Raw genomic sequence first — 144,179 nt, forward strand, 5'->3', positions numbered from 1 at the left:
TAGTGTTGTCGGCCTGAGAGCTTCCAACCGCGTATTCAAAGGGTCGATTAGCCCTTGGCAGAACCTCGCCACCTGTTGTTCCAAGGTCATCTTAGGAGCATATCTCTGAAGAGTGACAAACTTTGCATAATACTCTTCGACAGATGAGGTCAGCTGCCGAAGTGAAAAGAACTCATTCATCTTCAAGGTTTTTTAGGCAGGTGGTAAATAACGTCCCATTATTGCAGCTTTGATGTCTTCCCACGATTGGGAAGATCCCTTAATATCCAGGTCCCTACAATGTTGCTTCCACCATATCTTGGCATCGCCAGACAAGCGGAACATCGCAAGCATGGTCTTATTCATGGGTTGGGTTCCCGCGTCTTCAAAGTAATCATCCATGGCTTCCATCCACACTTCCACATCTCTCTCCACATTTGCCCCCTCGCCCTTAAAGAGTCGAGGCTGGGCTTGTTTAAGGAGGAGCTTCTTCTCTTGCGCTGCCGAGTAGAGAGCAGTAGGCGGTGCCTATCCAATGGTATAAAACTCATTACTATAGCACTCTTCTCAAAGGATCCTAGGCTTTTCCATACTCAAGAAGAAATTTAGTTTTTGGGCTTAACCAGCCTAATTAATCTGTACATCTATCGCAAAGGATTTAACCATTCCACCATTAGTTTAAATTCCATGGAATACATCCAAAATTGTCCGATAAATAATGGTAAAAACTTTACTCAAGAGCTTTGATCCATACTTATAAATTTATGTGCATCAACAGGCTACCTGCCCGCAGCACTAGTCGCACCAACGACTTCTCAAAAAATATCATGTGAAACCCACTGAATCCCAACAAGCTCAACGAGTAAAACTCTTTAACATCACTCAGGAGACAATCCACTAGACAAATTCAATGTCATTATTCTGGGAAACATCATGCTCAAGCTTTGAGTACGAGCTATCCTATTATACCTTATTTTTTTATATTTTTTTTAAAAAACATTCAAACAACATCATTTTCCAGTTCATAAACCTATAGCTCTGATACCAGGTGTGAGGTCCCCACCCCACCGTATCAAACGGCGGATCTGATGGTGAACCTAGTGGCCACTAGATCTATAGCGGAAGCAAACAAAGTGGTTCAGGGTTCAACTAGCGGACGATCTCTCATCACAAAGTGAGTCGAGTTCGAGCCTACTAGCAATGAGATCTAGCTCCACCTCACAGGGGAAGCGTACTTAACATATCTAGCGATCCTAAGACCCACCTTCTAGAGAAGAAAAACCTTGAGTGCCTTTTTCCCCATGTTTCAGAGGCACGTACTCTCGAGATTTCACCGCTCTAGGGGCAATGAGTATTACTAACATCGAAGTAAGCACTATGGGGACAGAGAGTTCCCGACCAATCGGGACCACCCATCTCGTAGGCATTGGGAACCTGAGCCAAGCCCCCACTTTACACCCCCACACTCACACTTCCTTGTGTGACCTAATTACTACCACAAAGGTTGTTCAACATAAACATTCCTTGTTTTAATTCCGAAGCACATTGTTCGTTAAGACAGCCCTTCAACCAGTATTGCAAACAACACCAAGACAGTGTTCTAGTAAAAATTCTACTCAAACTTATTCATTAAAATTCCAATGTTCTGGAGGTACAACATCCCCCCTCCAGCGAGAGTTTACTCCTCCCGTTGTCGCTTAGCTGCCCATACAACTAGATATATCCACCGCATAGAAAGCACGACATGGACATTCCCACCGCTTAGCCAGCAGACGTGGGTTCCCACCGCTTAACCAGCAGACGTGGGTATCCACCGCTTAACTAGCAGTCGTGGATTCAAGAGCCCTTAACCAGGAACTCTGCCCCCTGTGATCAGGAGGGGGTTCATGACTAATTCAACATTGGAAATAGAATGAATATGCCGAGCTAAATTTTCCCTAGTAGACATTATTTCTTATTGCAAACAGTATATATGTCAATCATTTCTTTCCTACTTTAGACTTTAATATACAAATGAATTCGATTGCCGGGGTTTCCGTCGGATTGCTCCAACATGTTTGGGGATATGTTCATTCCTAGCTAAACGTATGCAATGTTAGATTAAACAACTTGAATAAAACTGTGATCTACCTCTTCCATTTCTTCGTCATTGACTCGTGAGATGACCGGTGCTTGTTCGACCATGGGAGCTTTTCCTTTTCCATTTGTATTGCTCGTTCCTGCCTCGTGGTCATGGGCACCACCGAAGCGAGTTCTCTTAACCGGGGCCATTTTACTCACTACTTTAAATGATAAACTTGAAGAAAAGAGCGTGATTAGGGGCTGAGAATCCTCTGATTTTTCTGATCCAATGAATCCTCAAGATGAGAATTTCGGCAGCACCTCCCTCCTTGCTTCTCCTTCAAAAACTGTGTGTGTACTGGCAGCAACTCCCCAAGGTGTGTGTAGGTGTGCGTGTATGTGTGTGTGTGTGTGTGTGTGTGTGTGTGTGTGTGTGTGTGTACATGCCTCTAAATAGGCCTCCTCAAGCTGAAAATCGATTTGTGCTGCTATAAGCATCTGAGTGAGTACTCAGTCCTTGCATGGCAAGTCTAGTTGCCTACCCACCAAGTGTCCAGTTGGTTTAGTTAACTGGTTCTCACACTTAGTTGCAAGCTTGGAAACTTCCCAAAGACTCCCACAAGGCAAGAGGGCGCCCCCTAGCTGCTAAAGCTCGTATGGAGTGGCCTGGAAGCTGTTCCCACACAGCCACGGGCCCCCGGTGCCTCCCCGGACAATTTTACAAAAAATTGGTTTTAGGCTAAAACGGGCCATACGAGTCGGATTTTGATGCCGTAAAATGCTATACTGAGCTCTAACTAAGGCATACTGGACCGAGTACCTGCCATATTTAGCAGCCCCCCGGGGTTCAAAATGCATTTTTTTCAAATTCGGGGTACGGGTGCAGATTTTCGAAACGGTCAAAACTAAACGAGTCGGGTGACCAAAAACTTACTATATTTGGAAAATTTTCACAAAAATTATTTTAATCCACATTTCGAGGCTTTATAACATTCTAAACATCATGGCACTGACAGAATTCAGAAAACTGCTAAAAATAGTAACTTTTTTCCATTATGATCATTTCATGGTACAAGGGTGCTCTTTTTGGTTGGGGTTAGAGACCTTACAACCTCCCCAACGTGAAAAATTTGAGATGTCCTCATCTCAAGAATTCATCTGGATAAACTCTATGCTAACTACTTAGGTACGTATATCCTTTGTCTAAAGTAAAGACATTCTTTGATATTAGAATAGTCTTTAGCTTTATGCGTCTTATTCTGCTGAACTTTGATGAGATTCTGGTGCTTGATTTATTGCTCACTAGGATTAGCAGTTGCATCATACATTGCTGCTCTCTCATCAGCTTCATCACCCACAGTTGGTTGTCTCACTGCGGCATTAGCTAAAGCTCCGCTTCCTTGTCCTATGTATCCTCTTCCTCGGCCTCCTCTTCCGTTTGGTTGACCTCGCCCATTGACGTTCAGAGGTACATTATTAGCACCAGATGTTTGGGAAATCCTTTTTGGACATCGGCTTTTGTAATGTCCATACTCCTGGCACTCAAAGCATCTTATATTGGGGAACTCGGTAGCTGCAGTAGTAGCTACTACCGGACGATGGTCGTATGCAGGGTTGATTGGTCTGTTACTCCAGTTGTCTGTCCTGGCCCTCTTTGACAAATAGTATTGACTATCTTGGGTAGTCCTCTGAATCTCTCTAGCTAACGGTTTGGCCCTTAGCAAGGCATCCTGTAGTGTTGTCGGCCTGAGAGCTTCCAACCGCGTATTCAAAGGGTCGATTAGCCCTTGGCAGAACCTCGCCACCTGTTGTTCCAAGGTCATCTTAGGAGCATATCTCTGAAGAGTGACAAACTTTGCATAATACTCTTCGACAGATGAGGTCAGCTGCCGAAGTGAAAAGAACTCATTCATCTTCAAGGTTTTTTAGGCAGGTGGTAAATAACGTCCCATTATTGCAGCTTTGATGTCTTCCCACGATTGGGAAGATCCCTTAATATCCAGGTCCCTACAATGTTGCTTCCACCATATCTTGGCATCGCCAGACAAGCGGAACATCGCAAGCATGGTCTTATTCATGGGTTGGGTTCCCGCGTCTTCAAAGTAATCATCCATGGCTTCCATCCACACTTCCACATCTCTCTCCACATTTGCCCCCTCGCCCTTAAAGAGTCGAGGCTGGGCTTGTTTAAGGAGGAGCTTCTTCTCTTGCGCTGCCGAGTAGAGAGCAGTAGGCGGTGCCTATCCAATGGTATAAAACTCATTACTATAGCACTCTTCTCAAAGGATCCTAGGCTTTTCCATACTCAAAAAGAAATTTAGTTTTTGGGCTTAACCAGCCTAATTAATCTGTACATCTATCGCAAAGGATTTAACCATTCCACCATTAGTTTAAATTCCATGGAATACATCCAAAATTGTCCGATAAATAATGGTAAAAACTTTACTCAAGAGCTTTGATCCATACTTATAAATTTATGTGCATCAACAGGCTACCTGCCCGCAGCACTAGTCGCACCAACGACTTCTCAAAAAATATCATGTGAAACCCACTGAATCCCAACAAGCTCAACGAGTAAAACTCTTTAACATCACTCAGGAGACAATCCACTAGACAAATTCAATGTCATTATTCTGGGAAACATCATGCTCAAGCTTTGAGTACGAGCTATCCTATTATACCTTATTTTTTTATATTTTTTTTAAAAAAAATTCAAACAACATCATTTTCCAGTTCATAAACCTATAGCTCTGATACCAGGTGTGAGGTCCCCACCCCACCGTATCAAACGGCGGATCTGATGGTGAACCTAGTGGCCACTAGATCTATAGCGGAAGCAAACAAAGTGGTTCAGGGTTCAACTAGCGGACGATCTCTCATCACAAAGTGAGTCGAGTTCGAGCCTACTAGCAATGAGATCTAGCTCCACCTCACAGGGGAAGCGTACTTAACATATCTAGCGATCCTAAGACCCACCTTCTAGAGAAGAAAAACCTTGAGTGCCTTTTTCCCCATGTTTCAGAGGCACGTACTCTCGAGATTTCACCGCTCTAGGGGCAATGAGTATTACTAACATCGAAGTAAGCACTATGGGGACAGAGAGTTCCCGACCAATCGGGACCACCCATCTCGTAGGCATTGGGAACCTGAGCCAAGCCCCCACTTTACACCCCCACACTCACACTTCCTTGTGTGACCTAATTACTACCACAAAGGTTGTTCAACATAAACATTCCTTGTTTTAATTCCGAAGCACATTGTTCGTTAAGACAGCCCTTCAACCAGTATTGCAAACAACACCAAGACAGTGTTCTAGTAAAAATTCTACTCAAACTTATTCATTAAAATTCCAATGTTCTGGAGGTACAACATCCCCCCTCCAGCGAGAGTTTACTCCTCCCGTTGTCGCTTAGCTGCCCATACAACTAGATATATCCACCGCATAGAAAGCACGACATGGACATTCCCACCGCTTAGCCAGCAGACGTGGGTTCCCACCGCTTAACCAGCAGACGTGGGTATCCACCGCTTAACTAGCAGTCGTGGATTCAAGAGCCCTTAACCAGGAACTCTGCCCCCTGTGATCAGGAGGGGGTTCATGACTAATTCAACATTGGAAATAGAATGAACATGCCGAGCTAAATTTTCCCTAGTAGACATTCTTTCTTATTGCAAACAGTATATCTGTCAATCATTTCTTTCCTACTTTAGACTTTAATATACAAATGAATTCGATTGCCGGGGTTTCCGTCGGATTGCTCCAACATGTTTGGGGATATGTTCATTCCTAGCTAAACGTATGCAATGTTAGATTAAACAACTTGAATAAAACTGTGATCTACCTCTTCCATTTCTTCGTCATTGGCTCGTGAGATGACCGGTGCTTGTTCGACCATGGGAGCTTTTCCTTTTCCATTTGTATTGCTCGTTCCTACCTCGTGGTCATGGGCACCACCGAAGCGAGTTCTCTTAACCGGGGCCATTTTACTCACTACTTTAAATGATAAACTTGAAGAAAAGAGCGTGATTAGGGGCTGAGAATCCTCTGATTTTTCTGATCCAATGAATCCTCAAGATGAGAATTTCGGCAGCACCTCCCTCCTTGCTTCTCCTTCAAAAACTGTGTGTGTACTGGCAGCACCTCCCCAAGGTGTGTGTGTGTGTGTGTGTGTGTGTGTGTGTGTGTGTGTGTGTGTGTGTGTGTGTGTGTGTGTGTGTGTATTGGGTGTGTGTGTGAGCATGTGTGTGTGTGTGTGTGTGTACATGCCTTTAAATAGGCCTGCTCAAGCTGAAAATCAATTTGTGCTGCTATAAGCATCTGAGTGAGTACTCAGTCCTTGCATGGCAAGTCTAGTTGCCTACCCACCAAGTGTCCAGTTGGTTTAGTTAACTGGTTCTCACACTTAGTTGCAAGCTTGGAAACTTCCCAAAGACTCCCACAAGGCAAGAGGGCGCCCCCTAGCTGCTAAAGCTAGTCTGGAGTGGCCTGGAACCTGTTCCCACACAGCCACGGGCCCCCGGTGCCTCCCCGGACAATTTTATGAAAAATTGGTTTTAGGCTAAAACGGGCCATACGAGTCGGATTTTGATGCCGTAAAATGCTATACTGAGCTCTAACTAAGGCATACTGGACCGAGTACCTGCCATATTTAGTAGCCCCTCGGGGTTCGAAAATGCATTTTTTTCAAATTCGGGGTACAGGTGCAGATTTTCGAGACGGTCAAAACTAGACGGGTCGGGTGACCAAAAACTTACTATATTTGGTAAATTTTCACAAAAATTATTTTAATTCACATTTCGAAGCTTTATAACCTTCTAAACACCATGGCACTGACAGAATTCGGAAAACTGCAAAAAATAGTAACTTTTTTCCATTATGATCATTTCCTGGTACAAGGGTGCTCTTTTTGGTTGGGGTCAGAGACCTTACAAAGGGGGGATCAGATCCACATAGATCCGGTCCTCAACTATCGTTGAATTCTGTAACTCTCTCTCTTGAAAAGGTATTATTCATGCCAAGTTAATTAAATATATCGTTATGTTGCTATGCTAATTAAGTTCACCGTCTATGTTCTGAAAGTAGTGTCATGAAAATGCTCAGTCTAAGTCTCTTAATTCCGCTATTCTAAAAGTTCTTAGGCCATTTCCATTACATACCTTGATTGTCAAATCGTTCATCTTTAAAACTCCTGTCCCGTTCTATTGAACTCATCTCCCTAGGATAGTAAATTGACTATCTCTCAAGACCATTTTGGCATATTTGTAATGTTAAAAAGATATTCGCCAAGGATGTCATCGTCTGCCCCTTCTGGAGCTTCTCCGTATGGAAATCTGGGAAGATAATCTACTCGAACATGTGTTTGTCCTTTTTTAACCACTACTTTAAAATCAACCTCTAGCAATATGATAAACATTGCACAATTCTCCCAGTATTGCATGGTTTATTTACAAGGTATAGGAGGGCTTGATGATTTGTGAAGAACACAAATTCATTTGCAAGTAGATACTGCCAAAATTTCTTAACAATATATATCATCCCTAGCCCTTCTCTCTCAGTGGTGGTAGTGTAGTTCTTTTCAGCATTGTTAAGCTGTCTGCTTGCATAGCAAATTGGGAAATCCATATTTCCTGCTCCTGGTTGAGCTAAGATGCATCCAACTGCAAATTTTGAAGCATCGATATGAACATGAAAGATCTTTTCCCAATCTGGTGCTTTTAGTACAGGAGCGGTTATAAGTGCTTTTTTCAACTTTTGGAATGATTCATCACACTCCCCCATCCATTCAAAAACTACTATAAGTTTATACAGGGGTTGAGCAATGACTGCATACATGTATATAAACCTCCTGTAATAACCACAGTGTCGCATAAAGTATTGTACCTGTTTTGCATTATTTGGTCTAGCATTTCTACAATCACCTTGATCTTATCCAGATCAGTCGTAATACCATTCTTTTAGACAATATGTCCCAAGATTCTACCTTTGCTTACTATGAAGACATACTTGTTTAGATTAAGGCAAATCCTATAAGTTTTGTATTTCTCGAATAATTTTTTGAGATGCTCGATGTATTCAGCTCTAATAAGAGAGTGGACGCACAAATCATCCATGTATATTTCTAGAAATATCTATAAGTATTCTTTGAACGCATACATCATCAACCTTTAGAATGTGGTTAAGACATTAGTTAGGCGAAAAGGCATCACTCTATACACATATATTCTCCATTCCATGGCAAACACAATCTTGTGTTGATCTTCTACCACAATTGTGAGTTGGTTATACCCTGAAAATCAATGTAGGACGAGTAGGCTCGTTTTCCAGCCACTCTCTCAAGCACGTACTCTATGATTGGCCTCTATTGTTTTTGGATCTTGAGCTTTTAGAGAACCTTCCAGATATCTTGTCCTTAATACAATTTCAGGCTTTACAAGCATCAAAAACTGTGTTTTATCCCTTATTCTAGGCATAGGGTTCTCTATTGCTATGTTTTTAGCTCTCTTTTTCTTGTTGTACTCTTGACGTCTAGGTTTTTCATATGGAAAATCATAAAACCAGACATATGCTATCGTTTCTTCTTATTCACTCAGGTTATTAGTGCATTCATTGTCTACATCATCGTCTCATTTCAAGCTCCCACAATGTGATGCACCGCACATCCATAGCTCTTGGGCTTACCTAACCATGCTAGGAGTTTTGATCCTGCTAACGTAGCTGAATTGGGTTTTCACTATTTTATTTGGGTTTTTTGGGCAGTCACTAATTATACATTCACTCTAATGATTTTTGTATGAGGATATTCTTTCACAAGGTTGTCACCACCACACTTGTAGCATGGTCCTAAAGGTTGGCGTAACACTCCTGGAGCACTCTCTATTGATAGGCAAGCCTTTGTCTTGGTACGCCTCCATTGGCTATGAACAATAATGTTCTCTCATCTAAGTTGTATCTGCCTTCACTTGCAGCATGAGCTATTATTGGTGACCCAACATTCCCAATCATGCTCCAAGGTTCGAGTGCTTTGGGCTCTTCGGGTGGATAGTATGTTGAACTAGCCATGTATCCACTTGGCTCTTCGTAATACACAGGCACATGCACTAAGACATGTTCCTCTGATTCCTCTATAGTGGGTGCGTACCTAATGCCTATTGATCTAGCTCCTGGCAGAGGTGACTGTTGCCCCAAAACTGGTTGTGGCCATTCAATCCACACTGGTCCTAGCAAAGTCCCTACTATATACCTTGGCATTGGTGGTTCCTAAGGAGGTGCTACTTAAGCTGGTGGGGCATATTGTCGCTCTCTCACATATCCCGTATTGTAGTAACACTCTTCCGTAGTATGGTTCACCCATTTTTGTTCAATGGAACGCCACTTAGGTTGCTTAGCATGTGGCTTTGCAAATGGGCTTATCCTTTTGAGCACTTCCTCAATAAGTCTCTATTGATTTACAGTTGCTTCACTCTTTTGTGCCAACTTTGTGGACTTCGTTCCACTATGTTGTGATGATGAATCATCATCTAAGTCCTTGTGGTGCCCTTCCTTGTAGACATCACAATTGTCTACTAGGTATAGAGCTTCCTTGGTCAACACATTTAGAGTTGAGCGCTTCTTCATATGCAAATCCTTCTAAAGGTCCGCATTTCTCAATCCTTGGATGAATATCAACATGAGTCAAGAATGAGTGGGTAACTCATTTGTGGGGTAGAATTTTACGTAGCATTTCAGCCTTAAAGCCGCTTTTCTAACCGATCCTCCCTCGTTTTGCTTGAACTTATGGATTTGCGAGACCGTATTGTTAGCTATCCCTCTTTGAGAGAATTCACAAATTTGTCAAATACCTCTTGGATGGTCTCAAAATCCCTTCTTTCAATAGAATCAAACCAAGTGGATGTGTATTCCTCTAAGGTGAGCCCTAATCCAGCAAATTGTGTATCAAAGTCTCTAACTTCGTTTGCCCAAATTACTCTTACGAATGCCGCCAAGTGATCTCTAGGGTATTTTTCCTCGGATTATTTCTTGTTAGCCCATTTTTGGACTTGAGAAGGTCTAACACATCTGTTGTCTACAAGTCTCACTGTAGACTCTTTTGTCCTTCTTTCAATGTCGGTCCTCGTTCGTACCTGGGTCTAGCATCTAATACTTTGTCTAATCTGTATCCTCTGTCCTTCCAACCAGGTGGTTCCTCTGTGAATCTTCTTTCCGTTCTAATTTTTTTCCATATACGGGAATTTTGCATTGGTCGGTAGCAATGTTGTTCCTTTGCTCTCGTTGGGATAAGAATACGAATAGGTCGGCATTGGTGACATTATGGAGTTTATGTATGGTCATGATGTGACCAAAATTCCCCCTCTATAGAAATCATGTTCCATTGTTGCTCCAGGATGCAACCATGATTGCAATGTTTCCAGATTTGGGTTAAAATATGATGAAAAAATTGGCGTTTCAACCCTTCTAGCTTGACTAGATGTAAACCTTACAGTATCTTCCATTTATTTAAAGGGATTTGTGGATTTATTAGGGGTAGGCTTTGGCCCTTGAGTTGCTATTGGATCTTTTGTAATTACACCTTCGCTTGTCATTCAAGCTATTTCCGCTTTTTCTATAGGCGCATACTCCCGTCCATACTTGTCAACATACATTATGTGACTCCCTTCACCTGATTCATAAGAGAACAAATACAGAATCTTTTTTGTGCTTAGTTCAAATGTGTAGGGTGCTAGGCACCTAAAATATGATTTGGCCTTGCCATTCGCATACTCGTAGACCTACTACTCCTTGGTTTGTTACAACTTTCACTAGCTTCTTGTCAAACACCATGATGGCATTAGGAAGATCTATCCGAGGTGGCATTTTTGTCATCTCAAAACTCATGTTTTCTTTTGCGACATTGTCCCCATATTTTTTATAGTTTCCTGGATCCTTGACAACGAGGTAATGAGTTCCCTCATCATCATGGAATCTATCCCCACCATCACATACTAGAACGGCTTCCATTCCTTCAAGTGGTTTTTCGTCTATACATATGCTTTTATGTCCCCTTGCATCAGCATACACCAGAGCTCCATGGTCATTTGGTCCTTTTAGGAAAAGGGTTGTATACCTTGGTGCCTGAGTGGGATTCCTAGAGGTGCTACGTCCTCCTGCTTGGTTCTGTTGGTGAACCATGGTTTTTGTCAAAATAATGATTCTCACTTAAGTACTCTAAAGTGTCAATCTGTACAACTAGAGGGTCAACCCCAACCAACAACTAAATAGAAGGACCTGATTCCCTATGTGAGTCTTATGCACTATCTAAGAAAATTGATGGGATCCTAGACTCACAAGGAAAGCTTTCGGATAGTCAAAACCACTGTTGGGGCCCTAAAATGATCCTTTAGACATCAAACATGTACGATGTTTAAGTTCTTTGAATCAGCCCAAATTTGGAGTTTGGACTCTCCTAAGGGTACTATGTTCAAATCTAGTCTTATGTTGTGATTCTAACACCGATAGGCCTGTCAATCTTCCCTAATTCAGCTTTAGTTGCTCTCAGCTTCTCTGGGAGGTCTTCTAAGTCATGGATGATTCAAATTGCATGAAACTTGGTCTCTAATATTATTTTGTTGTGCACAACACTTTGGTCAACTCTGATGTCAGCTCTGGTCTCCAAAGATTCCCTTGAGACATTATACGCGTACGATGTCCAGCTGGTCAAAATGAGGTGAAACTCACTCCAGAGGTCCTCCACCACACAAGCAACTCATTGCAACTTTCAAAATTCAATTTTGGCACCACATTCACTTTGCCTGAATCCATCCCTTGGTCTTTACAAGCCTCAAATTGCTTCACATTCAATGGAATTTTTCATATTTGCTTCTTAACTGCTCAAAATCACAATGGTAGACACAAATGTGTCTTTTGACTCAAAATCTAGCCTCTAAGTCATCATACGCATATGATGTCTATGAGGTCAGAATGAAGTTCTATTTCTACCCCAGGTGCCCCTTGATGTGTACAACTGCACATGTGCTCACACACAAAGTTGTGCTCAAACTTGCATAAATCACCACTTTTTACCAAGGAACTTCCCGAAAAGAGTAAAATTCTCTCAATACTCAATCTATATGTCCAAATAAAATGAAACTTGGTGTATGTGCTCTACAAAACATGCAGACTATGGGTATAAAGTCAAAAGTTTAATTTGACTACCAGATTCATACTTCAGACATTATACGCAAATGATGTCTGCTGATGGATTTTTGTCCAGATTTCATCCACAAGTTTCCAGCACTACTTTTTAAGCACTTGTATTAATTTTCATGCAAAAATATGCTCATAACCACAAGTTTCCTATCTTTTTCGTTTTTGATACTTCGTCTCTTGTCTTTTGGGTACTAAGTGTTTGTCAAAACTTTAGTCTCAAGGTGAACTTAGGGTAAAAAAACCCTTTGAACACTTTGGTGCAGTCTGTTTGTCAAATTAGATCTCCTGCTAGGCCCTAAGACATCATATGAGTATGATGTCCAGAGTCCTAGAATTGCAGATTTTCTCAACAAATCTCTTGAAATTTCTTTCTTATACATTCAGCATCATTCAATTATGCACAAATATCCCCAAAAGCTTCTTGGTTGCATTTTCTACCCTAAAAGCTGAACTTTTCTAGGATTTTAAATGCAAACAAGCACACAAGCAAATAATTCGATGATGAATAGCTCTAGATCACAATCACATGTCCTATCTACAACTACTCCTACACATCATGTGGGGTGTTTTCTCTATGATTAGAAAAATGCTTCACCACCACACACGAACTAGCTATCGTTTTTATCACCTCACAAATCAATCACACGCCATCAACACTAAATGACTAATACTACCTATGGCAAACAATCTAGGCAAGTCACATGCTCCTTAGCACTCTCCTAAGATCTCAATAGTCCAACTCTCGGATCCTACCTAAAGTATAATAACAAGACTCTGGCAAAACAAAGGAACTTCTACCTCCTAGGACTAGTCTAAGTTCATCTACCTAGGGCTCTCATCCTCGACAGTGGCACCAATGTTGTTAGGCAGATACACTGCTTGTAGTTGCTAGCAAAGTGAGAACCAGGCCAACAAACAAGATGTCAACCAAGGACGGAGCTTGAACTGTAGGTGCATGGAAACAAATAGATGGATGTCACTCGACCTTCTAGAGACAATCACTACCAAGGGAAATCAACTCAAAGCACACTGTGTGTATGCAATCACTACCTTACCTATGACACTTATGCTCATAGCAACACGACCTCACGTTGTTGAATTGTTTGAAAACTCAAGGGGTAACCTCTACACACCTAGAGGACACTATCCTAAAATCTCTAACCCAATCTACTACCAGCAAACACTTAGTTCACAAAACGTTATGAAGACACGCACGAAATTACAGGTCACCAATTCTCAACATACTTAGGCCTAAAGTGTAGTTAAACTTGTTGTGAACACAATGACATAAAGCAATTACAAAACAGATACACATTTAGACAGAAAACTCACTTTGAATCTCGTAGAAAAGCTCTTTGCGAGGAGACCAAAATCATGCAATCTTGCTGTTGAAGCATAGCTCTCACCTTTGCTAACGTGAGGGTGTAGTTTCCTCCACAATTTAGCTTCCGTAGTACACGTAGAGAGAAGAAGACCTCACTCCCTCTCTGACGCAAAGCACACAGTCACAATACACTTAGTAGAGCTCCAAAAGATGATTAACTAAAAGTCTCCTTCAGGGTTACAAAAGTTGGCTTGTATACCTTAGCCTTGGAGGTATTATATTACTCATCAAATTTAACTCCTACTTTCCACCATGGGTTCTACTTATCCCCATATTTAATAAGTTACAATTTGGAAACTCGATTGAGTCCCAAAAAAAATTACAATTGAGTCCGTCAAATTAAATAATACAAGAATGGGCTTTCCAATTGTGGAGTGTCTTCCGTTCAACGCACGAGTAGTGAGTGAAGGGATCAATGGTTAGGGAAACCATAGGGGCAAGGAGGATCTTGGTACATTGAATCGAAGGGTGGTGATAGTGGAATATTTTTTAGGTGTCATGATAGGCAAGATGGGTAGGGTGATTTCCTTTGAGGTGGAAAGGAGGTGGAGGGAGAGGGTTCAACCCGAGTGCTAGGCAATTGAGGGGAAAAACTTTTACTCACCAATTGAGGCTACCACATGGCCCCTTTGAGCACCGTTCATCCCTCAATTGGCCCGTGTCACTTATAGTTAAGCAAACCCCCCCCCCCCCCCTCCCCCTTCTTTTTACAATTTTTTTTTAGGTGGAATCAAAAGAAATTCCACTAAAAGACAGTAGAAGAAAGGGTCTTGTTGCTTGCCAAAATTGGAAAGGCAGAGTCAACATAATAGTTTTGCACTCTCTCTCTCTCTCTCTCTCTCTCTCTCTCTCTCTCTCTCTCTCTCTCTCTCTCTCTCTCTCTCTCTCTCTCTCTCTCTCTCTCTCTCTCTCTCTCTCTCTCTCTCCCCACACACACACACACACACACACACATAAGGGGTTGCAAGACTAAGAAAGTTGCAAGAATGGGTTCCAAAGGGGCATGGGTATCCAACCTTGCAAAGATGGAAGACAAGCTCATATGCAACATCAAGGAAACCAAGAAGGCAATAGACACGAACGTCAACTCCATTAATGCAAAAATGGAGAAGGAGATGGAACAATGGCACAAAGAAAGGGAAGAGTGGGCAAAGGGGAGAACCAAATGGCGCAAAGAGAAAGCTTCCATGCAAGAAGATATCAACCTCCTCAAGGGAGAGGTTGTCTCTCTTTGTGAGCATCCTGCCCTCAAAGAAGGAGAGATTACAAAAATTGCCAAAGAGGCCATCAAAGAGGAGCTCACCAAGCCCCTCAATGAGAGAATTAAGGGGAATCTTGAGGCCACAAAAGAGGGATTGGTGGAAGTATTGTGAGGGAGGCAGTGTCCCATGCACGTGCGTGTGGGAAGGGGAAGAAGAAGAGAAGAATAATTGGGGGAAACAACACACTAGAAGGAGAGAGTGCGTGTCTCCTTTATTGTATACATGAGAAGGGTTAAAATAGTGTTATAGTGAGTTAGTAGGTGGAGGGTGTTAGTCATGGGCGGGTGGACACATGCCTTTACCCTAACAATCTCCCACTTAAAGGCCAATGTGGCCGTTGGCTATGACTAAAGCTAGTATGTACATTCATCAAGCATGACAACTTCACCCTTTTACAAATTTGTTCACCCTACACCCATTAACTCAATGCAATGGAAAACTGCTCTGAAGCTAGGCTCTTTGTAAGAGCATCCGTTGGGTTCACATCAATGTAGACTTTGAAAAGCTCCGATCGCTTATCTATCAGTGCATCCCAAATGAGAGGATACCTCACCTCCGTGTGTTTTGACTTGGAGCAAAACAAGAGATTTCTTGCCAAAGCAATAGCATTATAGCTATCACAATGCAAAATTGGAACCTATTGAATGTCTAAATCTCCCACTAGATGTGCCAACCATATATCTTCCTTGCTGGCATCTGACATTGCAACACATTCAACCTCTATAATGGAAAAAGACGAAAAATCTTGGAGAGATGATCTCCAAGAAATGGCTCCTCCTGTAAATATGAAAATGTAGCCAGACATAGATCTCCTAATGTCTTTGTAACCTGCATAATCTGCATCCGCGTAACCACCAATAGATGCATCATTGTTACCAAAGCATGAACACCTGCTCATTGTACCCTTCAAGTATCTAAGGATGTATTTCACCACTATCCAATGTCGCTTGCCAAGATTAGCCATATACCAAATAACCACTCCCACTACAAAAGCATTGTTTGGCCTCGTAGCTACCATAGCATCATAAGATTGTCCACAACTAAAGATTATGGTACACTTGTCATATTTTCTCTCTCAGCATTTGATTTGGGAGAATCTTCCTTGCTTAATTTCAAATACGGGAGTAGTGGGGTCACTCACTACCTTCCCCCCTGCATATTGAAATGTTGCAGTATCTTGTGGATATAAAATTCCTAAGACAATATAAGTATAACGATAGTGGGGTACTCATTGCCTTCCCCCTTGCATATTGAAATCCTGCAATATTATCTTGTGGATACAATATTCTTGAAACAACTCGAGAATTTCTTTTTTTGTGTATCTCTTGATACACATACCAAGAAAATGATTCTCTTTGCCCAAATCCTTCATAGCAAAGTTTTTATCTCAACATGCGCTTCAATTTGCCACTCTCCTCAGTGAACTTTCTTGCAATGAGCATGTCAGCTACATATAAAATGAGAATGACAAAAGAGCCACCACTGAGTTTCTTTGTATACAAGGAGTAATCCTTTTGAATCCTTCTAAAACCCTAAGACCTCATAAAAGCATCAAACTTATGATACCATTGCCTTAAACCCTACTATAAGCCATAAAGCACTTTCTTGAGTTTGCATACAAGCTTCTCCCTGCTAGGTTGTTCAAAACCTTTAGGTTGCTTCATGTAAACATCCTCTTCTAGATCTTTCTGAAAAAAAGGTTGTTTTCACATCCATTTGGACAAGTTTCTTGTCCTCGATGGCAACTAGGCCAACAATTGTGCGCAGCATAGTCATCTTGACCACGGGTGAGAAGATTTTGTCAAAGCCAACTCCCTTTTTCTACTTTAATCCGTTAGCAACCAATCTAGACTTGTACTTAGTCTTGGGATCATCAGAGATGTTAACTTCTTCTTGTAAACCCATTTGCAAGGTAAGGGCTAAATGCCTTCTAGAAATTCAACCAAGTCCCCATGTCTCATTGTTGACAATCAAGTTGTACTTAGATTGCATGGCCTGCTCCCACTTGACCTTGTCATCCATTTGCATGGCTTCTTTAACAAGATGGCTCACCACAGTCAGTCAACATGACATAGTCCAACCCTGTTTGAAACTGCTCGGGTGGATGTGAGGATCTAGTAGATCATCTCAAACCCCAACTATTGTTCTGTGCCTTGTCAATTGGTGTTGTTAGTGGAAGGCATATCACTAGTCTTCTGAGGTTTTATAGATTCTGAGGCCTTAGATGTGACTTTTCTCAACCTCTTTGATAGGTTTCTTATGTGTCTTCAATTTTTTGAAGATAACATGTGAGCTGCAAATGACTTTGAAAGATTTTGGGTGCCAGACATGATATCCCATCCCTCTATCTGAACCATACCAAGGAAAATTCCCTAGTGTAACTATGGGTCTATATTTTTTCAAAGCTCCTTGGGTACATGTGCATATGCCTCGCATTCAAAGACACACAAATGATCATAATGTGGATTCTTTTCGGACAACAGCTCCTCTAAAATTTGGGAATTCAATTGTGTACTAGGTGACATGTTAATGACATGTACCACTATCAGTACTGCCTCCGTCCAATAACCCTGAGTCAAATTTGCCATGGAAAGCATGGTTGCAATTCACTCCTAAATTGTTCAATTCATCCATTTTGCAACTCCATTCTGATTAGGTGTATAAGGTGCAGTAAGATACCTCTTCATGCCTCTCTTGCTATTGAAATTCTCAAACTCCTTGGAGACATATTCTCCACCATTATCAGTCCTCAATTTTTTGATCTTCTTGCAAGACTGATTCTCTACCAATGCTAAGAATTTTTGGAAAGTAGACAGGACTTGATCCTTGTGTGGAAAAAGATTAATCCACACCTTTCTAGTGGAATCATCTATGAAAGTCACAAAATAGCTAGCTCTCCGTAGAGACTTGGTCAGCATAGGACCGAAAACGTCTCTGAACAAGTTCTAGTGGCTGTGAATGCTTCATATTCAATGGCAATGAGGTGTTCCTAGTTTGTTTACCATAGATGCAATGTTCACACATAGAAAAATTGGAATACCTTCACATGGGAAAGTAACCAAAACGTTATAGTGTTTTCATTCTCTTTTGGCTCATATGGCCTATCCAGCTTTGCCACAACATAGTAGACGTCAAGTCGGCTATGGATATACAATCCTCTTTTACGTACAAAACAAATATGGAGTAAAGCATTCCATGTTTTTGACCCCTGTGAATCACAAGATTTCTCTTCCTAAATGACCATGAACCATTCCCAAAGGTGGTCGTGTAACCCAAGCCGTCACGCTGACCAGCAAATATCAAAAATCTTCGCTAATTCTAGAACATGTATATGACATTCTTGACTATGAATTCCATGCCATTATGCATGATTAGCTTGATGTATCCAACACCATGTATCTCAAGCTGATAGGAATCATTGAGCTTCACTTTGCCACGAGCGTTTACATACGTAGAGAACCATTCTTTATGAGGTGTCGCATGGAAACTAGCTTCAAAATCTATTATATAATTTTGATCAAAGCTAGCATCTTGTGCAATAAGAGCATTTGCACTAAGATCTGTTGTAAAGACTAGAAAATCTAAGTAAGTTTGGACCTCAAGTACATTGACAATCTTAAGAGATTTTAGCACATTGATCTCCTCAATCTTACCTTTGCTCTTGCTATCTTGAAACTTTTTCTTGTCTCTTTGCCATGCACGACAATCTTTCTTTGCATGTCCTTTTTTGTGGCGATAATGGCACTCAACATTGCACAAAGAGCCTCTAGATTTGCTTCAAGGATTCCTGTGATTCTTACTTTTGGTTCAGTTATGAGTATGATCTGTCTGACCTTTGCCACTGGCAATATATGCATCACCTTGCTTTGCAGGCTGCATAGCCTTCCTTCGTATCTCTTCACTATTTACTTTAGATTTAGTGGAATTTAAATTATGAAAGGAGAGAGTTTTCCCTTCAAGATAATTCTTTAGAGGAGACTAGAGGTTGAGTCGGTGGGCTGATTGCATTGCACATTAACACATTAGAACATTGAAAACCATGCACATAATTCAAGGCAATACCACAATTAAGATTGACAACTAATGGGTCAGAGAATCTAATATTTACTTTAGATTTAGTGGAATTTGACTTATGAAAGGAGAGTCTAAGACCAGAGGACTCAATCATGCAACTCTCCACCCAACCTCACCATATATAGGCTCCTAGCTCGTTTAAAATTATGGAACCTCTTGACCGCAAGTGAGTCTTGGCCCTTGGCCTACCTGGTTTTACCCTAGGCCTTACATTACTCCCCCTTGGATTTCATCCCTATAAAAAAAAAGTGGTTGTATCTTCATAAGGACACTAATGTTTTCCACAGTGGCATCCTTCAAGGATCTAGCTATCCATTTGACTGGAACATGGTTCCGTACGAGGTTCAATGAAATCAACAAGAGTATCTTGATTTTTTGTATTGTTGTCCTTTGCAACCGTCTTGTGTAACCGGCCCATATCCAACATAGTGTGTAGACTCCGTTTAGAACTCACATGAGCATGCTAAATGAGTTGTCACAACAAAGATGTGCCCAAAAGATACATCTTTTCACTTTCCATGAAAGTAACTATGTGAGGCCATGCCAAGGACTGTCGACTGCAGCATCTCCAAATGGATACGCCACGATTCCGGACATCCCTCTCGCTTGAGACTGACACCAAGACAAGACTCCTCCTGCTCTTTGATGCCAACCCAAGGAGGTGATAACATTCACTTTTCCCTTACAAAACCTTAACTTCAAAATATATTTCCTTATTGCTTTGAAATTTCTAATCAAAGTCACGAGACTAAATGTGAACTCAACCTTCCAAGGTCAACTGGTGGGAGTCCTCTAATTCATCATTGGTTCAAAGTCACTGATGCTTATTTTCTAGCTATGACTGAGCATAGTCGCCAGTACGTTCCCTTGAGATGAGTGTATTTATAGAGTGCATGAATCCCTCATTCCCAACTCCGTAGATCAGAATCCCTTTCCCCGTTCTTGTCTTAACAGACAACATAAAATTGGGTTCAACTTTACCGCCAACAATCAACCTTCCGAAATCCACCCACCCCCGAACCGTTTGATAAATGCACCTTACCAAGGTAGTACTATGGTACTAGAAAACAAGCATTCCAAAACTTGTTGAACCAAGAATACATTTCAAACATTTGAAAGAAACATGAAAATTGTTGCATACCCATTTACCAGGTCATTCCCACCTTTTTTATTTTTAAAATATTTTACTTCATTTTTCCTTTAGTATTAGTAAAATTTTTTAGTTCTCTTTCAAGCAATCACATATACTCCTCCAATCATATCCATATCATCGTCCCTGTGGAGGCAGCGCCATGACACAATTTCCAATTCTTATTTTTCTTTATCTTGTGTGGGAAAGGCTTACAAAAATAATCTACTCTAGATTCTTTTTAAATCAATAATTCGAGAAGTAGAGCAAAGGTCCGACTGATGAGGACAATTGCGGAATAGCCTATTTAGGTTCCTAGCCTTTCCAAGGTTCCTTTTACCAAACAATTATAAGAGTTCCTTGATTAAATCACATCCTCCTTCCTTATCCTGATCCCTTCATGGATCCATTTTCATTCCTCCTTTTTCCTGTCAGCATCAAGCCTACCTGGACTAGGAATTTCCAGAAGCATCCGCGGGTCCCTATCACCCGGTTGGGACACACTCCCAATCCATTTCTAAGATAGTGAATGAACCCGAGCTCAAAACATAGACCAACAAAGATCATTCCTAACCAAAAAGGACCATCCCCCGTTGTATCCCACAGGTAAACACCTGCATCGACCTTTGTCAAGCATGTAAGACAAAGTTCACACTTAAATCTTCTATGCTATGATAGGGCTATCCACGTCAAATCTTCTCGGTAAAGTTTTAGTCTTAGTTTAAATTTAGATTAAGTTTCTTGAGTTATAATCTCTTAGTTCCTAGTTCATTTTAAACTTTAATCAAACAAGACCTTAAGAAATACAACGAGTCTCTTGGGAGTTTAAGGTTTTGTCTCGACGTAAGTTTCAAGTTAATCCCGACTTTGACGAATCTCATTTTGGTCCCTTTGCATCATTTGCATCCATGGGGCATCTTAATGGAAGCGATGGGAGTTTTATGTTCAAGCAACACGGTCATGACATCCGTGAAGCTATCCCCTTACTCCCCCCTTTGAGTTTGCAAAACAAACTTGAAAGTAGACAAACCTGAAATGAACAATGTATATGCTTTCTACTATGAGTTTTTGATTTGGTGTGATCTATGCGTGGTAAACAAAAAACTTTGGAATGCACCAACTTGCAATCTTAAGACAAATAATCAAGAAACTTCCTTTGAGTGCTTATGCCAGAGTGAAACCCTTCCATGCATGGTAGTGTAAGAGTGAAAATGCTACACTCCTAAGAGTGGACATGCTCATGTAGTAAAAAATGCTCATGTATAGTGTATGAATGATTAAAAAATTCTTCTTTAAGAGGAATTTAGGCATATCTTTGCTACCGTGGAGAGTATTAATTATGTAGCTAGAAAAGACTTATGGTTTTGGAACTTTCCAATTGATAAGAGGAGGGGGACGATAACCTTAATTGGAAGCAAATTCCCACTTCCAAGGAAAAACTCCTTTGACTAAGATAAAGCTACCCTTCAAAACTTAACTCTCCTTGAAAGAATTAGTATTAACTTATTTGTATCACTACACCTGCTCTTTTTCTCTTTGAAAGAAAAAAAATCCTATTTCTAAAATTTAAAGAAAAACTTGTGAACCTTTATAAGAGCATTCTTTTTAGAGTAAATTATAATGCGACTTTGAATAGAATGGTTAATTCCAAAAAAAATCAATACTTAATTGCTCATGATTATGTGGCAATTATCTCGAGCATCTTGAAAATAGAAAAAAGATATTTCTAGCAAGGTTTAAGGGTATGTATAGATATTAATCATCATCCAACATGCATGCTATTTTAGTATGATCTCTAGTCACCTATGCTTAAAGAGAGTGCTTTCTACTCTCTCTATGCCATATTAGTCTGGTATGTTAGAGAACGGAACTTAAAATATAAGTATGATCTCTAGTCACATATGGTTAAAGAGAGTGCTTTCTACTCTCTCTATGCCATATTAGTTTAGTAATCTAGAGAACTTGAAACAACGAAACTTGAAATAGTATTGGGGTCAGTTGTTAGCAACATGGTTAGTTATGACTAGTAATGAACCATAATTAGAGGGAAACAACAAAATTAAATAGTTTTTTCTTCTTCCTATCCATAAGCAAAAGGCATGCTTATGGGGAAAAAAAAAGCTTAAGCATAAATTTATGTAAGCATGAAAGTAAAACACTTTCAAGTAAGTAGAAGAGGATTAGAGAACAAGAAGACATTACCTTAGTGTGTGTATGGTCTATCTTCTCCTTGCTTTGGATGTAGTCGGCTCTTCACTTCGCTTGAAGACCACCAATTTGGCTACTTGGAATGAGAGAATGTAAGAGGCAAAGGGGATTCAAGCTATGGAAAGCTTGAGAGTTAGGAGAGAGGAGAGGAAGAGTGTAGTGTGAAGAAGAAGATCAAGTTTTGACAAACTTGATTAGGATTTTCGCCATGGCTTCTCTTAGAGAGATGTGTATGTGTGAGTGTGTGTGTGTGTGTGTGTGTGTGTGTGTGTGTAAGAGGTGTGTGTGTGAAAGACGTTTGGCTATGGCTTTCTCATGCTTACTCTCAAGTTTGCACCTTGAGAAAATGAAGGAGAGGAAGTGAAAAATGAGAAGAGAAACCCTCTTTTTATGCACATTTTTTATAAGAGCTTTCACTTATCTTGATAGCTTATCTTCCTTATTTCGATAACTTATCTTTCTTTGATAGTTTATCTTGATAACTTATCAAAACTTTTTCAACAAGTTACTTACTCACCTTATCCTTATCTTCTCATTTTCTCCTTTATCTTTTTCTTTTTCCTTTTCCCTTATCTTATATTTTCCTTGATGCTAATATTTCTTAAAATGAAAAGCTAATTTTCTATGCATTGGTTATGTCCATGTTCCCATTGCATAAGCCGAAAGTGTCTTGTGAGTATACTTTGGTGCTTGAATTGAGTCCGAATCTTTTCGAACATTTTTCTTTTTTTATACTATTTTATTTTTATCTTTTAAGTCAGTGGCTTAGATGTGTTGGCCTTGCGTAAGGGCTAGGAGAAGCCCTTACAAACTGGCTGACGTAAATCATCAGCAAGGTATAAGTCCTTTACTTCGTATCATTCTTCATCAGTAGACAACCCCACCATAACTCTTGATCGAGGTTTAAAACTTGATTTAAACATGAAGAGACAAAACTTAGTCACCAACATACTTTGCCTTATGGTAAGCAAACTCCAGCTAGAGCGATACATGCTTTCTAATTGGATTGCTAGGTGCTAACGTATGTGCTTTGCATATCCTTTAGCACAAGATTACACTTGTAATTTTCCTATCCCCTTTGGATAAATGACACTACTGAAGTGTGTTTTCCCACCGTTTACACACAGTCTTCCAGAATGATTGGTAAATAGAGATCATGTGGCTTACAACATTGCTGAGAAATGAACAATGTTGTGAATAACCCTCTTGGTTAACTTGGTAGATCCACAAGTACCCAAATGGAGCCATGAGCTCTATTGGTGATTGTTAGATCTATGTCATGAATGTACATGTTGCTCCAAATTAGCCTTTGCTAAACATTAGGGCCCATAGCACCTAGTGTGCATACATTTAGCAATAACAGATCCGAGCCTACATATCCATGACCATGCTTGCCAATACTTATGGCGAAGATGATGCTCATATCACACATGAAAGAGGATTGTAAATAGTTCTAAAAAGAAACTAAATACTTTCTATTGCAATAATTTTTAAGCCTTCCGAAACGTTTGAACCATAATAGAATGTGAAACATAAGTCACTTCTAGGTACAACCAATGAAACATTTTCGTTAACAATACATAGCCTTGCTATATGCATAAAAAACCTTTTGTTAATATTGTTTAGCAACATTTGTAACCTTAACAAGTCGTTCCAAGTACCCAATAATTCTTGGCCACTGAAATTGTTCATGATAGTACGTGCTCAAAATGGTCTATAAAATGGATTGGACCAACATCTAGGGACTTTGTTGCGACACATAATTGAAATAGCAAGCACCAGTGTGAATCCTAAAGACTCATATTCTCCACATGTGGAATATGTCTTAGATAAGGATGTCCGTAAGAAGAACATCCTTCAAGTACAAGATGTACATGTGTGCGGAGGTAACTCCAAACACTCTACAGTGTGAGTGAGAGGGACCCTCATTAACTTTATTCCACACTGGCTAAACCAAACTCCATGAGTTCCTAAACCATGTGGTATCCCATGTGACAATATGTGCCAAAGAAAACCCTAACATATAGGTCCATAGCTGCATAATGCAAAAAAAGGGACATACGGCCCAAAATTCTTTGCTCTTACATGACCTTGTCATGTCTCTGAAGAGAAAAATGGATGAAAGCATTCAAGCTTATTCATCCAACTTGGAAAAATAAACAAAAACATAGTAAAAAATGAAAGAAACCCAAATCAATTGCATATTTGGAGGTTGAACATATTGTTCACTTATTACTCGTAGGCGAATGCACATAAGCAAATTTTCTGCCCGCAAAGGCCTAGGAACACTAATTGAAAGATTAGTGAAAAGCAAGCAGAATTGCATGGATAACCTTGGGTATTGCCTTTGCAATCCAAACCCCTTGGTTAAAATTGAGAATGTCGAACCCCTTGGTTAGACTCTATATGGAAACTGCTCAACCTAGCAGCCAACGGTGACCAATACAATCTACCATTTCTAATAGTGATCAAAGTCAATTTTGGAAGTTGAACTTGTCCACCACCCCTTGGTAGCTTGTGGACTTCTTTCCTTGAAAGTATGACTGGGATGAGATCAAATTGTGATCCTCAACACCTATGGAGTTATAGTATATTAGATAGGTTATACCCCTAAAAATACCACTCCTAGAGACATAATTATTGCTAGAGCAAAGCAAAATCTCTTCTCAAGTTGGAATGTTATTTACAACTAATCTTTGGTAGACTTGTAAGTCTATAAGCTTGATTTTTTTAGGGACAACGATGATGTCTAAAATGTTTGCTTCATCTATACCCTTGGTAGAGATAAGCCTTTACAAGTTTAAGACGTTCAAAAACTCAACGTGATCTACATAGTAAAAGTATGTAGTGTTAAAGTAACACCCAAAAAAATCACTAATGGCAAAACTCTTGCTTGTTCATTAGGATGGATGGATACTCAACTAGATAGAATTGTTTAATCTTGATAGCAATCATTGAATGAATACAAACAGATGGCTCTTAGCCATTCCAAAATAGATGGCTCGTAGCCCTTAGAAAACAGATGGGTCTAAGCCCTTCCTGTTACCGTACCAACTTATAAAGGTTTTGGTAACATAATACCTAATTTCACTATCCCGTCAGAGAATTAGAAAAGAACAAGAGAGAGAGAATGTTGGGCTGAATAAAATCCCTTATTCTATTGTGGTATGTGCCCTATACGTATGCTTTTGTGCATACGATGGCTATCTCGTAGCTCATCTTATAAGCATACAACAAGTGGTTTGGACGATGCTTTCGCATAGAGATACAATCAAACAACTGAAGGAGTACGAGCGGAAGTGTGACGCGAGAGAGAGTGCGAGAAGAAGAGCACGACGATATGGTGAACTCGCTCTACTGTAATGTGTAGAGCATAGTGAGTTCTTATTAGGTTTTTACAAAAGAATATGTGTACATACCCGGAGGACCTCCCACTTACTTGGGCGACCACATTGGGCTTTATACCCCAACAACCTCCCACTTAAAGTCCAATGTGGTACTTTAAGTGTGAGAGAAGCTACTATACAAGCTAATATACAAGAGATGTAGAGAAGTGATGTACTACCCTACACCTAACTACTTGCGAAAATGCACAAAGCTCTTTGAGGGAAGTCCTTTTGTAAGTAGATCAACAGGATTTTCTGTGGTGTGAACTTTGACAAGCTGAAGTTGCTTATCCTCGAGCATTTCCCTGATGAAATGATACTTCACATCCACATGCTTTGTCTTTGAGTGATAAACTGGATTGCGAGCCAATTGTATAGCCCTTTGACTATCACAATATAACACAGGCATCTCTTCTTTGATTCCCAAATCTGTTACTAGTCGATTAAGCCAAATTGATTCTTTGCATGCCTCTGATGCTGCAACATATTCAGCCTCTGTAGTAGACTGAGTAACACAAACTTGTAATCTAGAACGCCATGATACTGCTCCACCAACCAATGTAAAGACATAACCTGACGTAGACCTTCGGTTGTCTAAGTCACCTGCATAATTTGAGTCTGTAAAACCCTTTACACTTAGCTCCTGACTCCCATAGCATATGCGCATACTCTTTGTAGCTTTCAGGTATCTCAATATTCCTTTCACTGCCTCCCAAAGTTTCTTGCCTGGTTTTGACATGTATCGACTTACTACTCCCACTGCAAATGCAATGTCTGGGCGAGTAGCAATCATTGCATACATCAAACTACCCACTGCAGACGCATATGGAATCTTATCCATTTCAGCCTGTTCTTCCTCAGACACAGGACAATCTTGTTTGCTAAGTTTCACATATGGTGGCAATGGAACACTTAATGCCTTTCCCTTCTCCGTATTGAAACGTTGCAAAACCTTGTCAATATACTTTGTTTGAGATAACCAAGTCAACTTCTTTGATCTGTCTCTCTCAATGCGCATACCAAGTATATGACTTGCCTCACCCATGTCTTTCATGTCAAATGATTTTTCCATCTTTGACTTCAAAGCTGAAATTTCTTCCAAGTGCTTGCCAGCAATCAACATGTCATCCACATGCAAAATAAGGATCAGCCAACTGCCATCCTTAGCCTTCTTTGTATATAGACAGTGATCAAACTCACTACGTTTGTAGCCTTAGAAAGAATAAACTTGTGGAACTTATGGTACCATGCCCTCGGTGATTGTTTTAATCCATAAAGACTCTTTAACAACTAGCATACCAAATCTTCCTTGCCTTTCTCAACAAACCCTTCTGGCTACTGCATGTAAATTTCCACATCTAAATCACCATGCAAGAACGCTGTCTTGACATCCATTTGGTGCAACACCAAATCTAATATGGCAACCAATGCAAGAAAGCATCTCAATGTAGTCATCTTGACCACCGGAGAGAAGACTTCATCAAAGTCAATGCCTTGTTCTTGCTTAAAGCCCTTGGCAACAAGCCTTGCTTTCTACTTTGGTTGACTATCATGAGCGGTGATCTTATACCTGTAAACCCATTTACAAGGTAGAGCCTTTTTGCCCTGTGGTAATTTAACTAGCTTCCATGTCTAGTTTTTATGCAGAGCTGTCATCTCTGATTGCATGGCCAATTGCCAATTCCCAGAGTCCTTCATTTGCAATGCTTCCTTGTAACATGAAGGCTCATTGCAATCAGTCAACATGACATAGTTCATAGATGGAACAAACCTATCAGGAGGTCGCCTGATACGTCCAGATCTACGCAAAATAGGTGGCTCAGGCTGAGCCACAACCTGTGGTTCCACTCTATCCTGTCCTTGCTCCTCTTGAGCCCTGACATTTTGTCTTGCACGTGCAGGTCCATCTTCTTGGAAGACAACTCTTCTAATCTCCTCAACCCTCTCTGGTTTAGAATGATATTTGGCTTCATTAAAGTGAACATCATTGCTGCGGATAACCTTTCTGGATTCGGGATCCCAAAGTCTGTACCCCATCTCACCAGAATTACCATAGCCTAGAAAGATGCACTTTCTACTCTTTGGCTCAAGTTTGTTCCTAAATTCCTTTGTAACATGAGTATATGCCTCACAGCCAAAGACTCTGAGATGCTTGTATGAGGGCATTTTGCCTGACCATACCATCTCTGCCACTGAATCCTTCTGCAAAACCTTGCTAGGAAATCTATTTATAAGATGAACAATTGTTGATACAGCTTCAGCCCAAAACCCATTTGGCAGTTGTGCATTAGACAACATACTTTTGACCTTCTCTTGTATGGTCCTATTCATCCTCTCAACAACACCATTTTGAGGAGGATTGTAAGGAGCAATAAGTTCACGTTTTATACCTTTTGACTCCCAAAAGTCCTGAAAGGCATTGTGCGTAAGCATTTAAGCTTCTTGCCACTCTGATTCTCCACAAGTGTCACAAACGTTTTGAAAACACTAAACGCTTCATCCTTGTGCTTGACAAAGTAAACCCATACTTTCCTCGAGTAATCATCTATAAATGTCATAAAGTAAGAAGCTCCCCCTAGAGATAGGTTAGGCATAGGTCCACACAAATCACTATGAACAAGTGCCAACTGTGTATCTCTTCTACTACTTCTATGCTTATGTGGCTGCTGTGTTTGCTTACCATACAGACAATGTTCACAGAATTCAAAATCATTAAATGACAATCCAGGCAAATAACCAGAACGAGACAAGATTTCCATTCCCTTCTTGGACATATGTCCTAACCGGCTATGCCACAAAGAAACGTTCGGCTGCTCGGTTACATTGATTACATTTTTAGAGACATTTGATACATAAATCATGTAAAGTCCTCCAGACTTTACTCCATGTGCTACTGTCATAGAACCCTTGGATATCTTCCACATGTTCTGTCCAAAAGTGGTGACGTAGCCAGCATCATCAAGTAAACCTGTGCTGGTCAAGCTCTTTGTAATTGCGGGAACATGTCTCACATTCTTCAGCGTGAAAGAAGAGCCATTCTGAAACTTCAATTGACAATCTCCAACACCTAAGATCTCACATGTCTGCCCATTGCCTAGCCGAACATGATTTTTAGTGGTCACATAAGAGGTAAACCACTCCTTGTTTGGAGACACATGAAGTGATGCCCCTGAGTCTATAATCCAGTCACTCAGTGCATTTCCATCAGATGCTGTAAGAAGAGATGAGTCCATTGTATTTTTCAAGAAGTACATATCTCCTGACACTAGACTGTCATCCTCTGCAACAGTGTTTGTCACATTTATTTCTTGAATCTTCACTGAGGACTTGTTCTTCTCACCATGGTCTTCTGCTTTCTCTTTGCCTTTTTCTGCTTTCCATTCTCTGTAGTCTCTTTTCATGTGACCCTTCTTGCCACAATGGTAGCATTCTATGTCACTCTTGCCTTTAGCACTGCGGGACTTGCTACGAGACTGATCCCTCTTTCCACCTTTGTACTTTTCTTTGGTCCTTCCCCTGACAACTAAGGTTGTTCCTTTGCCTTTGTCCATTGTCTTTTTGTTGGTTTCTTCAGTAAGCAGACTGCCTTCTACACCTGCTATGGTCAAACCATCTAGAGGTGCAGAATTACTCAAAGCTGTGCGAAAAGTGTCCCAACTTTCCGGCAATGTGATCAACAGGAACATAGCTCTAACAGGTTCATCAAACTTGAACACCTTGAGCTGACAACTGACTGTAGATGGTGTTGAATTCATTCAGATGATTGGACATAGGTGTCCCTTCTTTCATCTTCAAGTCAACAAGCTTCTTAAGCCAGTATACTTGTGAAGTTGCACTCTGCTTCTCATAAAGATCACTTAGGTTTGTCCATGCTTGATAAGCCGACATCTCATTTGCTACATTGAAGTAAACGCTTTCTGCCAAAGTCAACATAATGGTAGAAAGTGCCAATTCATCCATTTCGCTCCATTCATCTTCGTCCATATCTTGTGGTTTTATCCCCTTGAGCTTTATAGGTTTTATCTGCTTCTTTTGTACCAACACATGCCAAATCTGCTTCTTCCACAATGGGAAATTGGTTCCATCCAGCTTCTTGATATTGTAAAGAGCAGTGTCCTGTGATCCAGCCATAACTACGCTTCACAGTAGTTTACTTTCCTGGGAAAAATTCGGCAGAGTTTCTCTTGTAAACTGACCTCTGAACCAATATCAACCTATCAAATGAACCAATAAAGCTTCAGATTTTGCAGAAATTTCGGCAGAGTCTCCTTTGTAAAATGGCTCTGGTGTACTAAAAACAGACCAAAAACAGCTCAAAAAACCATTGTCTCTCTAACACTGTAAGATGTGGGTAAACCTGTCCTGCACCTGTACTATCTCTCACTGTCCTGTCACTGTCCTATAAGCATAGACTGCGACAATGTCTCAACGGTAGTAAAGCAAAGATGCAATCCCAGCTGTCTAACTCACAGTCAATACATCCTAGCTGCCTATCTAAGGGTGCTCGAGGGATCGCTCCAAGACCTGTATCACCGAAAGGATCTCAACATTCGAGAATCCCCCAGCTCAATAAAACCTCACTCGACCCTCAACAAAGGTTGCAGTAAATCTGACAGTACATAGACTTCCCACAAAGTCATACATCCACACATTTCCCACTATATAATGTAACCGCTGTTGCGGCGGTTGTTTGTTGCGTGACTCACAGCCAGCAAACCCTCAACAGACATACATCATCTCTGACAATACATCCCATGTGGAAGTACCTGCAATGTCAAGATGAAATCTGGAATATCAAGCAGCAAACACAAGCTACCTAATGAACTAGTGGATGTCGCCTACAGTCTGTATGTAGGTGCACCCGTGTCGTATGTGACACACCTCCAAGAACTGTAAGCCATCCTTCGTTGTGTAGATAGCCACAAATCATCACTCTGGAAGTGCAGATATCCTCAGCACTTGCAGTCGTAGGCCGAAACCCCAAATTTGCAAAGTCGGATCTGCACCCGCCGAGACCACGTAGTCGAAAATGGCCTACGCAGAACTTTATCGAAGCCGAACGGTGGCCGAGATGACCTCAGAATGAAATTTTGAGAAGACCTGCTCTCCCACAGGATTTGGGGCCGTGTTTTCGCCTATCGAATCTCACTCCAATCTGAGCAGGTGACTCTGGCTACCTGCAAATGCTGCCCCGAGCCTCGATCTGAGCTCTGATACCAATTGAAGGAGTACGAGCGGAAGTGCGACGCGAGAGAGAGTGCGAGAAGAAGAGCACGACGATATGGTGAACTCGCTCTACTGTAATGTGTAGAGCATAGTGAGTTCTTATTAGGTTTTTACAAAAGAATATGTGTACATATCTGGAGGCCCTCCCACTTACCTGGGCGACCACATTGGGCTTTATACCCCAACAACAACATCAGTCGTAGCTTGATCCACCTACCTTGGATGTGTTCATGATTGTATCAAATGGATGTACTTATGGTGCTTTGCCCATGAATAAATTTTGTTAGATTAAATCATTGCAAGCATTCAATAGCTTTTTGTGTCCTTGGCAGAGTAGCTGGAATTATAGCAGAAGCATAAACAATGATGAGGTGTAATTGATTCCACCATACCGGTATGGCATGCATACAAAGCAGAGAAATAAAGCGATAAGACCTTGGCTAATATGACAGTCTCAACAGAATTGTAAGTGTCATGCACAATCTAGGCTGGCATGGATACATCACAATTCAACATTATCCCACATAAAATGTGAACTTATATCCTTATATCTTAATACAGGTTAGAAGCCTTGCTTCTCATTAAATTTTTCAAAGCACTTTGCCTTGCATAGCAAGTAATCCTTTCCAAAGAAAAGGTTTAGATATAGAAAAAAAAAATTACAGGCCTTATCACCCTGCTATGGCTAATTGTCCTAAACTTTTGAAGGAAAAGCTCTTGTTGAGTGTAATTTTTAGCTTGATTTTGTTGTCTGAGTTGGAATCTGGATTGTATCCATATCTTCTACTAGATTGAGAGTTGTCATATGTACCATATACGCCCTCTTGGTACGTAATATATTACCATTGTGGCAAGTTTCCCAAAGTTTGTATGCTAATAGCATATTCCAAACTTCAAAAATTTCAATGCCACATGTTGAAATTGAAGCCTTGCTTCACATAAGTACTCATGGAGTTGTGGTCCTCATAGCTAATGGATACTCTTGCCCATTTACAAATGTCATAGCAAAAGAAATTCAACCTTGTCAAGCATTCACAAATAATCGACCTTGTCAAACATGTACAGATAATGGACATGTTCTACTTATACATCTTATTGAGAAGCAAAAAAATAGTTTCAATTAATGTGGCTCTTGCTTACTAGGTTTTATTGTCGTTGTCCTTGCCAGGCACCACCCTTAACACTAGGATTTGTATCACCACATGGTGTGGTTTAACATTGTATAGGTATAGAAGACATGCTTCTCCCTTTAGCATTGTCTTGATCGACATTCTTCTTGAAATGTAACAAACAGTCTATCATGTCGACCATTGATCCAACCATGCTGAGCAACTTTGTACCTATGAGGCAAACTAGCAACAAGAAAACTAGCGACAGGCCTTGTCGTTGCATCAAAAATAACCTGCGGAAATCTATATGTAGAATCTGCAAAAATAAATTCACATAGGGATTAAGAAAACCCTGATCATGATGATCGTTGGTGGTATACTCGGTCAAATGCCTTGCATGCCGCTATGGAAAAGGCCTCAGTAAGTCGACTACCTTGCATTCGAGGAACCTTGTACGGAGGTCAATAGCTTTCCTTCATTCCCAATCTTGCCGCATACAAACGATGGCAGCTTTGGGAATTTATGGAGCCTTGCTCCCAAAACTTGAGAATATTTTGTAGCATTACGATTGGGCTTCACTCTTGCTCCCAACCGATGTCAAGTGATAATCCTCCTTAAATTCCCCTAAGTGGCCCTTAATTATAATTTACTGATGGAAATCTATTGCAACAACAAATGACGAGTAGAAAGTCGTGCCTTGGTTTGCACATTTCATGCCTTGAGCGCCATGCATGTGGCCAATGATTGTGGTTTTGTTTGTGTGGGAAAAGCCCCTAGGGTACCCTTGGGCACCCACTTAATCAAAAATGTAAAAAAGCCAAGGTAAACTCAAGCTAGAGCGATGGCGAGAAATTTTTGGCAATCAAGAAGAAAATTTGCTCATCGCCCGATACAAAGCTTGTTGGTTGAAGACATTCGCGAATCAGAAAAAATCCAACAACCCCACATGCACCTATTTGGTGCTACCATATACATGTGATAGTGATGTGTGTGAATACACTTAGGATCGCCAGGGCAATTTTTTCCCTCTCTAGGATGTTTTTTCCCCCATGCATTGTATATACGCCCATCATTCAAGGGCTATCTATCTTTCCATTTCACACTACATAATATACTCTCTGTTGTGTGCCTTGATCTTCCTTCATCTTCTCCGAGTTGTATGTGTTTTCCTGCAACCCTAATTCCAACAATTGGTATCAGAGCAGGTTGCGTCCTCCAGGGCTTAGTCGCCTGTAGCTCCAACACATGCCTGCTCACTTTCTTCGATTTCTGTGAGCTTTGGCAAGCGTTCGCAGTTCAACAAATATTATGGGGGAGGTCAAAGAGCTCGATCTGCTCAGATTTTTGATTCGGGCTCATTTCGACCTCCGTTTCCACTACAAGCAGTTCTCTGCGGGCTATTTCGTCATTTTGTACAAAAAAATCAGTGATGTTTTTTGCATAACAGGTCCTGTATAGTCTACTATGGTTTGTGCTATATAGCACGTGTTGTTCCCACTTTGTTTCTCCTCTTTTTGGGGTTTTTTTAACATCAAGTGCAGCATTCGCCATGGCTGACAACAATATAGATGTGTTCAAGATGTTTGTTGATGAGGATAGGTTGGATGGGGACAATTACCCTATGTGGGCTTATATGATGCAACATGTTCTTATGTCGAAGGGCGTTTGGAACATTGTGCAAGGCATTGATGTACGTCCTGGTTCTAAGGATATAGGTGATGTTGAGGATGTTGCAGGTCTTACTGTAAAGATTGTTGTTGTTAGAGTTGTTTTGCCTACGGTAGAATAAGCTCATTGGGATGTAAAAGATGCACAGGCTCATGCATTGATTGCGTTGTCTGTGAAGCGCACTATTACTCCTCACATTTGTTCTCATTAAAATCTATAGAACAAGCTTGGGATATTTTGGTTGGTCTTTATGCAAGTCGCAATGAGGCAAAATTTGCATTCTTGTGTAAAGAGCTAGAGTCAAAGATTATGCATGAGGAAGATGATATGGACACTTTCCTTGCCGGTGTCAAGGATATCAATGAGCAACTTATTTCTGGAGCTGAATTCATTTCAGGTTGTTCCCTTGTGCAGACTGTTCTTGATGCCTTGTCAGATTCTTACCAGACTTTTGCTAGTACTTGGAGACTTATGACCCAAGGAAATCCTGAAGTTGTCAAGTTTAATGCATTGTGCACATTATTGTTGCAAGAGTCACTTTCCAAAAAAAACAGGACTAGACATTGTGCAGTCGAACAGACTTTTATTGCTGCTCAAAGAAAAGGTGGTAATAGCAATGCAGCCACCTCTTATGATTCTTCTACGAGTGGAAAATCACATGTTCCTAATGCTTCTGCTGGCATCAATTCATCTATAATTCTGGTGATAAGGGCAAAATTCCATTATTGTAAAGCTTATGATCACTTGAACAAGTAGTGTCCTAAGTTGAAGACCAAAGAGGCTAAGAAGAAAGAGGCTAGGTCCACTATAAATGCTGGTTCCACTACAAATGCAGTTATTGTTAAGTCTTCTGTGATGTTGATGTTGATGTAGAATGGGCTTTTATTGTTGTTGTCCATGATGCATGCATGTCAGTTGCTACAAATTCACATGTGTGGTATTTTGACAGTGGTGCTACAAAGCACATTACCTCACATCATGATTTTTTCACCTCTCTTGACTCTGTTGCTCATGGGAATTCAATTACTTGTGCCAACAATGCCTCTTATCCGGTTCAGGGAGTCGAAAAGATTGTGCTTACTGCTGCAAATGGTAGTTATTTCACATTTGTTGATGCACTTTATGTACCTAGGATCAAGAAGAATCTTTTATCTGTATCTGCACTTGCTAGACTTTGATTTGTGTGTGGATGATAGATGTACAGTACATTATCTCAGTTTTGGTGATGAAATTGTTGTATCTGGCATTTTATGTCGTGGGTCGTATAAGCTCACTTTGTATGACAAGTGTGGGTATAATTTTGCAAATGCAGTTGGATTCTAAGGATATTTCAGATGCAAAACTTTGGCGTGCACGTTTTGGACATCTAAATTTTGTCAGTTTACTGCATTTGCAAAAATCTGATATGTTTGCTTCTTTGCCGCCTCTTGAAGCATTTGTCAAACATGTTTGTGAAGGTTGTATTTTGGGTGAGATGCAGCATTCAAAGTTTCCAAAGGATGGCTTAGTCAGGGCCACATGCAAGTTGTAGCTTGTGCATAGTGATGTTTGTGGGCCCATGTAAACTCCGTCCTTGGGAAATTACCTTCACTTCGTGACTTTCATTGATGATTACTCCAGACGTGCATGGGTATTTCCACTTAAAACAAAGTCCAAAATATTGATGTGCTTCAAACAATTTCTGGCTATGGTTGAAAATGTCTCGAAATGTACTATGGGCACCCTCCGTTCAGATCGAGGTGGGGAGTATATGTCTCATGAATTTAATGCATTTCTGGCTAGTTGTGGGATAAAACACCAATGTACAATGTCTTATACGTCTCACCAAAATGGTATTGATTAGAGAAAAATAGGTCACTTACGGAAATGGCACAATATATGGTCAAAAGTTAAGCTTTGCCACATTTGTTTTGGCTTGAGGCCATCATGTAAGCCACTTATGTTCTTAACAAGTATCCTACAAAAGCTTTGCAGTCTATTACTACATATGCAGCATGGCATGATAGAAAGCCTTCTATTGAGCACATGCGTGTTTTTGGTTGTTTGGCATGTGCTTTGGTGCCACAAACACAACGTAGGAAATTGGATGATAAAGCTGTCAAATGTATTTTTGTTTGGTTATAGTGCTGAAAGCAAAGGTTACATGTTGTATCATCCGCAAACAAAGCGTATCTTGGTCTCGCAGGATGTTGTGATTGTGGAAGATTCTATTCAGCCAAGGCAACAAAGTGTCAGTACTGTAATCTCACAGGATATTTATGACACTTTGTTGCCTCTTTTAAGTGGTGGAATTTCGAAGTAAATTCCAATGAGGCAAATGTACCAATGGGGGTTTCTGAAAAGGTTACAGATCATCCTATTATTGATGCAGATGTACATGATGTAGTTGATGAGGAAAGGGCTAAAAATGAGCAGGCTAGAGGTATGCCTAAATGGATGGTGCATACTTTATGTGACATTAAATTGGATGCACCTTTGTCTAGTCGTACTCATTCAGGTTCTTCCCATACATCTTATGCATCAGATTGTTATGATTTGGCTGTGTCTAGCTTACATGATGTTGAGGAACCTCTGTCTTTTGATGAAGCACAGAATTCAAAAAATTGGATGGCTGCCATGCAATCAGAATATGATGCACTTATAGAAAATGACACATGGACTTTATGATGTGATTTGCCTCCTCGCAAAAAGACCATCGGTACAAAGTGGGTTTACAAGTTGAAACGCAAGTCAGATGGTGACATTGATCGCTATAAGGCTCGACTTGTTGCAAAGGGTTATGCACAGCAAAAAGGCATAGATTATGAAGAAACTTTTCTTCCCACTTGTTGTATGACTACTGTGCATTTTCTATGTGCATTGGCAGCTCATGTTGGTTGGGATGTACATCAATCAGACATTGTTGCTGCTTTCTTGAATGGTGACATATATGAGGAAGTTTATGTAACGCAGACTCACAGTTTTGTCAAGAAAGGACAAGAGGATAAAGTGTGCAGATGTAAGAAAGCTTTGTATGGGTTGAAGCAATTTCCTCATGCTTGGTATGAGAAAGATGACACTCATTTGGTCAAAGGAGGCTTTCATAATAGTCCAACAAAAAGCACATTGTATGTAAAGCATGAGGGTGATGTACTTCTCATTGTGGTTCTCTATGCTGATGATATGTTGATCATTGGACCAAATGAGAGACATATTGTTGAATTTAAGGCTGATTTAAATGCTACTTTCAAGATGAAAGATTTGGGGCTATTGCATCATTACTTGGGTATATAGTTTAAGCAGTGTGATGGTGGTATTTCCTTGTGTCAGAAAAGTTACATAGATACATTGCTATGTAAGTTTGGTCTTGAGGATTGTAAACCTATTGCCACTCCCATGGAAACACGTTTAAAATTGAGTCTTCATGATGCCGGTGATCCTGCAGATGTCACTCTTTACCAAATTGTTATTGGATGCCTCATTTATGTATGCAACACGAGGCCGAATATTAAGTTTGTAGTCTCACAGGTCAGCAAATTTATGCATAGCCCAAGGTCTAAGCATTGGCATCCACTACTTGAGTGGCACTTTACAAGGGATTATACCCTTGATAGATCTCCCGCCTTGCTTCACTCTCACCACCTCACATCAACTTCACAATGCACCACAATGCATTTTGTGTGTAGAAGAGGTCTCCTTTTATAGGCCAAAAGGGCTGCCCTCTCTCATGAGAGGCAGCCGTGTGTAGCCGCCCTTGTGTAGACAAGTCCAAGTTGGACTCTCCAATGGACCCATGTGTGGCAGCACTTGAGAAGACAAATCCGCCTTGAAATTGGCCACCAGCCATTGACTATCGGCTGCCAGCCAATCAACAAATCGATCGGCCATTTTTTGACCACTTTTTGACCTCTTCCGGCCATAATAATTCAAAAAAAGGAATATTCCGGTGTGAATTTGTTATTTAAGGCTTCTCCTTATAACGGGGGCCTTACAAATGTGCGTTTTTAGTACAAAAATTTTACAAGAGGTAAATCAGGCTCCATACTTAACAACTTGAAGAGGAAGTCAAGGAATGTAAACGATCTCTTGTGGACTTGAGTGCTTTAAAGGAGTGCATGAGCAAAGTAGATCATGACCATGTATTAAAAGAGGCGCAATTTGACACCATGAACAGGGATGTATGCGACATGAAACATGTATGCACAAACAAGTCTTGGGCTAATGTATGTGGTAGCAATGTGGTCCCTAAGTCCTCCCTCATGCAAGTTATGGTTCAAACAAAGAATGTTGAGAATGTGGATATAGAGAAGTTGAAGGAACGGGAGCGACATTCCAAGAACATTGTTATTTGTGGAATTCTTGAAGAGAAGTTAGAGATTATGCCTTCTCCTGCCATTGTTATTGAATATTTCTTCAAAACCCACTTTGGCATGTCAGGAGTTATGGTCTAGGGAGCACATAGAGTGGGTAAGCAAGGAGCTTCTTGCTCGAGAGAATGGCCAATTGTATGCACCATGCCTGATGAGACCAAACAAAAGATTACCCTTGATAATAGTTGGATCTATTTGAGGGATACAAAATGTTTTATATGTCAAGATTGCACTATTAAGCAACAAAATATGCGCTGCAAGGCATATGAGAGAGGAATAAGGAAAAAAAGAAGGAGATCTCTCATGAAGAAAATGTGCCCAAGGAGGAGGCAAGTCCCTCGAGCAAATAGGAATGAGCAACCTATGAGGTCAAGTTTCAATTGAAACTATGCTTTTGGAATCGGAATAGATATCCATGGAATGTGGGGGTTGGGATTGGTGAACTAACAAGCAAAGCCGATGTTGTACTTCTTGTTGAAACTTGGGAGCATGATACACAAAGGATTAACGGGTTGGAGGACTACAATGTACATTCATGGATGTGGTCAAAAATCTCGAGTAACAAAGAGGGCAAGGAGGGGTAGCATGTATGGTTAAGAAAGGATTGGAAGATTTTTTATCGATTGTGAAAGATGACAAGCACAAACATTATGTATGGCTGAAAATTATGACACCAAATAGAGAACCCATTTTTGTAGCCGGCTACTACATTCCTCATCATGATTCCCCCTTTTATGCTTGCATGGATAGAGATCAGTCATTTTTTATTAAGAGGAGGACATTACTTATTTTAATGGCAAAGGTGATGTTGTTGTCTTTGGGGATATGAATGCTCGCACAAAAACATGGCAACGTGATACTCAACAATTTGATATGCCATACATTTCAAGGGAGTAGGAGGAAGTTCACTTGTATGATCACATTTCAATGGATGAGAAAGAGGTCGATAACTATGTAAAGTTACTTTTGCACATGTGTAACAGCACAGGTATGCTCATTGAAAATGGTGTATCTTTGTGGAGTGGAACCAATGGATTTACACGTAGAAAACATAATGGGGATGTATGTTCAAATGGGCACCTATGTTTATTGAAATGGTTGAGCAAAATTTATGGATGACAAAGCTTCAATATGATGCACCATTGGAAACTAAACTAGAAGCTTTCAAGAACTTTATTTGTTCTTTGTCGAAGAATGCTTTGCCATAAAGCATGTCCATGGTAACAAAAAAGATAGATCATTCAAAAGGTGGTTTAATAAAAAACGTCAAGATGCTCGAAAGTCCTTGATAAAGCTTGATGCAATTATGTACAAAGACAACTATCAAAGTCATTCGCATACATACAAGGCATTGATTCAAAAGAAGAGATGAAGATGATTTTGTCAAGTCCAAGAAAAGGCACGTGCGTGTGGAAGACTTTGGAGAAACTTGAGGGGCAAGCGGGTTGAGAGTTTTGGTAACTTGAGTCTTGTGGATAAGTACACACATTGTAGGCAACTATATGAGCAACCAAATGCTAGAAAAATGTCATTTTATGGTTAACTCCCACATATGTACTCTTTTTTTACTATTGAGGATGTATGCGGTGGGCTCAAAAAGTTGGCCACTCGCAAAGCATAGAGATCTTTAAGGTATCAAGCCAAAAATGATTAAATGGACAGGTGATTTTACACATGAGTGGATGTGTGATATGTTCAACCTTGCACTTCAACATGGTATGCCTTATGATTAGAGTACTAATTGTGTCAAGCCTTTGCATAAACAAGGGGATGTAAAGAATGTAAATAACTATTGAACTATAATGATTGGATCTCTTATGGAAAAGTTGTTTGGCTGCATAATGGAGATAAAATTGAGTGATTGGGCTAAACAAAATGGCAAGCGTGCAAAAGGACAAGCGGATTTTTGTCGACGCCATAGCACCATTGATCATTTTATCACTCTTCGTGTTCTCATGGAGGAAAGTTGGTTGAAAGGCAAGCGATTGTATTGTTACTTTGTGCACATCATAAAAGCCTTTGACATGATTCCCTGCAACAATTTGTGGAGAAGGATGGAAGACCTTCAAGTGCCAAGTGATTTTATGCTTGTGGTTTCTCAAATCTATGAGAAGGGGATGTGTCAATTGTGCATGGGAAGAGGAATTTTAGAATTTTTTGCAAGCACTATTGGGGTTAAACAAGGATGTCTGATGTCACCAACTCTCTTTGGTCTATGCATTGATCAATTGGAACAAATGGTACTTGACTTTATGCATGAAGAAGGCATTAAAGAGGTCACTATTTGCAATGCAGTAATCATGCTTTTGTTGTATACGGATGATGTAGTGCTTCTACACACTTTGGAGGATGCAGAAAAGCTTATGGTTGTCCTTGAGAACTTTTTCTTGCATAGTGGGTTGATTGTGAATGAATCCAAAACAAAGGTTATGCTTGTGAAAACCAACCATAAGGAGAAGCCATGCATTGTGTACAACAATGAGACACTTGAAGTTGTTGAGAGCTTCAAGTACCTTGGCCTTGAGGTCCCGGCCAATCACAAGTGACATGAATTTGCTATGCATTGTTTGGAAGTGGAAAAGAGAGTGTAGTATGTAGTTGAGAACATGTGTAATGCAAGAAACATCAAGTGTTGGGTTCTCAAGAAGTACCTTTTTTGACACATTGGTGACGCTGGTTCTTTTTTATGGCGTTTAAGAGTGGGGCGCGAGCATCTCAAAGTCTACTCGGAAAGAGTTTCAGAATGACCAAAAGCGTTTTCTTACAAAATTTCTCCAAGTGAAGGCACAAACACCATATATGGTCCTACTTCTTGAGTTGGGATCTCTTCCGATTGAGGTTATGGACATGGAAAGGGTTGTGGAGTACATGATAAAGATGCTTCAGCGGGAAAGAGAGCATTTAATGCATTTGAGAGCATGTGTAATGCGAGAAACATCAAGTGTTGGCTTCTCAAGAAGTACCTTTTTGACACATTGGTGACACTGGAGTTGATTCTTCTTTATGGAGTTGAAGTGTAGGGCGGGAGCATCTCAAAGTCTACTTGGAAAGAGTTTGAGAATGTCCAAAAGCATTTTCGTACAAAATTTCTCCAAGTGAAGACACAAATACCATATATGCTCCTACTTCTTGAGTCGGGATCTCTTCCTATTGAGGTTACGGGCATGGAAAGGGTTGTGGAGTACATGATAAAGATGTGTTCAAAAGATGCATAAAACCAAGATCTTGAGAATGGGATGGATGCAAGACATAAAGAGGTGGAGATGGGATGCATTACAGTTGCTACATGGTGCCTCAATTGACTCCCAAGTGAATGAAGTTTTTCTAAAATGCCAATGTATTACAGCTTGGGAGGAATCTGGTGGATCACAATGAAGGTGCCACGAGAAGCGTGTGCAAGTGCAAGTGCGAGAGCAGAGAGAGAGAAAGAGACCTGCTTTGGGTGGAGCGCACAACAACGTTATCTTGTTGTAGCTCCTTATTCTGTTGTATTAAAGAATAACTGTATACATGGGTTAAGTTAGTAGATGGGTTAGTAGTAAGTGGGATGTCTGGTCAGTTGGTCTGAGTCCCAACAAGCTCCCACTTGAAGGCCAACGCAGTCCAAGTGACCTGGTATGTACAATCGTGAAGCAATATAGTGGCTTCAACCTATACCCATCAACTCATTGCAATGTGTAAACCACTCCCAAGCTAAGCCTTTCACCAAAGCATCTGTTGGGTTGTCGTCAGTGTGTACCTTGACCAAATCGAAATCTTTCACGAGATGATACCTGACTTCAATGTATTTTGATTTGGAGTGAAACACGGGATTCCTTACCAATGCAAGAGCACTCGGACTATCACAATATATCACTGGAGTCTCATTAATGCTAATATTTTTGACCAAGCGAGATAACCATTTAGCCTCTTTACTTGCATCCGACAATGCAACGTACTCTACTTCCATAGTGGAAGACGACGTACAATCTTGAAGACATGGCCTCCAAGATACTATTGCTCCAGCCAATATGAAAACATAGCCAGATGTCGATCTCTTATTGTCAACACAACCCGCATAGTTTGCATCCGCATAACCCACGATGGATGCATCACTACTCCCGAAGCGTAAACACCTGCCGACCGTACCTTTGAGGTACCTAAGAATGTGCTTCACTGCTTCCCAATGCTTGCTGCCCCCAGGATTTTCCATATATCGGCTCACCACTCCCACTTCAAAAGCAATGTCTGGTCTTGTGGCCACCATAGCATACATGAGACTGCCCACTGCCAAAGAATATGGTACCTTAGCCATTTCATCTCGCTCAGCATCAGATTTGGGTGCATCTTCCTTGCTAAGTTTAAAGAATTCCTGCATTGGGATACTCAATGCTTTCCCCCCCTTGCATATTGAAACGCTACAAAACTTTCTCAATGTATGTTTCCTGAGATAAGTCAAGAATACGAAGTTTGCGATCTCTTTTGATTCGCATGCCAAGAAAGTGTGTAGCATCCCCCAAATATTTCATTGCAAAATTATTGCTAAGCGTTTTTTTCAAGTTGGCAATTTCCGCAATGGATTTCCCAGCTATAAGCATGTCATCAACATACAAAACTAGAATGATCATCGAGCCATCATCTAGCTTTCTTGTATAAAAGCAGTAATCCTCTTCGCTCCTTTTATATCCTTGAGACCTCATACATGCATCAAATTTATAATATCACTGCCTTGAACCCTGCTTTAAGCCATAAATTGCCTTTTTGAGCTTACATACTAGCTCCTCACAAGATGCGTTCTCCTGAAAAAACCCTTCAGGCTGCTACACGTAAACATCCTCATCGAGACAAGTTCCATGTCCTCGATCACTACAAGACCAAGTACGGTTCTAAGTGTTGTCATCTTGACCACATGTGAGAAGATTTCATCAAGATCAACTCCCTTTGTTGTTTGAACCTTTTGGCTACAAGTCTAGTCTTGTACTTTGGATTTGGATCACCTAAGGTGAATTTCTTCTTGTAAACCCATTTGCAAGGTAAAGCTTTCGCATCATTTGGCAGTTCTACCAAGTCCCAAGTGTCATTAGCCAGAATCGAGTTATACTCATATTCTATAGCCTGCTCCCACTTCATCACATCAGCCGTCATCATGGCTTCTTGGTAGCAGCTTGGCTCATCGCAATCGGTCAACATGATGTAATCAAGACCTGGCTCAAAACCCGCAGGTGGACGAGAGACTCTAGTAGACCGTCTCACTCCTTGACCATTGCTATCTGCTCCCTCTGGAGCATTGCTAGTGGAAGGTACATCACTAGCCCGCTGAGTTGAAGGTGCCGCAGGAAGCGTGTGCGAGTGCAAGTGCAAGAGCAGAGAGAGAGAGAGACCTACTTTGGGTGGAGCGCACAACAACGTTATCTTGTTGCAGCTCCTTATTCCGTTGTATTAAAGAATAAATGTATACATGGGTTAAGTTAGTAGATGGGTTAGTAGTAAGTGGGATGTATGGCCAGTTGGCCTAAATCCCAACACACAATTCATACATTACACCACCCATATAGCCTCCAACTACAAAACCATGTTCTTCATTGAAAGAGGAAACCATGCTCACCCTTACATGCTTGAGCCTATCCCCTTGTCAACAGCGATATGCACTATCACAGCCATTCAGCTTAGCTTCCACTCCCTTCGATGTGAAACAGGGTGTTGGGGCAAAGGAGAAGAGTCAAATTGACTGTGCACATTATGCTCATTGCAAGTTCAATGTGGGGGTTGTAGGGACGGAGTGTGCATGTGTGGAATGCGTGCAAGAGAGGGAAGAAGAGAATTAGGGAAGGGGATGAATCATAAACAGGGAGTTGGGTTAGTGGAGAGGAAAGTGAGAGAGAGTCAACTCTCTCACTTTCTCTCCCTATATTGATCAGGGAAAAGTAAAGAGTAAGGGTGGTTTCCCACGACCACCTGGCCTACATCTCAACAACCTCCCACTTGAAGGTCACGGTGGCCAATAATGGCATCAATATAGTTAGTGTAAACAAAGTTGATGAAGCATCACGTAGGCTTCATCTTACACCCATAAGTTCTATGCAATGTGTAAATCGCTCCGAGGCTAGGCTCTTCATGAGAGCATCTACGGGATTGTCGTCAATGTGAACGTTGACAAGCTCGAAGCGCTTGCTAGCCAATGCATCTCGTATGACATGGTATCTGACCTCTATGTGTTTTGACTTTGAGTGAAACATTGGATTGTTTGCCAAAGCAATGGCACTCTTACTATCACAATGCAGTACTGGAACCTCGTGAATGCCCAAATCTCCCACTAGACGAGCTAACATGTGGCTTCCTTGCTTGCGTCACATGCAACAACATATTCTGTCTCGATGGTAGATGAAGACGTGCACTTTTGGAGACACAATCTCCAAGAGATAGCTGCTCCAACAAACATGAACACATAGCCAGATGTGGATCTTCTACGATCCACACAAGCCGCATAATTTGCATCCATGTAACCTACAATAGATGCATCGCTGTTTTTGAAGCGTAAACACATGCTAGTTGTAACCGTTAAGTATCTGAGGATTTTCTTCACTGCTTCCCAATGCTTCTTGCCAGGGTTTTCCATGTACCTATTAACTACTTTCACTATATGTGCAATGTTTGGTCTTGTGGCTACCATAGCGTACATCAAACTACCAACTACTGAAGAATATGGCACTTTTTCCATTTCCTCTTTCTCAACAACTGTCTTGTGAGAATCTTCCTTGCTAATTTTGGAGTATGCTTGCATTGGGGTACTCAGTGACTTCCCCCCCTGCATACTAAAACGCTGCAAGACTTTGTGGATGTACTTTTCTTGAGATAATTCAAGAATTCCACGTTACATGTCTCTCTTGATGCGCATACCAAGATTGGCATTTCCTAAATCTTTCATGGAAAACTGAGTGCTTAACATCTTTTTCATTGATTGATCTCATCAATTGATTTGCCTACGATAAGCATATCATCTACATACAAGATCAAGATGATTAAAGAACCATCGTTCAACCTCTTTGTGTATAAGTAGTGATCCTCTTGACTTCTTATATAACCCTGAGACTGCATGAATTTGTCAAAATTTTTATACCACTATTGAACCATGCTTGAGGCCATAGAGAGCCTTTTTAAGTCTACCAACCAATTATGCCCTCGTTGGCTTTTGGGTTTCACAAACGAAACCCTCTGGTTGTTTCATGTAGACATCTTCATCTAGATCCCCATGAAGAAATGTTGTGTTCACGTCCATTTGGACAAGTTCCATGTCCTGGATAATGTCATTAAATCTAATTAATAACCAACCCAAATGATTTTCTCATATTAAACTGATCATTTAATGTGGGATAATAAACGGGAACAAGGGTCAGAATATAGACATGTGCTTACTCAACACGGGGCCAATGGTAAAGGGGCCCAAATGAGAGATGGTCTGTCAAAGAGCAAGGTTAACTAATGGAGCTCAAGAGACCTTAGGGTTAGCTTCATTAAAGACCTCCAATGCTTAGTGTTAAAAGTCCTTTGACCTTACGCAAGCTAGGGCTGAGATTGAGGTAGGAACCCGACCTAAACTTACCTTTGACCTTAGGAAAGCTAGGGCTGAGCTTGAGGTGGGAACCCGACCTAAACTTGCCTTTGACCTTAGGCAAGCTAGGGCTGAGCTTGAGGTGGGAACTCCACCTAAGGTGCTTGTCATGCTTGATGACTAAGGTACTTGAGGTACTTGTAATACTTAATGAGGAAGGTGCTTGAGAAGCTTCCTATGCATGGGGGGTAAGGTGCTTGAGTCAAAAAGAGACCTTACAAACTCAATGAGGAAGTTGCTTGAGAAGCTTCCTATGCATGGGGGGTAAGGTACTTGAGTCAAAAAGAGACCCTACAAACTTAATGAGGAAGTTGCTTGAGAAGCTTCCTATGCATGGGGGGTAAGGTGCATGAGTCAAAAAGAGACCCTACAAACTTAATGAGGAAGTTGCTTGAGAAGCTTCCTATGCATGGGGGGTAAGGTGCTTGAGTCAAAAAGAGACCCTACAAACTTAATGAGGAAGTTGCTTGAGAAGCTTCCTATGCATGAAAGTCCCAAAGTTAGGGGAATCTTTGACCTAACCTTCCACTCACCCAAAGGGCAGCCCTTTTCTAAAAGGGCACATGGGACACATGTCAGACTCTCACTAAGCTTAACCACATGGTGTGCTTGAATGCTATTGGTTGGGCTAAAGAGGGGTCCAATGAGCTTCTAGTTCCATCCAACAAATATCTAGATATTTTCAAGCTCTCTCTCTCTCTCTCTCTCTCTCTCTAAGGGGTAAGGAGGACACTTGTCAAAAAGACTACCCATGTCCTTGACTGTATGTTGCATGTGATTGGCTAGGGGGAGAGGGGTCCAATGAGCTTGTAGCATGTGGAAAAGTTGCAACTCACCCCAAGCAAGCAAGGGGGCTACACCACACACACACTCATTTGGTAGATTTATTCTCACTTGGTGAAAGTTGAGGAACTCCACCTCCTTCTCCAAGCTTGTGAGAAGTGAGAGCCTACACCAACACTCTTGGCTATGGAATGCAAATCAAACAAGATCCATGCTTCAATGCTTAAGCTTGCCATCTTCTCCATCTTCATTACTATGCTATTATGTATGCTAGCAAGAAGAGTGATGATAAGTGAGGAACTATTGCTTTCTCCTATGGAATGTTTCTTCTTCCTCTTTCCTACCCTCATTCCTCGCTAGCTCTCTCCAGCTTCGAAGGTGTTTGAGGCCTTGGGATCGAGGCTTGGAATAGTCAATGCTTTCTACAAACTTTATGTTATGCTTGTGATGCATGAAGCTTTCCATCTTCATTGCATCACCTAGGTCACAAGGAACACAAAGATTGTATTGTACCAAGTCTCTCTTAATGGGAGAAAATATAATACAAATGCCTATTGGAGGGGGGACCAGCTCCGTATGAATCTGGTCCTCAACTATTGTCATGTTCTCTAAACTCTCTCTCTTGCAAAAGTATTGTTCATGCCAAGTTAACTAAGTACCATGTTTATGTTGCTACCATCAATTAAGTTCACCCGCTATGCTCACAAAGTAACCTCACAAAAGTGCTTCACCTAATTTCCTAATTCTGCTACTCTCAAAGTTCATAGGCCATTTCCATTACAGATAGCAACCAATACAAGCACAATGTGAAGTGTAGTCATCTTGACTACTAGAGAGAAAATCTCATTGAAATCCACACCTTTTTGCTGCTTGAAACCCTTGGCAACTAGACGATCCTTGTACCTAGGCTCGGGATCTTCCGCTGTATACCTACTTGCAAGGTAAAGTATCTTTGTCCTTTTGGTAATTTAACCAAATCCCATGTATCATTAGCCACAATCAAATTGTATTCTGATTGCATAGCCTGCTCCCACCTAACGCTATCGTCCATTTGTATAGCCTTCTTTGTAGCAGGTTTTCTCTCCACCATCAGTGACCAAAGTGTGGTGTATACCTGGCTCAAACCGCTCGGGCACACTTGATACTCTTACAGAGCGTCTCAGTGCCTGACTGTTGGACTCTGCTCTCTTCGGAGCAATAGTAGTATCTTGCACTTGAGGATTAGGTGCAACACTACTGAACTGAGTTGGTTCTGAGGCTACATCCTCAAAACGAACACGTCTGCACTCAACTTCTTCAATGGGCTTCTTGTGCATTTTTTATTCATTGAAGATCATGTGTGTGACTTTGCGGGATTTTGGGTGCCAGAGACGATAGCCCATCTCTCCGTTTGCACCATAGCCGATAAAAATACATTCGTGTGACTTGGGATCTAACTTTTTGCGACAAAGTTCTTTGGGCACATGTGCATATGCCTCACATCCAAACACACGTAAATGCTAATAGCTTGGTATTTTCCCAGTCCATAATTCCTCTGGAATTTTGAAAGTCAAAGGAGAACTAGGTGACCCGTTGATGATGTTCACTGTTGTCAAAACAACTTCCCCCCAAAACTCTGGAGTAAGCTTCGCCATAGAAATCATAGAGATAACTCGCTCTTGAATCGTGTGATTCATTCTTTCAGCTATCCCATTTTGTGCAGGTGTGTATGGAGCAGTAAATTGCCGATGAATGTCTCTTCGATTGTGAAAATCCTTGAACTCCGTGGAGACGTTTTCTCCACCATTGTCCGTTCAAAAAGCTTTGAGCTTTTTTCATGATTGGTTCTCAACCAATCATGAACTCTATGGAGACGTATTCTCCACCATTGTCCGTTCGAAAAGCTTTGAGCTTTTTTCTGATTGGTTCTCAACCATGGCGGGGAATTTTTGGAATGTAGAAAAGACCTCTTCCTTACGCTTAAGGAGATACACCCACACCTTTCTAGTAGAATCATTTATGAACGTGAGAAAGTAGTTTGCCCCCCCTAGAGTTTTATATGGCATTGGACCACACAAATCACTGTGCACTAAGTCTAAGGGTTCGCCTAGTTTCTTGTTCAATGGCGAAGATGTTAACCTAGTATGTTTGCCGTATAGACAATGCTCACACAATGACCAAGCGAGTGTGTGTGTGTGTGTGCTCAACACCACCACCACATGCTCAATTACGAGCCCGATTCGGCCCTGCTGCTCTCGTGACCTGCCGAATCTCTTGCCCGATGTCGCTGCTCTCCAAGATCTGACTTGCCAGCACTACCTGAGAGTCTCCAATTGAGTGAGTGAGTGTGTGTGTGTGTGTGTTCACACCACCACACAAGCTGTTGCCCCTTCTCTCACTGCCTGATTGCTTGCTCAAAAATTGCTCCCGTTGCACATCTGCAGAGTGTGTATGTGTGTTTTACACCACCCTTGCTTGCTCGGGCCTGTTGATTCTCCGAATTCTTGCATTCGAAACTCCAATTCCAAGCTCCTCTCCTAACAATTGCCAGACTCTGCTGCCCCTTGGTGTCTACCTGCCCAACTGTGTGTGTGTGTGTGTTTTGTGTACCACACACCACCAAGCCTACTTGGTGCTTGGCTGCCCGCTGCAATTCCTTCACATTTCAAGCTTGATGCCTTTTTCTGCAGAGCTACCAAAAGCTCCAAGATCCCCTTCTCAAGCTTTTCTTGCACACAAGCCTCTATGGCCGATTTCCTGCAGAAGCTTCCTTCCGCTGTTCTTGCTGAGATCCTCCAAGTCTCTCAAGATTCCTCACACGCTCGAGAGGGGCTGCGCGCGTCGGCTTGTCGAGATCCACCCGATTTGTGCCTGATCCACCCCGAATCAGTCCGATCCGGTGTAGTGAAGCGCTAAGCTCCGTGGGAGCTCCGTTGCCACCGAGAGGCCGTCACCATCGTCGAGCCGTAGCTCTGATACCACTTGTGAGTGCGCATGTGCGCGGATGTGTGCGTGGTGTGGTGCGTGCGGGGAAGGGGAGGAGCACGAGACGGTGTGGGTGGAGCAACCTCAGGAACTAGTGAGTGAGGTGCTCCTTATTCACATGTATATAATGAATAAGGGCATGTACACATGATGGGCGAGCGGGCGGACACCGAACGTTCGACCCCGGACAAAGGCGCAACGCCTTTACCCCAGCATGATTGACAAAATTTCTTGGCTGGAAAATTTTCTTGATGCCTTCTTGTTGTGGAGGATGAAACTTCCCTTTACTAGAAGAGTGCGACTCTGCCCTTTGATATAGGATTTCCTCTACTCGGCTTTGGGGGAAGGATCCTCTTTGTGAGAGGTGTTGCTATTTCTCCTTGGTGAGAAACCTCCCCTAGGAGGATTTCCTTGGAAGCCTTTTAAGACAAGGGATTGATTGCGAGAATGGCCCTTGTCAGATCAGACTAGGCTAAAAGCCAAAGTGTATAGGCAGTGAAATCCGGGTGCGAGGACAAAGGGTTTGGCGGCTCACAGAGTGAACCAATGCTAATGGACCATATGGAATTTTTAAGCCAATTCTTTGAGTAGGGCTCGCAGGTGTACATCTGCAAATGGACCTAACCGAATTACAAGGGTTTTGAAATGCGAATTTCATGTGCACCCGATCTCCCCCCAAATAGGATCCGAGTCTTGAGCACAAGAACTCCCAATCAAAGAACTCTAATGTGGGTAAGCTAACCTTGAGCCCTCGTGGCTTAGGTAATAGATGGCCTAATCCAACATAAATTGGGAGCTAGATTCTATGAAAAGTTGTTGACAATGGGATCTCCCACACACAAGTGATATATGAATTGAACCTCTGCGAAGATAGTAATTGTAAATTGAAAAGGAGTAATCAGAATCACTAACGTAGTGCAAAAGAGCAGCCCAATGATGCCGTAAAGAGATTCTAATTGCTCGAAGGCCTTAATCCAAACCCATGCTCAATACAATTTATTGATTATGTTGAATTAATCAGTGCAGTTAGAGAGAGAGAGAGAGAGAGAGAGAGAGAGAGAGAGAGAGAGAGAGAGAGAGAGAGAATGAATTAGCACATGTCGTTTATCGATGCTTGGAATGCAAATGTACATAAGCTATCATGCCTAAGCCTTCTCTTAAACAAAGTTCACTTAATCAAGGTACACAATGATTTTGTGTAACTTTTTCTTTTTACGAGCAACTTTTGCATCAAGTGTAGTCACCAACCATGGCTAACAACAATGAGGGTTTGAGCATGTTGCCTGTTGGGGACAAATTGGGCAGGGACAACTACCAACATGGTCCCATATAATGCAATATTTGCTTGTGTGAAAGGGTTTATGGAATGTTGTGCAAGGCCATGATGTACAAACAACTTCTATGGATATATTGAGGATGGTGTAGGTTCTAGCACTTATGTTGCAAGAGTTATTCTGCCTGCTTACTGAGAAAGCACATTGGCATAATAGAGATGTGTAGGCTCATACATTGATTGTGCTCTTTGCCAATCATTCCATACTCCTCACATCCACTGAATAACAACAACAAAATACACATATGATAATTTAACTTTCTTTTATGCACGTTGCAACGGAAAAAAAAGTTCTTAACTACATAAAGACTTCGAGGCCAAGAGGAGCATGATATGGATGAGTTTATTGGAGAGATTGAAAACTAATTCATTACCAAGGACCATACATGTTTACACCGAAGCAGAACTTAATTTTCTACATAGGAATCGAACTCGAGTCGTGCAAGAATGGGCAAAAAGAGGCTCGATGAAAATTTTAATAGAATTACTTTTCCTTAGGCTATGGAGTGAAGTTAAAAAACCTTTGCCTTTCTGGTTTCTAGTAAGCCTTTGAGGTCTCATCAGCTCAAAAAAACGTTTTGCACAGGAAGCCTAGTCGTTCAGATTCCTCCCATTTTGAGCTCCCAAGCAGCCCTCTGGGTGCAACCATGCGGGAATTTCTATTCAGCCGCTGAAGCTCTCTCTCTTTCTCTGCGTACAGCCTTGTACAAACCTCCTCTTACATACTCATACGCAACACACACAGAGACACAAGAAAGAAGCTTGCTACAGCTCTTGCTGATCTATGTACCGCAAAAGTTTCTTGCAAACCCTAGGTCTAGTCTCCTCAAACACACAACCATCACGTACAGACATGCTCAATCCAGTCATACACTAACGCACTCTCCTCTCTCTCTCTCTCTCTCTCTCTCACACACACACACACACACACACACACACACACACACACACACACGCCTTGGAGAAGAGAAACTTTGTCGCCGTGTCATTTTGCTGATCTATGGAGAAGAAGAAGGTGCAGGTACCCCTGGTCTGCCATGGTCATTCCAGACCCATCGTGGACCTCTTTTACAGCCCCATCACGCCTGATGGCTATTTCCTCATAAGCGCCAGCAAAGGTGAGCACCTCTTTAAGGGCTTGTGTGTGTGTCCTGCAATTGTGTGTATCTAAGCCATCTCTCAGGAGTTGGTGGGTAAGAAATTGTTTTAGCTGCATCTTCTGATGTATTTATATATACAAATGTCACATGAATGAACAATGTAAGTATGGGTTGGGGAGCACTATAGTGGCAAGGTAACAGATACCATGAAAGTGCTAGAGTTGATGGCTTGCACATTAACCTTTATTCTCATTACTTGAATGGCAGATGGAAAGCCAATGCTGAGAAATGGAGAAACAGGAGATTGGATTGGAACTTTTGATGGTCATAAGGGTGCTGTATGGGGTGCCTGTCTTGACACACCAGGATTGCGTGCTGCAACAGCATCAGCAGATTTTAGCACGTAAAATATATTTTCCATTTATGAGTTGATTGATCCTTATTTGTCTTTATGGGCTTTGCAAAACACGAGGTTTTTTTTTTAAAATTTCTTTTTTGCAACTTAAAGGTAATTTATGGTTCAACTAGTGTATATTATTTATAATCAAAAGTACTTAAGTTTGAATTTGAAAGATTTATTTAGCTAGATTGAAGTTGTCTGTATTGAAGCTTTTAGTGCTCAGATAGTTGCTTAAAGGCGGATCAGGGTTGTAATTGTAACAATGCACCCATACTCTTGAGTTACTACTTAGTAATTTAAAAGTGGATTATTAGGGTTGTAATTGTAACAATGCACCCATACTCTTGAGTTACTACTTAGTAATTTTTAGGGTGGGAAAAGGCTTTGTTAATTGTCCTAGAAGCTGGAACTTGATTGTCTACCTGGGCCTTACAATTTTAATGTGGAAAACGCGTGTTAACTGTCCAGAAGCTTGGGTCTGATAGTGTGTGGGATCTGCGATTTTAACGTTAATTAGGTTTGGTTTGCAAGGTTTGCTTTTCTACAAAAGCCTTGGCTATTTCTTTCTTCTTATTATGACCTAGATAGGTTTTCTTATTTCTCTATTGTGTGCTAGAGTATTGTTCTCAGCCAAATAATGTGGGTGGGTGAAGGTTTTCTTAGTACGCAGTTTGTTGATCTACAATTGGCTTTCATGTATACACTCATTTGTACTCTTGCATTTGGTATTGCAAGGTTCATTTCTCAAGCAGCTTTTGCCTAACTTGTGCTCTTTGCGTAGCCATTGACAAGCTATCCACCGAAATCTGTATAAGACATACGATTCACTTATTCGTCTAACCAGTGACAAGCTAGTCATTGCTTGCTCTCTTTGCCTAGCCATTGGCAAGCTATCCAATGAAATAGTACACGACATAGTATTCACTTGGTTGTCTCCTTTGTTTAATGGTAGATGGGTCTTTGTGAGAAATTTACTTGTTTCTCTTGCTTAGTTCTAGATAGATTTGGTTTACAATGTCTAAAAGCTAGGTAAGAGCGCTAGTTGCTTCTCCAAAATGCCACAGCAACTAAGGACATCCTTTGAGTTACATGAGATGGTGCCAACCATGTGCAAGGTTTGATTATTTCTTTAGTTTATTTTTCCTAGTTCATACGCAAGACCTATTGATTTTTGTTTTGGGTCAAAAGAAAGTGACCCTGTCAAATTTGCATATGTATTGAGCGTTTACTTACAACATACACATATATGAGCACATGGTTGCATTATGAGGTATCTATGCTAAGCGGTTTCATGATTTCTTGGAATTTAGATTGATTCAAATTCAAATGTTAAGAGTTTGGTGGCTCCGAGGAGCAGATTAGAGAGTGATGGCTGTTTTGTGGCTGTGCCTGGCGTATTTGAGGTAGATGTACCTTTTCTGGTGGTTATGAGCAACGCATGTGTCCACTTGGTAGGTTGGCATGAGCCGGGATCCGTGTTCCTACTTTTTGGTTCAGAGTCTATTTTTTTGCAGTTTTCAGCCCAGTGTCATGTCGTGATGACGTGGCATTAATGTGCCACCTTGGCACATCCATGCCATTTGGGCCATAGGCTGAGGTGTCATATCTATCAGAGGGCACCCTGACCTGAGTGTGTCGGGGTTTTTTGTGTTGAGATGGGAAAGAGGGGTGAGTCTCTATATTGGGACTCCCTACCCCCCTTCTTTTGTACACATTGTCATTTGTAGCTAGCTAGCATTTTGGGATTGCGCTCCTCTAGCTTTTTTTCCTCTCTCTTGCATTTTCTTGTGGCACCCTCTTTAGTTTTTCCATTTGCAACGTCTCTCTCTCTCTCTCTCTCTCTCTCTCTCTTTGGCGCGATCTCACCGTCTCTTGCAAGAGGACACCTCGTGGCAGGCACGTGTGAGAGGGCTCTCCACATATGGAGACCGATTTGGAGGATTCTTTGTCGTGGAAGACCTGAGATCTTGTGGTTGCCTTGACAGAGAGGAGTTGTGCTCACAATTGCAAACTTGATCGTCATCCAATTCGCCTTTTCCACTGTATCTTTAACATGATATTAGAGCCAGGATGCGCTCGAGTCGGATTGGTGATCTATGCGAGTTTACGGTTCTGATGTTCGTGACAAAGAGGAGCGTACTACTGATTGCTGTTTTTCACCCTCTTGGGGCTGATTTGGTGTTATTTGGAGAACCCTTGAATGTGGATAATAAGGGTAGGCATATGGGCTCCAATTGACAAAGGCGGTTGCATTGGGTAAAAGTCGGATTATTTCTGAAAACTCCCTCGATCAGAATAGAAGATTGTGGAGGTTGTTGAAAGGAGGCCCTTGTACTTTTTGCTGATGGAGGAGGAAAAACTTGAGGCAACAGAGGTGGCTACATGTAGTTCAGAAACTGTTGAAAGCTGTGCAGAATCGAGAGGTTCTACTGAGGGTGTCTTGAGAGTATGTCGCTGAGTTTGTTGAGGAGGAATTGTAGATACTCTGTAGAATCAAGAAGCGCCATCTTGATTTGTTTGTCCTTGAAGGGATCGTTTTGCTTTTAGAAAAGCAGACGCTTGAAGCTTTGATGCCATTGTAACGGGTGTGGCACCACGTGCCCGATGAAAAGAGCTGATTGGAACAGATTTTTAGTACTTCAAAACAACTGAATTGAGAAGAAGAAGGAAAAGAAGAAGAAGAAGAAGAAGAAGAAGAGAATTTTAACGTTGTAGGAAACTATCCCAAGAGACCTTATATATATATATATAGATAGAGAGAGAGAGAGAGAGAGAGAGAGAGAGAGAGAGAGAGAGAGAGAGAGAGAGAGAGAGAGAGAGAGAGAGAGAGAGAGAGAGAGAGAGAATTGAAATGTTATATTAACGTCTTCAGAAGGCTAGAATGACCTATGAGACTAGAAAGTTACAATGTGATGGATCTGATATAAAGTCAGAGTAACAAAAATGACAGAATAAAATGCTATGGAATCCGAAACAGCTAGGTGTGATCTAATCAACTAGGTGGGATAGGAAACTATCCCAAGAGACCTTATATATATATATATAGATAGAGAGAGAGAGAGAGAGAGAGAGAGAGAGAGAGAGAGAGAGAGAGAGAGAGAGAGAGAGAGAGAGAGAGAGAGAGAGATCACAAAAGATCTAGCATCGGTCATTGGTGGATCTCATCAATCTCCTCCATGGTCAATAGCTTGACCGTGCGTAGTGCATGTCGGGCCAGATTGATCCGAATCCTTTGATGTAGCCTCCGTCGATGCTGTGTAGTCCTCTGTAGTTGTGGGCGTCTGGATCTCCCTAGCTCGATCGCTCGGTCAATCAGTGTGCCTCTGGTGTGAGGCGGCGAGCTCTCCTGTGGCAGTAGCTCCTTTAGGTGTCCAGTGTTTGCTCTAAAGAAGTCTGTGATCTGTCTCTGAGACTGGCTGGCCTTTCCTCTCATCAGGCTCTCTCTGTGTCTGCGCAACTCGAGCAAAAACATACCCAAGCATCTCTGATCCTCGTACCGCATGACTCTAGAGAGTGGTCCGAAGCCCTCTCTAAACAAGCAGTGGAAGTGGCCGCGTATCTCGTAAAAGACGGGGCAGTGGCATGTGTAGTGCAACTCTGTCTCAAGCTCCAGGTCACACAGGAGGCATGTCGTGGCCTCTGCTGGTACTCTGTTGTATCTCCCAGTCTCGATCCGCAGCTCGATCCGGAGCTGGTGTGAAGATGTGCGTATCTGGCCAATAGCACATCGTATCCCATGAGACAAGTGGGTGTCCATGTATCTGGGTGTCGTCACAAAACTGTCTCCGTAAGCTGGAGAAGACGCTCTCTGTAGAAAGCCATCTTCGTGCCCAGCTCCTGTGCTGGCTATATCCATGTCCTCATGGTGTCTAGCTGAGTTAGGTCTTGGCGGATGAGCCTGGTGATCTCGGATTGTGTGAGAGTCAGAGAGGGTGCATCCAGTGAGTACTGGAAGGGGGGCAATCTGTCAATGCTGAACCCATGTGCTTGAAACCATGATGTCATCTCCCCATACCAGCATGGTGTATCACCTTGTATGGCTAACTGTCGAGAGGACTCAAGTGCAAGGCGGGCATGTCTGTTTCTGGGAAGTTCCCACATGCGGTGTATGAAGGAGACCGATCTGGTGAGTGCCTCAACCACTAGTGGGGGGGCAGCTAGCTCTGCTCGATGATGGCACTTGGTACTAAGGCCTTGGCTCTAATGAGCTGTTAGATCATAGACACTAGTGGCTTCTCCATGTTCCCCCATCCATCAGTGCGACTTGTCCTCTCATGATGGTCCAATGAAGGTCCCCAAATGTCAGCTCCATATAGCAATGCAGAAGCCACTAGGGTGTCAAAGAGCCAGAGCTTCGTCGAGGCTCCTGAAACTGAACATGTGAACACATCCTCTCCAATGTACCCAATGCTGCATGGGCTCTGGTCAATCTAGTCTCTGCTGCTCTTCTCAATGAAAATGCTAGTCCACTAAAAACCACTCCAAGGTAGGTGTAAGCATCTGTATACTCCACTGTCTCCTGGCTGTATGTGAATGCGAGTGCTGACCTCCTGATCCACTAAGGGGTGGTATTAAATACCATGATCTTGGTTTTACCAAGGTTGACAGACATCTGACAAACCACTTTCATGGGCAAACCTATGCAAAGCATCCAAGTGACGTTGCATCCCCTCCGGAGAGTCGGAGATCAACACAATATCATTGGCATATAACAATAGTGGAATCCATGTTCCTGCCAATTGTGCACCTCTATCACCATCTCTCTCAATGTAGTCAGAAACCTCATCCACATACCTCATCCACATCCACATACATACCAAACCTCATCCACATACATACCAAATAGAGTAGGAGAGAGCAGGCAACGGTGCTTCACCCCAATAGTGGAATGAACTGTTGTAGATAGGCCCTCTAAGGTGCGTACATGCCCTACTACTGACCTGTATCATGGCACCCCAAATGAGCTCTGTGGGTACCCCCATCTCCTGTAATCTGCGCATCAATCTAGCTCTGGGTATTGTGTCAAATGCTTTGCGGAAGTCCACAAAGATGCAATAGATCCGTCTCCCATGTGATCTGCCCTCCTCAATGATGGCTCTGAGTGTCAAGATATGGTCAAGAGTAGAAAAAACTCTCCTAAATCCTGCCTGCCCGGCTGCGCGTATCCCCTCCCTCTCTGCCCATCTACTTAGCTGTTGCTCAAGAATGGATGCGTACAACCGTGCCAATGTGTGTTCGATCATGATAGTGCGATAATTCCCAGGCTCCATAGGGTCTCCTGACTTGAAGATAGGTACAATAGTAGATAGGCTCCAAGTATCAAGCAAGCCCTCACACATGGCACGGTTAAACATAATTGCTAGGAGCCCTGCTAGTAGATCTGTGGCATGCATGAAGTGCTCAGCCACTAAGCCATCATGATCATATGCTCTCCCAGTCCTCATCCTGTCAATGGCCTTCCTCACCATCTCAACGATGAAAAAAGCACATGTGTGGGGGCATGGATCGGGGGGGTCGGGAAGGGGCGTCTGTCCAGGAAATGTGTACAGAGATGACGCGTATTGGCCCCAGGCCTCTGTAGAGGTAATGGCAAGGGGGGGATGCTCATGAAAGAGCCGCCATGCCTCACGTGAGTCCTGACTCAAGAATAGCTGGTATAGATCCTGCTCTAGGTGAGCCAAAAATACCCTCTTCTTCCGCCGCACTAGGCATCGGAAGTCAATCTGTGACTGTTTGTGAGTGATGGCTCCCAAAAGCACCTCCCTCTGAAGTCTAGGTATGGTCTCGCGGCATTCCTCATCATACCAGCTGTTCTGGGGCATGCTTCCAGAACGGCGTCTCTGCTCAGGCTGCGTGTGTGGGTATGCCTCTGCTGCTGCATCATGTAACGTCTGCGTTAGTATAGCAGTAAGCTCCTCCAAAGGTTGCCCTGGCTCTTCTGTACACAGCGTTTGTAGATCCCATCTATGTATACAGAGTGTCTCCCGCGTGAAGGTGTAGCGAGTAGGAGCTGCTGCCTGTGGCCTGTGTGCTACACAGTACACTAAACTCGAAAGAGATGGTCAGCGACACAAGAGCATGGTCCACTGCCACACCAATAGGTCTGGGTCCAACCATGAGGTCGTGGATACTAGGGATGAGACTCTGCTGTGCCATGACATAATCCACCAACAGGTCTGGGTCCAACCATGAGGTCCTGGATACTAGGGATGAGACTCTGGTGTGCCATGACATAATCCACTGTGCTAGCTCCATGTCTGTGTGGAAAGCATGTAAAACCCCCCGCATCGGGAAATCTATGTAGGCCATTCAAGATGACTAATCCATGTGCAGTCCCCATGTCTATCAAGTGTCGTCCATACTCAGTATGCTCCCCATCCTGTGATAGTCTGGATAGGCCCGTCTCTGTAACATCGAGCTCTCTCAGCATCTCCTTTGAAGTATCATAAAAAACTATCTGATGATGGGTAGTCCTAGCATTGAAATCCCCTAGAATGATGATGTCACCATCTCTAGAGAACTCCCAGATGTCATCATCCAAAATAGAAAAGGGGGACTGTCCTCTGGGTGGTGCATACACTGATGTACTCGGGGGAAAGTAGCAAATAGCAATGTAAAGATATCTACCTGTCTCTGCTCTCAATCTCACCCACATATACCTAACTTGCTCATCCCTGCGAGCTATATGTATCAATGGCTGCAACTCCTCCTTGAATAACACTACCACTCCACCTGAGCCCTGCCCTCTGTGCTCTGATCGTGTCTCCTGTCTACATGCGGTCTCCCATCTGTATCCACTAATGTGAGGCATAGACTGCCCAAGGGCCTGATTTGTCTCAGAGTAGAAGATGATCTCTCTCTATAACCGGCCTGTACAACGTAGAGGGCGGTACTATTTCAATTACCTGTTAACCTTACACAGAGCAACTAGAAGGGAAGAGAACACAGTTGCATCTAGCGACTAGAATGTCACTGCGCACACGAGACCGACACCCTATAGGCCCCAAAGACTGGCGCCCCTTTCGGTATTTCTTTATTCAAATTAAGGTAGACGATCCGACCACTTCGCACAAGCTTTCACAAAGCTGTCCAAACTTGGCGAGGGCTGAAAACGTAGGTTTTCGACCTGATTTTGGCAGCATAACGGCGCAAAAACCCGTGTAGGTCAAAAGCACCTGTCTAGGACAGATTCCCTCGCTATCTGGAAGCTTTCTGGTGAGCTGTCACAGAATTTCAGCGGGCTGTAATTCCCTGTTTTTCACTGCCGGGTGCCCAAAAGCCTGTACACGCATCCCAAGGCTCTCACGAGGCTCCCCCGGTGTTCCCTTGCAGTTTAGGTGCGAAACCCTAAACCTGCAGAAAAACACAGCAGGCTGTAATTCGCTGTTTCGGATCGTTTTTAGCGGAGCGAACACGCCTACGCGTGTCCCAAGGGCTCCCGCACGCAATGGGACAGTTCCCCTGTGAATTGGACGAGTTTTCACGCGAGAAAACTCTCCAAACTCGCAATCTTTCGCGATAGAACTGTGCGTACCTGTGGGGGATTAGCAATTAGCTATAATCCGGTTCCTGTTTAGAAGGCTCTTGCCTTGGCAAACGCGCATAAACCCCCAGAACTGAACATGTTCAACTGATTAGCCCAACTAGTGGGGCATTACCATATGTGCCAAAGGGGAGAGAGAGATGCACGAGAGCAAATCATCGCGCTACATGAGACAGAGGAGAAGGCAAGCTTTCCATTAAAGCTGTAGACTTGCACCCACTACTCACACACACAGTGTAGGTCACTTATGTTCAAAAATCAGCCTCCTCTCTCAAATTGCGCGTCCCCTCTTCATGCTTGAAGTGGCAAAACTGCCTGGAGCCGCCATGTGTCCAGTTTTCCCCTTTTGAGTTAATTATCTAGTTCCCACTCACTTATAAAGTTATAAGTGACTTTCCGAGCGGCCCAGACTTCATTTGGCGCACACAGGCTTCCATACTCATCAGAATTCAGTGCTAATTGGCCCGACCAATCCCAGACTGACGGACCCAGACTCCCGCTGTGAGAAACCTATTCGGCCGCAGCCGTTTCACATTGGCCATGCAATGTCCACTTACACCTTTTCAAGGGTTTCGGAGAAAACAAGTAAAAATAAAATAAATAAAAATATTTAGTACTTATTTACGAAAGGCAACAGGAAAAATACACCTCCTGGTGACACACCCCACCCTTGAAATACTGCAAGCGACCTCGCTTGCATGCCAATAATACATGCAATATCTCCTGATATCACATATATTCTATGATGGGAATCCACGATATACATGCTTTTGGAAATGTAGCGTTGGACGATTAAACAATCCCACCAACCTGGCTACGACACATATATCAAGCATAGAAGTCTTCTAGTGTACTCTCAAGCACAAACATCTCTAGCTTAATTCTGTATGGAAAGAGTAGATACAATTGCTTAACTACTCTCTTGAGCATCATGAACCATGCTCTTGCCTTGCTCCAAAAAATCTACATCAAGTCACTGTGGGTTCCATCTGAAAGGCTTCAAGATACAATTGCAATAGCTAAGGTGAATCAAGCAATTCAAACTCAACCATCCATTTGGTATCCAATGATGGATAGTTCTTGAACTTCACCAAATAGCGTCTTGCAACCTTTCCTCTAACCTTTCTTTCTTTATGTGCCAATATCTGTTCAGGAACAAGGATTCCATCCAATTCTTCCACTTCGGGTTGTTCCTCATCAAGCATATTCTCTGGCACATCACCGACAAAGGGTCTTAGAAGGCCGACATGAAAAGCATTATGTATTTTCCAGCCTTCTGGTAGCTTTAACGTGTAAGCTACATCGTTGATCTTTTCTGAAATCTGAAAAAGACCATAATATCGCATACTGAGCTTAGGAAACAAGCGTTCCTTGCCTTTCCTTTTCCTTAACCTGGCCTTTTCAAAGCACAAAAGCACCCAATCACCAAGTGAAAATACAAGTTCACGACGGTGACGATCAACAGCTTTCTTTTGCTTAGCCTGAGTCTTCTCAAGAGCAATCTTTATCTTCCTGTATGTTTCATCCATATCTTGCACATACTTGTTTGCCTCAAAAATCTTGTCCTTAGTATGCAAAATGGGCGGGACTTTCTTCCCTCCTTCCACTATCTCAAATGGTGCCTTACCTGTTGACGTATGCACAGTGTTATTGTAAGCATATTCAAGCAAGGGAAGATGGTGTTCCCAAGTTGCCTTGTGCTTTGACACATAACATTTGAGCAGGTCCAAAACAGTAGAATTTGCCTCTTCTGACTGTCCATCAGTTTGCGGATGAAAGGAAGAAGAGAACTTTAGCGTAGTGCCCATGCTCTTAAACAATGCCTTCCAGAAAAGACTCGTCATACGTGGATCACTGTCACTGACAATTGACTGAGGCATCCCGTGATATTTAAAGATGTTGCTCATAAATATCTTGACCATGTGTTCTGGCTTTATCTTCTTCCTCACAGGAATGAAATGGGCTTGCTTACTGAACCTACAAATAATAGTCCTTGGAAGATCAAAGATAAAGTCCATTGCTATGCTTTCCCATGGCTTATCTGGGATCGGCAATGGCTGTAACAATCCCGATTGCTTTTGTCTGTCAAATTTGACTTTTTGGCATACTAAGCATGATCTTACAAATGTGTCAATATCTTGACGCAAAGTTGGCCAATAGAAGAATGCCTCAACCCCTTTCACTGTCGCATCAATTCCACGATGCCCAACATAAGGTGGAGCATGACTTTCCATCAAAATCTTTGGCCGTAACTGTTTAGTAACGCATAACTTTCCATGCATCATGAGAAAGTCATTCTTAAGCATATAGTGCTCATGATGTTGCCCATCAACAAGCTGGTCATAGATCCTTGCAAGATCTGAATCTTCAGCATATTGTGTCTTCATCTCGTCTAGTAACTAGTTCACAATGGTACGGAATTGACATTGCTGAAATTTTGGGCTTTCGTGACAATGCATCAGCCACCACATTCTTTTTCCCTTGCACATGCACAATCTGAAAATGGAACATTGACAAGATGTTTGCCCATCGCATGTGCTTCTCAGACAACTTCGTTTGTGTGAGAAAATATCGCAAGGTTTGATGATCCGTTTGGACAACAAAATCAGCCCCTAGCAGATAGTGTTTCCAACTAGTGAGAGCATGAATTACTGCCAACAATTCTTTCTCATAGACTTGCAAGTTCCTTTCAATCTTCAAAAGAATTCTGCTCTCATATGCGACTACTCGGCCATTCTGCATTAGAACTGCACCAAGACTATGGCCACATGCATCACACTGAACCACAAAAGGTTTTGAAAGATCTGGCAAAATGATTACCGGATCTGAAGTCAGCTTCTCTTTCAAGTGTTTGAACGCTAAAATTTCCTTGGCTGTCCACTTGAAAGTAACTCCTTTTCCTTGCAATGCATGGAGTGGAGAAGCAATCTCAGCAAAATTTCGGATGAACCTCCTGTAGTAGGAACATAAGCCTAGAAAGCTTCGAATGTCATGTACGGACTTCAAGTCTGGCCATGATCTAATTGCTTCCACTTTAGCGGGATCCATGCGTACCCCATCCTTTGAAACAATGTGCCCAAGGAAGTGAATTTCTTGCAAAAAGAATTCACTCTTCTTCGTATTAATGAGTAGCCTGTTCTTACGTAACTCATTGAAAACTACAGTCAAGTGATCCCTATGCTCCTCTTCAGACTTCGAATAGACAATCATGTCATCAAAGAAGGTACCCACGAAGTTTCTATGTGGTCTAAAAATTCTGTCCATCATTCTATTAAACGTGGCAGGAGCATTTGTGAGACCAAATGGCATAACAAGAAAGTCATAGAGACCAAATGTTGTCCTGAACGTAGTCTTATGGACATCTTTTGGCCTAATGCGTATTTGATGGTAGCCACTCTTTAGGTCTATCCTTGTAAACAATGACGCTCCCTCAAGCCGATCAAGAATGTCATCTATCCTCGGTATTGGGAATTTGTTCTTGATGGTATTCTTATTCAAGGCGCGATAGTCAATGCACATGCGCCATGAACCATCCTTCTTTTGCACTAAGAGTACAAGCGAACAAAAAGGGGATGAACTGGGCTGAATCAGCCCCTTCTCTAAAAGCTCGTTGACCTGACTCACAATCTCTTTCTGCTGGGCTGCACTAACCCTGTATGGTGGTCTATTCGGTGGACTAGAACCTGGCACAAGATCTATGGTATGATCCTCAGGTCTCTCGGGAGGTAACTCCCCTTGCAAAGAGTCCGAAAAACAATCACTGAAACCACTCAAAAAAGTTGACCTGTTTTTATCTAAGGTAGACAAATTAGATACAACTTGAGGTACTTCTTTTGCAAAGATCAAGTACGCAGAAAGATGATTCTTGATTATAGATGAAATAGCAGAAGCAGAAACAACTGGAACAGACTCGCCTTTAAGCTTTACATCAAGGACATGAGTCTTTCCTCTATGTACAAGGGTAATCTTTTTGTTGTAAGTATCCACCATAGCATGCAACCTGTAACACCATGGGATACCCAGTAACAGGTTCCGTGAAGTTTCCTCCAGCATAAGCTGCATCGAACTGCTGTATGAAGGTCAAAGCCTTCAATTGATCCTCAGTTCCTCTGAAAGTTTCAAACTTCACTCCCTGCCTACCTTCCTTGTAATCCTTAAGCTGACTCAAAGGAGCCACATTATCATAAACAGGTGCTTGTAACAGTGGTGCTCCTTGATTGTTCATTCCAACACTCGCATCAACTGTTTTACTTGTCATATCTGCATTTTGTACGTATGGCTGCGAAAAACCAGCCATACCAAATTGTGTTCCAGGCAGTCGAAACTGGCCATAGACACCCTGAAAACCTAGTTGGACACCCATGTTCGTGTACATAGGGTTACCCATGCCTGTTTGCATTGTCCCAAACACATTCCCTGGCATATAACTTGTGGAAGGTCCAACCATAGCTTGAAACACTGAACCACCTCCAAAATAACCAGGATAAGTATTTGGTAATGGAAGTGTCTGACGCATACCGTGTTCATTACTCCCTTGACCATTCACAAACGGTTCCTGTCCAGCTAAAGCAAGTTGCTTTGGATCATTGGACACCGCTAGTTGCTCAACCACATGGGCTTTCCCTCGAGCATCATGAGTCCTCTGCGCATTGGAAATCTCCTTTTCCTGCACCGGCTCAGTCGTGACCTGTGTAGGAGGCTGAAAACCCTGTGTCGGAGCCTGTAAGAACTCCTGCATCCTTGGGTTGTTAGCCAACTGCTGAAACATGTCCATGCAGCAACGTAGTTGAGTTCTAAACCACCTGTCCTCTTCTTGAAGAGTTGAAGGAACTTTCTGGGTGCCATGTGAGGAAGATCCCTCTTCAGGTACTTGGTCTCTCTTCTCTGCCATATCAGCAAGCTCTGTGTTGCTTTCACCCACAACAATCCACGCTGCACTTTTTGAAGAAAAAGTGACTATCCCGTCGATGGAACCATATAACCGGCCTCTACAACGTAGAGGGCAGTACTATTTCAATTACCTGTTAACTTTACATAGAGCAGTAAGAAGGGAAGAGAACACAGTTGCATCCAGCGACTAGAATGTCACTGCGCACACGAGACCGACACCCTATAGGCCCCAAAGACTGGCGCCCCTTTCGGTATTTCTTTATTCAAATTAAGGTAGACGATCCGACCACTTCGCACAAGCTTTCACAAAGCTGTCCAAACTTGGCGAGGGCTGAAAACGTAGGTTTTCGACCTGATTTTGGCAGCATAACAGCGCAAAAACCCGTGTAGGTCAAAAGCACCTGTCTAGGACGGATTCCCTCGCTATCTGGAAGCTTTCTGGTGAGCTGTCACAGAATTTCAGCGGGCTGTAATTCCCTGTTTTTCACTGCCGGGTGCCCAAAAGCCTGTACACGCATCCCAAGGCTCTCACGAGGCTCCCCCGGTGTTCCCTTGCAGTTTAGGTGCGAAACCCTAAACCTGCAGAAAAACACAGCAGGCTGTAATTCGCTGTTTCGGATCGTTTTTAGCGGAGCGAACACGCCTACGCGTGTCCCAAGGGCTCCCGCACGCAATGGGACAGTTCCCCTGTGAATTGGACGAGTTTTCACGCGAGAAAACTCTCCAAACTCGCAATCTTTCGTGATGGAACTGTGCGTACCTGTGGGGGATTAGCAATTAGCTAATCCGGTTCCTGTTCAGAAGGCTCTTGCCTTGGCAAACGCGCATAAACCCCCAGAATTGTACATGTTCAACTGAGTAGCCCAACTAGTGGGGCATTACCATATGTGCCAAAGGGGAGAGAGAGATGCACGAGAGCAAATCATCGTGCTACATGAGACAGAGGAGAAGGCAAGCTTTCCATTAAAGCTGTAGAGTTGCACCCACTATTCACACATACATTGTAGGTCACTTATGTTAAAAAATCAGCCTCCTCTCTCAAATTGGGCGTCGCCTCTTCATGCTGGAAGTGGCAAAACTGCCTGGAGCCGCCATGTGTCCAGTTTTCCCCTTTTTGAGTTAGTTCTCTAGTTCCCACTGACTGATAAAGTTATAAGTGACTTTTCGAGTGGCCCAGACTTCATTTGGCGCACACAGGCTTCCATACTCATCAGAATTCAGTGCTAACTGGCCCGACCAGTGCCAGACTGACCGGCCCAGACTCCCGCTGTGAGAAACCTATTCGGCCGCAGTCGTTTCACACTGGCCATGCAATGTCCACTTGCACCGTTTCAAGGGTTCCGGGGAAAACAAGTAAAAATAAAATAAATAAAAATATTTAGTACTTATGTACGAAAGGCAATAGGAAAAATACACCTCTTGGTGACACTCTCCCACTAAAACTTTCCTCAAAAGCATCCACATCTAGACGCATAGATCCATTACAATTCCAGGTAGCAACTTTGAGTGTGGTCCCATGGGTCTCACACCGTCATGTGGAGCGTGGCTCCAATATCACCACTCTTTCATCTCGATAGAAAGCAATTTTACCTTTTTCCCTTGCCGCTCTGATCTTTGGCATTACCTCCTACATATGAGCTATCTGTGAGAGGTAAGGTCATCCCCGAGGAAGATGCCCGTTTTCTTAAGAGTTGGTCTCTTCTTCAAAAAGTCCTCCTTTGCTTCCATGGAGGGAAAACGAAGGATGAGTGCCCTTTCTTTCGAGGTTCCCCCTTGCTCCCATTTTTCTTGTTGTTCACTCCCCAAGCTCTTGAGTGCGATAGCTCATGAACCCCCATCAAAGCCATGAGTTCTTTTACCTCTTTATCCACATTATCTTTGTCTTTAAGACCGCAGATCCTCACATGTAGAGAGCGCACACGCCTTCTTTGCTCCTCTTCAAGTGTCAGGTTAATGATGGTGGGTGTGGACGTAGTTGTTTCCTTGCTTTTCCCTTTCTTGGCAACCTCAATCCACTTCTCGGCCTCATCTGCCTTCTGTTGAATCTTTGTGATAATGTCCACCCAAGAGGTCGTCATTTCATTGTGCTGCTCTTCCCCCTCTCCTTTCTTTCGAGGTTCCCCCTTGCTCCCATTTTTCTTGTTGTTCACTCCCCAAGCTCTTGAGTGCGATAGCTCATGAACCCCCATCAAAGCCATGAGTTCTTTTACCTCTTTATCCACATTATCTTTGTCTTTAAGACCACAGATCCTCACATGTAGAGAGCGCACACGCCTTCTTTGCTCCTCTTCAAGTGTCAGGTTAATGATGGTGGGTGTGGACGTAGTTGTTTCCTTGCTTTTCCCTTTCTTGGCAACCTCAATCCACTTCTCGGCCTCATCTGCCTTCTGTTGAATCTTTGTGATAATGTCCACCCAAGAGGTCGTCATTTCATTGTGCTGCTCTTCCCCCTCTTTGATGGCTTGCACTTGCTCTTTGATCGTGTTTAGCTCTCCTATTACTGAAGGTTCCAATTCTCCCTCTTCAAGTGTATTTCGTGATCGTGCCTCTGCGAGCTCCCTCTTGAGTGACGCAATCTCTTCGTCTTGGGCCGTCACAGGATCTCCCCGTGTAGCTATCTTGCTTTCTTGGGCCAACACGTGTTCGTCGAGCATTTTTATTGTGCCCAATAAGTTGCGGTTGATCTTGTTAATTGTTTCGGTCATTTCTTCTTTGTACTTTTGAACTGCATCCTCTAAAGGGTCAAGCTTATCGTTTTGTTTCCTCATGCCTAGTCGCCGCAAAAAACCGCAAAAGACGCTCTGGCTCAGCAATAACCAGGCAGCAAGTGAGCATCCACAACCCGATGTGGGTATATTCACAACCTCAGCCCACTGCGGGCATTAGCAATAGAGCAAAAAAAAAGAGCAAAATAAGATGAAGGGCATTGCGCCCGTTGTCCTGCACAACCCCACAGGGCGCAACGCATATACTTCTGCCCGAGACAAGAGACGCAGCGCCAACGGGGTCTGCTGTTGATTCTGCACCTAAATGGAAACAAAATACACGCGGCTCCGATAAGCCCCCTCTGTGGGACTAGCCCGCGACTTGCGCACGTGAACACCCTGTAAAGCAGGGGGCGCAACCCTGCTTGCTGCTACCCAAAAACTTGCACTTGCTCCCTCTACGTCTCCACAGCCTTGCGCGTCTGCTGCCCTTCGTGCTCGGCAGCCCCTACACGATTTGCTGCCTTGTGCGAGGGGTCTGCTCCACCCTTATGTCCTGCAGCCCTCTGTGCCCTCTTGTGCGCCCCTTCTGCTGCCTGCCCGCGTTCTGCTGGCTTGTGCACCGCCCCAAAATACCTGTCTGCCCTTGGTTCAGTTCGCGCAGACTGAAAAAACCTGGCTTGCTCCTGCTCATGCCTGGTTATCTGTGCACAACAGCTACAATGTGTCCACTTCAGTTGCTGCTCCTTCATGCGTGAGAGATTCCCCAAAAGACGCATCAGTTGCTGTCTTTCACGCGCACGTCAATTGAGAGAGAGAGAGAGAGAGAGAGAGAGAGAGAGAGAGAGAGAGAGAGAGAGAGAGAGAGAGAGAGAGAGAGAGAGAGATGAAATGTTATATTAATGTCTACAAAAGGCCAAAATGACATATGAGACCAAAGCGTTACAATGTGGTGAATCTGATACAAAGTCAGAGTAACAAAATGAAATGACAAAATGATAAAATAAAAGTACTATGGGATCCTAAACTGGTAGGTGTGAACTAAGCAGCTAGCTGGGATAGCTAAATCATAAGTCACAAGAAATCCAGCATCGGTCGCTGGCGAATCTCATCAATTTCCTCCATGGATAGTAGTCTGACCGGGCGTCGTGCATCGCGGGCCAAAGTGATCCGAATCCTCTGATGTAGCCTCCGTCGATGCTGTGTAGTCCTCCGCAGTCGTGGGCGTTTGGATCTCCCCAGCTCAGTCGCTCGATTGATCAATGTGCCTCTGGTGTGAGGCGACAAGATTTGTTGTGGTAGTAGCTCCTTTGGGTGTCCAGTGTCTGCTCTAAAGAAGTCTGTGATGTGTCTCTGAGACTGGCTAACCGCTCCTCTCATTAGGCTCTCTGTGTGTCTGCGCAACTCGAGCAAGAACAAACCCAGGCATCTCTGATCCTCGTACCTCATGACTCTGGAAGAGTGGTCCAAAGCCCTCTTTGAACAAGTAGTGGAAGCGGCCTCGTATCTCGTAGTAGACGGGGCAGTGGCATGTGTAGTGTAACTCTGTCTCAGGCTCAATGTCACACAGGGTGCATGTTTTGTCCTCTGCTGGCACTTACGCTGTATCTCCCGGTCTCGATCCGCAGCTGGTGTGAGGATGTGCGTATCTGGCCAATGGCACACCGTATCCCGTCACAAAACCGTCTGCCATAAGCTGGAGAAGATGCTCTCTGTAGAAAGCCATCTTCGTGCCTAGCTCCTGTGCTGGCTGTATCCATGTCCTCTTGGTGTCTAGCTGAGTCAAGTCGTGGCAGATGAGCCTGGTGATCTCGGACTGTGCAAGAGTCAGAGAGGGTGCATCCAGTGAGTACTGGAAGGGGGGCAATCTGTCTATACTGAATCCATGTGCCTGGAACCATGACGTCATCTCCCCATACCAATATGCTGTGTCTCCCTGCCTGGCTAACTGTTGAGAGGAGTTAAGTGCAAGGTGGGCGTATCTGTCTTTGGGAAGTTCCCACAAGCGGTGTAGGAAGGAAACAGATCTGGGGAACGCCTCAACTACTAGTGGGGGGGCAGCTAGCTCTGCTCGGACAATGGCACGTGGTAGAGAGAGAGAGAGAGAGAGAGAGAGAGAGAGAGAGAGAGAGAGAGAGAGAGAGAGAGAGAGAGAGAGAGAGAGAGATGAAATGAACTGAAATGTTATATTAACGTCTTCAAAAGGCCAAAAAGTGACCTATGAGACCAGAAAGTTACAATGTGGTGGATCTGATACAAAGTCAGAGTCAGAGTAACAAGATGACAACAATGACAAATGTCACAATAAAATACTATGGAATCCTAAACTACTAGGTGTGAACAGCAGCTAGCTGGGGTAGCTAGATCACAAGAGATCCAGCATCGGTCTCGCTGGCGGATCTCATCAATCTCCTCCATGGTCAGTAGTCTGACCGGGCGTCGTGCATGTCGAGCCAAAGTGATCCGAATCCTTTGATGCAGCCTCCGCCGATGCTGTGTAGTCCTCCGTAGTCGTGGGCGTCTGGATCTTCCCAGCTCAGTCGCTCGGTCGATCAGTGTGCCTCTGGTGTGAAACGACGAGCTCTGTTGTGGTAGTAACTCCTCCGGGTGTCCAGTGGCAGCTCTAAAGAAATCTGTGATCTGTCTCTGGGACTGGCTAGCCTCTCCTCTCATCAGGCTCTCTCTGTGTCTGCGTAGCTCAAGCAAAAACAAACCCAAGCATCTCTGATCCTCGTATTGCATGACTTTGGAGAATGGTCCAAAGCCCTCTCTGAACAAGCAATGGTAGTGGCCTCGTATCTCGTAGTAGACGGGGCAGTGGCATGTGTAGTGCAACTCTGTCTCAGGCTCGATGTCACACAGGGGGCATGTCCTGGCCTCTGCTGGTACTCCGCTGTATCTCCCAGTCTCGATCCGCAGCTGGTGTGAAGATGTACGTATCTGGCCGATAGCACATCGTATCCCATGAGACAAGTGGGTGTCCATGTATCTGGGCCTCGTCACAAAACCATCAACCGTAAGCTGGATGAGATGCTCTGTGTAGAAAGCCATCTTGGTGCCCAGCTCTTGTGCTGGCTGTATCCATGTCCTCATGGTGTCTAGCTGAATCATGTCCTGGCGGATGAGCCTGGTGGTCTAGAACTGTGCAAGAGTCAGAGAGGGTGCATCCAGTGAGTACTGGAAGGGAGGCAATCTGTCTATGCTGAACCCATGCGCCTGAAACCATGATGTCATCTCCCCATACCAGCATGCTGTATCTCCCTGCATGGCTAATTGTCGAGAGGACTCAAGTGCAAGGCGGGCATATCTGTCTCTGGGAAGTTCCCACATGCGGTGTATGAAGGAGACCGATCTGGTGAGCGCCTCAACCACTAGTGGGGGGGCAGCTAGCGTTGCTCCAACAATAGCACGTGGTACTGAGGCCTTGGCTCTAATGAGCCGCAAGATCATAGAGACCAGAGGCTTCTCCATGTCCCCCCATCCATCACTGCGGCCTGTCCTCCCGTGATGATCTAATGAAGGTCCCCAGATCTCAACTCCATAAAGCAATGCAGAAGCCACCAGAGTGTCAAAGAGCCAGAGCTTGTCCTAGGCTCCTGAAACTGAACCTGTGAACACATCCTTGCCAATCTACCCAATGCTGCATGGGCTCTGGTCAGTCTAGTCTCTGCTGCCCTCACCACTCCGAGGTAAGTATAACCGGCCTATACAACGTAGAGGGCGGTACTATTTCAATTACCTGTTAACTTTACACAGAGCACTGAGAAGGGAAGAGAACACAGTTGCGTCCAGCGACTAGAATGTCACTGCGCACACGAGACCGACGCCCTGTAGGCCCCAAAGACTGGCGCCCCTTTCTGTATTTCTTTATTCAAATTAAGGTAGACGATCCGACCACTTAGCACAAGCTTTCACAAAGCTGTCCAAACCTGGCGAGGGCTGCAAACGCAGGTTTTCGACCGGATTTCGACAGCATAACGGCGCAAAAACCCCTGTAGGTCAAAAACTCCTGTCTAGGACGGATTCCCTCGATATCTGGAAGCTTTCGAAATTCAGCGGGATGTAATTCTCTGTTTTTCACTGCCGGGAGCCCAAAAGCCTGTACACGCATCCCAAGGCTCTCACGAGGCTCCCCCGATGTTCCCTTGCAGTTTAGGTGCGAAACCCTAAAACTGCAGAAAAACACAGCAGGCTGTAATTCCCTGTTTCCGATTGTTTTTAGCGGAGCGAACACGCCTACGCGTGTCCCAAGGGCTCCCGCACACAATGGGACAGTTCCCCTGTGAATTGGACAAGTTTTCACGCGAGAAAACTCTCCAAACTCGTAATCTTTCGTGATGGAACTGTGCGTACCTGTGGGGGATTAGCAATTAGCTAATCTGGTTCCTGTTCAGAAGGCTCTTGCCTTGGCAAACGCGCATAAACCCCGAGAACTGTACATAGGTCAAATGAGAAGCCCACTAGTGGGGCATAGCATACTGTACGTAGGGGAGAAAGAGAGCAGTATGTAGCGTGTGGGGCATCACTCCCGTCACCATACTGTGCATAGAGGGCAAGGTAAGCATTCCATAACTTCTTTACCTGCTACAATCCACCCGAGGCTTAAAATGGCGCCCCCTTTGTTGATATGCAACTCGTTTTTGCCTCCCAGAGTGGCAGAATCGCTCACAGGCTGACACGTCGGCCAGTTTCCGAGTTTGGGCTTTCCCTGCTAAAAATATCTCAACTGGTGCGTCAGTTGACTTGGCAGCAGAGCAATAAAATGTTCCCCTTGTCAATCCAGAGCTAATGACGCGAACACATTTTCCGGTCAAAAATAGCAGTTCCCTAAATTTTAGGAGATGCTTCCATGGCGTCCCTATCGGTCTCCTGACCATCATTGAAGACTACCGTTTGACCAACATCTACAATGTGGGTTAATTTACTGGCCCCTTTCAACTTATAAACTTGCAGTGACTTGACGAGTGGCCCAAATTCTAGTTTGGTGCACACGAGCTTCCATACTCATCAGAATTCAGTGCTAACTGGCCCGGGCAGTCTCTGTCTGACCGACCTAGATCCCCGATGTGAGAAACCCATTTGGCTGCAGCCGTTTCACACTGGCCATGCAATGTCCACTTGCACCTTTTCAAGGGTTTTGGGACAAACAAGTAAAAATAAAATAAATATATCTAATACTTATTTACGGAAGGCAACAGGAAAAATACACCTCCTGGTGACACACCCCACCCTTGAAATACTGCAAGCGACCTCGCTTGCATGCCAATAATACATGCAGGTATCTCCTGATAACACATATATTCTATGATGGGAATCCAAGATATACATGCTTCCGGAAATGTAGCGTTGGACGATTAAACAATCCCACCAACCTGGCTACAACACATATATCAAGCATAGAAGTCTTCTAGTGTACTCTTGAGCACAAACTTCTCTAGCTAAATTTTGTATGGAAAGAGTAGGTACAATTGCTTAACTACTCTCTTGAGCATCATGAACCATGCTCTTGCCTTGCTCCAAAAAGGTTGCATCAAGTCACTGTGGGTTCCATTTGAAAGGCTTCAAGATACAATTGCAATAGCTGAGGTGAATCAAGCAATTCAGACTCTTCCATCCATTTGGCATCTAATGATGGATAGTTCTTGAACTTCACCAAATAGCGTCTTGCAACTTTTCCTCTAACCTTTCTTTCTTTATGTGCCAATATCTGTTCAGGAACAAGGATTTCATCCAATTCTTCCACTTCGGGTTGTTCCTCATCAAGCATATTCTCTGGCACATCACCAACAAAGGGCCTTAGAAGGCTGACATGAAAAGCATTATGTATTTTCCAGCCTTCTGGTAGCTTTAACCTGTAAGCTACATCGTCGATCTTTTCTGAAATCTGAAAAGGACCATAATATCGCATACTGAGCTTAGGAAACAAGCGTTCCTTGCCTTTCCTTTTCCTTAACCTGGCCTTTTCAAAGCGCAAAAGTACCCAATCACCAAGTGAAAATACAAGTTCACGACGGTGACGATCAGCAGCTTTCTTTTGCTTAGCCTGAGTCTTCTCAAGAGCAATCTTTATCTTCCTGTATGTTTCATCCATATCTTGCACATACTTGTCTGCCTCAAATATCTTGTCCTTAGTGTGCAAAATGGGTGGGACTTTCTTTCCTCCTTCCACTATCTCAAATGGTGCCTTACCTGTTGATGTATGCACAGTGTTATTGTAAGCATATTCAACCAATGGGAGATGGTGTTTCCAAGCTGCCTTGTGCTTTGACACATAACATTTGAGCAGGTCCAAAACAGTAGAATTTGCCTCTTCTGACTGTCCATCAATTTGCGGATGAAACGAAGAAGAGAACTTGAGCGTAGTGCCCATGTTCTCAAACAATGCCTTCCAGAAAAGACTCGTCATACGTGGATCCCTGTCACTGGCAATTGACTGAGGCATCCCATGATATTTAAAGATATTGCTCATGAATATCTTGACCATGTGTTCTGGCTTTATCTTCTTCCTAATAGGAATGAAATGGGCCTGCTTATTGAACCTACAAATGATAGTCCAAATCCCATCATTTCCTGTTTGCCTCCTTGGAAGATCAAAGATAAAGTCCATTGCTATACTTTCCCATGGCCTATTAGGGATCGGCAATGGCTGCAACAATCCCGGTTGCTTTTGTCTGTCAAATTTGACTTTTTGGCATACTAAGCGTGATCTTACAAATGTGTCAACATCTTGACGCAAAGCTGGCCAATAGTAGAATGCCTCAACCCCTTTCATTGTCGCATCAATTCCACAATGCCCAGCATAAGGTGGAGCATTACTTTCCATCAAAATCTTTGGCGGTAACTGTTTAGTAACGCATAACTTTCCATGCATCATGAGAAAGTCATTCTTAAGCATATAGTGCTCATGATGTTGCCCATCAACAAGCTGGTCATAGATCCTTGCAAAATCTGAATCTTTAGCATATCGTGTCTTCATTTCGTCTAGTTCACAATGGTACGGAATTGACACTGCTGAAATTTGGGGCTTTCGTGACAACGCATCAACCACCACGTTCTTTTTCCCTTGCACATGCACAATCTGAAAATGTAACATTGACAAGATGTTTGCCCATCGCATGTGCTTCTCAGACAACTTTGTCTGTGTAAGAAAATATCGCAAGGTTTGATGATCCGTTTGGACAACAAAATCAGCCCCTAGCAAATAGTGTTTCCAACTAGTGAGAGCATGAATTACTGCCAGCAATTCTTTCTCATAGACTTGCAAGTTCCTTTCAGTCTTCAAAAGAATTCTGCTTTCAGATGCGACTACTCGGCCATTCTGCATTAGAACTGCACCAAGACTATGGCCACACGCATCACATTGAACCACAAAAGGTTTTGAAAGATCTGGCAAAATAATTACCGGATTTGAAGTCAGCTTCTCTTTCAAGTGTTTGAACGCTAAAATTTCCTTGGCTGTCCACTTGAAAGTAACTCCTTTTCCTTGCAGTGCATGGAGTGGAGAAGCAATCTCAACAAAATTTCGGATGAACCTCCTGTAATAGGAACATAAGCCTAGGAAGCTTCGAATGTCATGTACGGACTTCAAGTCTGGCCATGACCTAATTGCTTCCACTTTAGCGGGATCCATGCGTACCCCATCCTTTCAAACAATGTGCCCAAGGAAGTGAATCTCTTGCAAAAAGAATTCACTCTTCTTCACATTAATGAGTAGCCTGTTCTTACGTAACTCATTGAAAACTGTAGTCAAGTGATCCCTATGCTCCTCTTCAGACTTTGAGTAGACAATCATGTCATCAAAGAAGGTACCCACGAAGTTTCTATGTGGTCTAAAAATTCTGTCCATCAATTTATTAAATGTGGCAGGAGCATTTGTGAGACCAAATGGCATGACAAGAAACTCATAGAGACCAAATGTTTTCCTGAACGCAGTCTTATGGACATCTTCTGGTCTAATGCGTATCTGATGATACCCGCTCTTTAGGTCTATTCTTGTAAACAATGACGCTCCCTCAAGCCGATCAAGAATGTCATCTATCCTTGGTATGGGGAACCTGTTCTTGATAGTATTCTTATTCAAGGCGCGATAGTCAATGCACATGCGCCATGAACCATCCTTCTTCGGTATTAAGAGTACAGGCGAACAAAAAGGGGATGAACTGGGCTGAATCAGCCCCTTCTCTAAAAGCTCGTTGACCTGACCCATAATCTCTTTCTGCTGGGCTGCACTAACCCTTTATGGTGGTCTATTCGGTGGACTAGAACCTGGCACAAGATCTATAGTATGATCCTCAGGTCTCTCAGGAGGTAACTCCCCTGGCAAAGAGTCCGAAAAACAATCACTGAAACCACTCAAAAAAGTTGACCTGTCTTTATCTAAGGTAGACAAATTAGATACAACTTGAGGTACTTCTTTTGCAAAGATCAAGTACGCAGAAAGATGGTTCTTTATTACAGATGAAATAGCAGAAGCAGAAACAACTGGAACAGACTCGCCTTTAAGCTTTACATCAAGGACATGAGTCTTTCCTCTATGTACAAGGGTAATCTTTTTGTTGTAAGTATCCACCATAGCATGCAACCTGTAACACCATGGGATACCCAATAACACATCATAGCCCTCAAGCGGCATAATATGAAATTCTTCCGCATCCACATAGCTCTGAATGTGCAGACGAAGCTTTCCCAGAATGGGAGTAACAGGCTCTGAATGTCCTGGGCATGCCAAACCTGCTTCGCCTGTCGTACCCATCTCCTCTGCACGAATGCCCAACTTTGATGCCAATTCTGGTGATATGAAATTTGCACGGGCTCCTGGATCAAAGAAAACCAGCACTGTCTTGTCTCTAACTTTGCCCCAAGCTCTGCACAGCTCCGTGGCATCTGTGTTTGGTTGATCTCAAACCAAATCTGGAACAAGTCCTGCACCTGGCTTTGGCTTCTTCCCTTTATGGTCTGACTTGTCATCCTTATCCTGTGAATTCTTCTGTGGGCACTCATTTGCAAAGTGTCCTTCTTGTTCACAAATGTAGCATTTCTTGGCCTCCCTAAGAGAAAAATGTTTTACCAGAAAAATGCCTCTTTTGTCCTTGTGCTCGTCCCGAAGAAGATTTAGACTGCTTCTTGGACGTATCAGCTTCTTGAGTGGAGGGCTTCTTTGCAGGAGACTCAGAAGGCTTTGCTGCAACATTGCCCTTGGCTGAAAACTCTTTGCCATGGGCCCCTTTCTTGTGGCTATTGAATCCATTGGAATCTCCCTTCGACAGATTGCTGGCCACTCTTGCATTCTCTATCAATTGAAACATATTCATGACAGTAGTCTTTGTGCAGTAGTCCCTGATTTTCTTGGGCAATCCGCAACAGTACTTCTCAATCTGTTCTGACAATGGCACAAACCTGTAAGAGGTGACTGGCAACAGTGCGGCCCAAAACTGTTTATTGTACTCTTCCAAATTCGCACACTGTTTAGTATTCAACTCGTGCCATTCTGTCATCACATCCACTTCAAAAGTGTTTGTCAACCATGCAGGCGCAAAAAGCTGTTTGAATTGGACCCACGTTGTTGGGGCTTGACCTTGGTTCAACAATGCGGTCCACCATTGAAGCGCATTCCCTTTCAAGAAAGTGGCAGCCTTGCGTATCTTTGAAGATTCCGTGAAGTTGCCTCCAGCATAAGCTGCATCGAACTGCTGTATAAAGGTCAAAGCCTTTAATTGGTCCTCAATTCCTCTGAAAGTTTCAAACTTCACTCCTTGCCCACCTTCCTTGTAATCCTTAGGCTGACTCAAAGGAGCCACATTATCATAAACAGGTGCCTGTAGCAGTGGTGCTCCATGAGTGTTCATTCCAACACTCGCATCAACTGTTTTCCCTGTCATATATGCATTTTGTACGTATGGCTGCGAAAAACCAACCATACCAAATTGTGTTCTAGGCACTCGAAACTGGCCATAGGCACCCTGAAAACCAGGTTGGACACCCATGTTCGCGTACATAGGGTTACCCATGCCTGTTTGCATTGTCCCGAACACATTCCCTGGCATATAACCTGTGGAAGGTCCAGCCATAGCTTGAAACACTGAACCACCTCCAAAATAACCAGGATTAGTATTAGGTAATGGAAGGGTCTGACGCATAGCCTGTTCATTGCTCCCTTGACCATTCACAAACGGTTCCTGTCCAGTTAAAGCAAGTTGCTTTGGATCATTGGACACCGCTAGTTGCTCAACCACATGGGCTTTCCCTCGAGCATCATGAGTCCTCTGCGCATTGGAAATCTCCTTTTCCTGCAACGGCTTAGTCATGCCCTGTGTAGGAGGCTGAAAACCTTGTGTCGGAGCCTGTAAGAATTCCTGCATCCTTGGGTTGTTAGCCAACTGCTGAAATATGTCCATGCGACAACGCATTTGAGTTCTAAACAACCTGTCCTGTTCTTGAAGAGTTGAAGGAATTTTCTCTGTGCCATGTGAGGAAGATCCCTCTTCAGGTACTTGGTCTCTCTTCTCTGCCATATCGACAAGCTCTGTGTTGCTTTCACCCACAACAATCCACGCTGCAGTTTCTGAAGAAAAAGTGACTATCCTGTCGATGGAACCATATAACCGGCTTATACAACGTAGAGGGCGGTACTATTTCAATTACCTGTTAACTTTACACAGAGCACTGAGAAGGGAAGAGAACACAGTTGCGTCCAGCGACTAGAATGTCACTGCGCGCACGAGACCGACGCCCTGTAGGCCCCAAAGACTGGCGCCCCTTTCTGTATTTCTTTATTCAAATTAAGGTAGACGATCCGACCACTTAGCACAAGCTTTCACAAAGCTGTCCAAACCTGGCGAGGGCTGCAAACGCAGGTTTTCGACCGGATTTCGACAGCATAACGGCGCAAAAACCCCTGTAGGTCAAAAACTCCTGTCTAGGACGGATTCCCTCGATATCTGGAAGCTTTCGAAATTCAGCGGGATGTAATTCTCTGTTTTTCACTGCCGGGAGCCCAAAAGCCTGTACACGCATCCCAAGGCTCTCACGAGGCTCCCCCGATGTTCCCTTGCAGTTTAGGTGCGAAACCCTAAAACTGCAGAAAAACACAGCAGGCTGTAATTCCCTGTTTCCGATTGTTTTTAGCGGAGCGAACACGCCTACGCGTGTCCCAAGGGCTCCCGCACACAATGGGACAGTTCCCCTGTGAATTGGACAAGTTTTCACGCGAGAAAACTCTCCAAACTCGTAATCTTTCGTGATGGAACTGTGCGTACCTGTGGGGGATTAGCAATTAGCTAATCTGGTTCCTGTTCAGAAGGCTCTTGCCTTGGCAAACGCGCATAAACCCCGAGAACTGTACATAGGTCAAATGAGAAGCCCACTAGTGGGGCATAGCATACTGTACGTAGGGGAGAAAGAGAGCAGTATGTAGCGTGTGGGGCATCACTCCCGTCACCATACTGTGCATAGAGGGCAAGGTAAGCATTCCATAACTTCTTTACCTGCTACAATCCACCCGAGGCTTAAAATGGCGCCCCCTTTGTTGATATGCAACTCGTTTTTGCCTCCCAGAGTGGCAGAATCGCTCACAGGCTGACACGTCGGCCAGTTTCCGAGTTTGGGCTTTCCCTGCTAAAAATATCTCAACTGGTGCGTCAGTTGACTTGGCAGCAGAGCAATAAAATGTTCCCCTTGTCAATCCAGAGCTAATGACGCGAACACATTTTCCGGTCAAAAATAGCAGTTCCCTAAATTTTAGGAGATGCTTCCATGGCGTCCCTATCGGTCTCCTGACCATCATTGAAGACTACCATTTGACCAACATCTACAATGTGGGTTAATTTACTGGCCCCTTTCAACTTATAAACTTGCAGTGACTTGACGAGTGGCCCAAATTCTAGTTTGGTGCACACGAGCTTCCATACTCATCAGAATTCAGTGCTAACTGGCCCGGGCAGTCTCTGTCTAACCGACCTAGATCCCCGATGTGAGAAACCCATTTGGCTGCAGCCGTTTCACACTGGCCATGCAATGTCCACTTGCACCTTTTCAAGGGTTTTGGGACAAACAAGTAAAAATAAAATAAATATATCTAATACTTATTTACGGAAGGTAACAAGAAAAATACACCTCCTGGTGACAGTAAGTGTACGCATCTGTATACTCCACAGTCTCCTGGCCGTATGTGAATGCTGGTGCTGACCTCCTGATCCATTGTGGGGTTGTATTAAATACCATGACCTTGGTTTTACCAAGGTTGACGGACAAACCACTTTCCTGAGCAAACCTATTCAAAGCATCCAAATGACGTTGCATCCCTTCTGGAGAGTCGGAGATCAACACAATATCATCAGCATATAACAATAATGGAATCCATGTCCCTGCCAGCTGTGCACCTTTATCACCATCTCTCTCAATGTAGTCAGAAACCTCATCCACATACATACCAAATAGAGTAGGAGAGAGCGGGCAGCCGTGCTTCACCCCAATAGTGGAGTGAATCGGTGTGGATAGACCCTCTGAGGTGCGTACCTGCCTCACTATTGACCTGTATAATGCCATGACCCCCCAAATGAGCTCTGTGGGTACTCCCATCTGTTGTAATCTGCGCATCAATCTAGCTCTAGGCACTGTGTCAAATGCTTTGCGGAAATCCACAAAGCTACAATAGATCCGTCTCCCACGCGATCTACCCTCCTCAATGATGGCTCTGAGTGTCAAGATATGGTCAAGAGTAGAAAAACCCCTCCTGAGCCTTGCCTGCCCGTCTGCGCGTATCCCCTCCCTCTCTGCCCATCTACTCAGCTGCTGTTCAAGAATAAATGCGTACAACCGTGCCAATGTGTGTCCAATCATGATAGTGCGATAATTCCCAGGCTCCATAGGGTCTCCCGACTTTAAGATAGGTACAATAGTAGATAGGCTCCAAGTATCAGGCAAGCCCTCACACATGGCACAGTTAAACATCACTGCTAGAAGCTCTGCTAGTAGATCTCTGGCATGTGTGAAATGCTCTGCCACTAAACCATCATGATCGTATGCTCTCCCAGTCCTCATCCTGTCAATGGCCTTCCTCACCATCTCCGCGGTGAAAAAAGCACATGTGTGTGGGCATGGATCGGGAGGGTCGGGAATGGGGGGCTGCTCAGGAACTGTGTACAGAGATGATGCGTATTGGCCCCAGTCCTCTGTAGAAGTGATGGAGGGGGGGGGGGGAAGAGTGCTCCTGAAAGAGCCTCCATGCCTCACGTGAGTCCTGACGAGAGAGAGAGAGAGAGAGAGAGAGAGAGAGAGAGAGAGAGAGAGAGAGAGAGAGAGAATCCACGTGAGAGACACGGAGTAGCACTTTCAGAGTGCTTCATGCAAATCTGGAATGCCAGGAGACCCCCGGTTTGTATTTAAACCCTTCCATTGCTTGGCACAACCATATCAGAATTTTGCAAACGCATCAAACTAACAAAATTTAGATGGAGGGGGGGGGAGAGTGCTCCTGAAAGAGCCGCCATGCCTCACGTGAGTCTTGACGAGAGAGAGAGAGAGAGAGAGAGAGAGAGAGAGAGAGAGAGAGAGAGAGAGAGAGAGAGAGAATCCACGTGAGAGACACGGAGTAGCACTTTCAGAGTGCTTCATGCAAATCTGGAATGCCAGGAGACCATAGTTACTGGGGAACGCCCCCTAGCCCCCGTTCCGGCGTTCCGGGGGGCAATTCTCTTCCCGAACGTTCCGGAACGTCCCGGAATGTCTGACATTCCGGGTGGCCAATGCAAACCGGAACGGCCGTTCCGGAACGTTCCGAAACGCCCCCGGACTGTTCCGGAATGCCCCTGGAACGGCCAACGGCTACAAACAAATTTGGCAAAAATTGAAAAAATTGAAGTAAATGTTTGGGCTTCTTTTGAAAGTGTGCAAGGCCTCAAGGACTCATAAAATGCACCCCCCTTCCCCTTTCTCTTCACAAGCTAATCCTCAAGGCTCAAGCTCTCCCTCTCACTCTCAAGATCTCTCCCTCTCAAGACTCACTCTCTCAAGGCTCAAGGCTTCAAGCCTTCAAGCTCTCTTCCTCTCCCTCCCACTCTCTCAAATCTCTCTCTCTCTCTCTCTCTCTCTCTCTCACATCATCTAGTCATAGCAAGGTTGAATGGTCTTCAAAACGAGTTTTTTGTGAGTATTAGAGTCAAAGCACTCTAATACTCCTTGTATTTAAACACAAGGAGCTAAAAATTGCACTATTTGGGTGTTTTGTATACCTCCCGTTCCGCGACGTTCCCGTTCCGGACCCCTAGCCGTTCCCCCGCTCCGCGGGGATCCCGTTGTTGTTCCCGTTCCGCGTTCCGGGTAACTATGCAGGAGACCCCCGGTTTGTATTTAAACCCTTCCATTGCTTGGCACAACCATATCAGAATTTTGCAAACGCATCAAACTGACAAAATTTAGATGCCCCAAAAGTTCATGCCATAGTTTAGCATCTAAAACAACTTAAGAATCCTCAACTCCATTTGCAATGTTTTCCACACACTTGTCATAAGAATCGAGCTTACATAGCCCACGTGGTAAAATTCAGGGTACCAAAGCACTTATTTTTGTTGATCCTGGAGGTACAGAAAATTTGATTTCCCTCGACTTTTGTTAAATCTTTGGAAGTCGCGATGATCAAATTGAGAAACTAGCAATACCACACCACTTATTGATTATGCATTCCATGGCAAGATTAGGGCAACATTAGAAGGATGCTTACGTTGCCATTTGACAACTACTCATCACTTTACAGCAAGACGGAAAGCCAATTACATTTTGAGTCAGACTAAGGGTTTTCAGAGTGTTTGTATCTAGGAACACTTTGTTTGAGAATACCGTTTGAAAATGCTGTTTTGGTATTGTCTGAAATTGATCGATCTTGTTTGGACCTGTTTGAACCTTGTTTGGGTACCATCTGAACTAATTTAGTAATGATTGGTTTTTTTTGGATCTGGTTGGTATCTGTCTGAACCTTTTATATCTGCCCAAAAGCTGGGAAAAATCATTGCTTCGTAGACGCGCACTTACCGCAAAGGTTTTCTGCTTTAAGGAAAAAATATTTGTTGTTTAACTGCCTGTTTGTAAGTTGCTTACATTGATTTTACCTGTGAAAAATTCAGGAGAGTCTGGGATGCATTAACTGGCGACGAACTCCATTCTTTTGAGCACAGACACATAGTTCGGACTTGTTCGTTTTCGGAGGTGTGTAATTCATGCATTATTTCTGTTATTGTTTTGTTCATTAACATATTTATATGAAAGCCACTCTCCTCATCAATTCATATCCTCTAGATTGTGGTATTTTCAGAGTACTACATTCCTACTTACTGGAGGCTCAGAAAAGATTCTTCGTATCTTTGATTTGGCTCGTCCAGATGCAGCTCCTACAGAGGTGGAGGGTTCCCCAGGTGTCATACGAACTGCCGTATGGCTTCATAGCGATCAGTCATTGCTTAGCTCCTGCAGTGATACAGGTGGAGTGAGGTAACTCTTTGATCTAGAAATATCTGGAACTTGTGTTTGTTTTACACCTCTTACATTCAAAGACTGGCTGCATTAGAACACGTGTATGTGTCTAGAGCGATCATGTTTGGTGGTACTCACAACTTTCGCTGTAGGCAGGCCTGCACTGTCTTCTCTTCTCCTAGAGAATTGTGAATAGTTTTGTCTATATGTATGTTCCTTGCTGTTTTATATAAACAGAGACAAACAGCAGGCTATTTCAACAGAAGTGGCAGTGCTCAAAACTGCATTTCTGTGCAATGAAATGGAGATACACTACATCAAGGGCAATGAGAGTGATTCCAGCTGTCCTGGAGGAAGCTCTGCAGGAGCAAGGAGGGGCTGAGAGCACTTGTGCAGAGTGTGATAGAGGGTTGGTGCCGTTATCTGTAGAGGTGGGTCTGAAAGAGAGAGCGCATCCCTACTTTCATATGTCACAGGGCAAGGACTGGTTGTCCCTGCTTTTGCACAAAATAGAGGGGAGAGGAGGTGGACTTGCTAAAAACATGGAGGAGAGAATCATTAAAGAGAGAGAGAGCTTCAAAAAAGCGTGGAGTTAAGTTGCTCTAGTTTTATCAAAGTTTTATGGGCAGACTTTTTATGTTACTATAATGGATGGTTGGACACAGTGTTAATTGGCCAGATGTTGCGGTAAAATATGTTCAGATTTATGGAGTATTTTCTTTGCAATGCTCTAGTCACCAATCTTGCTGCCAGCAACCCATAAGAATTACCAGTTCTAGATCAACTGAGTTTTACTTGGGGGTATCCTAGTCATTCATCCAATGGTGCATCAAAGTATTCAATTTTTTTTTCAACAAAAAGATCCTTTTTAAAGTTTTTAAACTGGCCAATGGGTTTGCTATACATCCACCCAATACTGAAAGTACCCGTTTTTTCTTTTATTTCCTGCACAAAAGATCTTTTGTTTAGTTTCTAAAGTGCCCAATGGGTTGCATCTCCCCTACCAAGGTGGTACACTGTACAAAGAGAAGGAGGCACTCAAAGTGAAAGACAGATATACAATGGCTAAATCACAACATGGAGGAAGAGCAACATAGGTGGCCTTTAGTGCTAGTGAAAGCCATGGCCCACCGTGAAAGATCGTTTAGGCTGCCATAACTGAATGAAAGCCTGGTGCCGTTTCTCAGGCCCATGGGATTGATTGAATACAATCATACTGTTTCTGAATGTGTGAATCAGCTCCACTTAGAAAGCATCGGGCCGGCCATATGTACAAGGTTGCTGATTAGGTTCCCTTGCCCCCGTGGGGGGGCAGCCTCGCCAAAACCGGATTGGGAGGTGAAAGGGGGACATCACCAATCCCAGCGGGCACCACATGTGAGCCAACACCCATCCAAGCAGGTATGGCATTTCCTTTGGGAAAACTGTTGGGTTTCAAGGGCAGTTTAGCGTGGTGAGCGATAAGCTACCTGGCAAAGGAAACTCCAAAGGGAAGGTCGAAGCAAGTCCCGCAGTACCGGGTCTCTGACCTTAGGTACTTGGTCGCTGTCACGCCCATAACTTTAGCAATGTGGGTCTCTCAAGGGCTTTGCTCTAAGAGAGTAGATAATCCTGGCCTCTTGGGGAAGTGAAGCCTCATGTAGTCCAGGGGAAACTAGTGACAAAAACGTCTGCCCTAGGAGCTTGGGTGCATTTGAAGACTTTGTTGTCTCTTTCCCTTTTGTTTAATTTGTATATACATACTTTTTCTACTTTGTTTTGGCGGAGAGGACAAAGGGTACCCATCCTTGACTCCTAAAACAAAACCAAACAAAAAAGTAGGGTCTCTCTCTTGAATCCATAGCGTCGCGGAGGCATGCTGGAAAATTGGAGGCCATAACACGAAGGATCTCGATCTCTTGTGTTTGTGGGCAATCCCATTGTGGTGTTGAGTCTTTGTGGAATGCCCAAATCAAAGGATGTCTATTGTGTGCTAACCAAATTCCCACCATCATCTTAACTCCCCTCGTTGTGACCAGCCACTGAAATGCAGTAATCTTGCGAGACTTGTGGTTAGCCCAAAGTAGAGCTCAATTATTTGAGAGCAACTAAGCAGAGAGCCTTTAGTGTTGCCAATGCTAAGCAGTTACGGGTGTGGACTCCCGCCTATCCATCAAGATGTGCCGTCCAAGCCATATAACGTTTTCGACAGAGGAAGAGAGTAAGGTATCTCTCTGTTGTCGAGTTGAAGACCATCGTGTATGAGGGAAGATGCTTTTAATGTGCCATAGCTCGTGAAGATGTCCACAAGAAAGCCTTCGAGTTTTGGGTGATGCCAATTGGCTTAATCAATATCTTGCGACATTCAACCACATAATAGGCATCTTCAGGCTGTCAAAGTCGACGATGCGGAAGCGTAGAGAGAGAGAGAGAGAGAGAGAGAGAGAGAGAGAGAGAGAGAGAGAGAGAGAGAGAGAGAGAGTCTCCTGAACCAATCAACCTTAGCAATGAATAACTGAATGTGTATACAATAGAGGCAAGGGGTTGCTTATATAGCAATCCCAGTAAATTGCCCTACCCAAAACTTTGACAAATAAGTAAAACAAATACCTAAAAGCCAAATGTCACGTGACACATCCAACCCTATGTGTCCGTGGACAAGCTACAGCATAACAAGGGTTTCGTCAGTCCAGTCAGTCTAGATTAGAAGTGATCTGGCACTTTTGTGAGTCTATTCGTAGACCGTGCATGCCCAGTCACTTAGTGTAGATGCATATCCTTTGGTTGCACACAGCATGATCATAAGCATTCCCATCAGAATACATCAGAATCCTTCAAGGGAATTTTCCTTTGCATTTAGCCTATTTTACCTATTTTTGACATTTTTCACTTATTATTTTTAAGTGACTTTTGTTGGAAAGTAGGTAGGCCAAATTGAGTAAGTTTGTATATAAGCAAACATAGAGTAGCACTAATTGGCAGAAGAGGCAGCAGGAGCTCCACCGCTCAACACGCAACTTCTCAAGCAAGAACCCCTTGGGGGCGATTTCCCTCAAGCAAACTCCCTTAGCGTTTTCCATCTCCAAGCTTCACCGCGGGAAACCAAACAGCCCTAGCGTTTTCCTTCAAGCAGATCTGAGCCTCTAGCGTGTTACAGATCCTAGCCTCTAGCGTTTTTTATCCCAACCTTAATCGCTATAGATCTCAGCCATGGGCGATCTCAGCAGACCCCTTTGACGCCTTCTTCCCTAGTCCTTTCAGCCCTACAAGAAGTGCAGTTTTCAGCCATAAAGACCAGCAGAGAATCATCGTTTTCCACAGCCCCAAATCAGCGTTTTTTAGCAGCAAAAATCAGCCTCAAATTCAGCTTTTTTGATTTGCAGCAGATTTCAGCCTTGAGCGTTTTTGGACAGCAGATACATACCTTCAATTTTCAGCCCTAGCGTCGGCCTCATCACCCCCGTCGACGACACCGACATAGTCTAGACTTGCATCAGTCACATGTATCATCATTGTACCAGTTTGTGCAATCAATAGTAGACCACTCTCGCCGACGAGAGTGGGGCCTTCGGAGGAGGGTTTTACAAACGTCTTGGTGTCGTATTTCTCTTCTCTCTCTATCTCTCAGTCTCATACACTTGCACGCACAGTGTCCATTCACTTTGTTGTGATCATAGCACTCTCTCATTAAGAACGGAAGGCTCTCCCTTCCATAAGAACAAAAAGGAACCTTGAGCACATTATGGAGCACTCATCTTGAGAAAGAACAACATTCATTCCGCTGCACCTTACATTGGTATCAGAGCTTTGGCAGTGTTCTGTATCACTCAAGGAAAGAACCACAAGAATCACAAGGATTTTTTTTGCTTGTTGCGGTCGCACGAACCTAAGTTTGCTTGGGCATGTCGATTCCTAATCGTGTTTTTGAAGAGTGACAGGAATCCCAGGAAAGAAGGGCTTGTCCAGCCTCCCCTTGTGCCTCTTTTCACTCATTGAGAGCGGACCGTGCATTTAGCTCCCAGCCAATCGACGTGAGGTGGGAAAAAGCAACCTTGGTGTGAGCGCAAGGCCGCCAAGGGATGCACCTGTGGAAAAGAGTAGAAAACGGGTGAAGAGAAGATCCTTCTCAAACACAGATTGCAAGAAAAGAAAACCTCAAGAACCTCAAGACCCCAAGAACCCAAGACTCTCAAGAACCCAAGTTCCTCGTGAACTTAAGAACCAAAGATCGTAGTGCATGGTCCTCACCTGAAGCGGAATGGATAATTTGCATACAGGTGATGAGCATGGGAGTGGCAAAGAAGAGCTTTCCCCACCAGGAGGCTTTCCCGACCCTCCTCCTTTCCCATCTACGCCACGAGTTGTATCAAATTCTATGGAGGTGATGGTCAAGTCGATGATGGGACAACTAGAAAGAAAAGCAGAACGACAGGAAGCCAAGGACCGCGAGCTCGAAGAACGAAATGAAAGAAATGCAATACAACAAGAAGTGACTCGCATTGCCTTGGAACGCGAGTGCGAAGAACACAACGAAATAATTGCCATACAACAAGAAGCGACTCGCATTGCCTGGAAACGCGAGCGCGATGAACGAAAAGAAAGGAAAGCACAAAGACGTGGAATCTGAAGCAAGACGAGCGGCCTTGGAGGCCGATCGAGAGGCTCAGAGAGAATTCCGTACACAAGAATTGGTTCAACAAGTACTCGCTTCAAAGTCTGAACCAGCCAAAGATTGTGGGAGTTCCTCAAGTGGCGCAAGCCATGATGCGGATTCCAACAACGCAGTCACAGAGAAGTTGACTTTCAGTAAGTATGATGGTAAGATGGATGCTACGGTTATTCATTCTTGGTTGCATCAATTTAATGCTTATTTTGCGACAACTAAGAAGACAAGAATAGCAAAGTTTTGACGGCAGCCATGTACCTTGCCGGTGATGCCATCAATTAGTACCACGCATGGCAAGTGGCACAACTAGCCGCGCACCTAGAGAAAGCCGACCAATTCACGCCCCTTTCCTTTAGTTGGGCTGATTTCCAAGACAAGCTCAAGGTGCGGTTTATGCCTCCTCAGTACCTCGCACGATTGAAGGAAAATTGGCGCAATCTCAAGCAACATGGTATGCCAGTCATGTCTCTTTCTAACCGGGTTTTGCAGCTTGGCACTCAATTACGCAAATCGGATGATGAGCGCAAAGAAGCTTTCCTATTTGTGTTAGACGAATACATCAAGTTTGATGTAGAAGTCTTTGACCCCGCGCAATAAGGCGGTAGCAATTGCTCTCTCCCAAGAGATGAAGCACAACAAGGGAAAGCCCAAGGAGAACAAGACTTCTCAAGGAACATCTCAGAATTCTCAGAACACGCAGAATGGTAAGAATGGTAAGAATGGTAACTCTTCTAGCCCTTCTTCCTCTAATTCCTAGGAAAAGAACTCTAACAATGAATCTAAGAGTAAAGCTAAAGCACTTGCAAAACCTAAGCTAACCCCAGATGAAAAAACTGCACAAGGCATTGTAGGAGGATACATCACGGCTGAAGAACGAGTGATTTATGCTAAGGAAGGTAGATGTTTTCAATGTCATGTCAAGGGTCACATTAAGAAGGCTTGTCGTAAGATAGCCCCACCTAAAGAACCAAAGGCACCCACAGCAACCAAAAGCACTATGACGCACCACATTGAATCTTCTCATGACTCTGACACACACATTGATGAGTCTCTCATGAAGTGTTATGGTCATGTAAAGGGTCAGCGTTTTATCATATTGTTTGATCCAGACAGTATGCATGATGTGATTAGTGTCTCTCTTGTTGAGAGAGCCTGCCTAGAGGTTAGTCAGAAATCTCCTCTCGAGGTTTCTGGCTTCGCTCTTGGTGTGGACTCTCTCATCACGAAAGAGTGCCTTGATGTGATGTTTACTGTTCAACAAGCTGCTTTCCGTAGGAAATTTCTTGTGTCTCCTCTCTCAGGATGTGATATGATTTTTGGGCATAAGATGGTTTCGTGAACTCAACCTCTCATTGATTGGGAGGCTAACACTCTCACTTTATATGCAAAAACTGACTCTCCCCTCATCATTCGTGCTGAGGAGGGCTTGCATTCTTTGCCTCTCATCTTTCATGTGCAGGTAAAGCGTGAATTACGACGAGGAGCATAAGTGGTATTCATCTATGTTACTCCAGTTTCCCAGAGCATTCAGGCTCCAGCTAAGTATTCAGATTTATTTACTAAGTTTAAACATCTCGTTTTGCAGGATGATCTTCCACCTCGTCTGCCATCCGAGCGGCCGGAGGACCATCGCATCGAGCTTATGAGGGGGCACAGCCTGTCAGTAAGGCTCCCTATCGTTTGAACAAGACATAGGTTGAAGAGTTACAGCGACAATTCACGGAGTTGGTGGCTAGAGGATTCATACGCCCTAGTGTAAGTCCTTTTGCTGCTCCTATTTTGTTTGTTCGCAAGAAGGATGGTTCGTCTCGTTTGTGTGTTGATTACAGGGCATTAAACAAGATGACCATCAAGAACAAGTTTCCAGTGCCTCGCATTGAGTATGTCCTCGATAGGCTCAATGGGGCAAAGGTTTTCAGCAAGGGCGATCTCAAAAGTGGATACCATTAGGTACGAGTATTCAAAGGCGACATTTTCAAGACCGCTTTTCGCACCGAGCGAGGGCAATGGGAGTATATTGTTATGCCTTTTGGATTGACAGGTACCGTGGATACATTTAATCGTCTCATGGTAGGTAGTTTCGGCGATATGGTCGGTGTATGTGTGTTCATCTTTTTGGATGATATTCTCATTTTTTCTGCATCGTGGGAACAACATGAAAGAGACGTCGAACGGGTACTAACCCATTTGGATGAGTGTCAGTTGTACATTGCAGCTAAGAAGTCTGAATTTTTTCTTACTGAAGTCACTTATCTGGGTTATCATTTCTGCAGAAGGCGTCAAGCTAGATCCTGCGAAGGTGGAACAGGTTCATAATTGGGATTTGCCCAAAACTGCATACAATGGTGGTTCTTTTCTTGGTTTATGTCAAGCATATAGTTCGCACATAGAGAATTTTGCACACATTGCTGCTCCTATGACTGATGTTTTGAAAGGGGTAAAGACTCGTCGTCAGCGTGTAGACTTACTCGAAGCAGCCATTGAGGCTTTCACAGCTCTCAAGGTTGCGGTGACAGAAGCACCGTGTCTTATCCTTGCCTCTTGGGATGATCCCTTTGAGGTATGGACGGATGCGAGCAATGTCGCCATAGGCGGTGTGCTTCAGCAGCATGGTCGTTCTGTAGCTTTCTTTAGCCGGAAGCTCAATAGTGCGATAGTGCGGAAAAGAATTATTCAGTTTATGATAAAGAACTTTTGTCTGCCATTCACTCTCTTAAGCATTGGAAGCATTTTCTTTATGGTAGAGAGTTTACAGTTCGCACAGATCATCAAGCCCTCAAGTGGCTCCAGTCTATGCCTAGTGCACATTGGAGTGATCGCCAAGCACGATGGTCACAATTTTTGAGCAATTTGGAGGTTTGATTGAGTATGTGCCTGGAAAAGCTAACCCTGTTGCAGATGTGTTGAGTCGCAAAGGACAGATTTTAGCTCTTGAGTCAAGATTCACATTTTCTATTCAGGGTGAGTCTTTTGACAGCATGAAGAATCAGTATGCGGATTCCGAGTTTGGTAAACATTGGTTGTAGGCTCTTGCTTTCCAATGGCAAAGCAACTAATGGTTTGTTGTATTTTTGTCAACGTTTATGAGTGTTGCCCTCTCTCAGGCAAACCATATTACATGATGCACATGATTCTCTCACGGGTGGGCACAGGGGAATGAACAACACTTTGGAAAAAATAGAAAGATTCTTTTATTGGCCTAAAATGCGAAAGGATGTGTTCCGTTATGTCACACAGTGCACTATATGTCCAAAAGTAAAAGCTCCTCGAGGTAAGCAGCAAGGCCTCTTGCTTCCGTTGCTTATTCCCGATGGACCTTTTCAGGATATTTCCATGGATTTTTTGACTATCCTACCACCAAGTTTGCATTCAAGGAACACTTAATGTTTGACAATTGTTGATCGTTTCAGCAAGTTTTGCATGTTGATTTCTTGTAAAGCCATAGTTACTGCACAAGATGTGGCACGGTTGTTCATTAAGCATTGGTACCTTCTCTATGGTTTGCCAAAATCAGTTGTTTCAGATAGGGATGTTAAGTTCGCGTCCAATTTTTGGCGCGCACTCTTTGGAAATTTTGGCACTAAGTTGAATTTTTCATCGGCTTTTCATCCACAGTCAGATGGTCAAACAGAAATTTACAATCAATTGGCTTTTGATGTTTTAAAGTCATATGTGCATGATCAGCAGTCTCAGTGGGAGCTCTATCTCCCATTGGTTCAGGCTATTTTGAATGACTCTTTTTCTTCTCCTATTGGTCGAACTCCGTTTGAGGCAGCTTTTGGCCGTTCGTTCCAGTCACTTTTGACTCGCTCGGTCAGTTAAATGCTTGATGCCAATGCTGAAAGTCAGTCATTGGATGAGGTTTCTGAGAGTGTGAAGCTTCGGCTAAGCAAGGCTCAGGAATCTTATTCACGGCAGGCTAATAAGCATCGTCAGGATGTTTCGATCAAGGAAGGAGATTGGGTATACCTCAGAATCATGAAGCAACGTCTAAAGCAAGTTGAAAAGAAGTGTCCCAAGTTGTCTTTTCGTATGTATGGTCCATTTCCAGTCATTAAAAAGATAAATGAGGTTTCAATGAAATTGCAGTTGCCTAACTCATGGTCAATGCACAACGTTTTCTATGTTTCTTGGTTGAAAGTGTTTCAGGGAACACCTCCAAAGGACATTGCGGAAGAAGAAGAACCGGAGATCATCGATGAAGCTGAAGTCATGGAGCCGGAGCAAGTGTTGTTGCATCGGTTTCGACATGGTTCGAAGAAGCAATTGAGAATACTTTTTGAAGTTCAAGGATCGAGGAACCCACGAAGCGGTGTGGGTCGATGAAGAGGTTTTCAAGGATTATCTAGAGTGTTGGCAGACTACAAGGAAGCCATGCAGCTCGGTATCAGTACCTCACTTTAAAAAGGAGGGGATGTCACGTGACATATCAAACCCTATGTGTCCGTGGACAAGCTACATCATAACAAGGGTTCCGTCAGTCCAGTCAGCCTAGATTAGAAGTGATCTGGCACTTTTGTGAGTCTATTCGTAGACCGTGCATGCCCGGTCACTTAGTGTAGATGCATATCCTCTGGTTGCACACAGCATGATCATAAGCATTCCCATCAGAATCCATCAGAATCCTTCAAGGGAATTTTCCAGTGCATTTAGCCTATTTCACCTATTTTTGATATTTTTCACTTATTATTTTTAAGTGACTTTTGTTGGAAAGTAGGTAGGCCAAATTGAGTAAGTTTGTATATAAGCAAACATAGAGTAGCACTAATTGGCAGAAGAGGCAGCAGGAGCTCCACCGCTCAACACGCAACTTCTCAAGCAAGAACCCCTTGGGGGCGATTTCCCTCAAGCAGACTCCCTTAGCGTTTTCCATCTCCAAGCTTCACCGCGGGAAACCAAACAGCCCTAGCGTTTTCCTTCAAGCAGATCTGAGCCTCTAGCGTGTTATAGATCCCAGTCTCTAGCGTTTTTTATCCCAACCTTAATCGCTACAGATCTCAGCCATGGGCGATCTCAGCAGACCCCTTTGACGCCTTCTTCCCTAGTCCTTTCAGCCCTACAAGAAGTGCAGTTTTCAGCCATAAAGACCAGTAGAGAATCATCGTTTTCCACAGCCCCAAATCAGCGTTTTTTAGCAGCAGAAATCAGCCTCAAATTCAGCTTTTTTGATTTGCAGTAGAGTCAGCCTTGAGCGTTTTTGGACAGCAGATACATACCTTCAATTTTCAGCCCTAGCGTCGGGCTCATCACCCCCGTCGACGACACCGACATAGTCTAGACTTGCATCAGTCACATGTATCATCATTGTACCAGTTTGTGCAATCAATAGTAGACCACTCTCGCCGACGAGAGTGGGGCCTTCGGAGGAGGGTTTTACAACCGTCTTGGTGTCGTATTTCTCTTCTCTCTCTATCTCTCAGTCTCATACACTTGCACGCACAGTGTCCATTCACTTTGTTGTGATCATAGCACTCTCTCATTAAGAACGGAAGGCTCTCCCTTCCATAAGAACAAAAAGGAACCTTGAGCACATTATGGAGCACTCATCTTGAGAAAGAACAACATTCATTCCGCTGCACCTTACACCAAACTAAATAATGGGATCACATTGGGCAGTTCACTTGAGATGCCAAAACTTTAATACCCTCTCTGCAGCTCATAGTGGACATCAATAGTGAGACCAAGTCGATGAAGAAGCTACCATGGACACCCTAGTAGTGGCCACCTCAGTGTTGCTCTCCTCAACTTTGTACTTGTAAGTAATGCAATCTTGAGCATCGGTTGCCTTTGTAGAAACTTTGAATTGTAGATCATGCTACGTCCAATAATTCCCATTCGTTAACTATGAACACATCACGTCCAAAATATAAAACTCTAAGATAATGAATTGTTGCAACACATCCTGTCCATAACCTGACCAACAACAATGAATTGGCTAGCCCATCCATAGTGTTTTAGACGTCTGATTGGTTATTTGCTAGATGCATGTGCATTGAACTCCGACCTATGGGTCCAAACACGAATAACTTGGAACTCCCAACACAAGGGTCCAAATTAATTATAGGGAGCAGTGCTTGTCCTTCTCTGCCACTCACAAGCCTCTCTCTGACTGAAGCTAGTGGTGACGCGTGTCATTTGACTAGAAATCTGACATCGAGGCCACTGTGGCCACCGCCATGAGTGCCATGCCGATCTCCTATGTGAAAATTTTATTACCGTAATCTCTGTCCAACTTGCCTTTATCCTTGTCTATTTGTGAGTTCTTGCTTTTGCCTTTGGCTTCAAACTCTCGAGCCAAACAAAGCGTCGAATCACAATCATGACAACTGTGATCGTACCTCGTGGATACCAAGGCAGCTAACTGAGTGCTGGTACTGCTATCCTTGTCTCACAAAGCTCCCGGTGGTGAACCTCAGTGGTTCGGAAATCGACAAAGTTGGATGACGGCTGGTCGTCCTTCGATATCTCTCTGTGGGACGGACGGTCTGCACTGCTTGAGAAAAGGGGGTTGGCAAAGTTAAGGGGAGGGGCAGAGGGTGTAGTAGAGCCACTTGACAGCCCCCCGAGGCTGTCGAAAGATCCTCACTCCCTGAGGGTCCGTCGGCGCTACCGCTTGGAGCGTTATTGGCCGTGCTGCCACCTGGTGTCGTAAATCGGAGAAAGGCGGAGCCACTGGAGCTATTGGTTTCAGAGCTAGCTGACCTTTGCCGTTGTCTTCTAGCGAACTCCTCCATTTGCTTTTGACTTCACTAACTCGAGCCAAACAATTTGTCGAGTTCCTTGAGAATTGAGCCGGTGCATAGGCCGCTAAATGGATGGTTGACAATCCGTTATCCATAGCTTTTGGTTGGTTTTGGTCGATGTCGTCGCGCCTGGAGCAAGGGGAGGCCATTTTGAAGTTGCAAGATCTAGTAATTGGGTACCTTCTCGCACTCCAAAAAATGGCCGTACAAACCAAGCCGAAAAAGATCTAAGCTGATTCAATTCCACCGCATAGGGAACTCCACACGCTCGGCTCCGCACAATCTGCTATCCTTCTCTGAAATCCGAAACTCTGTCGCCGATAGCTGCTTCGCACATTGCCCTGTGGTAGGCCTTGAACAAATCCAAAGCTCCACAATAAACTGTGCATAGTAAGGGCTCAGAGTTCCATCCAGGCCGATGTCAATTCGCTCCCAAGCCGCACCTCAATCCGCCTTTCACAGGCCACTGAGGCAATGCCAAAACTCTTAACACCCTCTCTTGGGCTCCAAGTGGCTCCGCGCCGCTCAAGCCGCTCCAAACTCCAAGCTCCACACTCGCTTTCTTGTAAGTCCTCCTTCCAAACTACCACTTCTTCCAGCCGCTTAAAAATTCCCCAAGACACACAAAGTGTGTGTCCTCCGAGGCTGTCGACTCCCAATACTTGCAGCCCTCAGCAGACAACTACCGCCTCGTACTAGCTGGCCCACAGCGTTTTAAAATGTCGGGTCATTTCTATTGGCGCCGCCAAGGGGTCTGCCTGTCGGCGTTTCAAAACGCAGGGGGAGGGGAGGGTTATTGACATCAAGGTGGCCAGGCAGCGCGCGTTTCAAAACACAACGTAGGGGACAGGGTGGGGCTTTCGACAATAAGCATTTCAAAACGCAGGCTACAGCAGGGGGCTCACGGGGTGTCGTCGCCTGGGGCATCTTGAAACGTGCAAGAGCAGAGGGCAAAACCGGCACGCAGGGGAGGGGCCTCTTGAGAGCAGCGCTTTGAAACCCTAATGCTAGGGCTACGATGGACAGTGTGGGGGAGACTGGCACCAGGAATGAGAAAAGCCTTGTGTTTTAAAACGCTATGAGTAGAGGTTGAACGCCGGCGACAAGCACGGGATGTGGTTCTCTTCTCAAGCTCTGCACGACTGTTGCTCTACGCCAAGGGCTTCAAGCACGAGCTACACCAAGCTCTGATACCATGTCAAAGTCGACCATATGGAAGTAGAGAGAGAGAGAGAGAGAGAGAGAGAGAGAGAGAGAGAGAGAGAGAGAGAGAGAGAGAGAGAGAGAGAGAGAGAGAGAGAGAGTCTCCTGAACCAATCAACCTTGGCAATGAATAGCTGAAATGTGTATACAATGGAGGCAAGGGTTGCTTATATAGCAATCCCAGTAAATTGCCCTACCGAAGACTTTGACAAATAAGTAAAATAAATACCTAAAAGCCAAACTAAATAATGGGGTCACATTGGGCAGTTCACTCGAGATGCCAAAACTTTAACACAGGCGTCATCAAAACTCCACAATAGTGTTCTTTGATGACATCCCAACCTTTATGAGACGAGAGAAGAACATCAGAAACACTTGGGCATAGTGTTCTGTGAGTTGAGAAAGTATGAACTTTGCATCAATGTTACGAATAGAGGGTTTGTCTTGAATTCATTACTTGGGCTCTATAGTATTTCATAATCAAGTAAGATTGGGATGCAACTAAGATTAAAGTGGTTAAAGAGTGGCCAATGCCAGAACTTTACATTCACCTTCCACATGCTTTCACTATTGTATATGCATTTTCTCACGTGGACTCATGCCCTTGGTTGTGGGTTGACCGCCCTTTTAACCTTCTAGTAGGGCTTCTAGGCGCGCACAGGGTTTGCACTAGGCATTTGCCCATTTTATTATTTTTCCTAGTTTTGTGGATTTTTGTGTTGAGTATTTTAGAGGTTTTGCTTGACGTGGAGTTGGCTCACTATATGAATGCAACCCTAGTCCACTCTCTGGTCATCTTGTATCAATTGCTCTTGGGGTTATTGAGTTGTCGGCTTCACCTCTCTCTCTCTCTCTCTCTCTCTCTCTCTCTCTCTCTCTCGTGTTCTCGCATTTGCGTGTCTCTTCCGTTGCACACTTTGACAAGGTATCAGAGCTCTAGGTGCCTCCTATGAGATCACCGCCATCACCCTCTGTGCCTTCTTCGGCTCACTCTCTTTCTGTTTGGATTGCTCAATGCTGTGCGTTTTGGCATGCGTTGGAGCCAGTTAGGGTTAACTTTTTGATAACCATTGCATTTTATATTGCAAAATGTTGATAGCGTTATTTTTCTAGACTCGGCTGGTGTTTTACTTATGCTTTTCTACAATGACTTGGGCAAAAAAGCGATTGGCCAGCAATTTATTAATGCTTAGTCTTCAAGTTTCGATCCTCTTACTTAGACAGGGCTTCGCCTTGGGACCTCCTTCCATCTACGCCTTGCAGCCTCAAGCTTGAGTTCCTTGCTTGCTGGCTTTTCCTGTATTTGCCTCAACATCGACCACGGCTTCGTTCCGGCTTGCTTCCTCACTCGCGTGACCTCTTCGTACTTGGATTGCTTGAGTGGTTTGCTCTTTTCAACTGAGTATTCTCTAACTCGCGTTGTCGTGTAGCTCCGCTTCCATGATGGGAAAATTATCAGAAGGATGCACATTGTGCTTGATTGAAGTCTACATGATTGTTGACTAGTGATCAAGGCTTGATAACAAGCTAATCTATGCCAAATGTATGCCAGATGCGGCTTTAAGGGGCCAAACCTATGTTTTTGATGATAAAAGTGGGTATATCTAAAGTGACAATCAATTGGATTTTATGGATTAGAATTGCAGTGCTCAAGGTGCTCTACGGACTTGTCTTTACGGCTCGTCAATTGGAGCTACGGTGAAGAAGTTCTACTAGTTTGAAGTTGGGATTGATTGCAGACCTGTACCGGATTGGGCAATTGCAGATGTGGGTCAGGGAAGAAGTGAATGCATGGGCTTGAAGTGCTCACTTTGTGGAGCGCGTCTGTAACAAACTTGGGACACCCCAAGCCAAGATTCTACCGTGACACAGCAGAGATTCACTTCAAAACAGTTCACACTTCACAATTAGGTCGACACGGCCCGACATAGTTCCGCGCCTAGAGATATTGGCCCCAAAGACTGGCACCCCTTTCGGTATTTCTTTTTGTATTAATTTGTGTTCAAATTACAAGAGAGTGGGTAGGTGCTCACTCTCAAACTTTGCGTCCAGATGCTCTGAGAAGTGAGGCCTAGCCCACTTATTTATTGATACAAGGGATGCCCAAAAGCAGAGCCCCAAAAGCATTAACTTGAAAAGCTTTTAACTCAAAAGCAATTATCCCAAAAACTGTCCAAAAATCAGCCAACGTAAACCAAGGAATTCCATACGCAATGCCATGTCAGCAGCGCATTCTACGCGCTTTTTTCGGACTGCCATATGTCAAACAGTCAATGCAATTCACGGTGCTTTTTTCGGGGCAAATCTCGGCGCTGTGTGTGTGTGTGTGTCCAAGGTTAGCCACGTTACCCATTTGTGACATACTCCCACTTGAAAGCATTGTAATCGCCCTCGATTACGCATGAAAAACAGACAGAGGCCATAGACTGTCTTAGCAGACACTGACTGTTAGTACCGACGCACTAGGCACAACACATCTAGCACATGTACCAATCGACAATCACATCACATGACATCACATGACAAATCACATTCAAAAATCATTTTAAATCTCAGACCGTGATTAATCGGCAACATATTTAGCAATCGCATCTAGATCCAGTCGAGACCTCACAGATACCTGATTAACTAATCCATATTGCAATCATGTCTATAAAGATTTATGAGACCGAAATGCTGTAGTCATTTTGTATATCAATTCTTGCACTCAAACAAGTCAAGTACAAATCAATCAGTATCATTTTCATTTTCGGGAATTCCAGTTCATAAAGTCATACAACAGAATACTATCAGCCTAGTAGTATTCCTTAAATTCAAAGCGACATCAATGACTCTATGTCAAAAATCGGGGCAATCCGTTGACAAAGGAGCGGAGTGCCTCCCCTCTTGTGCAAACCCGCTGCACCAGGTTCGCACATGTACTTGACACATCCAACCCTATGTGTCCGTGGACAAGCTACAACATGATTAGGGTTTAGTCAGTCTAGTCAGTCTAGATTTAGAAGTGATTTGGCACTTTTGTGAGTCTATTCGTAGACCGTGCATGCCCAGTCACTTAGTGTAGATGCATATCCTCTGGTTGCACACAGCATGATCATCAGTATTCCCATCAGAATCCATCAGATTCCATTAGGGGAATTTTCCAGTGCATTTAGCCTATTTTACCTATTTTTGGCATTTTTCACTTATTAATTTAAGTGACTTTCCAACAAAAGTAGGTAGGGCAATTTGGGTAAGAAAATAGATAAGCAAACTAGAGCTAGCACTATTTGGTAGAAGAGGCAGCAGGAGCACATGCTCAACAGGCACCCCTTTACTCCACAGCAACAGCCTAGCGTTTTTGCACTTGCAGATTGCGGCAGCAGCAAGACATCAGATCAGCCTAGCGTTTTGCATTTGCGAGATAACGGGCGTCAGAATTGCAGATTTTCAGCCCTAGCGTTTTTGCATCTGCAGCCAACCCTAGCGTTTTGCAGATTCTCCGCGACGGAAAGTCAAGGAATATCAGTGTTTTCAGTTTTCAGCAGTTAGTACCCGCAGATCAAGTCCCGAACCTCGCAGACCTCACCTTCCCGCAACAGTTCCTTGCCGCACGGTCAGTTTCTGCAAGGTTTACAGTTTTAGCCCGGAAAACGCAGATTTCAGCATCTGCGTTTTCAGGACGTCGTCGTCGCATCGTCGTCATCGACATCGTCACTGACATAGAGTTAGAATTTAGTAGATAGAACATTCGCAGATTCCAGCCCATAGCGATTTCGGACAACAGTACAAAGATTGCAGATTTCAGCCCTTAGGTCGACTTCGTTATCACCGTCGTCATCGTCACATAGCCTAGACTTGCATCAGTCTCATGCATACCATTTGTACCAGATTGTGCAATCATAAGTAGACCACTCTCGTCGAGGAGAGTGGGGCCTTCGGAGGAGGATTTTACAACGTCTCTGGTGTCGTATCTCTCTTCTCTCTCTATCTCTCAGTCTCATACACTCGCACACACAATGTCCATTCACTTTGTTTGTGATCATAGCATTCTCTCATTAAGAACGGAAGGCTCTCCCTTCCATAAGAACTAAAAGGAACCTTGGGCACAGCTCGGAGCACTCATCTTGAGCAAAGTGCAAACATTCATTCCGCTGCACCTAACATTGGTATCAGAGCTTTGACAGTGTTCTGTATCACTCAAGGAAAGAACCACAAGAATCACAAGAATTTTTTTTGCTTGTTGCGGTCGCACGAACCCAAGTTTGCTTGGGCGTGTCGATTGCTCATCGTGTTTTTGAAGAGTGATAGGAATCCCAGGAAAGAAGGGCTTGTCCAGCCTCCCCTTGTGTCTCTTTTCACTCATTGAGAGCGAACCGTGCACTTAGCGGCCGGCCAATCGACGTGAGGTGGAACAAAGCAACCTTGGTGTGAGCGCAAGGCCGCCAAGGGGTGCGCTTGCGGAAAGGAGTAGAACTCGGGTTAAGAAAAGATCCTTCTCAAACACGGTTTGCAAGCGAAAGAAAACCTCAAGAACCTCAAGAACCTCAAGACCCTCAAGAACCCAAGTTCCTCGTGGACTTAAGAACCAAAGATCATAGTGCATGGTCGTCACCCGAAGTGGAATGGATACTTCGCATACAGGTGATGAGCATGAGAGAGGTGACGAAGAATTTTTCCCACCAGGAGATTTTTTCGACCCTTCCCCTTCGCCATCTACACCACCAAGTGTACCAAACCCCATGGAGGCAATGGTCAAGACGATGATGGACATGATGGCACGACAAGGTAGACAACGAGAAGAGTGGCACGAAGAAAGAATGGCAGTCATGGAGCGCGAGTGCGAGCAAGCACGCTTGGCGGCCAGAGAAAGAAACGCAGCATTGGATTGCGAGTCCACAGAAAGACTAGCCGAATTGGCTCTCGAGCGCAAAGAAAGACGATTAGAGCGTGAAGCACAGTTAGATCAACGCATGCAAGAGTTTGTCCTACTATTCTCTAATGTGCAGGTACCGATTGAAGAGAATCAGGAGACGGAGACTCTCTCAGTCTCTTCTTGTCCCAAGCATGACACACAAGGTTTGCATGATTATGAGAAGCATGATGAATTGAATGACAATGATTTGCATGATGATTTGGATGACAAAGATAAGCATGATGATTTGAATGATATTGCTAAGCATGATGATTTGCATGATCAAGATGTGATTTCTCACAAGCATGATGAGTTGCATGAAGATGATGTGATTGTTCACAAGGATGATGTGTTAGTGGATATTTTTTCTAGCGAAGCTAACCTCGTTGTAGATTCGATCAATCACGAAGAACCGATCTTGGCTTTCGAGTCGAGGTCCAAAGAACCCCCACAAGACGATTCGATTATTCAGGAAGAAGCGATCTTGGCTCTCGAGCCTAGGTCCAAAGAACCCTCACAAGAAGTATTATGTGTTCGCATGATTGATACGCACGCATTGTTCGAGTGTTTCATTCGTGATCGTTTCTTGTATTTTAGTCAGCGTATTTATGTGATCCCTTTTACTAGGCATGACATATTGTACGTTGAGCACGTTTCACTCATGAATGAGCACGGATGTATGCGGATTTTTCATGAAAAGTATGCATTCAAGGAAGTCACATTCCATGTCTCTTCCTTGGCATGACACATTCGTAGAAAGAGCACTTGAAAGTATGAGCACCAAGCATGGGCATTTCCGTTGTGAATTGCCTCAGTTGATTGCTTTAGATCAAAAGAGAAAGATTCGATCTCATTGTTTTCGTGTTTTCCTGAACGGTTTGGCACTCCGTCTATTTGTTCATCTACATTGCATGCACAGTCTTTAGCGAAGACAAGGTTTTTTCCATTCACTTTACATGGAATAGGTATGTTCATGGTTTTGTGTTGGAAATGGTTTCAAGAATTTTCAGCCATGGAGATTCTTGAAGAAGAAAGAAGCATAACTCTCGACGAAGTTGAAGCATCGAAGGAGCCACAAAAGATTGTGTGTCGCTTTCGGCGCGGCCCAAAGAAACAAGCGTTGCAGACCTTTATGAAGTTCAAGTACCGCACGACCCACACATCAGAGTGGGCCGGCGAAGAGTCCCTTCCAGGATTTTGGATGCTATTGGCGATCTCCCTCGACGCCATACAGTTCGGTACCAGTACCTCACTTTGAAAAGGAGGGGATGTCACGTGACACATCCAACCCTATGTGTCCGTGGACAAGCTACAGCATGATCAGGGTTCAGTCAGTCCAATCAGTCTAGATTTAGAAGTGATCTGGCACTTTTGTGAGTCTATTCGTAGACCGTGCATGCCCAGTCACTTAGTGTAGATGTATATCCTCTGGTTGCACACAGCATGATCATCAGTATTTCCATCAGAATCCATCAGATTCCATCAGGGGAATTTTCCAGTGCATTTAACCTATTTTACCTATTTTTGGCATTTTTCACTTATTAATTTAAGTGACTTTCCAACAAAAGTAGGTAGGGCAATTTGGGTAAGAAAATATATAAGCAAACTAGAGCTAGCACTATTTGGTAGAAGAGGCAGCAGGAGCACATGCTCAACAGGCACCTTCTCAGCAGAACCCCAACAGAACCCCCCCAAGAGACCTAGCGTTTTTGCTCCACAGCAACAGCCTAGCGTTTTTGGATCAGATCAGCCAACGATTTGCACTTGCAGATTCCGGCAGGCAGCAGGACATCAGATCAGTCTAGCGTTTCGCATTTGCAAGACAACCGGCGTCAGAATTGCAGATTTTCAGCCCTAGCGTTTTTGCATCTGCAGCCAACCCTAGCGTTTTGCAGATTCTCCGCGACGAAAAGTCAAGGAACATCAGCGTTTTCAGTTTTCAGCAGTTAGTACCCGCAGATCAAGTCCCGAACCTCGCAGATCTCACCTTCCCGCAGCAGTTCCTCGCCGCACGGTCAGTTTCCGCAAGGTTTACAGTTTCAGCCCGGAAAACGCAGATTTCAGCATCTGCGTTTTCAGCGCGTCGTCGTCGCATCGTCGTCATCGACATAGAGTCAGAATTCAGCAGATATAACATTCGCAGATTTCAGCCCATAGCGATTTTGGACAGCAGTACAAAGATTGCAGATTTCAGTCCTTAGGTAGACTTCGTCATCACCGTCGTCATCGTCGACATAGCCTAGACTTGCATCAGATTGTGCAATCATAAGTAGACCACTCTCGCCGACGAGAGTGGGGCCTTCAGAAGAGGGTTTTACAACGTCTCTGGTGTCGTATCTCTCTTCTCTCTCTATCTTTGTCTCATACACTCGCACACACAGTGTCCATTCACTTTGTTTGTGATCATAGCATTCTCTCATTAAGAACGGAAGGCTCTGCCTTCCATAAGAACTAAAAGGAACCTTGAGCACAGTTCGGAGCACTCATTGAGCAAAGTGCAAACATTCATTCCGTTGCACCTAACAGCACATGCTGAAATCGGGGTTCTATTGGAGTAGACTATGCTAAACCGAATGCTTCAAGGTAAAGTTTCACAATCTGAGGAGTATTTGCTAGGTCCTCCTCCTACATCCACTTCGCATCTAATGCAAGATAGTTCTTGAATTTAACCAAGAACCGCCTAACCACTTTACCTTTAATCTTTCTATCTTTATGTGCCAATATTTGTTCTGGATAGTATCTCCTCGCTTTCCTCCACTTCGGGTTGCTCGTCTCATCATCAGGCACATCACCTTTAAAAGGCTTCAAGAGACTCACATGAAAAGCATTGTGAATTCTCCAAGTATCGTGCAGCTTTAGTCTAAAGGAGACATCATTTATCTTTTCTTTTATCTGGAAATGTCCATAGTATCTCATGCTAAGCTTTGGGAAAAGCCGCTCCTTTCCCTTTTTCTTTCTCAGGCGTGTCTTCTTGAAACGTAAGAGCACCCAATCGTCTTCCTTTAATTTCAAATCGCGACGGTGTCAATCTGCTGCCTTCTTGTGTCTTTCCTGAGATTTTGCTAAAGCCTCCCAGACCTTGGCAAAAGCAGTGTCGAAGTCCCTCGTGTACTGGTCGGCTTCAAAAATCTTATCTTTCGTGCTTAGGAAGGGTGGAACCTTCGTAGCACCTTCAATAATCTCAAATGGCGCCTTCCTCGTCGAAGAGTGGATTGTGTTATTGTAGGCAAATTCCACCAAGGGCAAAAGCTTTTCCCATTGAGTCTTCTGATAAAAAATGTAAGACTTCAATAAATCCAGTACGACTGAATTTGCAATCTCAGATTGCCCATCTGTTTGCGGGTGGAAAGATGACGAGAACTGCAAACGTGTGTCAATGTTCTCCCAAGGAGCCTTCCAAAACAAACTCGTGAATCGGGGATCTCTTTCAGAGACTATTGTCTCAGACATGCCATGTAATCTGAATATGTGGGCAATGAATAACCTCGCTAAATGATCCGGCTTGAGTGTTTTCTCACTGGAATGAAATGAGCCTTCTTGCTAAATTTGTCAATAACAGTCCAGATACCATCGTGCCCAGTCTGTGTCTTCGGGAGATTAAAAATGAAATCCATAGCATTACTTTCCCAGGGGCGGGTGGCAATGGGTAAAGGTTGTAACAATCCATGTGCTTTATGCCTATCAAAATTGACCTTCTGGCATACCAAGCACATGCGTACAAATTTCAAAATCGTCCATGTCGTTCTTGAGTCTCGGCCAAAAGAAGTATCGCTCCACACCTTCTAAGGTGGTATCAATGCCGCGGTGACCTGTAAATGGTGGACAGTGGCATTTGGTTAGAACCTTTTCCCTCAGCGATTGTGTAATGCACAACATCGTTTTCTTCATCAAGTAGCGATCCCGAATTGAATATCCTGCTACTACCTTCCCATTCTGTATTTGACTGAATATTTGAAAAATCTAGATCTGTGGCGTACTGATCAACCATGTCCTCAAAGCTTCTATAATGAATTGCGGAAATAGCCAAGACTAATAGCTTCCGGGACAAAGCATCTGCTACCAAGTTCTTTTGTCCATGTACATGGACAATCTAGAAGTGAAACCGTGACAAGATGTTAGCCCACCGCATCTGCTTTTCCGAAAGCTGCTTCTGTGACAAGAGTAGCGTAAACTCTGATGATCAGTGAATATCGTAAAATCGGCTCCGAGTAGGTAATGTCGCCACTGAGTAAGAATATGGATAACCGCCAAAAGCTCTTTCTCATAAATCTGTGCTGTCAATTCTGGCCTTGAAAACAATTGGCTCTCATAGGCAATGACATGGCCTTCCTGCATTAAGACCGCACCCAGACTACGACCACAAGCATCACAATATACTTCGAATGACTTTTGCAAATCCGGCAAAGTCAAAACTGGTCCTGTAGTCAATTTCTCTCTAGAGTGTGAAAGGTAGTCACCTCTATGGGTCCTTGTCACAAGACGGGCACCACGTGCCAATAGAAAAGACCAGACAGAACAGACTTTTAGCACTTCCATAACAATTGAACTGAAAGAGAGAGAGAGAGCACACACGACAAGGAGTGGCGGAATTCCACCCAAAGAGTATTGGCCCCCAAACCTTGGCGCCCCTTTCGGTATTTCTTTATATTGCATCAACACAGTACAAGCCGGTACTCTAGTCTGTGCACCTTCTCCAGGAAGCATGCCAGAGAATGAGCCCCCTCATATTTAAAGGCCCTTGGTCTATGAAAAGCAGTTTACGTGAAAAGCCTTCAAACTCAAAAGTTTCTGGTCCAAATACAATGCCAAAAAGCTACCAGCGTAAATCACGGAATTCCATACAACTGCCATATCAGCAATCAACGCAAAACGTGGAAATCCGTACAGTCTACCACGTCATCAGCCAACGCAATTTTCGGAGTGTCCGTACTGCTGCCACGTCATCAATTGCGCAAGTCTTTGTGTGGGTCTCTTTTATTTTAATGTTTTTTATGTCACTAGGGCCCCATCGGACGGGGTCTCCATAAGTTGGTAGGACTTCTTCTTTTGTTACTTGTCCTTCTTAGGGTTTAGGCCCCTCGACCGGCATCTGTAAGTTGACTCCATTCTTCAGGGCTTTGACACGTCAACAGTTTGTGTCAGTCCCCACGAGAAAGGGACTCCTTTTTGTGTCAAGATATGCAAAGGGGAAGCAATCTCTGCAAACTTTCTAATGAACCGCCGGTATTAAGAACATAAGCCCAAGAAGCTTCTAACTTCATGGACATTCTTCAAATCGGGCCAATCATGTATAGTCTCAATCTTGGCCGGGTCCATTTGTACTCCTGCTGCTGAGACGATGTGTCCCAAAAAGTGTATCTCCGGTAAGAAAAATTCACTCTTCTTGGCATTGATCACCAACTTGTGATCTCGCAGTGCTTGAAAGACTCGTAGCAGATGTCGTCTATGTTCTGCCTCATCCTTGGAGAAGACTATAATGTCATCCAAGAAAGTGCCAACAAAAGATCTGTACTCTCTGAAAATTGTGTCCATCACTCGGTTAAAAGTCGTTGGAGCATTGGTAAGGCCAAAAGGCATCACCAAAAATTCATATAAACCAAAGCTCGTCCGAAAAGCGAACTGCCTCTGCTTGTGGTCCCATCCGATCGGGTGTAATCTCGAGCCGCGTTGCGCCGCCAATTTAGGTGAAATGAAGTTGGCCTTGGCTCCTCCATCAAAGAAAATGAAGGCTTCTTGATCTTTCACTTTGCCCCAAGCTCGGCAAAGTTCTGTACTTTCATCATTCGTGCTTGGGTCAGTACCCATGCAATCTGGAACGAGTCCTGCTTTCATCTTGCCTTTTCTGCCACGTTCCTTAGCTGCTCTCGAACTCTCTGGCGTGTCTTCATTCTATTCTTGCAGTGCCTTTTTAGGGCACTTTGCGGAGACGTGCCCGTGTTCCCCGCATCCGAAACACTTCTCCTCTTTGATGTAGTTGGCACTCTCTCGAAGAGTGAGCCGGGGTCGTGAATCCTTGTCTTTCTTTTCTTGGGAACTCTTTCTCTTTCTACTTTCATTATTAGAAGTCTGTTGGGTTCTCTGAGTCAAGATCTCATTTGTGGGGTAAGTCAGATTGTCCGAATGTATGGCAAAACCCCGTTTCACATGACCCATCAATTCTTGAATAGAATTTGACTTTTGTTCCAAGCAGTAGTCTCGGATCTCTGTAGTAAATGAAGAGGCTGGTAGAAAAGAGCTCCAAAATCTCTCGCAATAAGCATCCAAAGAATCTCCCTTGGTTATCCGAAGATGATTCCAAGAAGTTCGTAGATCTTGTTCGTACTCCCGAGTCAGCTAAGAAGAAATAAAAAGCCTTTTGAATTTCAACCATTTAACCGGAGCTTTCTTTCTCAATGGAAGGGTGGACCACCATGTTCGACCATTTCCCTTGAAGAAAGAGGTAGCCCTCCGAATCTTGGAGTCCTCTGAGTAATGCCCTCTAGAGAGAGCTATGTCAAACTGTTGTAAGAGGGCCAAAGCCCTCGGAGCATCTCGAAATCCACAAAAAGAGTCAAACTTAATTGACTGTCCACCTTCTTTGAATTCTCTTACTTTCTTGCTTTTAACCTCGAGGAAGTCATATTGGTTGGCTTTATAAAAATGATTCTTATTTGCATAAAACATGTGATCGTCAGAGTCTGAACTGTCTGAGGATGAGTCCTCTGTAGAACTGTCAGAAACTCGGCGAAATTTAGGCTTTTTTGCCTTTTTCTTGCCCTTTCCGAAGCTTTTCTTTTTGCGTCGCTTTTTCCCTTTCTTGTCTTCTTCGCTCGAGTCTGAAGAGCTAGAAGAACTGTTAGAAGAAGAAGATGAAGAAGAACTGGGTGGTCCTTCAAATTGTACACGCTTCTTCTGCTTTCTTGCCGATGCAAAATTAGATTGACGATCCAAATAACCCGGGAAGTCAGTTCCTTTCTTATGCTTTTTGGCGTGCTTTTTGGCTTTATTGTTTGCGTCCAAAAGCCGGCTGATCTATGTCTGAACCACCTCTTGTAGTTCCGTACCACTTTAGTCGCCTTGGTCATTGTTCCATCTTAGAGTTTTGAGCTTTAGCCAGGTTTTGGAATGCAGCAGAGTAAGTGCTCGAGGAGATTCTTGTCCAGAATGTGATGACTTGCAGTGCATTGGTAGCTGGGTATGCTCGATAGGCAATAATTGAGCTCGGCACTGGATTAGTCGAGACAAATGCCACATAGGACAATGGCTGGAGAATTTTGGATATCTTGGTACTAGATCTAGGCCTAATACGGTGCTTGAACATTAATTTGGTTGATATGTGAGCATTGATTGCGGAGTATGTCCGACCTAGCTACAACACGGATGCTCCGATGCTTTTATAGCATATGAGGGGAAGGCCTTTCGTCAAAAGCACTCCTACACTAGCATCTTGAGGGCATGAGGCACTACCTTGGTTGTGCATTATGAAGGTCGGCTGTGGAAATGGGAGGGCCGCCTATGGGTTGTAACAGGGAATGGCCGTTTTCAGGGCTCCGTTCCCCGTTCCCATTCCAAGTTCCCGTTCCGAATCCCCGTTCCGTGTTTCAAACGTGAGTACCCGTAACAAGGAATGGCATTTTGTTCGGTGTTCCCGTTCCGCGTTCCCGTTCCGGTTTCCCGTTCCTAGTAACTATGTAAATTTTTGCCCATTGCATACAATAAGGAAATGGGTGTGGACAAGAGAAAGAAAAAGAAAAGGCCATGGCGTCGACAGTAAACGGGAGAGCAGGGGAGAGAGAAGGTGCTCATAGTGCATAGTAGGATGCTCGGATAAGTGCTGCCAAGAAACGAAAATTGCTCAACATGGCAAGGCGACCACATTCGGCATCAATTTTGGCAGTTTTCATCGAGCTCTAGAGTCGCCTTGCCACGTCAGCAAGAGGGTTTTTTTATGCCTCCTAGCGCCGACAACGCCGTCGTTGCTTAGGGAGGGGAGGATATTTATAGAGAGGTTCTTTTTAGACATGCAAAGGAGGAGAAGGAGGGGGTGAATGAGGTAAGCAGGGAGGAAGAAGAAGAATGAGGGGGAAAGATCTCTTTCTCTCTCGCTCGCAACCTCGGTGAGCAAGAAGGGAAGGGCTCTCTCTCTCTCTCTCTCTCTCTCTCTCTCTCTCTCTCTCTCTCTCGGTGTACCTTGGTAAGCAAGAGAGGAGGGAAGAAACGGGGTTTATTGATCTCAATCATTCTCTCAGGGGAGGCTTTAAAGCCAGAGGAGGGAAGAAGAAGGCTTCCGATCTCTCGATCTCTCTCTCTACCAAGGCTCGGAATCTGAAGGTCTCCCTTGGAGCAACAAGGGAACTGCGGCATAAGTGAGGAGATTAGGAGGGCTAACGAAGGGTTTTGAGAAGCATAGGGAAAGCTTAACCGTTATTGTTTCTCTTCTTCTGAATTTGGAGCTATGCCAAGAAGCTTTGACATTCATCAACACCGACCATCGACGGATACTCGAAATCAATACAGGTTAAATTAATTTGGCCCCAACTTTTGTCCTTAATCTGCAATTAATTAAGTTAACGGTGCTGTTAACGGCACTACCTTGGAAATTGTGCGTCGGATTTTGTTGGCATTATAAAATTCAATTGTTTTGGCACTTCGTTCTCGTTTCGAAGAGGTTACTAGACAATTGTGCGGTGTGGTGCATCTTTCTTTCTCTCTTCTCCCATAGCTAGCAGTTCAGTACTGACCTGGCTCGCCTTTCGAACCCCTTAATCCCCGACAGCGCTATAAGGCTTGTCCGCAATTGGAAGGAATCTGTACACCTTGCCACGTTAGCAATCGTCCGTGTTTTTAGGGTTTTCGTATGGTTTGCCACGTCAACATCATTACGCAATTAGAGTTTACTTTATCTTATAGGGTTTAGTCTCCTTGGCCATTTTTTTCAAGCTAGGGGTTTAGGGTTAAAAATTCCTAACCCATTTGGTGCCATATCGCTAACTCGTGACATAACCCCCTATTGAAAGGAGTAATCGCAAAACTTAGTTTGATTCTTTAGCAGTCAGTCTTTTATGCATACATGCCAATGCCTATCATTACGTGTTTCCACATTCTCTAGCACGCAGTTCCACAATCCGAGGGTCATCCAGTTATCTCATCTCGCATCAAAATTTTTGATATTTTGGCGTTAGCCTTCACAAAGAGATCGTATTGATCTTTAAAGGGGTGTCTCGATGCACTAATATGCAATCTCATCCAATTTGGAACTATTGATGCACCAGATTCATACGCTTCACAAATCATGATGCAACACAGATGATTACATATACAATCACAAGACATAAAGACATAAACTCCTCCATGAATATGCCCCCCAGAATCAAAACTCGGCCATGAGTTATTAAAAGGATATATATACAACCAAACTCCCCCAAAGTGCAACGTGCCTCACTTGAATGTTTCAGAGTTTTTGATATTTTGGTGTTAGCCTTCACAAAGAGATTGTATTGATCTTTAAAGGGGTGTCTCGACGCACTAAGATTACATACATATGCAATCTCATCCAATTTGGAACTATTGATGCACCAGATTCATACGCTTCACAAATCACGATGCAACACAGATGATTACAGATACAATCACAAGACATAAAGACATAAACTCCTCCATGAATATGCCCCCCCTAGAATCAAAACCCGGCCATGAGTTATTAAAAGGATATATATACAACCAAACTCCCCCAAAGTGCAACATGCGTCGCTTGAACGTTTCCATTTGCAACTAAACATTCCCCAAACCTCGGCCTGCGTCACTAAGAGGTTTCCATTTACAACCTAATGCTCCCAGATCTTAGCGTGCGTCGTATGGAGGACCAAATACAACTAGATGCTCCCCAGATCGCAATCTGTGTCAACTAGAGGTTTTCCAAACAACATTGAAACGAGTATCAAACCCAGAATCAAGCAAACTCAATTCGCACGAGGAATAGTTTAAAACAGATTTCTATTTCAAACAAGTTACTGCCGATTGTTCTATTCTTCCTTCGGATTCCTTGAAAGACCTTTTCTCAAGAGGTCCTTTCTTTATGGCTTTGAGAAGGAAAGAGTCATTTGAGGAAGGGAGCCTATATTTAGTACCCAGATCTTAGCGTGCGTCGTTTAGAGGACCAAATACAACTAGATGCTCCCCAGACTGCAATCTGCGTCAACTAGAGGTTTTCCAAACAACATTGAAACGAGTATCAAAACCAGAATCAAGCAAACTCAATCCGCACGAGGAATAGTTTAAAACAGATAAGTTCTATTTCAAACAAGTTACTGCCGATTGTTCTATTCTTCCTTCAGATTCCTTGAAAGACCTTTTCTCAAGAGGTACTAAATATAGGCTCCCTTCCTCAAATGACTCTTGCCTTCTCAAAGCCATAGAGAAAGGAATTTTGTCACGGGGATGTGGCAGCTGTTAACTATGTCACGAGGACGTGACAACTGCTAACCTTAGTTGTTGGTTTCTTTCCAATGATTTTTGTTTTATTTTTGAGACCCTCTTTTTGAAGTAGCAAACGATCGGACATTGTATGGCCAATGTGAACGGTAGTTTCACCTGCAGATGGGAAGTGGTCAGCACTGGAATTCGTATAGTAAGAGGATGTCTAGGCTCAGAGCAAGATCATATAGGTCCCCCCGTTGCACTTAGCAAGTTGGTGGGTACTAGGAAGTGAACTCAATAAAGGCATAAAGTCAAGGTGGGACTGCCAACAGAAAGTATCCGACAGTTGGGCCACATTGCACTTTTGGATGCGGTCCCAAAGAGGATAGATGGTCAGAAGACTATTGGGAGCCCAACGGAATCATTTTCTAAAAATTAGGGAACTGCTATTTTGGGCTGTGAAATGTGTTTGCGTCATTACCTCCGTTATGACTAGGGGAACATTTTACAACTCTGCCGTCAACTGAGCAACCAGTCGGGAGATTTTTAGGCTGCAACCCCGAAACGGGCAAATGCTTGTAAATGCGCCAAGTGGCAATTTTTCATGAACTTGCCTCTTATAGAAAATTGGGCGCTGAATTTTAAGCTGGGAGGAGGCTTCATTTGGTTTTTGTCACAGGTTAAGAGCTATGGAGTGCTTTCTTTCCCTCTTATGTACATTGTGGTGCTAGGAGTGATGCCGTGCACGCTACACACTGCTCTCTCTCTCCCCTATGTACAGTTATATGATGCCCCACAAGAGGGCTCTTCATTTGATTGATGTACATCTATGTAGTTTCATGCTTTTGTGCTAAGGCAAGAGCCTCCTTGAGCAGGAACAGGGGTAGCTAGCTGCTACTCCAAAGCAAGTGATGGTGAGGGTCATAACCCCTCACCGTACAGGTGCAAATTCAGCGCTGTGTATGCGCAGAAAATTGACTGTTTTTCAGCCATATAGATGCCAGAACCCTTGGGAATCGTGCCCCACTGGCAGAGGATAGCTAGGGGACTGTTTGGGGCTGAAAACAGGGCAAAAACCAGTAAATACAGCGAGCTGAATTTACTGTTTTTGGATTGGAATCAGAGGGTATACGCCAGTGGAAGTGAGTTCTAGCAAGGGAATTGGTTTCGCGCAAGTTTTGGGGCTGTTATGCTACCGAAATTTGGCCAAATCAGCTAGTATCTAGAGGGATACAGGTAAAGGATTCCCAGGACTCTACTTTGTAATTTACCCTCTCAAAGAATAAAGAAATACCGAAAGGGGCGCCAATTTTGGGGCCTACAGGTTGTCGGCGTCTGCTCGGAGCATTCTAGCTTCCGAGCCGTGTGTGTGCTTAATTGTTAATTCCCGTCACAGGTTTCCTTTGCACGTTCTCTCTGTGTGTGTCTAAAGTAAAGAATTTCGGGTGAAAGCCAACGCCTACCGCCCTATGGGCCGGTTTCAAATTTCTAGTTTCGTAGTAAAGTTGGAGGAGTCTTTAGGAGTTCAAGGTGTTTTTACCCATTGGAAGTTTGTAGTCCTCAAGAAAGCTTCTTTGAGATTAGCATCTTGCTCTTGGAACATTTCTTCGGGAAGGAATAGCTTTTCTTCTTCTGATCGTGATGCTCTTAGGAAATTTCAGCGTGATTTTGTAATCTCTTACGTAGATAAGTGTTCTAATAACTTTGTTGTTATGTGCAAAAAGTTCTATTTAGAATGCTTGTTAGGTGAAGTAAACTCTCATACTGACAATGATTGTGATCTTTCGATGCAAGAGGTTATCTTGAAACATCAAGACTTTTGTATGTCTTTTGGTTTCAAGTGCGAGCCTAAATTTTACCTATTTTATATACCGTTTGGAAGTTCCACAAGAACCCTATAAAGCTTAGATTTATAGTTGCTTCTTGTAACACCTCTTTGCCTGACGTTTCCAAATGGCTTAGTTATTGTTTCAAAGCCATTTTACCTAGCGTAAATGAATTGTGGAAAAATATGCTAAAGGAAGCAGACGTACCTACCGATTTAAGCTGGATTTTAAATGATTTAGTAGGTGTGATTCATGGTATAAAGTTTTTGAACTCTTCAAGAAGCCTTGAGGAGAAATCTATTTCTTTGTCTCCAAACTTTTGACTTTACAACGCTATATACGAAGCTAAATTTGGAGGACCTTAAATTTGGAGTCAAGTCTCTTATTTCAAAAGTTTTTGCGTACAAGCTTGAGAAGGATAGGTACAATGCATTGCTAGTAGAAAAGTCAGCCTTGAACTTTGACTTTTTATGGCTGAAAAGTAAGAATGTAGATGTATACAAAGGAAGAAAGAGATTCACCAGGATTGTAGATGACATTGACATCATATCTTGGCTAGATTTTCTTTTGGACAATTTATATATAACCATCGGCGACTCTCCTTTCAAGCAAACAATTGGTATCCCTATGGGCACTAATTGTGTTGTTTTTCTTGCTAACTTCTATCTTTTTACCTATGAGTTTGATTTTATGGAGCGTCTTGTCCTGGCTAACACTTGCCCAATATTTTTGCATAAGTTATGCAATGTAAGACGCTTTGTAGATGATCTTTTTGTTCTTGACGTTCCTTCTTTTCAAGATTTTATGTAGTTGAATTCGAGTTCTGTAGGCGGAGGAATTTATCCCAAGGAGTTTTGTGAACTTAACTGTACCACAAATAGTGATTGTTGTGTCTTTTTAGACCTTAAGATTTTTTAGACTCCCTTAGGATTAGAAGTAGATATCTATGATAAGCGCCTTGAACCAGAATATGCCAATCTAAATATCATCCGTATGCCTCACAATTCTTCGAACATTTCTCTTTTAGCTAAGTATGATGTCATTTGCTCTCAACTATTTAGATTTTCTGGTCTTTGTTCAATCTTGCCATCTTATTTCTTTACTAGTTGAAAAAGGATACTCATTCAAAAGAATCATGAAAAACGTTCGTTCATTTTTGCATCGTAGTAAGTTTATTTTGAATGTTTCTTCCTTTGGAATGTTCAAGATAATCAGTAGTAAATTCAATAGAATTGGGGAGCTAAAAAGCCCACTTATTGTTTGACTTAATAACCACCTTATGTTGGTGTTTTGATCTCTAGCGCTTCTAGTATTTTTACTATAGCTTGATAAATGCTAGCCTTTATCATGGCTGAGTATGCCCATCACCTCCGGAGGGTGATAGAAACTCAGCTCGTTGGTTTTGTAGAGTACGTTCAAAGCATGAATGACCTCTATACAAACCTGCACCTACTCTTGGGCATTAACGACATGAGTAAGGATGTCATAGCTGTTGTCCAAGCTATGCATGATAAAGGTGATAATCTTATTCTTCCTGTTTGGACAAGCAGCAAAGTTGAGGTCACATATTGTCAAGTTTGGATTGCTCTTCGTAGGTTTGTAGTAGTATTCATTTTTCGATTTCGTATTTAGCTTACCCGAGGACTTAAGAATGTGTTCCTTTAGAAGTTGTTGTGTGAAGTTTCATTTCTAGGTTTAAGTTTTTAAGATGTCTTATCCTTTTTTGCTTAAAGTTGAGTACTTGTTTTAAGCCAAGTAAGTTGCGTAAAATAAGAACGTTTTTAAGTTAATAATGTTTTGTTTTATCTAGTTTTGTTTCGTAGCAAACAAAGTGATTTAGTTAGTTTGTTTGTTTGTTTTTCTTTTTTCTTTTCTTTTCTTGTGTCCCATGCTTTTATAGTTCTATGAGTGCTTTATTCCCTCTTATAATTCGTGAGCTCAGACTATTCTGAACTTATGAAGGTATATCTATTTCAAACAAATACAAACAATATTCTCAAACAAAGTTCAAAAAGTATCTAAATACAAAGCAACTTAAAATTATTTCGGTCAGGCGAATTGGAAACACGACTGGCTTTCCATTCTGCCTATATGTTATGGTTTGGTTTTTGATTTGAATATCATTGTTCTTGTCGTGCCAACGCATGCCCAAAAGAGTGTCACAATCCCCCAACTTCATGATGTGGATGTCTGCCTTGCCATGGTACCCTTGGATGGGGACGGGAAGTGCACTAATAAGTCGTACAACTGTATTGGTTTCCCACGTGGCTAACTTGCACTCAAGTTCTCCAGCAAACTGATCATATTCAAAGTCAATCTGCTTGAGGAACTATGGATGGATGAAAATTTCGATGGCTCCTAGATTGAAGAAGATAAGTGCCTCTCTGTCTCTCTCGTGATCCATTGTGTCTTCCCCTGTTGTGTCTCCAATGAGTGTAGCAAATCGGGATCCTGATGGGGCGAAATAACAGAAGGCAATGTAGATGGAAGTCCCCTCATGTAGCTCTATTATGATCCACATGAATCACGCCTCTCGAACTCTAGTCAAGATCCGTATTCTGACTTGTAGCTCTTGTTGATATAGAACTGCTTGTCCCCCTGAACGTGTGGAAGTGTGGTGGCACTCCCACACATATCCTTGTACCCTTGGCAATCCTCTCTCCGGGCTCTCATGTGTCTCTGTGAGAAGTATGATGTCTCGATCCTCCATCACCTCCTCTAGTCTACCTGTATGTGTCCACAAGGAACCATTATAGTTCCATACCGCCATGTGTATCTATTAGTGAGGTGTCTCATAGGCAGCGAGTCCCTAGTCAGTGGCCTTGCCATTAATGATGACACAATAGTGTCTGTACATGTCCCTCTTGCCTTGTTTGCGGGCCTGTAGTACTTGAGGCATACATGCCCATCAATGCTCAATTTGCATGCGTGTGAGATCATTGCCAAGGTATATGGGTGGCCCCTATAGTACACACAATGCCACCCTCTTCCTCATGAAGGTAGTCCTCTCCACCTCATTGTGAAAGAGGAGGATGAGAGCTCTCTTTTTGTGGTGTCCTTCCCCGTTCTCCATGTCTTGGCAAACAGGAGGGAGTTGTTTTTGTATCCGGGCTTGAGGCAAAGCTCTTTTGCGTCTTCTTCGGGGGTAAAGGTGTGTCTCCATGATGCCCGTCGCTCGCACATTGAGAGGTCGTGCTTCTCTCATCTTCTCCTCCTCTATTGTGGTTTCCTCTTTGACTTCTGTGCGGAGGTTTTCACGTACTACCCACGTCCACCCAACCCCCCTCCTCCTTGGCTTCTAAGGAGTTGGCCATGGCTTTTGTTTCATCTTGATGGTCTCAGCAATGGCTTTTGTGAGCTCCTCTTTCATCGCTTCCTTCACCTCGACAATCTCTCCCTCTTCACATGGTGAACGGGAGGCAACTTCCGCCTTGAGTGAGCCGATCCCTTGTCTCATCGCATCTCGTTCTTTGAGGATGGCTGATTTTTCGTTCCTCCACCTGTCCATCTCCTTCTTTCAAGCCTTCATCTTGTCCTTGAAGGTGGCGAGGCGCTTGTTGGTTGCCGTGAAAGTTGCTTTGCTCATCCTATTTGCCAATGGGAGAGGCCATTTTGGATGCAAATGTCCTCACCCTCCTCATCCTTCCATTTTTTGTGTGTGTATGTATGGGGGACATATGTATGCGTGTGGGGATTCGGAAAATGTGTGAGACTGTGTCCTTGGATGTGTGTGTGTGAGCTGCTGGGTGAGGGAGAGGGGGCTCAGCAGGCAGCGGGGGCTGAAGAGCGAGAGGGGGAGGGCTGGGGGCTGAGCGAGAGGGGGGGTGGGCAGTGGGCGCGAGCCAAGCAGAGGTGTGGTGGTTGGGGGGCGGGCAGGGGGAAAGGGAAGAGAGAGAGAGAGAGGCAGAGAGGCGGAGTTCCTCTCCCAAAGTGCACTGGCGCCAAAACGGTGGCGCCCCTTTCTGTATTCATTTATATTGCTTCAACAGGTTACAAGTTCGGGGTGCTCCTTTGCTTCCTGCAAAATTGGGATGCTAGAGTGCGCCCCCTCTTTTCATATTTAAAGTCCCTTGGCCCCCAAAAGCAACTGCTATGAAAAGCTAACTTCCCCAAAAGCAAAGAAGCCAAAAACTGGTGCTAAAAGGCTGCCCCACAATTTGCGGAAATCAGTACACCCTGCCATGTTAGCAACCGCCTGCGTTTTTAGGGTCTTCTGTATGGTTTGCCACGTCAGCATCATTACGCAATACTTCATCTTTTAGGGTTTAGGCCTCTCGGCCATATTCTGCAAGTGGGGGGTTTAGCATTAAAACCCGGGTGCCATGTCACGAACTTGTGACACACAATGGCATCACATTGCATCAATTGGTAATTAAAAATTTTGATTCTGTCCATTAACTACTTTGCAGCGTTTCTCTACTTCTATTGCCACAAAATCTTACTTGTGTTATTTTATCTTACAATTGCAAGGGAAATCAGTCCCTCTTGTCTATTTTGTGTCAGTTTGGTGCAGTGTTTGCTGATCCTATGTCATGTGGTTGAAGTCTGTTATCAAGTCTCATCACATGTTCTAGAATAATCCTAAAGCTGGTCGCAGATTGCCTCCAACAATATGCGTTAGCCCATTACTATTTTTTTTCGCATTTTGAGCATTGCCACTGTTAATCGAACCTTGGTGTTTTACTGACCCATACGATCACTCAAAACACTAGGGTACCACCATGTTATCAATTCTTCAACTTCTAAAAACAGAAACAAGGCAAAAAAAATTCTTTTTCTGAAGACATTGGAGTAGTAAGGCTGGTACTTGGAGAGCAGCACCAGAGAGAAACTGGCGTTTCTTGGGGTCTTTCTTTATTGATTCAACATAACACGATGCTCGCAATTACAAAAGCTCTTTCAGAAATTGGTGCCTTGGCTGCCACATGGCAGTGCCATGTCAGCAGCCGCATGACACCTGCTGGCTAATTGCTCTGCATTCTTGGATGACATTTCGTGAGCAGTTGCTGGAGAATTTGGTTTGCTTCTCTGAATTTGTGCATCCGTTTTATCAAGAAATAAATAAATACACAGGGGGGTGCAGGGGTTGCTGACAGAGACCTTCTCATGTGATTGCTTATATACGCAATAATCACTTCATCATATTCTTTGAGGTTATATGGACGATGATAATAACCAGAGACGTTTCAAAGTTAGCAGAGTCTCAAAGTTTCCCAAGTTTGTAAGGGAAACGTCTTGCGCTTTAGCCAAGGAATAGAGAGGTTTCTTTGTGTTCATGTGCATGCATGCATGTGTGCAGGTGCATGCTTAGCGTGTGTGGGCGCCCACACATGCCCTGGAAAGGCTTTGTAGGCATTTTAGTTGTTGGAGACACATAAGTTCTGAGTGGTTTCTGAGAATCCTATTTCTTTTGGGATTTCAAGGTTTCTCAATCTGAGTTTTTTCAATGAATGTGTTTCTAGATTGCTATGGTGTGATTGAAGAACTAATACAGCATCAAGGTCCCGGATGGGTACTTCACATGTAAATATCGACTGCATGAGTCTCTTGAATAGTCTCTTGGGCATTGTTTTCCTTACCTGCATCCATAGACACACTGTCGTACTGTTTACATCATGTGTGAATCAACTGTGGGAGTCGCATGACGTCTCACAGGTGGGCTGTGCTTAACACTAAATCGCGGGTCACATCGATTCACATCACGTGCCTATTAAAGTGGAACGATGGAGCAAGGCTACTTATGGTTTCTTATGACAGTTGGGCTGACCAAAAGAACACTTAAGACTTTGTATAACGTGTGGAGTTTAAAACGATTTACCGTAGTTTTGCCATAAAATGCAAAAGCAGGTGTTGATGTAAGTTTAACCTTTCAAAAGGTGACAACTTCCATTTTCATTACAGGAGCTAAGGCTGCCTGAGATTTGTTTTGCCCTTGGGTACCTCCATTGGCACTTTATCAAGCAAGGTCACTGAAGATCATGGGGAGATAGTGTGTGGGTTTGGTTTCCAGCCTGCCACATTATAAGCTTCTATGTGACAACGATGTTGCTGTGCTGATGCAGCTGCTGTCCATAAGGAAGCTGGCAGCCACCCTGTGAAATCTCCAGGCAGTCTTGCAAAAGCTGATTAGGACCCAATGGTTTGTCCTAGGACGCACCATCTGTAAATCCATGCCTCTTCCTCTAGGCTTGTTAGTCACTCGTGCAGGTTTTGTTACTTCTGTTTCTGATTGTAGTCCGCAGCAGGGAGACTTGTAATATGTGAACTGTAAGGATTTTCAGCAATTCCTGAGCCTTCCTTGGCGTGTTGTTCCCCCAATGGTTGTTCGATATGTGACTGAATTGTTCATGTTCTTCCTTTCCTACTCTTGGCTTAAAGATATGTTGTGATGAGCGACAAGAATTGAGTTTAAAGAAAAAAGCTTGGGTACAGTTATAGCCTGCAGGCGTCTTTTTTTTTCTTTCTTCTGCCAAACTTTACTCTGGCCATTTTTGGTTGTTCATGGCACACAGAGTATGGGATGTCAGAACGCAAACCATAGTACGCACTCTGGAGACCAAATCACCTTGTACAAGTGTGGAAGTAGGCAGAGACGGACGCTACATCACCACTGCTGATGGAAATAGTGTGAAATTCTGGGATGCTAATCAGTAAGTTACATAACTGACTCCCTTTCGGAACATGTTTTGTGCCAATTTTAGAGGATAACAAATGCTTGTTTATTACTGTTGCTTCCAGCTTTGGATTGGTGAAATCATATAACCTGTCCAGGCCAGTTGAGTCAGCATCTTTAGAGCCCTTTAGATCAAAGTTTATAGCAGGGGGTGATGATATGTGGGTTCGAATTTTTGACTTCAGTACGGGAGAGGAGATTGGTAAGCAATTGTGTAGATTGTGCCTTTGTTCGTAGGTAATGAGGTGTTTGTATGTTCTAATGGCTCGTGTTTTCACAGAGTGCAATAAAGGACACCATGGTCCAGTGCATTGTGTACGATTTTCACCTGGTGGAGAGTCATATGCTTCTGGATCTGAAGATGGAACTATTAGAATCTGGCGAACAGTTGAAAGTGGTGGTGATGACAGTGAAATTGCAAACTCCAATGGCCCCACAACTAACCCAATAGTAGCTGTAGAGGATGTGATACTAAAGGTGGAAGGTTTTCATATTAGGACACAGCCAGAGCTTCAGGCAGAGGAGAAACCCGAGGCACAAACCTGAGGACGGCCTCCAAGAATGATTTGTAAATTCATGTTGCTTTTCTGTCTTGAGAAACCAGAAGGTTTACTTTGTCAGCACGACTTCATGAGACCCTCGCATTGGAAGTGGAAGAAAAACCTTTTGCTTTCGGCATGGAATACTAGATGCGCTTTCGGTTTTGCTCTGGTTTTGCACTGCGATTTTTGTTTTACAGGAGCAAGAACCTGGAATTAGGGAATGTAGTAGAGACAGTATAGTCCTTTGTCCCATTTCGTGCATGAGTTCGAGCCAACAACTATTAGTATTCAAGGATCTGTTGGAAAGTGCTCCAGGGCTTTGGCTCAAAAGTCAGTGTTGGTATGATGTCAGCAAGAATGAAAGTTTTGATCATTGTGGGGGTATGTCATGTTGGTACTCGTGGTTTGTTGTTTCACTTTGTCAAGCTGGTCTGCTTTCTGTACATTATTGGTATGAAGAGCCAGCTGTGTTGCACTCATGTTCAAGTATTGGTTGTCATTAGAAATTTGATGATTGAGGGATATGCTGTTGGCTAATATGTGGTCCCTCGTCTCACTTTGTCATATGCTGGCTTTGATAAGAAGACCCAGCTGTGTTGTACTCATGTTCAGATACTGGTATGCGTTGACACATTTTATTAAGGAAACGTCTCTGAAAGTGCTGCTCTCGCCATTTGTTTACTGCTGGACCAGCTATACTCTAATCCTAGTTCTCATTACTTCCCATTTTATATGGGTGTAAATCTGTACTTAGTGGTATGCTACTTTTTTTGTCTCTTTTTTTTTGGTGTAATTTCATCTCTTTGTTTAAGATGACGCATAGCAGTGAGCCAGGGTATGGTTACTCTGCATTCTAAAGGCCAGATTCTGTATGTATGATCTGCTTATAGAGTTGGCTGTGTGCCTGGTTCTTACCACAGTTTTTGTTCAGGCTTACAAGGGAAAATCTGATTGCTTTTCGTTGAGCTAATTTCCAAGTCTCCTTGCATGTGTTTTGAGGAATTATTCTCTGGCAGAGGTTTTCCCATATGGATGGCATACATCTTCATAAAAGCAGGTAGTAGTGTGGTACCAAGAAGCACAGAGGCGGTTTCCATTCAGGAAATGCATCTTGTAATTTCAAAAAGCAGGCATGAGCACTGTTGTTTACTTCGATAATAATCTCTTTTGTATTTGGTGCTTTAATGGTAAACATCGTGCAGAGATCGAATCCTGTTTTTCCTAGTAGTGGCAACTCTTGCTTCTGGTGCATGAAAATCATGGGTTCTACTTGATGTGGATGTCTTCATTACCTCTACCGTCTGCTTAAATGAAGAACATTGCGGAGAAGATGCATTACCTTATCCCCTGGTGGTGTCATTGAAACGTTTGGCACATTCGATGATTTCATCATGATTTCCTCAGCAATTTTTCCTCACAGTTCGCTAGTTGCCCCTCACCTTGCCTGCTTGCTCCTCATACATGGGGTTGCTAGCTCTTGGCCTGTACCTTGCCTGATGTCAACTCTAAGCTATGGTGAGGGAGTTTGTTGATTTAATATTCGATCTTTATCATGTAGAATAGAAAGTGCATGTTCCATGTTGCTTTGCACTTCACAACAAAGCATTCAGTAAATCTCTCATAAATGTAGCATGCAATGTGATTATCGTATTGTAGCCTTTACCAACCGACTACCATCAATTATTTTTCCTGATTTGTACTTAGCGCAAGCCCTTCCTCTTAACAACCTGGATATAACTAAAATAAATTCTTGTCAATTTGTCAATTAAATATTTGTTCACATGAAAAATGCCTTGCAATTCTCAGCCTACTGTCAATGCTTTCAGCTTCTCTAGAAAAGGGCCTTAAGAGATGCTTTTAGTCTTTTATTTTAATCACAGTCATGGGAAACATGAAAAGTATTATAAAGGGCCACACTAAGAGAGGTAAGGTCACTTTGTAAAGTTGCATACTCATAAAAACTGGCTACAATAGTTTGATCTTTACCATCTTTTCAATCCACACGATCAAATTGTATTTATAGGTTCAGATTTGTTCTCGTCCAATTGTGTTCAAGAGAAAGTGCCCTCATCTAGAAAGTGGTCTAATTTTGATATAACTCAAATAAAAGTGCTAGGTCGTATTGTGATCCATAAAAATTAAGGAAGATTCATGTTGTGATAGTAAGTTGATGAGTGCAAATATACTTTCATTTAGCATATTTAAGTTTGTCTTTAGGCTTTAATTTCTAGTATGAGCATTCTCTATCACTTATAAGCATCACAATCTGTCTAAAACTAGTAGATCTAGATATAGAGCATTGTGAAGCACACCATGTGATTTATAAATGATCTAAATTGAAAATAGGAGAAAATTAGCACAATACAACTCATTGTTTCATGCACTTTAGGTTCAAGATTCAAGGCTTGGTGGAATCCAAAGCCTAAAAATCTATCGAGGGTTTTTTAAAGTTCATAGGACCACTTTGTAGATATCAAGCTCTTCAAAATCATTATGTATATCCTCTAACAATTCTTACAAGTTGCTTGGTTACATTCCATTAAAATGTATGGTTACCAACCTAGTGTTATTAGGCATCCTAGCTATATCCAATTGTGTAGAATTGTTCCCACATTTTCCATGTTAGAACTCAATAGTGATGTTAGCATGGTGATACGAAAAATGAGTACCTACATCGTGGAGAGCTTGACAATCAAGTTGGAGCAATTTTTGTGCAGCATGCCTAACTATAAGTGCTTTTCAAAAGTAATGAAGTTCAAACCAGCAGTCAAGGCTATGGCTTAAACCAGACCTAAAGTGGAATGTAGAGTACTAAGGCTAGTATAAACAAATATCAAGGCATGCCCATGATCAATGACTTGAAGAAATTCAAACACATTCTCCATCTATTAATGTATTGGAAAAGTATGATAGACAAAACGTTTGAATTTCAATTATCTTTTCTAGTCTTAGTCTCTCTATGTAGTACAAGTTTATATCTAGTGAAATAACTTGACCGATTCTTGGCTAGTTGCTCACCATTAGAAACCCCCTAGTTTTCTAATACGCATTGGACTACAAACGTCATTGTGGACAAGATTTAATTCTTAAGTATCGTATATCATGTGGAGACTTTCAACATTGCACTTTTTCCAAAACATAGTCCTCCCATACATGTTTAGATGGCGCCTCAAGAGGGGGTAGTGAAGCAATTGAAGAGTGCACGGTGCGTGTCAAGTACGAGAGAGAAGAAGAGCACACAGAGTGTTGGTGGAGCTCTCAATGAGGATTCAAATTCTTCCCTACTCCTTATCGTTCTAAATGATCAAAAGAATAGATACGATTCATACATTTAGTGTGATGGATGTTCGACTAGTTGGCAAGAACCCTAACAATCTCCCACTTGAAGGCCAATGTGGCCCAAGTGGCCTATATATGTACATCTGTACAACCATGAAGCAATCCTATGGCTTCACCCTACACCCATCATCTCCATGCAATGTGCAAACCGCTTGGAGGGTAAGCTATTCGTGAAAGCATATGCAAGGTTGTCATCCGTATGAACGTTGAGTAGCTCAATGCGCTTGCTAGTCAATATGTCTTGTATCACATGATAATAGACTTCTACGTGTTTCAACTTGGAGTGAGACACAGGGTTCTTCGCTAAAGCAATCACACTCTGACAATCACAATGCGACATTGGAGTCTGAGTAATACTGCCAAGATCTCCCACTAGGCGAGCTAGCCATACATCTTTCTTGCTAGCATCAAAAATTGCCACATACTTTGCCTTGGTGGTGAAAGATGACGTACATTTTTGGAGACATGATCTCCATGACATGGCTGCTCTAGAAAATAGGAAAACATAGCCATACGTGATCTTCCACTATCCATATAACCCACATAATCTGCATCCATGCAACCCACAATGGATGCATCAGTATTCTCAAAATGTAACCACTTGTTTGTCGTACCTCTTAAATAGCTCAAAAGGTGCTTACCGCTTCCCAATGCTTGCTGCCAGGATTTGCCATGAATTTGCTAACCACTCCTATTGCAAAGGCAATGTCCGGTCTTGTGGCTACAATGGCATACATAAGACTCCTCAACTGCCGAAGAATATGGCACCTTGGCCATTTTTGCTTTCTCAGCATCAGACTTGGGAGCATCATTCTTGCTAAGTTTTTCATATGCATGCATTGGGGTACTCAATGTAGCCTTTCCTCCCTGCTATTAAAACGTTGCAAGACCTTGTGGATATACGTTTCTTGAGACAACTCCAACATTCCACATTTTCTATCCCTTTTGATACGCATACCAAGAAAGTGACTTGCACTGCTCCCAAATCCTTCATAGCAAATTGTGTGCTAAGTGACTTCTTTAAGATGTCGATTTCATCTTTAGACTTCCCGAGCAATGAGCATATCATCAACATAGAGTATGAGGATGATGAGGAAAGCATCGTATAAGCAGTGATCTTCGTGACTCCTTACGTAACCTTGGGACTACATGTACTTGTCAAACTTCATGTACCATTGCCTTAAGGCTTGCTTGAGTCCATACAATGCCTTACGCAATCTAGACATGAGTTCTGCCCTTGTAGGCTTTGCAAGTTTGATTTCAAAACCCTCTGGATGCTTCAGGTAGAAATCCTCATCAAGATCCCCGTGAAAGAAATCCGTCTTTATGTCCGTCTAGAAAAGTTCCATGTCCTCAGTGGCTACTAGCCCAAGCACCAGACACAATGTAGTTATCTTGACTATTGGAGAGAAAATCTTATCAAAATCCACGCCTTTCTTTTGCTTAAAACCTTTAACAACCAATTTAGCCTTATACTTAGGCTTGGGATCTTTTGCCATTTACTTCTTCTTATATACCCATTTGCAAGGCAAAACTTGTTTGTCAGTCGCAAAGCCTCCAACTCTTGCCTTACTGGTCCATAGCTAGGAATTTCTGAAAGACACTAAATATGTTTTCTTTCCTCTTCAAGAGGTAGACCCATACCTTTAGAGTAGAGTCATCTATAAAAGTCAAGAAGTATAATGCCCCCCGCTCGGCCCAGAGACTTATGTGGCATATGTCCACATAGATCATTATGAACCAAATATACAGGATTCGCTAACTTTTGATCTAATGGCAAAGTGGTAAGCCTAGTCTATTTCCCGTAAATGTAATGCATACACACTCTCTATCTTTGATCATTTTTTTTGGCTACTTCCATAAGCCATATACATCACCATGTCCACTAGTGTCAAGAGATTGACATCGAATCTTTTACGTGAGCAAAGGACTAGTAACATCAGTGAAAACAAGCTTGTCTTGAGGGACAAAATCAATGGCAGTGTTAAACATATCCCATTATGCAGGCAAAGAGCATAGCAAGAAAATGGCTTTCATTTCATCATCATCATTCATACCTTTAGAACTCAATCATGTGAAAATACTATTGAACTTGTTCAAATGTGAGCTGACACTACTACCCTCTCTCATATTCAAGTGCATAAGCTTCTCCATCAAAAATCCTTTTTTCGATGCACTCTTACCATCTCAAGCTGAGCATAATGGCTCCGATAATTCCTTTGCAGTAGTCTTAACCATAAAATGGACTCACAAAGGTGTAGGCAAAGGGTTGCCATAGCATGAGCATCAACCTCCTCCCACTCATCACATCAATGTAAACACCCTCTTATGCTCTTTCAATGGCATTGCAAGGCCCTTATTGACCAACACATCAAGCATACTTTGCTTTCATATCAGGAAGTTTGTGTCATCAAACTTCTTGATATAATACTCTTCTTTCTTAGAGTTTTCAGCCATGACTGGCAAGAACAAATGCAAGAGAGTGAGACTAGAAATTGATGGCAGAGTCTCCTCTTTTCAAAGATCAAAATCTCAACTAGAAACTCAGAAAATCACAACAAGTTAATGCAAAAGAGTGTGGTAAGCAAACTAGAGGATTCACGAATTTTTTTGGGCAGTGTCTCCTTTGTACGGCGATCAAAATCTCAAGCAAAACTAAGTAAAAAAAAATTCATTAAAAAAAATTGATGATTGGGTATAAACTAGCATGTACTTCTCAAAGAAACTGTCGAACGACTACCAACTTGGCGTCCAAAGCACCTATACCGTCTATAAAAATTCTATGGCGAGGCCACGAATGTGGATCTCCAGTAACCGAATCCATCTCACACTGGGTGACTCAGACCCCAATGCTACTCGGATTCAAAAACCCTCATGCAACGACCCTCACAAAAGGCTATGCAGACATGATTAGTCATAGTCTTAGAAAGGCCTCTTTCGGACCAAGTCTTAGAGACGGTCAGGTCTCCCAAAACAAGTCAAGATCGGCTCCACAACGATGTACAATGGCAGTATTTGTAAAACAACATACATCCAAATTGTGAAACTGTCATTGCAAAACCACAAGATATGCGCTCAAACATGTGCCAGTGAGTATGCAAGCAAAAGCATAGAATCAGGTCCTTGCGGAGAGTAAAATGCTCTCAACAGAGCACAAGAACTCTCAAGTGCTAGTCACACATAAACCATATACATCCAAACTCCCATTGGAATTGTAATGGTTGTCATTGCCAAAGATACTCTCAGATTTGCTATGTCCAGAGAACTTGTGACTATCAGTGTGTGTGTGAAACTGTATCTGAGAGCTGTCTCTGAAAAGCAATACCATAGAGAACATACATCATGGCCAAACATGCATATGGCAATCCAAATCCAATCTAAAAAAAAGAACAGAAATGCAGCTAATAGAAATCTGTAACCTGCCTTTCACTATTGGCAAACTGTCTCTTTGCGTCACTCTCTACAATGCCAGAGAGCCTGTGAAAACCTGCAGTCGATGTCACCGAAGTCGATGCCAATGCTGGGTGTCACTTTTCTATGGAAGACATACCTCAACCATGTATGTCGATGTCAAAGGAGAAGATGTTGATGCTGCAAGCCAAAACAAATTGTGGATTCTGAGAATCAGAGTGTGTGTGTCGTACTACACACACAATTTCTCTTGTTGAATCCCTTTTCTCTTCTTTGTCGAGTGTGTGTGTATTCGAGGCCTTCAATGTTGAAGTTGAGATTAAGCTATCTCTTTCTTTCTCTCTACACTCTTTCTCCTCTCTTAACTTGAATGCACAACTTGCCCTAAGAAAACAGCCTCTGTGTTTTTTATTTTCGACATGCCTGCAGTTCAAACCAACCAATTGATGAGCTCTTCTACAAAGTCGTAGAGCTCAAAGAGATCTCTGTTTTGATAAAAAAAAGGTTTTTGAATCGGAGTTTTGCAGCTCAAGTTATGAGCAAAATAGTGATTGCTAGTGTCAATCTGCCCTAAACTGAGCGACATTGTTTTCTCTCTCTTTGAGCTCATAGAATGCTCAATCTCTCACCCCTTGTGGCTTGTGGAGTTCAGCCCCTTGCCACCTTGATACGTGAACTCTATGTGCCAAGCTCACAATGCCTCCATAGCAGATATGAAACTCGCCGAGAAGAGGGAAACATCGAGAGAGAAGTAGCGCCACAACCTTCGGCTCCGATACCACTTGAAAAGTGCGTGGTATGTGCAAAGTGCGAGAGAGAAGAAGAGCACACAGAGTGCTGGTGGAGCTCTTAGTGAGGATTCAAATTCCTCACTACTACTCATCGTTCAATATTGATCAAAAGAATAGATAAGGCTAGTACGGTTAGTGTGATGGGTGTTCGGCCAATTGGACCGAACCTAACAACAATGATCTCAAATTTTTCACACACTAAATAAGCAAAATTTGAGTGATCGAAACGTGCATACCATAGTTTTACATTTGTGTCAAACTTTGAATCCAATATTGTAGATGTTGAATCTTCTACATATATGCATTGTGCTTCCACATCCACAAATCAATGTGACATGCTACAATTTATCACTTGACTTGAGAACATGAACTATATGCATGTTATTCAAATTTTTTGCAATAAGGCCAAGTCTCCCAAGGGAAGAGACAGACTTTGTAAGGCTAGATGCCAGTATGTTAGCAAGTGTGAAAGAGCTTCTAGTCTTGTCGTAAGAGAAATTTTACCACCTTCTTTAATTGAATAACACAAGTTTTGGAAATTACGACAGCATTCTAAGAGAAGTGAACATATCACAATGAGATGTTATAGCACCTCCGCCAAAGTACCATACATGTGAATTTTCAATCATTTCCATACTTGTATCATGAATAGAAGGGCCATATTGACAATGTGGACCAAATGATATCCTACACAACATTAGCAGAATTAAAAGCCTCTTGACCTTGGGCTCATAACATTGCTTAAGGTGATCATTTGCAAAACCATAATTGCATTTTACTTTTTGTGGCCTCTATTATCAGACTTTATAGACTTATTTTTGTTCAAGAAGATGTTGCCCTGATCTTACTACACTTGAAGAAGGACCATTGCAGATGGTAACATTAGCACTCTGCATTTGTGTAGCCATTAAATCTTCATAAAAACCATGATACATAGACCTATATTTCTTACATTGACTCCTATAGCAGTGTAGACACAAGAGCATCTTATAGCACTATAGATTGAACCTCCTACAAATAGTATAGAGACGAGTATCAAACTTTATAGCATCGGGTCTACTATTTGTCACAAAGCTCTTTGTGGAGGCAAAAGTCAATACAAATCTGACAAGACATCGAGAAGTTTGCGGGATGAAACAATCAAGAATGCCATCACCAATAGGATTTAATCGCCCGTTGAGATGACAACAAGGTGGTGGTGATGCTACTTACAATGCCAAAGCGTACCTATATATTGATTGTTTGATTTAGGGTTGTAGGATTACACAAAATATGGAGAAGAAGAAGAAGAAGAAGAAGAAGAAAGAAGCTTGAAGACACATGGCACAAGAAGCAATATTGCTTAGTATGCAAGTACAAAGAAAAGTGTTATTGTTGGTCTATGGGTGTAAATATGAGTAAAGGAGGAAAAATACTCTTAGTGAGCGGAAAAAGAGTCTCAGTGGCCCTCACTATGTTCACACATATCACTACCATATCATAGTACTGTTCAAAATCTTATAATAAGTACAAAGAAGTAAAAACGTGTTCACTTTAGTGTCACAATTTGAGCACTATCCATTTTACATCGATCAAGAAGCCTCATTACTTGATTTTTCCTCCTTCAATGCATCATTTACATTAGTATCAGTAATGGGCTCATCAATACACAAATTGAAGACTTGCATAGCTTGTACTGTTCCTCCTAAGAATGACAATTTTTTTTGCAAAACTCACAATTGTGATTGAATTATATTAGCAACCCAAAAGAATTACAGATACTAGTCATGCTCGTGTCGAGCCATGACGTCTCCCAGCTTCCATAGTTACATCAGCTGAAAGGGGGGCCACCCCACGGCACATGCAAGACACCAAGCTGAACAAGGAATAGACACTCACCGATGCAGGTCAGACACTACCCTCTTCTACTTAACAGAGTTCCTCCAATTCCCATTGGCGACAATCGCTTTCTTGCTTTTTTGTATGATCTTAGTGAATCTAGTTGTTTGAAGGGCTTTCATGAAGAGTTGACACTTCCTGTCCTTCCACACGTGGCAGGATTTAACATTTTGCGTGCAGATAAAAACGATTGGATCTTGAATGCCTTCCCAGCCAAGAAGAGATTGTTCTTGAAGAACCCAATCTTCCATGTCTTTTGCCCCCATTTGCAAATCTTTCCTGCCAGGCTACTGATCGCATGCATTCCTTGAATAAGTGAGGGAGGTCCTCACTTGCAGTTCTGCACTGCAAGTACCGATATAAACCAATACCTCTGGCCAGGACCTTCACACCAGTCGGTAAGACTCCCTAAAGTACCTTCCATAGAAAAATCTTCATCTCATGCGGCCATTGTGGGCACCAAATGTTTTTAACAATAGCTACCCATCTTGCTTCTAGCCATTGCTTGCCCCACTGCTTGCTCAAGGGGGAGAACTAATCCATCAAGACCATGAGGGTGTTGTGCGCGTCCTTGGTATGTCTGTAGGCCACTGCCATGCTTCCCATTCGAACCTAGACTTGCGAGTCGGCAAGCAACAACTGTCGAGCCGTTCTAGTACTCTCTTGGCCAACAATCTTTCAGGCCCATTGAGATGAAATTGGGAGGCCAGTTGGTCCAATTCTTTCCAACCTCTGTTGTTGCTATCCCAGAATTGGCCCAACCGTTGAAGTTCTTTGTTATTCATCTTTCTTGCCACTTCCTTTCAGAAGGGGTTCAATAGAACGCTTCCCGCCTTAGAAAGCCACAAGAACCAATGAGTTATCGAGTTGTGAAAGTACCTACTTATGTCTCCCCATTCCAAAGTCGAACAAATAAAAGCAGAAGTAGAAGTAAAAAAAACCTTGAAGCCTATAGAAGTCCCTTTGGTACATGATAATAAGGGCTAAATAGGATCGTCCACTAAAACTACATTTGTGCTAGCCAAGTTACTCTTTGTTTAGCAGATGATACAAATTGTGACTCTTGTTGCTCAATATAACCAACCCCAAAATGCGTCCTGTAGTCTTATCATCCCCCCCCTTTTTTTTTTTCATTGTTGCTATAGAGACTAGCACTAAAGAGTATGCTAACAAATCAAAGACATGGATATATTATTGCATCATCTTTATTTTATTTTTGGCAAAACTCACGATCTGTGAGTGAATTGTATTAATCCCAACACCAAAATTACAACACAACCTCAAGCTCAGGCCGAGCCTTGAGGTGTTGACAAATACAAACGAGATGTTTACAGCCTCTCATCGAGGCTAATCATAACCAGCTTTACCACGTAGGTGAACTATAGTTCAAGGTTGTTACTTATCACACGTTGACAACACGGCATGCGTAGCTCTAGACCAATCACCCGAGTCTTTCTTGCTTCCAAGCGTATAGATCATCACTCTGCTTTCTTGTATAATCTTTGAGAAGCTTGCCACCTCAAGATCTCCTTCAAACACTGGAGGTTCCTCGCCGTCATATATTCTTAGTCACTAGCCCTTTCTTTTAAATTTTTCTTTTCATTTTTCTATTTTTATATTCTAAGACCCTGTGATTGACCTCTATCGTTATGTTTTTCTTTAACAATAAGTGCAACTAGCTTTTCTTAGCTTGCTTTGTTTTTTTTCTATTTTGTAGTTATCCTAACTTGGAAGCGATGTGGTGAACTCCCAAAATGTGGACCATCCCCCCCCCCCCCCCCCCCCTCTCTCTCTCTCTCTCTTCGTCCCCTCCCTTTGCGTGCACACACCTAATGAAGTTGTGAGAAATTTTGAAATTGTACTACCCTGCATGTGAGTGTAAAAGTTCCTTAGTTTTATGTGGACAATGCATGCGTAGCAGGATAGCACAAGGAAGAGAGAATGTCTCGATTGGCTACAATAGCTGTGATAGTTAAAACAAAAGAATCATGGTATCCTATCTACTTTTGTGGTGATGACTTTGTTAAACCTCCTAATACACAGAGATTTATATAAATGTTTACATGATTCTTAACTATTAGCTCTTCTTATTGGACTACATAAGTAGTCCTTAGTGAAGGGTGGATTTTTTGATGCAAATTTGGACCATTGGAAAAAGCTTGTCCATTAATGCCACATCACAAGCCAATGATAGTTTTAAATTATTTCTTTAGTCCCTTGTGAGAGAGAGAGAGAGAGTGTTGACATTTGTGTACCTCTCTCTTTAAAAAGGGCCATTGAGTATTGTGTCAAACATTATTTTTTTATGCTTTTGAAATATATTATAATATAAATAAATCATTGTTACACTTGTTTTCAAAAAGTTTAATACTTTATTGTGAAAAAAAATAAAAATGCTATTGTCACTTTCTCATTTTTCCTCTCACAAATTACCCTTTTATTATCCTATTGAAGTTTGTAAACTAGTCCCTTTCTTTGCTATAGAATATCAACTTGAATTTTCACCACCCCAAAACATTTGTGAGTACGGCCACCCTAAAAAAAGAAGTGGAAGTCCCCTTTTTTTTTTGGAAGTATACATCTATATGCTTTCTTCCAAAATTGGCACGGCCTACTCGGTCTATTTACTTAAAACTCAATTAATTTGTCTCTTAGATTCCAAACGAATCTTTCAAACTTAAAGCAAAACTATGGGCCTATCGCCATCACCCCCTATTGCAACAACCTCTCCGTCCGACATCGTGCCGCTTTCGAACGCCGACTCTCGAACTCTTTTGTGCACCTGCACCATGCTTCCCTTATCTTTCATTCTGCACCAACCTGAAATACAATCAACCCTTTCATGTGTTGGAGACACACCCGCAATCGGCTCCTTCTTGTCTCACAGCTTTGAGCAGGCTCATTCAGCTGAAGAAGGCAACTGAAGGTTGTACAGAGGCAGCCTGCATCTTGCTATCTCTCTCTTCAAAGCCCGAGCACACAAACACTGTCTCCTCCCTCCCTGTTCCACTCTACAGCCGTCCTGCCATGGTTGCCAATTAACCTTTCACCCATCACAATAGCGCCCCATCGTTCCTGTAGGGGTACCATTAATTTGGAATACCATAATTTACAATAAAAAAATTAACCCCCCGCACCTTGCGATACGTTCATCGCCATCGCAACCTCCAGCACCGTGACTATGCGCAGAGAGAGAGAGACTGCTTCCCTGCACTTGGCACCTACCTTTCAATGTCCCTTATGAGTCTTCTCATTCTCTGCTCATCACTCTTCCCATTTTCGCCATCTGGACCTCTGTCATTTTCTCCACCTCCATCATCAACATTCTCTCTTTGCATTTTCTCTACCTTCATCCTATCAGCTACCCACATATTCCTCTACACAAAGCGCACTCACATCCATACTGCCATTGCAACCTCCCACTGCAACTTTCTGTTGCGGCATGAAGAAGTGTGGCACCTGCAAAGTGAAAAAGAAAGAGAGAGAGAGAGAGAGAGAGAGAGAGAGAGAGAGAGAGAGAGAGAGAGAGAGAGAAATAATATCTGCCTCGAAAAAATAGAGAGAGGCTAGCTGGAAAGTAAAAAGAGAGATAGAGACACCTTTCCCTTTTTCATTTACATCTACCTGAGCATCTCCTTTGATTCCTATAAACAGAAATGAAAAAAACGTTTGTGGTACTTACTAGGTTTTTCAATGAAGGTAAATTATTTTCTTTTGAGTTTTATCTCCACCCTAAGCTTAGAACCTTTCATTTGGGTGGTGATGTTGAAAGAAAACTTTTGAGTTTAACAATTATCGTGCTTTCATATGAACTAAAAAAAATTACAGGGACAAGATCTATTGTGTGCTATGTACTTAAAGTTAAATGTAAAGGTCCATGCTATGGTCGTGTGGTAAAGAAGCCTTGGCAAAGTGATCCAATATGCACAGTTGAATCGAATCGTGATGGTGGTGATGAGTTGCAATCCCACTAGCTATTGACATTGAGTACTCTTTTTGAAGTTAAAATTCTATAGGAATAGAAAGCAATATAACTTTAGTGAGGTTGAACAATGTCAATTACTATTCAAAAGTAAATATATTCTTGGCTTTATTTTTTGGGCTACGTAAGTCCTTAGTAAAGCGTTGCAGTTTGGGTGAAATTGTGGACCATTGAATAAAGCTTGCTAATTAGTGCAAAATTGCAAACTAATGCTGGAAAAACTTTTTTTAAAAACTATCCTTTGTAAGCCCTTGGGAGACATTTGTTTACCTCCCAATTTAAAGCAGGCCTCTTTACAAAGGAACATTGGGTATTTGGCCACACACAATCTTTACCATCCTCTTTCACTTTGTTTTTTTGCAATTTCTTCCAATGCATCAAGTGTTTTTTAATCATTATTTAGAACGCTTTTGGAATATATTGTGATCTAAATAGTTCATTGTTACCGTTGTTTCTAGAGAAGGTAATATTTTATTGTGATAACAAATGTTTTAAGATGCTAGTGTCATTTTCTCTCTTATACACAAGCCTCTCATTATTATATTCCTCTCAATAGCCTTATGTAATCCCTGGTGAATTTTCACCTTGTTAGTTTTTGGTTTTATTTTTCCATTTTAGACCCCTCGAATTGACCTCCACTCATAGGTTTTTCTTGGTTTGGCTACTATAGTTAAAACAAAAGAATCACGTTATTTTTTCATTTATTTTTTGCAAAACTCACAAATTGTGAGTGTTAATAGTATTAAATCCAAAAAGAATACATAGCTAGCCATGCTCACCCGAGCCATGGCTTCTAGACAGAGACAATCAAAGACATCCAAATAAGACCCAGCATAAGACTGCAACCCTCCTTAAATTCGAGCTAGGGTGCCCAAACAAACAAACCGAACGTCAACGACATAACGTGATACCAGATACACCAGCTACATAAGGGGAGCCACCGCGATGACCGCACCAACATCAAAGACCATGGCTGAACAGGGTGCCACCCTCGCAACAAAGAAACAAGAAGATAATCATGCCGAAAGGGGTACGGCCCATAGTCCCCATCACCCATCTGGGACTCTAGAGGTGCCACCACGGGAACTCCACTATCACCACAGCACAACGTCGGGCTCATTTCGGCCTCCGTTTCCACTACAGGCAGGTTTGCACAGGCTATTTCTTCATTTTGTGTAGAATTTCTGACAGTGCCATTTTCTACATAACAGGTGCCTTAACAGTCTTCTACGGTTTGTGCTATATAGCACGTGTTGTTCCCGCTTCGTTTCTCCTCTTTTCGGGTAGTTTTCACAGCATGTGCAGCATTTACCATGGCTGACAACAACACATACGTGTTCAAGATGTTTGTTGCTGAGGACATGTTGGATGGGGACAATTACCCTATGTGGGCTTACATGATGCAACATGTTCTTGTGTCAAAGGACATCTGAAATATTGCGCAGGGCATTGATGTACGTCCTGGTTCTGAGGATGCAGGCGATGTTGAGGATGTTGGAGGTGTTGCTGCAAGGATTGCTACCATTAGAGTTGTTTTTCCTACGGCAGAACAAGCTCGTTGGGATGTAAAGGATGCGCAGGCTCATGCATTGATTGCGTTGTCTGTGAAGCGCACCATTGTTCCTCACATCCGTTCAGCAAAATCTGCAAAACAGGCTTGGGATATGTTGGCTGGTCTTTATGTAAGTCGCAATGAGGCTAAAATTGCTTTGCCCCGTAAAGAGATGGAGTCGAAGATTATGCATGAGGAAGATGATATGGACACTTTCCTTGCTAGTGTCAAGGATATCAATGAGAAACTTATTTCTGCAGGTGAAGTCATTTCAGACAGTTCCCTTGTGCATACTGTTCTTGATGCCTTACCAGATTCTTACCAGACTTTTGCTAGTACTTGGAGACTTATGACCCAAGGAAATCCAGAAGTTGTCAAGTTTGATGCATTATGCACATTGCTGTTGCAAGAGTCACTTTTCAGAAAAAACAGGACTAGACAACGTGCAATTGAACAGGCTTTTAATGCTTCTCAAAGAAAGGGTGGTAATAGCAATACAACCACTTCTTATGGTTCTGCTGTGAGTGGAAAAAATTCTGTTCCTAATGCTTCTGTTGGCAGCAATTCGTCTGGAAATTCTGGTGATAAGGGCAAAAAAAAAAGCATTGCCATTATTGTAAAGCTAATGATCACTTGATCAAGTCGTGTCCTAAGTTGAAGGCCAAAGAAGCTAAGAAGAAAGAGGGTGGTTCCACTACAAATGCTGGTTCCACTACAAATGTAGCCATTGTTGAGTCTTCTGTGAAAGGAGACCGTGTTGCTGATGTTGATGCAAAATGGGATTTTAGCGCAGAGTGCACTTACAATCTTGCTGTCCATGATGCATGCTTGTCAGTTTCTGTAGATTCACATGTGTGGTATTTCGACAGTGGTGCTACAAAGCACATTACCTCACATAGTGAATTGTTCACCTCTCTCAAGTCTGTCCCTCATGGGAATTCAATCACTTGTGCCAACAATGCCTCTTATCCGGTTCAGGGAGTTGGAAAGATTGTGGTTACTGCTGCAAATGGCAGTTCCTTCACACTTGTTCATACACTTTATGTACCTGGGATCAAGAAGAATCTCTTGTCTGTATCCGCACTTGCTAGACTTGGAGTTGTAGTAAAATTTGTGGATGACAGATATATAGTTCATGATCTCAGTTTTGGTGATGAAATTGTTGCATCTGGCCTTTTGTGCCGTGGGCTGTATAAGCTCACTTTGTATGACAAGTGTGGACAAAATTTTGCAAATGCTGTTGTAGATTCAAGGGCTATTTCAGATGCAAAACGTTGGCATGCACGTTTTGGTCATCTGAATTTTGCCAGTTTGCTGCGTTTGCAGAAATCTGATATGGTTGCTTCTTTGCCGCCTCTTGAAGCACCTGTCAAACATGTTTGTGAAGGAAGTATTGTGGGTAAAATGCAACATTCTAAGTTTTCAAAGGATGGTTTAGTTAGGGCCACATGCAGGTTGCAGCTTGTGCATAGTGATGTTTGTGGGCCCATGCAAACTTCGTCCTTGGGCAATTACCTGTACTTCGTGACTTTCATTGATGATTGCGCCAGGCATGCATAGGTATTTCTGCTTAAAGCGAAGTCCGAAGTTTTTATATGCTTCAAACAATTTCTAGCTATGGCTGAAAATATCTCGAGATGCACTATGGACACCCTCCATTCCGATCGAGGGGGGGAGTATATGTCTCATGAATTCAATACATTTCTGGCTAGTCGTGGGATAAAACACCAATGTACAGTGCCTTATACACCTCAACAAAATGGTGTTGCTGAGAGGAAAAACAGGTCACTTACGAAAATGGCACGATGTATGGTCAAAAGTCAAGCTTTGCCGCATTCTTTTTGGCTTGAGGCCATCATGTGTGCCAGTTATGTACTAAACAGTTGTCCTATGAAAGCTTTGTATTCTATTACCCCATATGAAGCATGGCATGATAGAAAGACTTCTATTGAGCACATGCGTGTTTTTGGCTGTTTGGCATATGCTTTGGTGCCACAAACACAACGCAGAAAATTGGATGATAAGGCTGTCAAATGTATTTTTGTTGGTTATAGTGCTGAAAGCAAAGGTTACAAGTTGTATCATCCGCAAACAAAACGTATTTTGGTTTCACGAGATGTAATGTTTGTGGAAGATTCTGTTCAGCCCTTGTTGTCATGTACTAGAGATCGTAATGTAAGCTCACAGGACATTTATGACACTTTGTTGCCTCTTTTCAATGGTGGAAATACGAATGTAAGTTCCAATGAGGCAAATGTACAGCCTATGGGGGTTTTTGAAAATGTTACAGATCAGCCTATTACTGATGCAGATGTACATGATCTACTTGATGAGGAAAGGGCTGAAAATGAGCAAGCTAGAGGTATGCCAAAATGGCTGGTGCACACTTTGCGTGACAGTAAATTGGATGCACCTTTGTCTAGTCGAACTCGTTCAGGCTCTTGCCATGCATCTTATGCATCACTTTGTTATGCTTTGGCTGTGTCTAGCTTACATGATGTTGAGGAGCCTCTGTCTTTTGATGAAGCACATAATTTAGAAAATTGCATGGCTGCCATGCAATCAAAATATGATGCACTTATAGAAAATGACACATGGACTTTATGTGATTTGCCTCCTGGCAAAAAGGCCATTGGTACGAAGTGGGTTTACAAGTTGAAACGCAAGGTGGATGGTTACTCCCCTTTGTGCACTGATCTTGTCCTCAGGGCATGGCACTTCCCTTTACTCATGTGCTAGTTCTCGTTCACCGCATCACTCGAGGGGGGATTTGTTACCATATACATGTGGTAGTGATATGTGTGAACACACTAGGACCGCCGGGGCATTTTTTCCCTCTTTAGGAGGTTTTTTTCCCTGAGCATTGTATATACGTCCATCACTCTAGGGCTATCTATCTTTCCATTGTACAGTAAGTAACACACTCTCTATTGTGTGCCTTGAGCTTCCTTCGTCTTCTCCAAGCTGTGTGCGTTTCTCTGCAATCCTAATTCCAAAAAAGGTGCCTCAGGAGGCCAGAACCAAAAACAAAACCAGATCTGCACCGCTAGAATCACCAACATCCACCTCATCTGACAAAGCATCCGAATCAAGACTTGCATCACCATCCTGATTACCAGGATAACCACTCCATAAAACCCGTAGTCTGCCACGAACCATCGTCTTAGTGGCACCACAGTCAGAACCTCGTCCAGTACCGCAAACCAGGTATAAGCCCAAGAATTGAACCCAACTCTGCAACACTAAGCCATCGATGCGCCTCCAATAGGAGCCGGCGGGAACGACAACCCCCAAAGGCAAAAATAGGCCCAACACTTCACCAACAAAGAGAAGAACATGCTGGGGCAACCGGGTGCCCACCTCCCTGGGAAACTCCTGTCCCACCAACCAAAAGCGATGCCCTTCCATCACCAGCAGGCCCCACAGCAAGACCCAGTCCCAGAGAAACGCGTCTACGAACCTTCATACGACCCTCCATAAGTGCCCCCCACCCGATGAGAGACCGTTGGAGCTTCCTGACGTCGAGCATCGCTAGGGTATGTTGGCACCTCAATGCAGGCTATACACCAGTGCTTGAGTTTACTAATAATAATCATGTTATTCTATTTATTTTTGTAGTGATAACTTTGTTGAGACCCAACGGACAAAAAATTATATATTTTTTGCATGATTTTTTTTTGGCAACTCACAATTGTGAGTGAATTATGTTGATCATCCCAAAAAATTACAAAATCTTGCCATGCTCGTGTCGAACCACGACATCACCAAGAGATCATAATTACATCGGCTACCTGGGGAGACACGCCTAGCGGCCCGCCCCCTTATCCTTGATAAATGAGGCCAATTATAATGTTCCATTCCTCAGAGATCTTCCATTTCCCAGTGGCCAAGATTTTCCCCCTGCTCTCTTGAATTATCTCTATGAACTTGGCAGTTTCCAAAGTGCTATAAAAAACCCGGTTGTTCCTAGCTTTCCAGAACTATTTGAAGTAGCAGAATCTGATGATTTGTGTTGGAATAAGTAGCTCCTAGCTCCTGTGCACCTTCCACCCCAGAAAAAGATCATTCTTAAAAAAGCCTATCTTCCAAGTCTAGCCATTCTGCATTGAGAGCAGCTATCAGGGCCAATCCCAGTCAATAATGCTCCCCAAAACACCTTCCAAAGAAAGATCTTCATATCTTGCAACTAGTGTGGGCACCAGATGTTCTTGGTGACTGCCACCCATCTTGATTCTAGCCAATTCATGCCCCACTGCTCGTTCAACTGAGATAACTAATCCGACATCGCCATAAGTGTGTGGTATACTTCTTTTGTTCGAGGCTTAACCATTAGGTGTTTCTTAACCATTGGCTGTTTCATTTTACTTTTTGCTTTCATTTTGGCAATTCTTAGACCCCTTTAATTGACCTTCACTCATAGGTTTTTCTTCAGCAACAAGAGCAACTGCTTTGCTAAGCTTGCTTTACTTTTGTTTCTATTTTTTAGTGATCTTAGCTTGGATCTCTCTCTCTCTCTCTCTCTCTCTCTCTCTCTCTCTCTCTCTCTCTCTCTCTCTCTCTCTCTCTCTCTCTCTCTCTCTCTCTCTCTCTCTCTCTCTCTCTCTCTCATTATATTTCCCCCCCTACAATATTTTTTGCCCCCCCCCCCATTGGCATGATAGGGCTATTTGCTTAGCTACTGTGTAAAACGTGCCTTATAATGGGACAAGGCCCTTAATATACTTCTCCTCAAAAGCGTGAAAATCCCCTGCTATCATTATATGATGAAGGCAGCCCCTTCTATTCTCTGACGATGAACCTCCCCTGGCGATGGTATCCGCTGGCCGCTTGTGAGACTCACGCAGTGGAGGGCGGCTTGGGCCATTCACCTCATTTGCTCTGGATGCGTGCACACCTACCTATTTAAACAAAGGTGAGGGCACACCTTGGCCCTCACTTAGCCTTGAATTAGGTTCTTTTTTCTCTGCTTTGTGTCGCTACTATCCGAACTTGTTGAGCTATGGAGTTTGCCGCTCAAACATCGCAGGTGCTGTGTTTTTACTCTACTGCCAGTACGAGTTTTCGTTTGTTTCTATTATGGTATAAACAGGTTATGAAACATTGTGCATGGTTGGATGGGAGCCGGTTGGCATATACAGTATAGGTTGGTTTTTCCATTACATAGGCTGCTGCGCTTGGGCATTATGGTGGGCCTTGAGACCGACTGCATTTGGTTTTCTTGTTGTTATTGACTGTTTTGATAAAGGGAACACCTGTAGGCTCTGGTTGTCACTACAGATTGATATACTGGCTTTATTTTTGAGCCACTGTAGGACTTTACAATTGCAAGCGTAATGTGTTAAAACACTTGGTTGGGATGGCTACTTGTGAAGGTAAGTATATGGCACCCTGCCATTCTGTTGAGTAGCATGATTAGAAATGAGGTCGTCTTATTCATTGGGGTTTGTTACTTGCGGAAACAAATGGTTTTTTTCAAATAGTTGATACACTAGGGCTCTTGTACATTATACAAGCGGGGTGATTTGTTGGTTAAAAAGGTTGACTATTGGGGATTTCTGTCGACTGGTTTTTCTGAGGTAAATCTGCGCACCAACTGGCATCTCTCGGATTCTTTTGGCTTTGTTCAAGCCACTGCAGGTCTTGGTGACTGCCGTCTTAACTGGGTTTTTTTAAAAAAAGGGGGAGTTTATTCTTTCAAGTAGTTGCATTCAAGATCATTTTTTTTGGCTCTATTTTAGCCGCTACAGGACTTTGCAGGCTTAATTGGTTATGTCGCTTTTTAGATTGGTTTACTCATTGAGAAAAGGGGTTAGTCGCTGTCCTTGTTGCGTACAAAACCCTCTGGTACCTTTGGTGGTTACACAATATATGAAAACGTTTGGCATCTTGCACAAACATGGCCAAAAAATACCTTTCTTTGCTAAAAAGGGATATTGTTGGTAGGTCTAATGAAATCTTTTGACCTATAACTTATGAAGGTAAGTATATGACCGTTACTTTGGGCTTTGGCATATAAAAAGTAACCAAGCTATGGTCCTTAAAATAATGTACCTCATTTAGATGATAAATTTTTACTATTCTGGGGACTGGTAGTACTATACTGCATGGTATCTACCACCTTTTTTGGTATTTAGAGTAACTTACCGATTGAAGATAGTGGTTATGATGGTTAAAAACTGATGTACTAGAGGCAAAAATTGCTATAAGGTCTACTTTAAATAATCTAGTCAGCGTGGCATTTATAAACTTGTTTGGACATGCTAGGCCTCTCCTTTTTGGGCTAGCCATTAGTGGATGAATAATTTGATTAAAATTACATTTGATTTCATCACGAAATCAGTTTTAAAAAAAAGCTTCTTTTGCTCTAGATTTACAAATAAACCTCATTATTTTAAATCTTCTAAAGAAAACTCATGATGATTGGATTCTTGGTGGACTTCACCACTCAAATTAGAAGGTAAATGGTACCACTCATTTTTGAAGTAATAAGTTAAGACTGCTAACACACAAGTCTTAATAAATGACCTAGCTTGTCTAAAGTAATTAAATTCTATAAGATGGACATGGATAGCAACTGATATGGTCCATTGGTACCTGTAAAACACATCCAAGGCTAACTAAATTGTTGTCTTGTTTGGATGGATGCAGGTAAGGACTCTATCCTATCTTGGAGGGTTTTTTTTTCTTTGGCAAGCAACCTTACTTTAATGAAGTACTCACTGAGGAACGGGGGAGTTCTTTTACTACTGGTCTAACTGAAAGAGGATCTCTTTTCTACAATCATTGTACCTAAATAATTCTGATACTGAGTTATTTTTGTACTTATCTGTTCATTGTTCCTTGGCCAGCTGTCTTTTTAATGTAAAAATTCAGTTATGTCTTAGTAGTTAAGATTTAAACAACTACACACACACACACACACACACACACACAAACTTGGTCAATTCTCTTGGTTGTAATTGCTTCATATGGCTACAATCTGCTTACTGCCATTGCTTGTTTTCTTTTAAAAGAATTCTCACTCTTCTTGCATTTGACTTGTGCTAAGAAGTTGTTCAGCTTGCTTAATTTCAGTTGTTTATAGTAGTTGGCTCAGCTTGATGTAGCTGATGACTATATTATCTTGTGGGTGATTACCTTGTGTCTTTTTCTTGTACTTCCCTCAATGGGTGAATCTAGCTTATGCTGTATGGAGCTATAGGCTATATTGTGTGGTGGGTAATTAACCACGAGTCCTTACCTTGCACTCTCCTAAATGGGTAAATTTGAATTGTTCCTCTTTTCCCTAAAATGGGTAAACCTTGGCTTGTTTCCTCTTCTCCCTACCATGAATAATCACATTGCATAGTTGAATCTGGCTTATGCATAATGGAGCTAATGGCTACATTGTCTTATTGGTGCTTACCATGAGCTTTTACCTTTCAGTTCATTCAATGGGTGAATCTAGCCTATGCTAGGCATAATGGACTTGAGATCTGTGTACCTCATTTAAGTAGCATTATCTATGAGATACTTTTCTAAATAGCTGGAATACACTGTCTCTCATATCCAAATCTATTGAAACTTGGAGTAGTGTAATTAATGCTGCTCTCCCTCTATCTCTATATCACAAATGAGCTTATCATGATGGGATTTCCCTCTTAATACTACTTAGTTTAATATGATGGGAATCCCCTCTTTGGGTACCTTGGGGACTAAAGTGGGCATTCATTGCTTGTTTTGACTGGTTTTGTCTTTCGTTCCCTTTTTCTATTGCTCTTGTAGCACGATAACTCAATTCCTGCTCTCTCTTCACCCATCACGATGTCTGCTTAATGCATCTTATGTGTTGACAACTCATGAGGTCAGCATCACTACACCTTTTTGCCTATGCACATATATCCCTACCCACTTTATACTATGGATCTGCACTGCTATATTTTCCTCTGCTTACCTAGACAATATCCTCCCCAAATACCTATGGATTGACACTACCTTCAAATACGAGCTTTACATTAAAAGAAGATGGTCTCCTTCTAGTGAAAACTCTTAGACACTGTAAAGGTGAGGGATCTATGTGTCTCACTTAGCCTTTGGTTACTTTGTCTTCATGTCTTGCTTAAAAAGGAGAAAATGAATGATTATGAGCATAGTGATGTTATATTGATGAATCTTGGACACATTTAACCTCACCTCTTTGCATTCATCATGGATATTGTGGAAGGTGCCTCTTGTTCTTAGGTTTTTCTCTTTAAAAATTGATGCAAGCTTGAATCCTTTCTGGTTCTATTGTTCCTTACTCTAGCTTGATATAGCTGATGCCTATGGTTGTTTTGGAGGAAAATTTTCACTATATAATTGATGAGTTTTAATCAAGATTTTGATTTTAATGAATCCTATCTTTGACTATGATATGGTAGGTTTTGCACCCGTTTTGCATAAAGTAGTTTCAACACTTTTTTCAGCTCTCTGCTTTTAGTTTTGTAAATATTGGTTGTCTATACCTACTGAGTTTACCTCTATCTTTTGATTGTGCTGCTCAATACTCATAGGATTTTTGATTTCTTGACTATTGTGTATTTTATGGAAGGTGCTTTCCTACATGTTTAGGCCTACTACAATTGTCTACTAGCTCTACATATGATTGTATGAGTTTGCCTCTGTTTGGTTTATAATTGTTGTCATTTATTTGGCAATACAATTAATACTAGATGGATTCTTATTTTAGATCCAGACATTGGCATTCAACCTTAGTATGTGTTGCCATGCTAAGAGTTACCTAACCCTCACTTAGTCTTGGATTGCTTCCAAGCTACTCCAGTTTACATTCTGGTTGCTTTTCTCATTTTACAATTTGGTTCTCACTATGATTTAAAGTCTGATTGCTACTTAGGCTCTACTAAGTCATCTTTCCCAGTTGGGTTTTGATTGCATGATTCCTTTGGTTATTACCAGTTTGGGAATGGCTTTAGCAATAGATTGCTACAATAATGCTGGGAATTATGTGCCTTATATTGGTTGCTAAATTCTATCTCAACCGGTTCCCATGACTATTTTTGATTACTCTTGACCCTACCCATATGCTAGATGGTTGAATGGCTTGGAATGCACCCTCGATCTAGCTTCGTAGTCCTTGATACCATATCCACTGAATTTGATTTTAATCTATGCACCTGATTATTTGGGAGCATCTTCTAAATAATTGACTTGCCTTGAGTCTTTCCTCGATCCGGCCTCCTGTCATGATACCATAATCAATGAATAAAGTTCTTATCTATGCATTGAACATCCTATTTTTGATTGATTACATTGGATACTTTAATGATTACATTGAGCATCCTCTTTTTGATTGAAAAGGTACAACTGTGATGGGTAGTAGTAGCTTAGATGGGTAACAACTATCTTCACGGTTTGGGAAACTAGAATATTGCTCTTTAAAACAACACAAAATGGAATTCTTGTTTAATTTGCTAAACATTACCTATGTAAGTTTAGAACACAAACTTTTTTGAGAGAATCTGGTGCCTTGTTTTCAAGATG

The 144,179-nt window shown here is 42.9% G+C and overlaps 1 protein-coding gene across 1 annotated transcript; it reads left to right on the plus strand.

Moving 5' to 3' along the window:
• Positions 1-51,226: 51,226 nt before the first annotated feature.
• Positions 51,227-120,091, plus strand: LOC147437361 (uncharacterized). Its single transcript, XM_086486909.1, has 7 exons — positions 51,227-51,804; positions 52,054-52,189; positions 82,441-82,522; positions 82,629-82,804; positions 119,005-119,142; positions 119,231-119,367; positions 119,446-120,091. The coding sequence occupies exons 1-7, from the start codon at positions 51,687-51,689 to the stop codon at positions 119,709-119,711; spliced, it is 1,053 nt and encodes a 350-aa protein (XP_086343035.1). The 5' UTR covers positions 51,227-51,686; the 3' UTR covers positions 119,712-120,091.
• Positions 120,092-144,179: the final 24,088 nt, after the last annotated feature.

The sequence above is a fragment of the Adiantum capillus-veneris genome, chromosome 17 (genome assembly GCF_014529385.1).
Source record: "Adiantum capillus-veneris isolate H3 chromosome 17, ASM1452938v2, whole genome shotgun sequence".
Taxonomy (NCBI): Eukaryota; Viridiplantae; Streptophyta; class Polypodiopsida; order Polypodiales; family Pteridaceae; genus Adiantum; species Adiantum capillus-veneris.

Coding starts and splice junctions, on each gene's coding strand:
- LOC147437361 (XM_086486909.1), top strand. CDS start 51,687: ATGGAGAAGAAGAAGGTGCAGGTACCCCTGGTCTGCCATGGTCATTCC. Junction 51,805..52,053: donor CCTCATAAGCGCCAGCAAAG/GTGAGCACCTCT, acceptor CTTGAATGGCAG/ATGGAAAGCCAATGCTGAGA. Junction 119,368..119,445: donor CAGTACGGGAGAGGAGATTG/GTAAGCAATTGT, acceptor GTGTTTTCACAG/AGTGCAATAAAGGACACCAT.